The 144,179-nt window shown below is 44.2% G+C and overlaps 4 protein-coding genes and 1 non-coding gene across 6 annotated transcripts; 3 read left to right on the plus strand and 2 right to left on the minus strand.

The window, feature by feature from the left end:
* Positions 1-5,603: 5,603 nt before the first annotated feature.
* On the plus strand, positions 5,604-52,184 carry NMS (neuromedin S). 2 transcript variants are annotated; one of them, XM_053313186.1, is made up of 12 exons: positions 5,604-5,716; positions 33,673-34,202; positions 35,173-35,228; positions 35,432-35,482; positions 36,803-36,862; positions 37,089-37,115; positions 37,217-37,270; positions 38,424-38,498; positions 41,800-41,838; positions 45,195-45,236; positions 50,562-50,613; positions 52,048-52,184. In XM_053313186.1, the coding sequence occupies exons 2-11, from the start codon at positions 34,076-34,078 to the stop codon at positions 50,598-50,600; spliced, it is 570 nt and encodes a 189-aa protein (XP_053169161.1). In that variant the 5' UTR covers positions 5,604-5,716; positions 33,673-34,075; the 3' UTR covers positions 50,601-50,613; positions 52,048-52,184. The 2 variants fall into 2 exon arrangements, with proteins under 2 accessions (XP_053169161.1, XP_053169162.1); XM_053313187.1 differs by lacking the exon at positions 37,217-37,270.
* On the plus strand, positions 33,231-33,302 carry TRNAP-UGG (transfer RNA proline (anticodon UGG)). Its single transcript has one exon. It is a non-coding gene; the product is annotated as a tRNA-Pro (tRNA).
* Positions 52,185-59,712: 7,528 nt separating the features above from the next.
* LOC128352188 (late histone H2A.2.2-like) lies at positions 59,713-63,581 on the minus strand. Its single transcript, XM_053312518.1, has 4 exons — positions 63,360-63,581; positions 62,925-62,960; positions 62,233-62,272; positions 59,713-60,286 (listed from the first exon to the last, which is right to left on the minus strand). Exon 4 carries the CDS (start codon positions 60,276-60,278, stop codon positions 59,868-59,870), a length of 411 nt encoding a protein of 136 aa, XP_053168493.1. The 5' UTR covers positions 60,279-60,286; positions 62,233-62,272; positions 62,925-62,960; positions 63,360-63,581; the 3' UTR covers positions 59,713-59,867.
* Positions 63,582-69,003: 5,422 nt separating this feature from the next.
* LOC128351427 (histone H2A, sperm-like) lies at positions 69,004-71,211 on the minus strand. Its single transcript, XM_053310957.1, has 2 exons — positions 71,056-71,211; positions 69,004-69,547 (listed from the first exon to the last, which is right to left on the minus strand). The coding sequence occupies exon 2, from the start codon at positions 69,537-69,539 to the stop codon at positions 69,129-69,131; it is 411 nt and encodes a 136-aa protein (XP_053166932.1). The 5' UTR covers positions 69,540-69,547; positions 71,056-71,211; the 3' UTR covers positions 69,004-69,128.
* Positions 71,212-73,116: 1,905 nt separating this feature from the next.
* Positions 73,117-92,421, plus strand: PDCL3 (phosducin like 3). The gene is made up of 6 exons (XM_053310955.1): positions 73,117-73,366; positions 80,416-80,548; positions 82,102-82,192; positions 86,630-86,773; positions 89,460-89,668; positions 90,868-92,421. The coding sequence occupies exons 1-6, from the start codon at positions 73,361-73,363 to the stop codon at positions 91,011-91,013; spliced, it is 729 nt and encodes a 242-aa protein (XP_053166930.1). The 5' UTR covers positions 73,117-73,360; the 3' UTR covers positions 91,014-92,421.
* Positions 92,422-144,179: the final 51,758 nt, after the last annotated feature.

The raw sequence follows: 144,179 nt of genomic DNA on the forward strand, positions 1-144,179 counted from the left end.
ATGGCAGTTGGAGGCGGCACGAGGAACTAGCTAATTGGTCCGTGAGGTCCCTGCGCAGGCACAGAACCCATTTGTATGAATGCAACGGATCACAATCCAGATCTGCTGTATATTGGTCTGCCAGAAGAAAGGAAGTGTAATACTCTTCTGATCGACCTGGCATGCTTTTTATAAGTGGTTCAATCCAGGCAATGCAAATGTGAGATGGACATGTGAGCATATGTGAGATGGACTCGATATTGCCTGAACCGCATGGACATAGCCAGTTCCTGAGTGGTATTCTCTTAAATCTGCCATCAAGAATGGCAGAAGGCAGGGCATTAAATTGCACCAGCAAGAACGCTCTCCTCTGGTTTAGAGTGGTCAAATCTGTAAGGCACTCCACTGACTGAGGGTAGTATGAGAAGCCACCTGGAATGCTACTAAGGTTAACAAGACTTACATCAGATTGCTTCTTCATATCCATAATACATTGTTTAATAATTTCTTTGACGGCATCATGTCCCAGTAAAAGTGGATATTGTGGAGAGAGGCCATATCTGCTCAATTTGTCATGAAGGATCTTACACCAATTAGAAAGGAACTCATCTTTCAATACTAGAGGGGCCAGGCCCTGATGGTAAAAATATAATTTGAGCCAGTAATTAAATGTGTGAAGCCACCCCTGGGCCTCAACTCTGGTTAGACCCTCCTCTAAGTGTAGGATGACATTTGAAACACATCTAGGCACCTGGAATATTCATCCATCCATCCATCCATTCATTTGATTTCTATACCGCCCTTCCAAAAATGGCTCAGGGCAGTTTACACTGAGAAATAACAAACAAATAAGATGGAACTCTGTCCCCAAAGGGCTCACAATCTAAAAAGAAACCTAAGATAGACACCAGCAACAGTCACTGGAGGTACTGTGCTGGGGTGGACAGGGCCAGTTACTCTCCCCCTGCTAAATAAAGAGAATCAGCACGTTAAAAGGTGCCTCTTTGCCCAGTTAGCAGGGGTAATATGGCACAAAGGAATCTAGACTGAATGACATTGCTCATTATCTCTCCACCAGTCATGGAACAGAGTATTATTACATCTAATTTGCACAATAAAGGGTTTGTTTTTGTTGAGAGTTGGAATTAACATATCAACTAATATTAAATGCCTAGTAAATTTCAATAGGACTTCCTCTAGTAAATTTTGCTAGGCTGTCAGCTGCTGAGTATAAAGTGGTTGTTGTCAGTCAGGGGAATGAACTAGTTATTAGTTAATGCCCATCTTAACTTCCATGCCATATAAGCTGTAAAAACTTTGTACAGTCTCCTATATTACATTGGCTATACAAATGAGGCTCTCTTTCTCCAAGGGAGAGGAGAGCTGATCTTGAGGTAGCAAGCATGACTTGTCCCCATAGCTAAGCAGGGTCCACCCTGGTTGCATATGAATGGGAGACTAGAAGTGTGAGCACTGTAAGATATTCCCCTCTGGGGATGGAGCTGCTCTGGGAAGAGCAGAAGGTTTCAAGTTCCATCCATGGCTTCTCCAAGATAGGGCTGAGAGAGATTCCTGCCTGCAACCCTGGAGAAGCTGCTGTCAGTCTGTGAAGACAATACTGAGCTAGATAGACGAATAGCCTGACTCGGTATATGGCAGCTTCCTATGTTCCTATGTTCCATGCAGCGACACTTTGCCTTGGTTTTTCAGCTGGACACTGAGCTGGGGAGGGATGCATCCAGGCAGACATTCAACAGAGTCAGCTTCCCCAATCACTTCCTAAAGAGGCCCCTGATGAATTTCTTCCTGATCTATCTCTACAAGACATAGTGAGGCTGTTCTCAAGCACAGCCTAACCCAGGCTAGGTAAGCCCAGCTTGGGTTAGGCTGCACTTGAGAACTGCCGGGATCAGGCCCATTCCCGGCAGGCCAGCGTGGTTTAGACCAGCTTTTTAGCCTGGGTTAACAGCACCAGCATGCCATTAACTCAGGCTCCAGGATCGAGACAGAGATGGGCACCTAGAGCACCTGTCTCCTGGGGGAATCCTCAAATGCACCATGCTCAGTGCACAGTGCATTGTGGGATACCCGGAGGCTGGGACGCAGGTCTCTGGAACACCGTGCCGCCTGGCACAACAGCAGATTGTCTGTGAGCACGGTCCACACTCCCAGCAACATTTAATAGATCGTCTGGGGGTGGGGAAAAGAAAAGATTCATGCATCCTCCTCCCCACCTGCTTCCCCGCCCGCCCGTTCAGTCATGTGAATGGCCTCAGTGTTTCCCCAAAGTGCCACTTTTCAAGGGTAGCCCCAAAATAACCTGAGCTGGATGCAATAGGCATTTTCAGTCCTGGAATGTTGCCTAGGCAGACAATCATTCCTCTCACTTCAGCCCAAAGAGGTTACAGCAGCTGAAAAAACTGCAGGTAGCAGATCAAGTTCTTGATTCCTCCCATGCATGAAGAACTATTTTCAAACCTGAAGTGTTATAATTAGTAGCAAAGAGAAAATAGTGCATAGCCATTGTGGTTTATTTTGCCAGCTGATATGCAGAACTCAGTGACAATTGATGCAATAATGACATATGTTTTGCTTATGTTCAAGAACAAAGCCAATTGAAGTGTCATGTCTACTACAAATGGAAGGATATTAAAAAAACTTTGAGCAACAAGGCTGGCACCTAGTCTATTCAGTTAAGCCAGATAAAAGGACAGAGCAGAATTCACAAACATGTTCATCTTCACTCGTAAAATACATGTTTTAGTCCTTTTAGGGAAGGAAATGTGTAAACATGTTCTAAGACAACCAGCTATACAAAGTTAGGAAGTGTTCTAGGAAAGCTTATGCATTGCAAGCAGCCTGAAGGTAGTTAGGAGAAGAGCCTCCTAGAGGAATATGTGAAACAGTTACATTTCTGACTGTCAAAGTTTCTGCCTGGAGGGTGACTCCCCAGAAGGAAGCTGGAGGCTGTGGTGGATCCTGCCAGAACACTCCAGCTCCTCTCCAGGAGCAACCTGGCTCTGGACCTTGGGGAGTCTGGGCAAGGCTGTCCATTTTTCTGACCTGTCCAGGGAGATGGTTCTTCTCCAGATTTCTTCAACAGGGAAGAAGACACTGACCCCAGTGGGAAGACCTCTGCTAAAGTCTCTGCCATCATCATGGCAACATCCATCGGTTCAGCAGAGGCTCGACCCATTGCCAATGCTATCAAAGTGCTGGGGGTTTCCAAGCCAAAGCCATAGCCAGACATGCTCCTGGGGGAATGTACCACTAGTCTCCAGCTCTCTGGCCAAAGCATTGCCAGCATACTCCCTGATGAAGCCATGCCTTTGGGAAGAACACCCATCTAATCTTTTCCAAGGGCAGTGGCTTCAGATGCAAGCCTTATGGAGGACTGATCCATCATGTTTACCTTCCCAAGGGCAGTGGCTTCAGGTGAAAGCCTTATGGAGACTAGCTAATCTTCTGGCTGCAATCCCTTGGGGGATGAGGTAGCAGTGCAACCTCATGCGTTGGGTCCCACGCAACACATTATCACCTGGGCTGCTGAAGCATCTCTGTGAGGTCTCTTCTGTCTTGTCATGGGGAGAGACCTCATCCCTTGGGCCTGCCCTTCAAAAACTTCAGGACCATTGAAGACACTCAAAACTGAACACTAAGTTTCTAGGAAGCTAGAGGCTGTGGTGGATCCTACCAGAACATTGCAGCTCATCCTCAGGTGAGGCTCTGGAACTGGCTCAGGGCCTTGAGGAGTCTGAGCAAGGCTTCTTCCCATTGGGAAGAACAATTTTTCTGGTCTGTTCAGGGAGACGGTTCTTCCCCAGGCTTCTTCAACAGGGAAGAAGACCCTGACCCCAGTGGGAAGACCTCTGCCGAAGTTTCTGTCATCATCATGGCAACATCCATTGGCTTGACAGAGGCTCGACCCATTGCCAGTGCTGACTATCAAAGCACTGAGAGCCCCCAAGCCAAAGCCATAGCCAGACCCTTGCTCCTGGGGGAAATGCACCGCTAGTTTCCAGCTCTCTTGCCAAAGCATTGCCACTATACTCCCTGATGAAGCCATGTCTTTGGGACGAGCATCCATCTAATCTTTCCCAAGGGCTGTGGCTTCAGGTGCAAGCCTTATGGAGGACTGATCCATCATGTTTTCCTTCCCAAGAGCTGTGGCTTCAGGAAAAAGCCTTACGGACACCGGCTAATCTTCCGGTGGCAATCACTTGGGAATAAGATAGCAGCAGCATCTGGGTATTCCCCAAAACATCATATCCTTGGCTGCTGAGGTGCTCCTGGTAGGTCACTTCTCTTCTGTCTTGTCATGAGGAGAGACCTCATGCCTTGGGCCTGCCCTTCCAAAACTTCAGGGCCATTGATGACACTCAAAACTGAACACTAGGATTCTAATCCACAGAAGCACATTAGAGAAAATTGAGCTCTTCAATCGAAAAGCCGTATCTTTGCAACCAGTTCTACACAAGCAATCTGGCTTTGTATCTGATGAAGTCTGGGCATTTCTTCTAACCACTAGGGAAGAGCAGTCTTTCTGCCCTACTTAATAAGAAGGTTCCTCCAATATGATATGGCAGCACAATTCCAGGAAAGACCCTGACCCCAATGGGAAGGTCTCTGCCAAAGCCACTTTCATCTTTGTGGCAGCAGCCATCTGGTCAGCAGAGGTGTGATCCATTGCCAGCACTGACCATTAAAGCGCTGCCACCACCACCACTCCACAAGCCAGAGCCAGACCCGTGCTCATGGGAAAATCCACTGCTAGACTCCAGCTCTGTGGACAAACCACTGTCACCACACTCTCTGCCAAAACCATGCCCTTGGGAAGAACCAGCATCTACTCTTTCCCAAGGGCTGTGGCTTTTGGGTGCCAGCCATATGGAGACTGTCCGGTCTTCCTGTAGCACTTGCCCCCTTGGAGGTGAGGCAAGGTAGCAGCAGTGGCAGCAGCCAGGCCCCACCAAATACTTCAACATCCAGCTGCTGGAGCACCTCTGCAATGTCTCTCTTTTTCCTCCTTGCTCTGATGAGAGAACTTGTCCCTTGGGACTTCTCTTCCCAAACCTGGCCACTGATGATACCCAAAATTAAACACTAGCATCCCGACCGTATGCCCTTTGGAAAAGTGACCATCTGATCTTTCCCATGGTTTGGGGTGCAGGCTATCCACAGACCAGCCCATTTCCCAGCAGCAACAAAGGAGTGAAGCAGCAGCGAAGGGAGGGTGCCTCCCAACACCCGAGTCTTGTCTGTAAGAAGATCAAAAGGTCACCCCAGAGACTTGTCTGTAAGAAGATCAAAAGTTCAAAACTCTTAGATGTGGTTATGCATGGCATTCATTGAGTGTTCTCCAAATGCACACGTGTAACAACGATCGGGCAAGGGGAGACAGTTGTCTGGGGGCCCCACTGCCTGGAGGGGCCCCCCAGAGGCACCTCACGTGACTCCCCATTGCCCCCTGCCCAGCCCCAAGGCCCCTCAGCCACTTGCCCTGTTCGTCGTCTCTCCAGCTTGTTCTCCTGGCCGGCAATGGAGGCAGCAGACACGCTGCAAACAGCTCCCTTTCTCCCGCCTCTCAGCTGATCGGTGGGTGGGCGGGGCTTCCACAGAGGCCTCGTGTAGGCCGCAGTGAAGCCTGAACTCCAGTAGGGCCCAAGCCAGCCAGGAAGGAGGAGGCAGCCAGAGTGGCCACCACTGTTCTCTGCAGCAGAAGACCCCTTGCTGCCAGGTAGAGTGTGAACTCCTTTTTGTGGTTACCTTTCCCACCCCCCACCCCGGATATATAGGGATTTGCTTGCCATAGGGCTTTGATATGGGGGGTGGGACTGAGAAGTCTCTGACTATTTATTTTAAAACAGCTTGGAAAATTTGCTGGCTTAAAAAAAAACTATCTAAAAAGTCCTATAAGTGGCTTGTTTCATGGCAGAAAATTACAAAAACTATTGGAACAAACAGTATTATATTTATTTTATTCATTCATTCATTCATTTATAAATACACTTATGTTCAAGTTGTTTTGCAACCCAGAAGGTCTGAGTGAGAACTGTGAAGCATGTGTGGTGCTTTTATTTTATTTTTCTTGTGTGTGAACTGCTCCCCAGTAACTTGCAGGGACTTCAGGGTAAATCTGGCCAACATGTGAATGCAGCACCTCCATTCCAGAGGAGATGTGTCTTAAAGGGCTTTAAAAGCCTCCTGTGAAAAACCTCCTGGAATCAAACTTGACTGAATTTGTTCAGAATTCTGAGAAAACAAACATAGGCTCACACTGCATGGTTGAAAGTCTCCTTTGCTAATCTGCAGTGAGGGGGCCATTTTAATAATTTGTCTTTCTAGTGTGTTCTAGGCATTAAAAGTAGCACAGTTGTATAGTACTCAATGTATATCACTATATATTGTGGCGTGTGTGTATTCAGTGAAATGTATTTCCAGGCAGCATACTTATTTTGAAATATCAGACTTAAATCCTTGGGGACCTGGGGTGTGCGGAGGCCCTGGACTTTGCGTGGGGGGGGGGGGCATTTTAAAATCTCGTCTCTGGGCCCATTCCAACCTTGCTACGCCCCTGTCCAAATGGACCTGTGTCTCTTTTGCCTTGTCCACTGGAGCCTCCCTCCTTGGCCTGCTATTGGTGCCAAATTCCTGCTCTTGGTCTTGCTTCTTTGCTTGTCTTCTTCCAGTTTATCTGCAACAAGATAAATACAAACATTTCCATTGGTTGTGGCTGCATCTGGCATCAACGTGAAGTATGGAACCTGTAGAAGAGCTCTCTTAATCAGGAGTAAGAGAGGCATTGCCAGCAATGGGGGCTGCCTATATACATTATTTAATTGCTGGATGCACTGTTACTTCAAGAGCCTCTTAATATTTTGTTTGTTGTTGATTGGTTTAATAATTTATATATGGCCTATTTACAGAAGTCTCAAGGTGGTTTACAAAAAATAAAAATCACCAAAAGTTTAAAAAATAAAACTAAAACATATAAAATTCAAATTCAAACAACATATCAAGTAAAATTCAACTAAAAACCTAGCTGAAGAGATGTGTCTTCAGTTGTTTCCTAAAAGCCATCAGGGATGGAGCAGCTCTAATCTAAACAGGGAGTGCGTTCCACAGTTCCAAGGCAACTACAGAGAAGGCTGATCTTTGAGTTGCCACCAGGAGTACTGGTGCCACACTCAGACGAACCTCCTATGACTATCTTAAGAGGTGACAGAATTCATAAAGAAGAAGGTGTTTTCTTAAATACCCTGGGTAGACTTCAGCTTTGATCTGCTGGTCACATCCACCAATGATTACATCATCTGCAAGCACAGAACAAGAAATCACCCATGCAGTGGCTCAGTCAGTGGCAGTGGGGAGCTTATTTGTAGCAGAACTGCAAGGTATTGATTGATTGATTAAGTGCCATCAAGTCGGTGTCGACTCTTAGCAACCACATAGATATTAGAGATATTAGCCCTTGAAAACTATCAGGTATGTTTTGAAATGCCTTTGACTCATTTTCAGTACCAGTCCATGAAAATGATGAATGTTCTTCCTTGGAAAATCCAGTTTTGTTCGTATATAGCAGCAGAACTAAAAGTGAGGAAAGACATTTATTATCCTGAAACTATTTCTCTTGCTGTTGCTTTGCAATTGCATTTTTGTTTTGTTTTGTGAAGGGTGAAACCTTGCCGTCTCCACAGTCCTACTGACATATGGTCAGGAAAGTGTCTCCTGTCTTGGCCCACGAACAGAACCTTTCTGAGAACAAGGCCTGGAGATGACTTCAAGAGTGTCTGGGCTTCCTAAGACCCATTAAGCCAAGCAGCAAGGACCCAGCTGCTCTTCTTAGAGTAAAACCAATAGAAGTCAGTCCTGAAGCAAGACCACAGCAGCAGGTGGATGAGCAGGTCTTCAGGAGAAGGACAGGGATCAGTGGTTTGGAAACTATTGGAGGACTACAGATCTTATCTGGATTTGCCATCGTTATATGTTCGTTATCTGTTCCTACTCCGGCCTCCACCACCTAATTTTGTTTTTCATTCTTTCTTAAGTATTCCTGGTGATTAGTCTTCCCATAACTTACACTTCCCAGTGATGCAGAACTCAGTTCATTGCCTCCGATATGTATTGTTCAGGTTTCATTTCTTAGCATAGGCTGTTTTTGGTACCAACGGAGCCAACCCTCCCTGACACCAACTGCCACAACTTCAAACGGAACATTCTCAGCCCCAGACCTCCAAGCGATGCTGCCAGCCGTCGATCACTCCCCGGGTTCTATCCTCTCTGAATCTCAACCAGGGTGGGGAGTGGGGAATAGTTTTGAGTGATGCCTTTTATTCGCAGTGGTAAAACTGCCGCCCTGTAACCAGAAGGTTACAAGTTCAATCCTGACCAGGGGCTCAAGGTTGACTCAGCCTTCCATCCTTCCGAGGTCGGTAAAATGAGTACCCAGAATGTTGGGGGCAATATGCTAAATCATTGTAAACCGCTTAGAGAGCTCCGGCTATAAAGCGGTATATAAATGTAAGTGCTATTGCTATTGCTATTGCTATTCTGGTGAGTTTAAAGCTCTCTAACAAAATTCTTGCTCTGAGTGTAAAGCTCTCGCTCAGGATCAAGCCTGATACAGGATCAAGCCTGATACTTCCACAACTTCAGTCTCTGCCAGTCTGATAGAAGCTGCTCACAGCTTGCATGACAGTAACTGGGTGACCTCTCCCTATTTGCATGTCTGACTTTTTCCTGCCAGCCCCTGCTAACTGGGCAAGGCAGCACCTTTTTCAAGTGACGGCTCCTTGTATTTAGAATATTTATATAATTTACTCTTCAACTAAAGTTCACAAAGCAGTTTATATAGAAAAATAAAGAAAAATAGAAAAAGGAAGAAAAATAAAGAATACATAAATAGAAAAAATAAAAAATAAAAATAAAGAATACATAAATAAGATGTCCCAAAGGGCACACAATCTAAAAAGAAGCATAAGGCAGATACCAGCAACAGCCTCTGGAGGGATGCTGTGCTGGGGCTGGATAGGGCCAGTTGCTATCTGTAAGAGAATCACCACTTTAAAAGGTGTCACTTTGCTCAGTTCAGCCCAAAGCTTAGCAGCAAGATAGCAGGATGGGCACGGCAGTGGCCGCTCAAGGTGTTGCATTACCTGAGAAGATATGCAAAGATGTGCAAGGGGAGCAGGGAAGGTTGCCAGCAGCCTACTGTCCTCTCCTCCTGCTTCTCGCAAGTTTGGCAAAGAGTGTGAGTTTGGCACTCTTTGCAGAGCTTGGCCCCTAAAGGAGAGTGCAAAACATCTACTGACTGGTCCATTCATCTACATCTACTGACTGGTCCATTCCCAGCATAAGGTCTACTGACATCTACATCTACTGACTGGTCCATTCCCAGCATAAGGTCTGGTAGGGCATTAAATCTGATTGCTGGACTTAAATCCCTAATTTATTATGTCAGGAGAGATCCAGAATGATTTTAAGTAGAGTACTGCAGATGTGTCTGTCCATCTTACAGAAATGAGAGTTTTCAAAAAACACTCACTTGGATAAATTTTCCCTTATATACGCCATGTTGGGTTGTTGAGTTGCTATTAATCATTCTCATCAAGAGTTTCTTCAAGAATTGTCGTGTGATTTATAGCTGTGAATTGAAGTTCCCATACCCTTTATGATGCAAATATTTCTTTTCGGGTGAAAAATGGTCTATCAATATTTGTAATAATCATTTTGATATAGGGTAATATTAGGGCTGAAGGGTTTATCTGAACTTGGAACCATTGGTTACTCGCTGTGACATTTTAAACAACTTTTTTGCAGATAAAATTTCTCGTATTCGGGCCGAGCTGGATTCCATGGTTATTGCAGAGTCTACTGTGGAGGTGCCCAGCAACTCCTTTTATGGGATTAGATTGGATCATTTTCAGTTTGTGACTCCTAAGGAGGTGGACAAACTGCTTCGGACTGTGCACCCTACTACCTGTTCTCTTGACTCTTGCCCAACTTGTCTTATCTCATCTGATAATTATATTATCAGATGCTGAACTAAGAGTATCCCCTTCACTGTTTGTTTTCAGGAAGACCCTCAAGACTTTCCTGTTCTCGAAAACTTTTAATTAGAATTTTAATAATTTTAATAATTTGCTTTAGATTGTTTTTATCATGTTTTATGATATGATTTTATGATTATCATGTTTTATCACCTGTGATTTTAATGTTGGGATTTGTACACTGCCTAGAGCTTTACATATCAGGTGGTATAAAAATATGATAAATAAATAAATAACTTGAGAGGTAATCTCTGCTGACACACAGGGGCTATTCTCACGATTAACAAAAATCAGGCTAGGAGAGCCCGGTGGTTCTTGCGAGCCTGGTGGTTCTTGCGTGGCTAACCCGCTCCACATGGGACTACAGGAGACAAAAGGAGGGGGGTGGGGAATAGCCCTGTCAATCTATTGACATCTCCAGGAGTCTTAGTTGCTTCTCTCTTTCTTGTAACCATGATCCATGGTTTTGCACTTTCTTAAATGCAGTGATGATAAATCTCAACAATTCTGAACAGTATGCTGATTTGTTTGGGCTATGGCTCACTCCACTTCAGTTAGTTAAATGAACATTTGAAGCTGTTCCATAGTACCAAGGCAGTTCACTGGTCTAGCTTGCTATCTCAAATGACCTGTGGTCACTGTTCCATGGGGAGAGAGTGATTTTATTGAAAGATTGCTTGAATCCACAAATGGGTTGTGCTGCTGTGCTAGTGCCACAGGGACAGGCTCACACCTGCTGCAAAATTCTCAAATAATTGCCAAAAAATTAAGTGTCGTTGTTGTTCATCATTCTCTTCACTATTTCAACTTGTTTATGTGGGGCTTGAGGGGCAAAACATTGGGTTGGGTGGCAGTGCCCCAAGGGTGGTGTACCCAGATTCCAAATAGGGCAAAGGGCTGATTTCTTGGGAATTTTTGAGGTTTACGCATCTTTAAGATTTTTTCCCATAGGGAATAATGGAGGTTTCAGCAGCCCCATAACTCCACCTGGGGGACACTGGGATTGCCCCAAGCGAGTGGTGGTGTAGTGCACAGAGGGTGCCAACCACCCCCCTGGATTGCTAACCCATTGGGGTACTGGGCTTTGTTGTTTCTGAGGAGTTGAGTTTAGATTCTCTGGTAGCTAATGAGATTTTTAATGAAAAACCATGAATCCACTCTCATATGCTACCAGAGAATCTACTCTCAGAACACCTCTAGAACAACAAAACCCTGTGCTTCATGGGTCAGCAACCCATGTGGGTGGTTGGCACCCTATGTGCACTACACTGCCACTTGCTCTGGGCCACCCCAGTGCCCCTCAAGTGGAGTTATGGAACTGCAGAAACCTCCATTATACCCTACGAGGAAAATTTGAAAGACGCATAACTTCATTAATTCTTTAAAAAGCAGCCCTTTGCCAAATTCCTCTGAAAAAATTGTGGTAGCTTCTTTGTACCAACTGGGCACTACCACCAATCACACTCCACTCTGGGCCACCCCCACCCCCACGTGAAGCTATACTTTTCCTGAAACCTCCATCATACCCTATGAGGAAAATCTGAAAGACGCACAAACTTCAAAAATTCACCAAAAATCAGCCGTTTGCCCAATTCCTTTGAAATTTTTGTGGTAGCTTCCACTCATTGGGCACTATAACCCCCACCCACTCTTTTGACCATGTGACCCATTTTTAAATCTGAATTAATTCAGATTCGGATTTGGATTAATTTGGATACAAAACAAAACTGGGGTGATTTGGAAGGCTTAATTTAGGACAAAATACAAAATGGGGTTGATTCAGATTTGGTACAAATCAAAACAGAAAAAATACAAAATGCGCAACCCTAATGGTCTCCTTCTGCTGCTCCAGGATGTGTTTGCAGTACTGCCTCCTCTTATGTCTTTCAGAGGATGTTGGCCTGACTATCTCTTGGTCTGGCGAACTGTTCATAGGAACAGAGGGAACTGCCACATACTGAGTCAGACCATTGGTCTATCTAGCTCAGTATTGTCTTCACAGACTAGCAGCGGCTTCTCCAAGGTTGCAGGCAGGAAACTCTCTCAGCCCTATCTTGGAGTAGCCAGGGAGGGAACTTGAAACCTTCTGCTCTTCCCAGAGCGGCTTCATCCCCTGAGGGGAATATTTTGCAGTGCTCACACATCAAGTCTCCCATCGATATGCAACCAGGGCAGACCCTGCTTAGCTATGGGGACAAGTCATGCTTGCTACCACAAGACCAGCTCTCCTCTCTTGTTCAATCGCCAGATGAGTGAAGTCTGGAATTTCAGCAGTTATTTGTTTCTTGATAGATAGCATGTCCAATGCATTCAGTCTTTCTTCTATCATGATGTTCCACAGGAAAGTGTTTATCCTCTTCAGTGTTGAGAATGTCCACTCTGCTTGACGTTGTCATCAGCGTGCTGATCAGGATTTGTAGCAGCATGACAATTTGCTCCAATGTAGTTTCCAGATTGCTCTCCAAGAGCATACACAGTAGTGTGGAAGCAATCCTGGAAGCATACAATTCTCATCTTGCATACAATACTGAAGTTTCTGTCTTCAGTCTGTTCTTATCCAGCATTCGGTGGGCTTCTATGGTGTCATCAAGTGCATTCTGTGGAAAGTTGCATGTATGTCCTGGAAACAAACTTCCCTCGATGAGCGTTGCACTGGCCAGATGCTTGGTGAATTCAGAGAGTTATTTTGTGTGTAACAATGTAGTCACAGACTTCCATGGCACTGCGATCCATGCTCTCCTTGGATTTGCCTCTGGGCAGCCTTGCTTGATGAGGTAAATCAGCAAACAAGCCTCCAATTGAACCTCTGAGTGAACTGATGGCTTTCAGAATGTCCGAGGTAGTTTTCCTGACAGCTATGGAATCAATGGCTGTTGCTCCTTGATATGAAGTTTCACCATCAACATACAATCCAGCAGTTCATTCTGAATGGTCTTCCAACAGACCTCTGAACACTCTGGCAATCTGTAGGCGAAGTTACATAGCAGAGTCGAAGGATGCCATGAGATCAACCAGTCCTCTGAAAACTCCTGGATTTACAGAGTCCTCACTCTTATTATGTCCTCAAAGTGCCAGTTTGAAAGCACCACAGAAGCGTATGCAGTCAATGATTTGGGAGAGGATGTATCTGTTGTTCTCCACTTCTTGGTTATGCTTTCCAACAGCCAGATGGTAGCCTTCATCAAATTGCTCCGCAATGTTTGCTCTGTCCAACATTGTTAGCTGCACAGAGTTTTCATAGGGACTCTTGCATACCTCATGCTGCTTCTATTCTTGGGGAGATGCTTCAGGTCTTTGTATCCTGTGTGGGTCCATGTCTACTAACCCCCAAACAGCAAGCAGGGGAAGCAGAATGCATTCCTTGTCACACATCTGGAGAGCCATTTTTTCCTGTCAGACCAGTCTCTGCAGCACTTTCTTGTGTGTTTTTCCTCTGCCACACAAGACTGTTCTGGGTTGTCAAAGCAGGCCTATCTGGTCTCATCTCTTTGACTCGGTTTGTCTTGCAAAGGGAGCCTAGAGAAAGAAGCTTTCAACAGTTCTTCCACAGTTTCTTCCATCTCTTTGCAGGAAGACTGAACATAGACTGTTAAGGCCATTACCACCATGGAAAATGCTGTTCTGTGGTTGAATATTTCAGTATTTTCAAATCAAAACAGTACATTGCAGGATGGTGTGAGAGGGAAAGCAATACAGATCCGGAATGCTTTTAAATCATTGTGTTTCAACTGAGATCATTTGGCTGTGTTAATTGACCCTTGCCCAGCACCACTTCATAATAAAAGCATGAAATTTGAAAATATTGAACATGACTGCTTCGCTAGGTTTCTATCCCTCCTTCTAGCAATTTCCTTTTAGAAGCAATGTCTCTGCAGTTCTTACCAGAACATACTGTGTTTAAAGTTACTGCCACTAAAGTACTGCTAACCTGGCAAAGAGGCACCTTTTAATGTGGTGATTCTCTTTATTTAGCAGGGGGAGAGTAACTAGCCCTATCGACCCCCAGCACAGTACCTCCAGTAACTGTTGCTGGTGTTCTGTCTTATGTTTCTTTTTAGACTGTAAGCCTTTTGGGGACAGGGGTCCATCTTATTTATTTGTTATTTCTGTGTGTAAACCGTCCTGAGCCATTTTTGGAAGGGCGTTATAGAAATCAAATAAATAAATAAATAAATAAATTAGTAGTAGTAATAGTACGTTTATTGCAGTCACAGACCAGATTAACAAACAATAACAATTAATAGCATAAATAAATAAATAAAGTGATAAATAAAGTAATAAAGTAATGGGGTAGAAGCTGAGTGTCACAGAAGGGATACAGGATGCAAACAAAAGGGTGAAAGAAGGAACAGGGTATATTATGTTGTAGCTCTCAGAATAAACAAGCTTTCCACTGTTATTATAAGCATTGCACAAATGTAAAATGTACAGTCACTTTCTGAAGAACATATATTGCATTACAGGGCAATAATATCTACAAATATATATGCAGTGCTCCCAATAGCACTAAATGTAATGCTACACTAAGTGGCAGCTACCCTGCAAGGTTTCCAGCTGAAGTCTCTTTCAGTGAGATGCCAGGGTGCTATACGAAGTCCGCAGAAAGCCGTACTTCACAAATGCTGCTCCTAAGAAGCACACTTGCTTATACTACAGCACATCATGAGGTCCAATTGTTTGGTAACCTAGTTCTTTTAGACAGCATAGGATATGCCAACCGAGCTCTTTCAGACAAAACCCAAATGTACTCTTAGTCAACACATACTCTTCAAGAGTATTAATACAGTATGTAGTTGATGCTCTTGATTATGTGTGTTCTTGCATTCTGCTAGTTTCTTGCTGTTGGGGAATAATGGCTAAACTAAACAACAGCAATCTATGAACTAAACTTGGAACTGCCCTGGCCACAAATGTTGGGGGCAACTCAGAAGTATATAGAATTCAGGCCTGTGTCTGATTTCATTTTATATTAAGAGTTCCGTTAAATGCCTAGACTCAGGGTGAACTGACACCCAGGTCTCATGCCTGCCTCATGAACTGCTCTGTGAAGGAAGAGGCGATCCATCATTGTATTGTGAAATGGGTACTCAGAGAAGCACAAAAGCCAGGCCAGAACAATCCAAATGTTAAAATCTAACCCATTATCAGATAATGTCTGGAAGAAGTGAGAAGCTGAGCTCTCACTTCCTCCTGCAAGGTCTATGTTAATATTTGTCAGTGATTACTGTGCTATGCCCAAAGGGGGTACTCAGCTGCTGTCTATAGAAAGCTCACTCTAGGAAAACACCTATAGATTTAATCCTTGTACTAACACCTCTTCTTACACCTTCTGGGACCAGGCTGGCAAATCTGGGACAAGAAAAGGTGCCCATTTGCAACTCAGAGATGCAGATTTGCTTTGGGCAATGTCCCCCCTCCCCTTCTAAGCTTACAGCTAACAGAAGATGGGATTCAGATCTCCCTGGACTGCCTGAATAATTAAAAGACAATATCCAGAAGGTAACAGCAAGTTGTCACCTTTTGGGGACCCAGGAAGGATGAGGATATTTTGAATAGACTCTATGGGGATCAAAGGAAGATACAACTATAAAGAATGAGGCTTACTGGACAGAGAGCAGCAGTCTTTTGCCTACATGCAATCTTTGCCTACAAGCAAGACTTGCTCATGAGTAATGCAAGGGTTTGCTGCCCAAGCCGCGGGGCTAGAGGCAGGAACTCTTTCCAGGGAGAAGGGACTGTTTGTGACTTCTGCTACACAGTGAGAAGTCAAGACTCCCCAGCCATGATACTCCCTAGCAATCTTGCCTAACAAGCATACTTGCTCAAGAGCCATCCCAGAGTTTGCTGCTAAGCCGTGGGGCAACAAGCAGGAACTCTGTCCATGGACAGGAACTCTGTGGCTTCTGCTGCACAGTGAGAAGTCAAGACTTCCCCAGCCATGGTGCTCTGACTCTCAGCCTTGCTCTGAGCAAACTGCCTGCTTGATCATCGCTCTAAAAGCTCCTGTCTCCAGCCATAGCCTTGCTCCTTCAGCTGAAAGATCCACTGTTCTCAAGCCTCTGACCCTGGTAATATGCCACCCCACAAGCCTTGGATCCCTCCATCCTTTCCTCTCCTTCTCCTTCCCCCCCCTTCGCTTTACTAATTCCTGATCTCCCCAAACCATGCCAGCCTTCAACCTACCTTACCCCCCCCTTTCCGTCTATATCTGAATTCTATTAGGCTCTAGGAAGATTTAATACACACACATATGTTAGTTAGGAACACTGGGTGAATGTTGTTGCTGGCTAGGGTTGAAATACTGTTAGTAATATTGATAGAATGTTCTGCTTTCTGCTCAGATAGGTTGATGTTGTTATTCTTTTATACTCAATAAAGCCCATTTAATCATTTAGGATTGCTTTGATCTCCTTTCTTCCTTGCGCCTACATGGTAACTATATAAAAGAGCTGTTTTTGTGACACTTTGTGACACTGATGAAACAGGCCTAATTTTGTATGCTAGCTAACGAGCATATTTAATATACAGATCAGGCTTGGTTCACAACACAAAGAAAGAGGGTTCTGTCAGGTGTTAAAAGCAATGGGGATCTGCAGATAAAGAGGACATCTTTATGGAAACCATACATGTAAATTAAAAATCATATACAAATCAAGAGACAGATGGCAATCAATCTATCATCACAAACTCACCATCACTTTTTCAGTACATGTACTGGGTCAGTTGTCAGATTGCATCTCATGTGGCAAAACTAAAAGAGGTGCTGAGCAACAGCATATAGACTTAGCCTAATTTTAACTGGGACAATAGTTTCAGATGCACATTTTCACATTTCAATAAGATGTATTGTTTGATGTTTCTAGAACAAAGCCTACAACTATGATATAACACTGTTTTACACATTGTTTATAAATCCAAGTTTCTGTGTGCAGTTTATAATCACTTCTCTAATACAGACACACTTGTGAGGTTTACATTCTCAGATAAGACTTAAACTAAGTTATGACAGTAGGCATTAGAGGACAATAACATCTCTCCCCCCCCCCCCTTCTCTATATCTTGCTGGAAAAGACTTGTATGCAGTACCAAAGTGAGGGGAGGGATTTGAGGGCCAAAGAGGTGGATATCAGCACCAAACAAAGGCAAGGGAAAGAGAAATGGATTTGTGCTTTAGAAGGAAGCCTCTCTCTTCATAGGAATAAAAAGTGCACAATGCAGCAATGGACAATGACATTATCCTAAAATCTACATACAATCCTTCCTTTTTAAAGCACTACTGCTGTTGTGCTGTGCAAATGAACATGTGTATCTTACCAGAAAAGTTCTGTGCACTCCACCAGTCGTAGCTGAGGTCCGATAAAGAAGGGGAATATGGGAACCACACTAAGAGGAGGGGAAGGAAAAGAAACATTGGTAGACTTACAGTGAAGGGTTCTTTTTCTGGGTATGGGGAGGGCATCCTAACGTGATGGGTTATCAAGCTCTGCATGCTCCGAGACAGGACCAATCAAAATTCAGGTTGATCATATGTATCCAGACAGCTGTCACTCATCCCCAGTTCCAGGACTGTTGAGCACAGAAAATACAGAGAGCAAGGAGAGAAAAAATAGTCCACAAGGGATGAAGCTGTACAGTAAACAGTGACAGCAAAGAACTAAGCAACTCTGGGAGTCGCCCCACCTCCCTGAATATCCGTCGTAAACATTCGCGGGTGGGCCGGATGCCCTCCCCATACCCAGAAAAAGAACCCTTCATGGTAAGTCTACCAATGTTTCTTTTTCCTTGGTATGGGGAGGGCATCCTAACGTGACGGGACGTACCAAAGCAATCCCAAGGGCGGGAGCGAATGATTAAACAACCTGTTGCAATACCGTCCTTCCTATTGCTGCTTGAGCAGTGTGAAAAGACGGAATCTTGTAATGCCTAATGAAGGGAGACACTGATGCCCAAGTTGCCGCCTTGCAAATTTCTTCCAAGGGGGCACGAGCTGAAAAGGCCGCAGAAGTGCTGGCTCTGCGAGTGGAATGGGCAGAAATGTCTCGAGGAACAGGTAGGTGAAGAGACTCATAAGCCAACGATATGGCAGCTCTGATCCATCGACCCATGGAAACCTTGTACGCCTTGGTCCCTAGGGAAGATGGCGGAAAGGAAACAAAAAGGGAATCCATCTTTCTAAAGGTTTTGGATCTTTTAATATCAAAAGATCCAAGCAGCCATGATTTTAGACAGGGTTAAAAGCTTCTAAAAGTTTAAAAAAAAAAACTTTCTCTGCAAAGGCAATACACTTTTGTTATAAACTAGAAGTATTCCTGTTGTGGTTGCTTAATGAAGACAGCTTACAGTTTATGTGGATTTTTCTTTGTTATAAATAACAATACTCTGTTGTAGTTGGTTAATTAAAACCACAGCCCTAAATTATGTGGATTTTTATTTGTTATAAATGGAGTATAGATAGTAACATAAAAATCTGCCTTATACTGAATCAGATCATTGGTTCATCTAGTTCACTATTTTCTACAAAAACTGGCAGCAGCTTTTCCAAGTTGCACGCAGGAGTCTCTTGCAGCCCTATCTGGAGATGCCAGGGAAGGAACTTGGAACTTCTGCATGCAAGTGCTCTTCCCAAAGCAGCCCCACCCCTTGAGAGGAATATCTCATAGTGCTCATACATGTAGTCTCCCATTCAAATGCAACTAGGGTGGACCCTGTTTAGTAAAAAGGACAATTCTTACTTGCTATTACAAGACCAGCTCTCCTCCTTTAAACCAGCTCTCCTCCCTTTATAAGCATACTCTTGTTGTAATTGCTTAAGGAAACCCACTTACTGTTTTAACCATGTGAATTTTTATTGAATTTATTAAAGAAATTGATTTAGAAAACTGCAATTTCTGTTGACTTTTGCACTACTTCAGTTTAAGTGTCCCAGGTTGAGAATTGTTTTTAAAAGGTGATAGAACCTGGCCCACCTCAACTTTTGTGACCCCTCACCCCCAAGATTTTTAGGCTGGATATGGGCCTGAGAGACAGTAAGTCCATGTTGGAGTTTTTTAAAGACTTCTGTCAGTTTAGCATCATGCTCCTCCATGGTTTTGCCATACACTAAAATGTCATCCTGAAAGTAAGTGATGCCATCCAAGTCATTTAATGCTACTAGAGAAAGACATGCTGTTCTGGTAGCTCCAGGTCTTAACACTCACATCAGTTTTGGAAGATGAATACAACTGAAGGAAGCCTGGGCGGGTGCGCAGCTGGGGGAGACAGTCATGGGAAGGGAAGTCAGAAATATATTAGCTATTTCCCTTCTGGCTGCCCTGCCAGCTCTTTGACCTTGGGGAGCACTGCCAACCTCCCACAGACTCTCACCTTGTTCCTCTGTAATGCCAGGTCTGTCCAGAATAAGTCAGAAACCATCCACGATCTGATTCTGGATGAAGAGGCAGACTTGGTATGTATTACAGAGACTTGGTTGGGGGTGGGAGCTGGTGGCCCAGTGTGGTCTTAGCTTTTCCCTCCAGGGTACTCTGTTGAGGAGCAAGTGCGGGGATGTGGGCGGGGAGGTGGAGTGGTTGTGGTCTAAACCTCTCCCTGACCAGGATCCCTGTGGAAGTGTCTGACCATATTGAATGTGTGTACCTAGGTTTGGGGACCAGGGATAGATTGAGACTATGCTTGGTGTACTGATTGCCCCACTGCCCAATGGAGTCCCTAACTGAGCTGAAGGATGTGGTCTCGGGTTTGGAATTGGAGTCTCCCAGGCTTGTGGTGCTGGGGGACTTCAATTTCCACTTTGGGACTGATTTGTCTGGGGAAGCTCAGGAGTTCATAGCAGCCATGACAACTATGGAGCTATCCCAAAGGGTCTTGAGATCAACGCACATTGCAGGTCATGCTTGATCTGGTCTTTCACTCTGATCAGGGTGGTGTTCCATAGGTGGGGACTCCTGTGATTTCCCCATTGTCATGGACGGACCACCATCTGGTTAAGATTGGACTCACAGTCACACCCCACCTTTGCAGGGGCAAGGGGCCCATTAGAATGGTCTGCCTGAGAAGGTTATTGATCCAATAGGGTTCCAAGATGCCTTGGAGGGATTCAGTGTTGGCTTTGCTGGTGGTCCTGTTGATGCCCTGGTTGAGAATTGGAACAACTTGCTCACCAGGGCAGTAGAAACAATTGCTCCCAAGCGTCCCCTCCAACCCACTTCAAGATTTCCCCCTTGGTATATGGAAGATCTATGGGGGCAGAAGCGGCAAGGTAGACAACAGGAGCGCAAGTGGAGGAGTACTCAACTCGAATCCAACAGATTACAACTTAGAGCACGTTTGAAGATCTATGCTCTGGCAATAAGGGTGGCAAAGAAGTGATTCTTTTCGGCCCGTTTTGCGTCTACAAGTTCATATCCGGCGGAGTGCCCAGGGTTGTGAGAGGGCTAGTGGGTGCCCCTCCTCCCTTAAATCAGAATTTGGAATCTTCTGTTACCCGCTGTGATGTGTTTAATGCTTTTTGTGTGGATAAAATCTCTCGTATTCGGGCCAGCTTGGATTTAGACCCCACAATTACTGCAGTGTCTGAATCGGAGGTATCCAGTGACTCCTCTTATGTGGTTAGGCTGGATCAGTTTCAGTTTGTGACTTGTGAGGAAGTGGACAATCTTCTTGGAGTGATGCAGCCTACCACCTGTTCTCTTGACCCTTGCTCGACGTGGCTAATACTATCTGTCAGGGAGGTTGTTGTAGAAGGCCTGGTAGAGATCATAAATGCTTCTCTGAGGGAGGCCAGGATGCCTCCTTGTTTTAAGGAGGCAATTATTAGACTACTTCTGAAGAAGCCTGCCTTGGAGTTGAGCAACCATAGGCCTGTCTCCAATCTTCCATGGCTGGGCAAGGTAATTGAGAGGGTAGTGGCCTCCCAACTCCAGGCAGTCTTGGATGAAACTGATTATTTAGATGTGTTTCAGAACAGCTTTCAGGTGGGCTATAGGGTGGAGACTGCCTTGGTCGGCCTGATTGATGATCTCCAATTGGGAATTGACTGGGGCAGTGTGACTCGGCGGGTTTTGCTACTATTGACCATAGTATCCTTCTGGAACGTCTGAGGGGGCTGGGGGTGGAAGGCACTGTTTTGCAGTGGTTCCACTCTTACCTCTCGGGCAGATTCCAGATGGTGTCTCTCAGGGACTGAACTCTGGTTATGGTGTCCCTCAGGGCTCCGTATTGTCTCCAATGTTGTTGTTTACAATCTACATGAAACCGCTGGGAGAGATCATCAGGAGATTTGGTGCAGGTGTTATCAGTATGCTGACGACACCCAAATCTATTTCTCCATGTCAACATGATCAGAAGGCATAACCTCCCTCACCTCCCTAACCTCCCTAAATGCCTGCCTGGAGGCAGTGATGGGCTGGATGAGAGGTAACAAACTGAGACTGAATCCAGATAAGACGGAGGTACTTATTGTGCGGTGTCAGAACTTGGGAGATGATTTTGATCTGCCTGTTCTGGATGGGCTCACACTTCCCCAGAAGGAACAGGTACGCAGTCTGGGGGGTGCTTCTGGACATAAAACTCTCCCTGGTGTCCCAGGTTGAGGCAGTGGCCAGAGGTGCCTTTTATCTGCTTCAGCTGATATGCCAGCTGCGTCCATTTCTTGAGATAAATGACCTCAGAACAGTAGTACATCTGCTGGTCACCTCCGGTGACTACTGCTGGTCACCTACTCTTGACTACTGTGATGCGCTGTATGTGGGGCTGCCTTTGTACATAGTCCGGAAACTGCAGTTAGTCCAGGATGTGGCAGCCAGGTTGGTCTCCGGGTCATCTCGGAGATACCATATCACTCCTATCTTAAAAGATCTACACTGGCTGCCAATAATTTTCCGGGCAAAGTACAAGGTTTTGGTTATAACCTATAAAGCTCTAAACAGCTTGGGCCTTGGGTATTCAAGAGAATGTCTTGTTTGCTATGAACCGCACCGCCCATTGAGATCATCTGGAGAGGTTCGTCTGCAGTTGCCACCGGCTCGTATGGTGGATATTCGGGGACGGGCCTTCTCCATTGCTGCCCCGAGGCTTTGGAACACACTTCTTGCTGAAATAAGAGTCTCCCCATCTCTTTCAACTTTTAAAAAGGGCAGTAAAGATGCATTTGTTCACCCAGGCTTTTAATTAGATATTGTTTTACTTGTGTTTTAATGGTTTTAACTTTTTAAATTTTAATTGTTGAAATATGTTAATCTTTTTATTGGTTGTTTTTATTTTCCTGTAAACTGCCCAGAGAACTTACACTGTAGGCGGTATAGAAATATGCTAAATAAATAAATAAACAAACAAACAAACAAACAATAGCTACATATCAGATTACCGTTAAAAATCACTGCTGCAGCCTACAATTGAAAGCTGACAGCCTTCCCGTCCAAACCTGCAATCCTTTTGCTCAGCTATATATATGAATAAACATTTGAAAACATATAAATGCTATTAATTCAAATATACCCTCATGCCCCCCACCCCCAAAGGCTCAGGAAATAACAACATGCTTACGACAGAAACTGTCTGGTTAGCAAGTGAAACAATATGTGGCCTTCTAGAACTTTCCATTTCCAAATGCACAGGCAATATAAAAGTTAACTAAACTCCCTTGGTGGTCATGTGCTCTGAAACGTGTTCTGCCGAATTCTCTGGCAAGTCATTTAATAAGTCGTTGCCAATTTCTCACCACTTTCAACTGTCAATCTATCTGTTTCCCACTGTTCCATATAATAAGCAGCCCTTGTTTCTGCTCAGTGCCTTGCTGTTAGTCTGGAATTGAAAACCTCCTTACCAAGGCAGGCTATTTTCATGCAATACTTCTGGCTGCTGCTTTCATACAACTCAATATACACCTTTCCATAATACTTTCTGCTTAGCAGAAAAGAAAGAAGGAGCAGGGGTGAAGCTATAATTGAACAATTATAGGCCCTAGGGGAAGGGGGCGTGTATTTATAGGGGGCGTGTAATTATAGGCCCTAGGGGAAGGGGGAGATAGACAGCTCACTCGTCTCCTTCCGCTCCCAGATCCCCAACTGCCCCAGAGGGCAGGAGCCTATCTTCACTTCTTGTCCCAGGGCCCACTCCAACATTGCTATAACCCTGAGAATGAAGCTTTGATTTATAGCCACTGGCTCCATATAGCAATTCAATAATAGTAATTAAAGCATATCTCTTCACTTTGGGACATTTGATGGATTGATTGGCTGGCTGACTAGATGTATCTGATTAAATACATTTTCTGCTCCATCGTAAAGGTTCAGAGCAGCCTACAGCAGTTTCCCATGTGCTAACACTTCTGTTCTCATGGTGCTCAGTAATGAAATGGTTTGAGGGGGGAAATATGTCAAATGAAATAATAATGACATTTAAAAGAAACAAAATTTGTTTTGGGGAAAACAAGAAACCAAACCACTACACCATACACAACCAGTCCCAGCAGCCCTCAGACAGCTAGTGCTGCCTGAAGACAGCCACCTCCTCAAGGTTTATTTGTTGAATAGGTGCTACAAAGTTCAACAATGTTCTTTGGGGCTTCCTCCCAGGTAAGTAAGTGTACATAGGACTGAAGCCTAAATGTCAATCTAAGTTGTTAGGAAACGCCACAGTTCATTTACTGAAACAGCTTAAAGATACAAAACTATAAAATGGATATGAAACATTCATTTAAAGTTGAGATCCTAAACATATTGATCAGGTAGGAAGTTCCACTGAACTCAGCTAGACTTGATCCCACTGTGAAGATATGATCCTAGGAACTTTCGATTTTCCAAGTTACAATTGGCTAGCTGATATGACTTGGAAAATCTTACTGGAGGCATCATGGTTCTGATTGCCTGATACAAACAGTACCTGGAGCTCAGTATACAATGTTGACAACCAGTAAGTTGGAATTGATTCACTGGTCTACACTGAATGTGGAAGGTAAGCACTTGAGCAAGGGTCTAGATTCTGATGCTGTGCATTACTTATAGTAATGATCTCCCCTATTTTCCCCACTATGTGCATTACTTATAGCAGTGATCTCCCATATTTTTCACAAAGTATGTGGAATGTGAGAACCATTTCTCACTGTGCTAACTACCCACTTCCCACTGTGCTAATAGTGGGAAATGTGCATAGTACTGCACTTTTCTGAGTGCTGGAAGGGTGTTTCTGAAAGCCCTGCCCATCCTGAAAGAGATGCATGTCCAATCCTGAAAGGCATGCACTTCCCCAGCCTCTGTGCATGCCTTTCAGGATGGTGCAAGGGCTCAAGAAGGCTTAAAAGGCTCTGTTTCCCGTAAGACTTCCCGAAGGGAACTGGGCAAAGTGCAGCACTGCACAGTTATAATGGACATCTCTGCATAGTGCCAGAGGGACTGTGCAGAGTATTCAGGTTTGGCTGAAGCTTCACACAGGCCCAATAAACAATGTCAGGGAGCCACACTTAGGACGGATGGAGGCCATCACTGGTACCAAGGCCTTGCAGTAAAGAACACTGACTTATAGCATTTGCATTGGCATGCCAACTTGGTATCTGGATTTGATAGTTTTACCGATCTCCATATTCAACCAAAGTCTATTAATCGGTCAACTATCAAGGTTTGGAATAAGGCCCAGTGACTTCATTAACTAGTCATCAGATTCACTTACACTTGAACTGAGGCTATACAGGTCCAAAGCCAAGGTAACTGAGACTACCAAAAAAGGAAAAAAGTTTGTCAGTATGGTCACAAAATGAGCCATAAGAAGTTAACAATGATGGTGACTATACTTGCCACATTTTTCTGGTAGGATTTAAGAGCTGTGACAGCCAGGAAATTAACAAGAGAAGTTCTCTACAAATCTCCATGCTGCACCAGTTGATTTTCTGAAACACATGCAGTTGAAGTTTCAAGCACCCTACCAGGAAAAAGGGGGATAGTGCTAACACTGAACATTGTACAGATGACCCTTGCTATTCATGGGCGTTCCATTCTCACCTATAGATGTGAATACGGAAACCATGAATAATGAAACCTTTGAATCAAGGAGGGGTGGGCTTCATCCCCTAAGTTAAGGGGAATATCTTGCAGTGCTCACACATCAAGTCTCCCATTCATATGCAACCAGGGCAGACCCTGCTTAGCTAAGGGGACAAGTCATGCTTGCTACCACAAGACCGCTCTCCAGGTGGTTGAGGGCAGAAGAATTACCAGCCCAATTCCTAGGTTCATTTTCCCCACAGGGGAAGTACAGGAAGTGCAAGATCTCCAAGCCATTCAATTTGTACAGTAAAATTGCACTAATTAAATTGATGTAGTGCTGATAAGATCGCGAGACGTGAGAATTCTCAGCAGACACCTATGAGGTGAATTAAGTGGAAGAAAAGCTATTCTGATGAGAGGAAACATTTTCAATTCCTCATCTGAGTCATTGGCAGAGGAAACCAGCTGGTGGCCTGTGTTCCTCCTGCCAGCAGGGGCCCCTCCCACCACACTACTGCATTTGACGTCAGATGCAGGGGGCGTGGCTTTGCTCCCAAATGGGGTGGCCCCATTTGGGAGCGCAGTCACAGCACAGTCAGAAATGCTCCCCCGCTTTTACAGGCAGGGAGAGCAGCTCCCAGCCATGCTGCAAACACAGCACTGGCCAGTATTTGCTCTCAAACGGGGCCGTGTGGCCCCGTTTGGGAGCAAAGCCACACTCCCTGCATCTGATGTCAGATGTAGGGGTGTGAATGAAAGAATCGAGGATACATGGGCCAGAGAACAAAAACATATACAGGATGGTATATATACCGTGTATAAGAGTCTATTCACATACACAACTTACATAAATGAAACACACAAATTGCTAAAGAAATTATCTGTGTTCTAGACCCAAAAAAAGTGTAGCTGAAGGTCAATTATGTCCATGGTTCTATTACATGTAGACATATAGTCCTTCCAGATCTTTTCTCTTTTCTCTTGCTGGTTCTGTGTTCAAGTTGTTGCTCCAATTATTACTCACAATTCTTCCAGATCTTTTGTCTTTGCAAGTTCTTATTCTGAAGGTAGCTCCATGTACAAATGTTGCTCCTTCTGATAGATGCTCCTTGTCCAAAAAAATACCCAACAGGTATCCTAGGTAATTTTATCCTGTTTCCTCCTGCTTGAACAGGACTTCATCAGGAGAAGTGAGCTGAATACATAATAACACATGTATCATTTTAAAATACCCTCAACAAATTACATTAACTTAAAGGGTTAGAAATTTTTTTAGTAATTACTCACATTTATTTCTTCCAAAGTGACACTGCACCTACCAGTGGTTTCTAAATTAGAAATCCTACTGGATACCAAATTGTAGTGGCTTCAATGGTACTGATAATGTTTAATATATCCTACAGCATCTGCCAGATGTTTTCACTCCCCTTTGATCAAAAGGGATGTGCTTCATTATCCAATCTCATCTAAATGACCAATTATATTTATGTGCGTGTGTGAAGAAACAGCAATGCTAAGCTTCCAAAAGAAGCCGTGGACCTTTTGTCCCATTTAAATTCCCAGTTATACAAATATAATATGGAACCAAAACGTAGCTCATATAAAAGTTTGTCAAAAATGTTATATAATAGTCCCATTCTCTAACAGGAGAGACTTTACTCCTTTTAAGGGGATGTCCATAAATCTTGTGTAATGTTAAATCTCACCCCACTCAACCCCCATTCCACATCCAAATCTCTAAATAGGGCCATGATAAAAAAAATAGCACATTTGTGCCTATAGATAACTGGAAAGGTCATTGACCTGATTTAAACCAAAAGGCTCTAAAGTCTGGAGCTGATGTATAAAAAATGTCTCCCTCTGTAGGAGGGCAGTTTTGATATTTGCATAGGAAAATTCTTTTTGTTTGTACCTATAGATGACAAAAAATTGAAAATCATTAAAGGAGTGCCCTACCTGCATGAAATGATCAACCATAGGGCATTCCAAATTTTGGTTCCTAATGCGAGAGCAATGTTCCAAAATGCGAGAGCGAACTGTTCTGGTCAGGGGCGTAACGATAGAGGGGGCAGGGGGGGCACGTGCCCCGGGTGCCACCCCGGCGGGTCACGTGGGGGGCGCCAAAAAGTGGCTCCCCCCGCCCCCCCTGGATCGCCCGCCAAGTGGCGGCGGGCATGCGGCAATGTGGCGGTGGTGAGCGGCAGCGGCGGGTCGCCCGCCGAGTGCGGCGGTGGCTGGCGGCGATGGGCTGCCTGTAGCGCGGCCCGAGCAGTGGCGGATCGCCCGCCGAGGAGTTCAGGCAGAGTGACGCTGAGCCTGCCTTCTGGCCCGGCGTCGCTTCCCAACTGCGCAGGCATGCCTGCACAGTTCACAGAATGAACTGCACAGGCGCGCCTGCGCAGTTGGGAAGCGACGCCGGGCCAGAAGGCAGGCTCGGCGTCGCTCTGCTTGAACTCCTTGGCGGGTGATCCGCCGCCGCTCGGGCCGCACTACAGCCCATCGCCGCCAGCCAGCCACCGCCGCACTCGGCGGGCAACCTGCCGCCGACGCCCACACCACTGCCACATCGCCACCGCCACACCGCACGCCCACCGCACTTGGCAGGCGACCCGCCGCCGCCGAATCGCCGCCACCACGATCTGCCGCCTGGGGGTGCTGCCGCACCCTCACAGGTATGTGGGGGCCGCCGGGGGGGGCGCCATTTCAGGGCCGGCCAGAGCTTGCCCTGGGCGCCGTTTCCCCCCGATATGCCACTGGTTCTGGTTGACATGCCTACATATCTCAGGGAACATGGGCATTGTATTATATATACAATGTTCTTGGTAGAACAGTTAGCAAAAAAGTCCAATCTATATTTTTTGCCAGTATTGTTGTCCCTGTATTCAGTGGTTTGCAGTGCCATAGGGCATGCCACACAATGACCACATTTGAAAAAACCTTTTGGTTCCACGCCCTCCCTCCGAGGTAGGCTGTCTGCTCTAACAAGAAAATCTTTGAAACTGGGACTTTTTCAAAAGGCTACTAACGCGAAATTGGTGCAACCTGGTAAATCTGATACTAATCTCCAATGTCGTCTGATGATATTTTTAATTCTATAACTTAGAGAAGAATATTGCATCGACCATTTAATCCGAGATTGTTTCCTATTGATTTGTGAAGCTGTCCTAAGTAGAGATAATCTATCACTAGTCTGTGTACTACGTCTGGCTTTTTGTATAACTTGAGTGGGATAACCCCTTTCCATTAACTGAGAACTCAGTTTATCAGCTGCTGACTCAAAATCCCTGGAATATGAAGAGTTTCTTTTAAGCCGCAAAAATTGACTGTATGGTAAGGAATTTTTTAATTGAAAAGGATGAAAAGAAGAATAGTGTAAAAAAACATTTCTATCAGTGGGTTTAGTGTACAACGTAAAATATATTCTATTAGACTCACTGATATTTACCCTGGTGTCCAGAAAAGGAATAGTCCTGCGATGTACTTGACTGGTGAATTTAATGGTGGGATGTATAGTATTCAACCATTCATCAAATCTCTGAAATTTGTCCACATTTCTAAACATTAAAAAGATATCATCCAAATACCTTTTGAAAAAGAAAATTTCTTCAAAAAAAGGGTTTCGAAGTGGATTTAATATAATGTTATCCTCCAAATTTGACATAAACAGATTGGCTAGATTGGGGGCAATTTTATTCCCCATGGCTATGCCCTTTATTTGCAAATAGAATTGGGTTTTAAAATGAAAATAACTATGCTCAAAAATAACATCCACAAGTTCCAATAAAAAATAAGAAGGGGGAACCCGATCTGGTCTGTTGTCAAAAGCCTCTTGAATGACCAAACGTGTCTCCTCTAGAGGTATATTGGTGTATAATGAATTCACATCCAGGGTAACCAACACAGAATTCTTAGGAACTAACATCCCTTCTGCCTTAATTATAAAGTCCCGAGTGTCCTTAATGTACGTTTGTACTTGAAGAACCAAAGATTTCAAAAATTGTTCTATGTATGAAGATATTGGTTCAAAAACAGAATTAGAGCCAGATACTATGGGTCGGCCCGGTGGATGAAATAAGTTCTTATGTATCTTGGGGAGGGTATAAAAAATCGGAACCCTAGGGTATTTGTTGACCAAAAAATCTGCTAACCTCTCAGAAATTACACCCATCATTAAAGCTTCATGGACCACAATGTTAATGAGTTTCTGAACTTTCAAAGTGGGATCATGATCAATAGGGACATATGTAGTCCGATCAGCCAGCTGAGTATTAATTTCTAGATCATACTTTTCCCGATCCTGAATAACCAAAGCCCCACATTTGTCCGCAGATTTTATAACTATATTACCATCATTAGACAGATCCTGAACAGCCTCCCACTCTTCCCTTATTAAATGCTCAGTTTTCACTAATATTCAAATGGATGACAAAAGTCAGTCCTGACCCAATATTTTGATCTGCAGATTGCTCTGGGAGTAATTTCTGTGTGCATTAAAATGTTTTTCTAAGGAAGCATTCTATAAGAAGAATGTTAGAATGAACACGAACTTCTTCAAAATGAGGCTGCACAAACTAAGGAAAGGAAGAGAAGGGGAAACATAGGCTGCTAAGCATCAGGCAACTGTTAGGCAGACAAAAGTCAAACAGCAAATCTGACAACCAGTGCTATTTGAGTTTTCAGTGTCCCCTGCTAGCTGAGCAGAGAAGCACCTTTTAAAAGTGGTAATTCTCTTTATTTAACAGGGGGAGTGCAACTGGTCCTATCCATCCCTAGCAAGCATCTTTCCAGTGACTGTTATGTCTATCTTATGTGTCTATCTTATGTTTCTTTTTAGACTGTGGGCTCTTTGGGGACAGGGACCCATTACACACACACACACACACACACACACACACACACACACACACACACACCATATATACTAGCCGACCCACACAGAGCATCTGTGCACTATTTGAGGCCGGCTGTTCCTCCGTCCCTCCTGCCCCATTCTCCCTCCCCCTCCCTCCCTCCTGCCCCACTCTCTCTTGCCCCCTCCCCCTCCCTCCTGCCCCACTCTCTCTTTCCCACTCACCCCCTTTCCAGACTCTACGCTGCTTCCCCACCACTTTCTCGTCTCGCCAGCCTTCCCACCGCCACTTCCCGCCCCCGGTGGCCAGGCCGGGCTTTGCCACCGCCTCCCCCTTACCCGGGATGGCCTAGCCTGCCATCCTGCCTCCCGCCCCCGGCGGCCAGGCTGGGGTTTGCCGCCACTGCTGCCTCCCCTTTACCCGGGAGAGCCTAGCCTACTGTCCCGCCACCGCACCCGGCAGCCAGGCCGGGCTTTTCTGCCCCCGCTGCCTCCCCCTTACCTGGGACGGCCTGGCCAGGCCAGGTTGTCCAGCTGCTGCCTCCTGGCAGCCAGCCTAGGCCGTTTCCTCAGGCCGTTTTGCAGCCTGCCACCACCATCCTCCGCATTGGTTTTTGTCCCAAACTCTCGCCCAATGCCAGGAACTCTTGCGAGAGTTCCGCTGCCAAATCCTGGGCCCGCATGCCGGCTAAGAGAATTAAATATATAAATAGTGTAAACTGCTTTGGGAACTTGTGTTGAAAAGCAGCATATAAATATTCATTGTATGTGTATGCGTATTGAGCTAGTGAAGAAAAGCAATTATGTATTGAGGAGGGAGAGCAGTGTGAAGGGACTTGGTGTAACCAGATCAGTTTTGAGCAACTCCAGGTACTATCGGTTATAGCTGCAGTTTGTAGTTTCATGTCAGCTCCATGGTACTCTGGTGCATTTCTTGCAGCTCCTTCAGTGGTCTGCAGGGTGCACAGAGCTGAGCCCCTGCTTCAGGGTCCATGTTTTTTCTCCAGGGTCCATGCTGCCAATGCCTACAGAACTTGACACACCTGTAAGGCTTGTTAATGGTTAACTATACAAATGGAGGCTTGATTCCTGAATGGTTCATGGGATTGTCCCCAAGAGAGCTGCCTTAATTAGTCATGTGGACAAAGAGTTTTCATAGGAACAGCATCAGAAGCCATTCCATGCATGCTAAACATTGCATTAGAATCAATCGTAATGCAGTATGTAGGGGTGTGCCAAACTGGTCTGTGATCAAACCAGTCTGCAGTGAACTGGGCCAGTTTGACTGGTTCAGTCATGGACTGGACTGGCCCCAATCATGGACTAGACTGGCCCCAGCGACTGAACCGGACCAAGCCCAATCCATCCACAGACCGTTTCACCGGTTTGAGCCCTGCTAATTGAACCAAGAGACACCTTTTAAAGTGGTGGCTCTCTTCTGGTGTGTGTGTGTGTGTGTGTGTGTGTGTGCACGCGCGCAACTGGCCCTATCCAACCCCAACACAGCATCCCTCCAGTGGCTTTTGCTGGTATATGCCATATGTTTATTTGTAGATTGTTAGCCCTTTGGGGACAGGGGACCATCTTATTTATGTATTATTTATTTTTCTATATAAACGACTTTGAGAACTTTGGTTGAGCATTGTTATATAAATATTCATCTTCGTTGTTGTAGTTTGAACACCTGTAAAGGGGAATGTGGTGAGGATTCCCCTTTGCTTCCAAAAGTAATAAAAGGCAGCGGCGGGGGGCGGGGGAGAGGCATCTTTAAAACTGAAAGAAAAGGTGCTTACTGGTAGGCCTGCACAGCGCTCCCCTCACCCTCACAGCAGCAGCCGTGGTTCGACAATCAGACAGACTGGACGAGCCGGTCAGTCAGACTGCATGTCCAGTCTGAATTGGGTCCAAATTTGGACCGAACTCCTCAGACAGTTTCCATGCATACCTCTAGCAGTATGATAATTGTCACATAAAGTTCTCCTGTTTCAAGAAGTCTATAAAGAGAGAGAGACCTCATTTTAGAACATATATAAAGATTCTCTTGTCTCAGTGGTCTTGGAGCAGGGATTTGCTTGAAACACAATTCAGCTTCTGAACCATGGGCACATCCCTTTAAAACCGAAGGCTTACACATCCCCTTTAACGAGCAGGTCCATACCTGCTCCTTCTCCATTCACCACCACTTCTGTAATGGTGGCGCTCACTTCACCTATGACTGTGCGCAAGTGGGGCATTTCCCAGCTGCCCCCATGCGATGCAGGTATGCAGATGGCCTCTGTGCATGGGTGATGGCCATTTTCATGGTCGGCAACCATGCAACCATGCTGCCCACACAAATGATTGTCATGCATGTGTGGAGGTCATGTGTGTGCTTTCCAAAACATCATGCAGGGGCAGCTGGGAAACACTCTCCCAGCACATGGTCATCACTGTGGGGGGCGCCACCCTTATGGAAGTGGCGGCGAATGGAGGAGGAGCAGGTATGGATCTGCTCTCCTCCATGCTAAAGGGGCTGTGTAAGCCCCCGAGCCCTACCTCAGTTTCAAAGGCAGGTGCCCACGATTCAGACACTGAATCACGTTTCGAGCACATCCCTATCCTGGAAAGATGTCCTTAAATCTATTTACTTGATAAGTTATTGTTGCTGGGATAAACTGGTTTAAGCATGCTGATTTAAGTTTATGGATTGTAGTGATAAGACCTTTTTCTTAATAATAGACCTTTAGTGATAGTGATAGTGATAGACCTTTTCCTTCTTTTCTTTCTTAATGAAAAAGGTAGAAAGAAACTATTCACCCTACTAAAGGCTCAGACTCTCAGATTACTTAGAGTTTACAGTTGGTGGGAGCCACCTTGCTTGAAGGAAGATACCTTGATTGAAGTAATATTAAGGATGCTAGTTCAATAGATTGCTGACATTAGATTCTTACTATTAAAGAATCTAATAATGCGGAGAAGAGGCAAGTTTATGCAAAATCACATACTTCCCATTAATATCTGGACTGCACCTTTTGGGTTGTCAACAATAATAATTTGCCTCTTGCCATTCTGCATATTTTCAAATGCAATGAACTAAAATGCTCGATTTCAAAACAAAATGATGAAGCATCAGCTTCTAATTAAAGTGTGCCGTCAAGTCAATATCAGCTCCTAAATTTCTGAATTCTATGTGGCATAAATGTATTGTTAACATTATTGTATTGTAATAAGTCTAAAATTACACTGACACTAGCTGTTTTATACCAATCTATTTTTCTGAACTGGAAATATGGCTCAAATGACTGAAGTCTACTTTACAGCACTGCATTTTTCTTTTTACTAAACCACTTTCATTTGTACAGGACCTCCTATAAAGTCCGGTTGAACTGTGCTGGGGTTGGGGTAGTGGCTCAGTGGCAGATCATCTGCTTTGGATGCAGAAGGTCCCAGGTTCAATCCCTGGCATCTCCAGACTCCTCCTTGAAAGCTGGGAGAAGCCTCTGTCAGTCAGTGTAGACACCATCCAGTGAACTAGATGGACCAACGGCCTGACTCAGTATAATAAGGCAGTATAATAATAATGCCATGTTCCTACAGCCTAGTTTTCTAGACTTTTCACGTGAAAACAACTTGCATTTCAAAGGCTATGTGGAAATCCACAGGATGTGTAGCAGCGGGGTGGATACATATTATCCTACTTTCTTTAGGGTCACTGGGTGGTTTTTCTTCTCTCACTCCCTCTCTTCCCAGCTCCCTATTGCCCACATCTCTAAGGATCTTTCCATTCGGTGGTGGTTATTTTTTGTTTTTTTAACATTTTATATCCTGCTCTTCCTTCAAGGAACCCAGAACGGAGTACTACATACTTAAGTTTCTCCTAGGCTGAGAGGGAAGTGACTGGCCCAGAGTCACCCAACAAGTATGTGGCTGAATGGGGATTTTGAACCCGGGTCTCGCCAGTCCTAGACCAGCACTCTAACCACTACACCACAGCTGGCTCTTCCTGAAGACTCGACTGACTAATTGCTGAGGTGGCTTTGCGCCGAGCGTTGACCAGAGAGCAACTGCTTCCGAAATAAAGGCACAGCTTGACGCTTAATGAGAAAACGAGGATCCCGCGAGGTGGTGATTGGTTCCCTTTCCAATGGGTTGCAATTTGTTACGAATAAAGACACTTCTTGAGCTCGGGTCAGTCAGACGAAGGCTGGGCAGCGACTTGGCTGCCTCGCGGGCTTGGAGGGGAGATGCAGAAGCGCCGCGGTCAGAGAAATGAAAGTCTGGCTCGGCCGCTGACCATGAAGCAGCCGCGCCCTCCTCCCTTCCCCTTGATCTTCGGGCTCTACTGCATTTGCGCTGTGCAGTTCACTGCAGGTAAGAAGAACCTCACCAACTCCCTCGCAGGTTGCTCGTCCGTGCAGGGAAAGGAGTCGCGCTGGCTTCTTTAGGATCTAAGCGAGGAGAACATCGATGAAGCGGAGTTCCAGAGAGACCTCTTTTCTTGTGATTAGGAGCCCTAGAATCGCTTCTGATTTAGGATCAGTTATAGCAGCAAGTGAATAAAGGTCTGCCTTCGTTTCCGTGCAGGGGCGCTTTCTCAGCCTCGCAGGAAACACTTCAGATCCCCCCCCCCAACTCTCCGCCAGGGACGGGATTAATGAACAGTTAAGGACTTGGACACACACACACACACACACACACACACACACACACACACACAGAGGGATTCATTAGTCCAGGTGTGGGTTGCACCTGGCGTCTCCTCCTCCTGGGAAGAAGCTCTTACCAGGAGGAAAACTATGAAAGAGGCCAAATATTGTACATGGAGTGGACGCCCGCTGCACAGATGGTATAGACACTTTAACCTTCTCTCCGGGTGAGGGTCCAAAGGATCCGAAAGGGTTTTATGTAGTTAGGACAGGACTGCAGTCTGACAATAAACTTTTCCTGACAGACCTCCACCTGTAACGCTATCCAAGGTGCTGAAACTAAAATGGTAGGATAGTTGCTTTATACCGAACGTTCCATTTAATTGGCGCAGATTCTGAGGAAATAGAGCCAGCCAACAAAATCAGGCCACAAACTTAAAAATAATAATAAACACCCAGCTTGTGTGCACATGTGGGAAGGTGGTAAAATCTAAGTGATGGTGTTATATTTCTTCAAGGAAAAGGTTTATTTTTGTCATCTGATCTAGATTTTCAGTATTTTGATAAAGGGGGGGATTCATTTTCTTATTTTTCTGGAATCATAAAAACAACACTCCTCTTCAGTCACTTATGTGGTGTTTTTCTCTGTGTTAATTTTGCTTTAATAATGCTTGCTTACTATTTTTCTTTAACAGGATTTCCTCAGCCATTTGCCGGCTACCTAGGTGAATCAGATATTCCTACAAGTGAGGTATACAAACTTTAGTCTTCTATACATATGCTGGAAATATTTGTCAAAATAGTGAATTGTGACCCTAAGTAAAGAGTGAATTCTATTGCTGTCACAAAGGCAGACCACTTTATGTATTTCCTGCATCTTTATGCTGGCTGGCTGCACAAACAGAATGTATTAATGTCTAAATTAGCCCTGTCTGACTTTTACTTTTGTTTCAGAGACTGGCTCTGTGTTTCAGTCAATGGACAGAACTGTCTGATCAACCTCAGGTAAAAAGATGTAATCTATTTTAAATAGCATAAATTTCCCCAGGTAAAACTGATTATGACTAGGTATTGTGATTAAGATGATGCATACAGACATTTGCAGGCAACCTAAGTCACAAAGCAAATTATGGCCATTTTGTTGCAAACCAGTTTCAAGTAAATACTCTAGTTTAATTGGCTTGTGGATTATCACACTGACATCCTAACCAATGATAAAGGCTTGTGCAGCTCACATTTAGATAAATGTTCTGGAGTTCACATAGTCAAGATTCATTCAGACTGATTGATCTGAAATTACTCTATATACATATGTCCCATTCACATACTCCTAGATCACCACATCATACAGAATCATGCATTGGCAGTGTACAAATAACAATCTTTAATAATCTTCAGCCCACCCACACCCCTGATAGTTATCACAATATAATTGGGAGTAACATAATTACATTTAATTACCCTGAACATGCATGATCTAAAGTAAAGTGTGCTGTCACTTCAGTGTCGATTCCTGGCGGCCACAGAACCCTGTGATTGTCTTTGGTAGAATACAGGAGGGGTTTATCATTGCCATGATGCCTTTCAGCATCTTCCTATATCTCTGCTGCCTGGTATATACAGTAGGTGTTTCCCATAGTCTGGGAAACATACCAGCGGGGATTTAAACCTGCAGCCTCTGGCTTGCTAATCAAGTCATTTCCCCACTGTGCCATTAGGTACTTGGCATGCACAATCTAAAGATTGTTTATTACATTATAGATCAAGTGGTTCTGCTAGCATGTATTGTACTCTCCATTCCTATCTAATTGCTCACTGAAGTACATAGAAGAGTTGTTTGCTTAAATATTGTACTGCAGTTGAGAGATGAATGCCTCTGAATGTTTCATACCTTAAACTGTCCCACAAGAGGATCTCTTTCAATATGTAAAAAAGAGTTTCTCTTCTCTAATTATCTTTTATATTGCGACTTTTGGGCTAACATTCAGACATTATGCTGGTGAGAGCTAAGTGGAAAGTATAAGAAAGTTGCCAATGGTTTACTATTCATCAGACAAGTATGACTAACTATAGTCAAAACAATGCAAAATTTTTAGATTTAACAATGTAAATGTTAAAATAGAAGGTAATTATGTACTTGATTGATATACAGGTCTATATATTAATGTTTCCCCTTAAAATTGAATTTATGGATTCACTTCAGTACAATAAGACTTAAATAGAATTCAAGGGTGAGGGGGAGAACACCAATATTTTATTTATTTAAAATCATTTAAATATTACCACCACCAAGGCTATTTTTAAAAATATGTATTTGTCTTGTAGATCTCCAGTTCTGTTATGGATCTTTGTAACTCCATGTTTAATGGCATGCAGGTAGATGAGGTAAGGTTCGGTTATTTTATTTCCCTGCAAATATTTGGCTGTATCCAGAAAAAGTTCACTAGGCACCACTGAAATCAATTATTTAAGTTAGATATTACTAACTCAAGTCCTATTAATTCCAGTGAGACTTAGTTATGACTAACTTTGTTTGGATACAACCCATTGTCACAGCATTTATGTGGCCAAGTATCATGTAATCTAATGCCATCATCATTATTCTTACTAGGAACATAAACAGGAAGTATTTAAAAGAGTAAGTATTTGATCATCTTTTAGTAACAGACTTTATATTAATATGACTTTTAAAAAAAATTCTAGACAATGCAGCATACTAAAATAGCTTTTTCTATGCAGTTCTTATTTCACTACTCCAGAGCTCAAGATCCAACATATCCACTTAAAGCTGGGGTTAGTATTTTAACATAACATCATTTTATACAATATAACATATAAAATAGTACAGAATGGTATATAATAGATTCTTTCGTATATTTTCAATATACAAGTCCATAAAAGGTATACCCAGCCAGCCTTTCATCATGTAAATAAAATCAAACAGCAAGGTTGTCATCGCCACCCAACTTGGGTGTATTTTCTATTGATTGGTCAGGATCCAAACCCCTACAAAACTGGTTCCGTAGCCCCCAAGGCGGGCTACTTGTGTGTGTGTGTGGTGTTTTGTTTTGTTTAACTATAGCCCCTCCAGGGCAACAGCAAAGTGGTTTTCAAACTCCCTTTGATATCTAAAGTCTGTGATATAACATGGATATCAGCTGTCAAAGGCACAAAATAAAAAATCCCACTAGGCTAGCACAAGTCCCTTGGGAAGCTCAAGCAGGACTCTGGATCCTGAAACAAAACTCTACCTTCCCACACAAAAGAAGTTTATAGTTACTTGAATACTCCTTATGTGTTATGTTTTTGATACTTTGCCCAGGGGAAAATAGATGTCCATAGTTGCCTGTTTTAGTAATGAAGACTGGTTACTGAAAGGCATTTGTAGCATGAGACATGCAAGCTTATTCAGATGTAAATTCTACTTAGTTGAGTGGGACTTGCTTCCTAGTAGACATACTTGAGATTGCAGCATGAGTAGTCTGCTCCTAATGGCCCAAAGTTGCTGTGCTACTACAATATCAGTAGTATTGAGCAACATAGTGAGTTAACCCCAAAGTAGCATGAATTGTTGTTTCTGTGATGGAAGCAACAATGCATTCATGTCATACATGCTTTTACGTGGTTCTACTGTGGGCAGAGAGGAATAGGAATTTCTGCATTTTGCAGAAATTCAAAAAACTGACTGAAGCCAATGGCAAAGCCCAAACCATGTTCTTGGGTTCAGGCTGCCCTTGGGCTTACAAAACTTACTTAGAATTTTCCTGTTTGAAATGACCCACGATCACTAATTAATTATTATTGTGTTGAAATAAATTGGTTGACACATTAGGAACTTTAGGCTATCAAAACCAGTTAGCCAGCATCTAGGCTTGCTTTATTTATTTATTTCTGCTAATGCTAATCTTAGAATAAAACTAGTGTTCATGATTTCTCTTTGTTATAGTCTTTCCCTGTGCATCCTTTAATGCGTCTTGCTCCAAAGCTCTCAGAGAGAAGAATGAAAAGATTCCTTGATCCAGTATGTACTTGTTTCTTCCATAGTACTTTGTTGCACTAAAACTTCATTTCAGTTGTGTGTTTTTAAGCCATGTTACCAATGATCAAATTGTAAGCATTTAAGAGGAAAAAACACCTTCATTGTGCACACCTTTTCCCTTAATCCTCTCTTTTTCTTTTTCTTTTTTAATATTCTTCCCTTTCCCATCCCTCCATAACTGCTTCTTTCTCATACTCCCTTACTAAAATTTACTGAAACCCAGTCTCTCTCTCTCTCTCTCTCTCTCTCTCTCACACACACACACACACACACACACACACACACACACACACACACACACACATCCCGCAGATGCAACCACTCTTGCCGGCTGCTCTGCCCTGCTACTATTAGGAAACATTTTCAGGGTCAGTATTTTTTGACTAATAGTAAATTAGATGCTAGACACTGCACAGATCATGAAAGTGGCACAAACCCCATTCAGAGGGCTTAAAATCCAAGACATCACTCCTGTTCTAGTTCTATTCTGGGTCAGTTGGTCAGCTGAACATTAACTAACTTTGCAAAGGGGCTGCATACAGTCATCCCTTGCCAACTACAAGGGTTCCAGGCAAGGAAAACCTTGCAGTTGGTAAAACTAAGAGTCTGGGAATCAGGTGGTTAGGGGAACCACAGTAGGGAATTAACCTTAGAACAAGGAAGGGGGGGCAATTTAAAACCACTAAAAGTCCCCCCAAAAGCAGAATGAAGGGTTTATCCTACTTGCCTGCCACCCAGATGGTCAGGATGATGAGTAGGAGGGATAGGGTGGGGTGGGGTGGGGTGGGGTAGGGTAGGCTGGAATCAAGGACATGGGAACTGGGGATCAGAGGGAGATGGAGAAGAAGGGCCATATGCACCCTCCTCCTCCTCGGATGTGTCCACAGCTGCAGGCAGTTGACAACTGCTCTCTGAAGTGCCAGGATCCTCTCTGTACACTCAAAGAAGCTCAGCAGGGTAGGCTGTATCATCTTCTTACTCAGGTCTTTTTGGACCTCTGTGTAGGAGTGAATCAGTTCATTCAGTCATCACCTGAATGTCAGGCTGTACTCCATGAAGGGGTCTATGTCCAATGCCTTATCTGCCAGCTCTGAGGCATGCTTGAGGAAGCTGTTCAGTTTGTCCAGGGTCGACTTCACTGTAGCCTGGCAGTCTTCCTCTTCTTTCTTCCTGATCACTGGTTCTTCAGGTCCTTCAGGTCTTGTTCTGTAAGCTCTTCAGAGTGTGACTCCAGGAACTCAGCAATGTCAGTCGGCTGGATGTCCTCAAATCCCTCACTGCCAAGTCGTCTGGCTGGAGTCACAATCCTCCCAACCTCAGGTAGCACTCCATCTCATGGACGATTGAACCATGGCATGAAGAGTGTGTGCCTTTGTGTTTGCTCTCCAGAACACAGAGAGGTGGTTCTTGTACTTTCCTTTCAGTTCCTGTGGATTCAAAGACCTGTAGATGAGCATGGACTTCACCATCAGGCCACATGAAGCATTGGAGCAGAAGAGAAGGGTCAGGCTGTCTTTGGAAGCCTTGAAAATCCCGGAGTCCTTCTCTTCTCCTTGGCAATAGAGGTGTGGTTGGGCATCCTCTTCCAAAAAGAGTCCAGTCTTGCCGCCGTTGAAGACCTGGTCAGGCACATAGCCCTTTTCCTGGATCAGTTTCTTCCATTCTGCAGGAAAGGTGGCTGCAGCCTCCTGGTCCACTGATGTAACTTCCCCAACCAATTTCATGTTGTGGAGGCTGAAACTCTTATTGAAGTTCTCAAACCAGCCCCTGCCTGCTTGGAACTTCTTTGGGTCTCCCTCTCCAGAGCTCTCTACCGGATGCTTGTAGATTTGCTTTGCCTTGCTGCAGATCATGTGGGTGTTAAGAGGAACTTTTTGTGGGGTCTGGTTCTCCATCCAAATGTTCAGGGCCTTCTCCATCTTCTTGATGTTGGGGACTCATGGCATGAAGGACACTTTTAGAGAGGTGTGTCCCACTGGAAACATTGGCTCTGATGGCAGTCTCATTTTTCTAGATGGTGTGGATGTTGGATTTATTGACCCTGAACAATCTTCCAGCTGCACTGCTGCTTTGGTCTTCCCTCAGGCAGTCCAGGACTTTGAGCTTGTCTTCCAAGGACATCACATGTCTTGGCCACAGCCAAGACATATAATGACCTTCTTCTCCCTTTCTGGCATGCTTGGGAGTCATGTTGTTAACACTCTCTGTCTCTGTTTCTCTCAGTCTCTTCTCTGCTTCTCTCTCTTGCATATTGCTGGTTGCAAGTCTCACAGGTCTTGCAAGTCTCAAGACCCAGCTCATGTGAGAAATCATGTATACTGGGGTCACTGTAGGTGAGCTCCCCTAATCCATTTGCATATACACATAACCATGGTTGACAAAACTGTGGTTGGAGAGGGATGACTATATGCAGATTGTGTTGCATTTATTTATCTACAGTATTTAAGATATTTATATCCCATTCCTCAAGTGCAATACTGCTGAGGACAGCTCACAACAATAGCATTATAATATCCTTAGCTGATGGAATAATGACCATCAATAGAAATTCTTCACTGTGTGACATCTGCAGAAGATTGGGTGTATCATGAGCACCCTCCTAACATATATGTGCATCACTATAGCAATGTCAATAACAGCTCTGTCCTGTGACCCCTGCTAAGGGCAAAGAGGCACTTTTTAAATGTGGTGATTCTCTTTATTTAGCAGGGGGAGAGTACCTTTATCCATCCCCACCAGAGTAACTCCAGTGACTGTTGCTGGTGTCTATCTCATATTTCTTTGGGGACAGGGAGCCTTCTTTCTTAATTAACTAATTAAATTAATTAATCAATTCACTGTGTAAACTGCTTTGGAAACATTTTGTTGAAAAGCGGTATTATATAAATATTTGTTGTTGGTGGTGACCAGGTTAAAATATAGTGGAAGATATTGAGCTTGGTAGGGGCAAAGTTCAAGCAGGAAAAACTGGTATGCTTAAACAACAATGTTTTGCTATTTCTTTCCATTTGAACTTTGTGTTATGTCCAAGAGCATGGCTGTGTCATTTCAGTTTTACAAAGACTCACTGAAGCATGCCCTATATACATCGATTGGTCAAAGAAATATCGAAATAAGTTCAGGATCGTTATTCCTTTTCTGTTTCTAACTTTCCCTGTCATTTTGTGTTTCAAATATTCTCATCTAATGCAGTAAATTGGAGCAATCTGCTATCCTCTGTTGAAAGACTTCAACTTGTGGGTATTTGGATATGATGCAATTAACCTGTGCTATCACTTTGCAGGAATCCTCTGTTCTTGCTGCTGCAGAATTTACAAAGAAGGTAGGCTAAACATTCTGATATTTTTGTCTCTAAATAAATAAGAGCCAGTTTCCAGCAGTCTGTCCATTTGCCATACTGTGAGCTGTCTTAGAAACAGCATATCAAAGAAACAGAAGTCAGGAAATCTGTGTTTCTCTGTGTTGGGGAGCAATGTGGCCAACAATTCTGGCCTGCACACATTTGGATGGGGACTCCAGGGTGTTTGGAGTCCTAGTAGGTGCGGGTGGGGGGGAATGGGAGGCTGGGCTTGCTGACTCAGGGGCAATCTAAGCCATTTTTTCTGCCTGAGGAGAAGGACAATATGACACACATTCGTGTGCAGGTGGGTGCTCAGCAGTCCGTGCAGCTGAGGCAGTGGCTCTCAGACTATGCCCCCAAGCCAGGAAGTGGTGGCAGGGGTATTCCTAACAGGTCAGCTGAGGGAAGGAAGAGGTGCTCCCCATTGGGATGGGGGAGATGAACAGTGTGCCCCAGTTGGGTGAGGAAAAAGTGGTGACAGTGGATGTTGGTGTGGTGCTCAGGGTAGCAGGGGCCCAGCACTTGTCGCTCCCTGTGCCTCGTCTTGCACTTGTGTCTGAGATGCCTGCCTCATAGAAGGGCCAGCTCTGTGCTGACTAGATGAGCTGAAGGGAGGGAGATAAAAGCCGGAGAGTGAGGTGCTTGGCTGATGCAAGAGAGGTGGGAAAGTGCAGAGGTGGGACAAGACAAATGAGAAGGGGAATAACAGCCTGTTAGGGATGTGCACGGAACTGCCAGCGGCTGCTGCGACGGCGTGTGTGTGTGTGTGTGTGTGTGTGTGTGTGTTACCTTTAAGGAGTAGGGAGGGTGCTCTCCCTCCCCCCGTGTTTTCCCCACTGTCACTGTCTTTAAAAAATGGTCCCGCAGGGTGGCAGCATACCTCCTTGCACCCCCCCCAGTGCATGTTGGACTGGAAGTGCTCAGTGCACATACGTGCATGTAGCGTGCACATGTGCACTGGGCACTTCCAGTCCGACGTCCACTGGGGTGGCAAGTAGATTTTTTAAAATTTATTTGATTTCTATACCGCCCTTCCAAAAACGGCTCAGGGCGGTTTACATAGAGAAATAACAAATAAACAAGATGGATCCCTGTCCCCAAAGGGCTCACAATCTAAAAAGAAATGTAAGAGACACCAGCAACAGTCACTGGAGGTACTGTGCTGGGGGTGGATAGGGCCAGTTACTCTCCCCCTGCTAAATAAAGGGCATCACCATGTTAAAAGGTGCCTTTTTGCTAGGTATGCTGCCACCCCACCAGACCATTTTTTAAGACAGCGCCAATGGGGGGAAATGCGGTGGGGAAGGGGAAGAGAACCCTCCCTGCTCCTTAAAGGTAAACCCCCTGCCGTCGAACCGGCCGAGCCACCAGTCCTTTGAACTGGTTCAGAGGTCCGCAACAGGGCCTCTGAACCGGTTTATGCACATCCCTACTGCCTGTCCCCAAAACACACCCTAACACTATTCATAGAACTTCACAAGACTTTAAAAACATACTTACAATATTCCATTTGTTTATCTTTGGTTCTGAACATTTATCATTTCTGAAACTTCCTCCTAACATACCTGTGGCAGCCAGTTAATTAATTTGTAACTTTTAAAAATTTAATTTCTTCCAACAAAATGTTGGCACCAACAAAAAGATGATTCAGAAATCTGAAAATGTAGGTGTGCGTGCATGCGGAACTCTCCCTCTCCACCAAAAACAGATATTCTGTGGCAGGAAGAGAGAGGTATACACACACACACTCATGGTCACTGGACTGGGGCCCGCAGTGTACCAGGGCAAATGGAAATGGTGGACTTCCATTCCCAGGAGTCTCTTGCATATGAAATGCAGGACATCTGCATGCAGAAGCCTGTTTCTGCATGTGGTTTGTCTCTCCAAGGATCAGGGAGTTTGCCTTCTCTTTATGAGTTTATTTTCCTCCTCTAGAGTTCAATTTAATGAGTATTAAAGTTTCTAAATATTTTGCATGCAATTGAAAAAAAGTCCCTGAATTCTGAAAAGACTTGTGGGAAGTTACCCTGGGAATTGCCTACATCAGTGTTGGAAAGAGAACACAGGTTATCTTCCAAAACTACTTAGCTGCAGTGCTGAGTCCCCTCATCAATTATCTTTTTAGCAGGCAAGCACACAGAATCCTTGCACATAGCTTCATGCATTTTGCAGCTTCACATAGCTTTGTGTATTCTGCATTGCTTGCGCATTCATGCATTCTGCAGCCAACACATAGCTTCATGCATTCTGCACAGATAAAATATTATGAGCTTGGAGCAGTAAACCAAAGCCACCACTGGCATTAGAAGAACCCTAGAATAGAGCATAAGCCATCTAATAGCACAGTGGGGAAATGACTTGACTAACAAGCAGAAAGTTGCCTGTTTGAATCCCTGCTAGTATGTTTCCCAGATTATGGGAAACACCTATATCAGGCAGCAGCGATATAGGAAGATGTTGAAAGGCATCATCTCATACTGCACGGGAGATGGCAATGGAAAACCCCTCCTGTATTTCACCAAAGACAGCCACAAGACTCTGTGGTCTCCAAGAATCGACGCCGACTCAATGGCACAGCTTTACTTTTACTTTAGAATAGAGCATGAGGGTCAGAGTAAGCATGATTGGGAATTCCACGAGTGGAACTCCTCAAAATGTTTGTTCTTTTTCTTTCCAAAAAGCAGCTGGGGGCGGTGCAATTTGGATCAGGAATGTGGTGCAAGTGTGTGTGTGTGGGGGGGAGTGTTACCACACACACACCCCATAGCCCTGATCCAGATAGTTATCCTCAGTATTGCTGTTAGCCATGGAAGGAGAAAATTGTGTCCATAAGTTTTCCCTTCTGTTGCTAATATCAGTGGGGGAAGCACTTTGGATCAGGAATACAGCACTGGGGAAGGCATCAAACCCCCTCGCTGCAAGGTATAGCTCAATCCGGGATGGCCCCTTGTAGTTACTTTTTGACAAGGAAAGAAAATGTTGGGCCCCTTGTAGAGTTCCAGACACAGAACTCTCACAGCACGTCTCATCTGGCCCTCAAGATTTCTTCTGAAACCAGCCAGTCAGGGAAGCTCCCACACAGTCCCTGTCTTTCTTCTGCAAACAAGACTATTATAACTGCTCTGGTAACTGTTGTGCTAGAGCTCTGCAGCTGCGAGGGAAATGCACTTGGCAATAACTGTTATAGGATCCACCCTAGAACTTCACACACTCCCGGAAGTGTCTTGCTTCTCCCTTGGGAGTCCACCCTACAGTCTGAAAACTACTGATCTATATCAAAATGAAGCATCGGTTAGAAACATGTTTTAAGTCTGTTTATTTATTTTTTTATTCTACAGGATGGCTTGGATGGCTTGGGACGACCCTTTTTCCTTTTCAGGGTAGCTAATTTTTCTCTTCCCTTTAAGAAACAAACCCTCATTGAATTCATATTGTTTCACCTATTGATAAACAAACTATGATGATGAAAAAATTGTTGTTCTCATCAGAGGCCTACAGCCCAAAATATAATTGGTTATCAATATTGGCTGACATTGTCCTCAGCTGTCCGGTGACAGGAGAGCTGGGGTCCACAAGGAACCTTCAGCACCCCTGTGATGCACAATAGACTGGACATGGAAAGGAAGTTGGGAGCAAGTTTTGCATCTTTCCCTCCTTCCAAAAGCTCTTTGCACTGATATAAGCCTGTTCCTGAAGGCTGTGAGTCCCTACGGTACATACTGTACTTATACATGTGGAAAGGATTTTTGGAGAGAGGGGAGAGAAGCAAAATTTGCTCCTCCGTCCCTCCCTCTCTGCACCTGGTCTGCTGCACAAGAGGCCTTAAGTGCAGGAATGTGTAAGGCTCCTTGAAGATCCACAGCCCTCCTTGTGTCTTTGGAAGACTATGGAGAGTTCTGCTATTAATATTTATTAAAATCTATGACCCACCCTTTACTTTTATTCACTGCAGGTTGCAACAGGATTATTTTCCCCAGAAAAAGGTTTAGATCCCCACCCCACATCATACAGTTTTTATTTAAATGGACTCAAAATGTAGGCATGTTCAATAAGTAAAATGATTAAGGAATAAAGGAGCTCTACACAAATAAAGGAATTAAAATTCACTTTACAGAAAGGCAACAAATTAGCTGACATCAGTTGTGACTAAGTCACATTGAAAGAAAAAGGACTTGCGTTAGCTGCAATTAACTTGCTTTCAGTGGTGCTTCTGATCAGATCTGAAGCATGTTTACTCAGAAGCTAATCACACTGAATTAAATGGCTGACATACAGACCAATAACAGAGAGAGCAGCCTAACATAATTTCCCAACTAACTACACTGGTATACTCAGAAAGAGCCATTTTTGACCTCCTCCTCTTCCCCAAGAAGCCTTCTGTATAACTCAAAAATATATCCCTGAGGGTTCCAGAGTCCTCAGGCACATATTTTCAGATGGCAAAGAGGGCTTCCTGGGAAATGGGAGTGTCAAAAACTGCCCCTTCTTCAGGGCACCTGTGCTATTTGGGAAGTTATTCAGTTGTGAAGTTCTGTTGCTGCACCAGTGCATCTTTGCTCGGTACGTCAGCCAGTGGGGCTTACTCCCTAGTAAATGGACTCTATGATTGCATGCAGGATGGGTTAGAGCTAGTATTAAAGCTTGAGTGTGGGGGAAGCACTTTTCGTGAAGAATATTTCTCCACCACCCCTCCAATTTTTGTTGTTGCTGCAAAAATAGGGTGAAAGTCTCCACCCATTCATAGTGAACGCAATCAGTGAGATAATCAATTGTGATTCTCCATGTGACTAGACTAAAAAGCATCACTCTCACTGTCAGTTGCCCTTGTTTGCCCTCAGTGAAATGGCCACATCACCAAAATTGTATTGACCATGCAGGGCTTTCTAAAAGGAAATTTTGGAACTGCACAGTAGTGTATGATTGTAATTTGCATATTTAGCAAATACTGTTGCAACACACCTGTGAATTTTCTGTCTGTGTGCGCATATGCATGTGTGCTTTGTTGCTTAAAGTCACAATCAGAACTGAGAATTTGACAGCACTAATGTGGAAGAGTGTTCTATGCACGCTTCTCACAAGAGGCATCAAGAACTCCCACAAAACCTAAGGGAGCAGGGAAAGCAAATGCACAAATTGACCGAATTCAGACAGGAAACAGGAGGTCCCTTTACCTCCATTTTCCTTACCCGCACATCCGAATTCGGGAAATCAGAGTTGACAGGGGAAAGGGACCCGCAGTTTCTGTCCCGGAACTCCATTCTGAACCTTGGGTACAGAGTGAAGTTTGGGCACCTTCAGCTCTGGTTCTACACCACTATCATTATATCTAAACGCTGGCACCGCAGTTTTGGCCCCACAAAACCGGAGTTGAGGGAAGAAGCTCCTCCCTCACTCCAGCCCTATTGGCTGTGCAGGCTGTTCTTCTGTCAAGGAAGCCCACATAGCCAGCTTCCCCACCTCTCTGCAGTCTTGCTGACTGCTGAGAGACTGCTCTCCAGTACGTCCAAATGTAGACAGGAGAGTGGGGGGAAGGGGCATACGGACCCATGACTCCACATTACCACTGAAGGTGGCCATACAGTAGGAAGCCTATAGGCCTCAGTTCACATTGTATAATTGACAACTTTACATGACGTCAGGAAAGAGGCCCCCATGTTTTAGAACTATTTCCTTTATTTTTAAAACACTGGTGAACTCTCTGTGGAAAGTGGCAGTGGAGTCTAGTGGGCGGGGGGCGCATGTATTTCGTACTATTCACTCCACTTTTCGCATTGTTATATGTCCTTTTTATGTAAACTATCATAATACAGCTTCTGCATGACTTGATTTTTTGAATCGCACAAATGTCCTTTTGGAGCTCTGTGTGTGTTCACCACCACCACCACCATCCTCAGAGATTGCACATGGTCAATCTGGTTGCACGTTTTAAAAAGCCCTGCATGGAAGAAGTTCTCAATGGGGGGGGGGGGAAATGACACCAATACAGGGGATAAGAGGGGGGAAGAACAGCAGCAAACAGTTGTGGAAAATGTGGGATTTAAAAGGGCTTTCAGGAAATATTCCTTCTCACTCAGATGCTTATTTTCAAACCCATAATCAAAACAGGTCCATATTTAGCATAGCCATAGCTAACTACTAACTTCAGCTAGACTGGGGCTTATGTGGAGAAAATGAAAATGATTAAAAATCCTAATTATTTCCCATGTATATGTGTCCTGATCCCATATTGTGTCCTTATTTCGCATTTGTGTGTGTCCTGAGCTCTTCTCCCCCATTGTCCTCTACTGCTCATCAGGGCTTTGAGACTGTAGCTGAGTAATTAAGCAAGGGCTTAATGTTTAGCATGGAATTGTCTCCCCCTCCCTGCCTTCTTCTTCAATAGAAGTAGCATGTTTAAAGTTAAGCAACGGCCCTTGATTTCCTTTACTGAAGTTAAGGTCCTTTACTGAACCAAAGACCTAAACACTTTGAGGGCCTTCACACGATCAGTGTGAAGAGCCATAAGGGGGTTTGCGGAGAGAGAAGGCCAGCGGGGGCTACGGGGAGCAGGGGCCGCATGGCCCCCGGAAGTTCCAGGATGCTCTGTGCAAGTGCAGAAATTATAATATATAATATAATTATTAAATGGAGGTTTCCAGCGATCCCTCTTGCAGAATTAGATTGGATCAGTTTCAATCTGTGACTCCTGAGGATGTGGACAAGCTGCTTGGGGCGGTGTGGCCTACCACATGTTTTCTGGATCCTTGCCCGACTTGGCTGCTTCTATCTAGCAGGGAGATTGTTGGAGATGGCCTAGTTAATGTAAATGCATCACTGAAGGATGGTAGGTCCTCCTTGTTTGAAGGAGGCATTGGTTAGACCACTCCTAAAGAAGCCTTCCCTGGATCCCTTAGTGATGGACATTTTACAGGCCAATCTCCAAGCTCCCTTGGTTGGGTAAGGTGATTGAGAGGGTGGTGGCTGACCAGCTCCAGGCAGTCTTAACGGAAAGTGATTATCTAGACCCATTTCAAACTGGCTTTAGAGCTGGCTGTGGGGTTGAGACAGCCTTGGTTGGCCTGATGGATGACCTTTACTGGGGAATCGACGGAGTGTGACTCTGCTGGTTCTTCTGGATCTCTCGGCAGTGTTCAATTACCATCAACCATGGTATCCTTCTGGATTGCCTGGGGGAGTTGGGGATAGGGGGCACTGCTTCCGCTCCTATCTCTCAGATAGATTCCAGATGGTGGAGTTTGGTGACAGTTGCTCCTCAAAACGGAAGCTGTTATATGGAGTCCCCCAGGTCTCCATTCTGTCACCAATGCTTTTTAATATCTACATGAAACTGCTGGGTGAGGTCATCAGGAGATTTGGTGCTGGGTGTTATCAGTATGCTGATAGCACCCAAATCTACTTCTCCTTTTCATCTTCAGGAAATGGCACTCATTCTCTAAATGCCTGCCTACAGGCAGTAATGGGCTGGATGAGGGAGAACAAATTGAAGCTGAATTTAAGCAAAATGGAGGTGCTTATTGTGGGGGCTCAGAATCTGAGGGGTGAGTTAGATCTTCCTGTGCTGGATGGGGTTACATTCCCCCAGAAGAAGCAGGTACGCAGCTTGGGAGTATTCCTGGATCCAGGCCTCACCCTGGTATTTCAGGTGGAGGCCATGGCCAGGAGTGCTTTCTATCAGCTTTGGCTGATTCAACAGCTGCGCCCATTCCTTGAAGAGGATGACCTCAACAGTGGTGCATCTGCTGGTAACCTCCCGGTTCGACTACTAGTGCGCCCTATGTGGGGCTGCCTTTGTACATAGTCCAGAAACTTCAGTCAGTTCAGAATGTGGCAGCCAGATTGTTCTCTGGGGCAGGGATTCTCAGCGTTGGGTCCCCAGATGTTACTGGACTTCAACTCCCATAATCCCCAGGCCCAGTGGCCTTTGGCTGGGGATTATGGGAGCTGAAGTCCAATAACATCTGGGGACCCAACATTGAGAATCCCTGCTCTGGGGTAACCCGGAGAGACCATATTATTCCTGTTTTGAAACAGTTACACTGGCTGCCGATATGTTTCCAAGCAAAATTCAAAGTGCTGGTTAATACCTTTAAAGCCCTGAACAGCTTAGGTCCAAGTTATCTTAGAAAGCGCCTTGTTCTACATGATCCCTACCTCACATTAAGGTCAGCTGAGACCTTCTCTGTAGCTGCTCCTGGGCTGTGGAATGCACTCCTGGCAGAAATTCATAATTTGAGATCATTACTGACTTTCAAGAAAGCCCTTAAAACCTATCTGTTTGGCCTGGCCTTCTAGAGTTTTTAAATGATTGACAAAATGTTTTAAATTGTTTTAAATTGCTGCCCTGATTTCCTGGGGTTTTTTTTAGCTGTTTCAATTGTTTAATTGGTTTTACTCTGTTTTTATAGTTTGATTATAAATGTTAACTTGTTTTAATTGATTTTATCATGCTGTAAACCACCCTGAGCCATTTTGGAAGGGCAATATATAAATCTAATAAATAAATAATGAATGAATAAATCCATTCATTTCCATGGGTTTGAATGGGAAAAGAATTTGGTTGTTGGCAAAGTCAAATCGACACCTATTCTTTTCTAAAACATTTTTCCCCTGTTAAGGCTGCCACAAAGGAATGATTTTTCAGTTTTATTGCAGAAAAAAAATTATTATATTAAGTTTTAATTTAATTTTGTGTATAACATTTTCAGCCAAGGAACGGAAGGACAGTGAACAATGGAGGTGAATGAGGCTATTCAAAAGGTGATTTTTAAAATGAAAATAATATCTTTTAATCTTGTAATAATTTCTCAGTGGGATATCTCTCTCCTCCCTGAAGGCAATGGAAATTTTGCCATGGATGTGGCTTTGTTTTTATAAGCATTTTGCCTCCATTATAAGAAGTCACATTGGTAGCAGGGCTGCTCCCTGAACATAATTACACACAACTACTCAGGAAATGGTTCGTGGTATCAGCTTTAACAGCACCAAGTATCTATTGGGAGGAAGAGGAGGCTGCGTTCTATTCCCCAACTGGTCCTATAATCAGCAGCATTGAAGCTCATTGTGTCAGTCATCTGATGGGAGTGGCATATAGCATTCACTTTGATGGATCTGGAACAGAATTCAGCACTCAGACATTTCATGCACATGTAGATAGATTCTTTATTATAGTCAACGACCAGAAAACACAATAAAGTAATAATTGACATGGGGCAGGGTGGAACCTAATACAAAGTAGTTTAACTCTTGGAAAATTCTACATGCACTGTTTCAGAATCTCCCATCATCATCGCTGGAGCAAAGCATTTTTCTGTAAACATAGTAGAACATCAGATATCCAAGTAGCTGGGCTAGAAGAACATTTTCCTAAGGATGTTGCTTGCCATAAATCTATGTTGACAGATGATTTCATACAGTATAACGTAGTGTGGCAGCTAAGTTTCTGTTAATAAGAAATCTGCTGTAATCTAAAACAATTTGAGGTTCTTGCCTGCAAACAGCTCTATGGGGGCACAGGAGCATTAACAGAGTACTTTTTAGAATCAGAGAGCCAGCATGATGTAGTGGTTAGAGTACCACTAGACTAGGACCAGGGAGACCTGAGTTCAAATCCCCATTTAGCCAAATACTAACTGGGTGACTCTGGGCCAGTCACTTCTCTCTCAGCCTAACCTACTTCACAGGGTTGTTGTGAGGAGAAACTCAAGTATGTAGTACACTGCTCTGGGCTCCCTGGAGGAACAGCGGGATATAAAATGTAAAAATAAAATAAATAAATTTACCAACATATATTAACATTGCAAGTCATTCTTGATCTTGCTTTGCCTTTCATCTTTAGGAATGGGGTACACCCACACTGTACCTGTGTGTCTTATATTCAATTTTCTGCCATGAAACAAGCCACTTGGAGGGCTTGTTTTGGTGTTTGTTTTTTAAATTTGAAAAACTCAATAGTTTGACCAATCTGTTTCAAAATCTACACACAGAGTTCTGCTAACGTGTCCTACATCTGTGCCCAATTTCAGAACTCGAGGCCAATCCTTTCCAGAAATATGAAAAAGGGCCCTCTTTTCCCTTGGGGGCCCTCTAGGAGAGTGGGCACATGGTCATGGGCCCCCAGGTCCAGGCCTAATGGTGCCTCTGAGCAGGTGACTGGAGGCAAAAAATAAATTAAAATGTAATCATTTCTTTCAGAACTCAGTGGAAAATGAAAATCCATCGGTTGCCCTCCTTTTTCCATCAACTTTGTAAAACAGTTTTGAACTAAGTTTTGTTTCAAGAGACATGTTTCCCCAATGTACAAAGTTACTTATAATAAATTTGCAGCGATACATTTTGCTTGTACTGTTTTCTTTGTGTTTTCACACTATATTCGATTCCCCTCCCTTCTTGAACTGAACAGTCATTCATGTTTATCGAGAATCCCAGATTTTTAAAAACTGAACGGTGACAAAGAGGATCGATTTATTACAGTTTACTGCATAGTCACTCAAGAGCTTCTGACTGCACCTGTGTTTTTATCATGGTTTATTCTAGGCAATGAGGTCATATACTCTAATCCAGTGGGCACCAGCAGTAGAAAAGAGGATAATATACCATCAGTACAGCTATTGACAATACAATAAAACAATAAGATGGCCAATTAAATGGCAAGGTTTCTATGCTGACATTTGCCCCCGAATTATTTTTTTTTTAATGCTACCGGAAATAGTAAATCCCCTAGTATTTTTTAAAAAACATTAAGATTTACAATATTACATGTTCACAAGGTAATACTGTCACGAGATTGCTTGCAATGTCTCAAGTGCTATGCCATATGCACCCAGTCATATTTCACACCGTGTTCACCATTGCAACTGACAAATTATTTCGAGTGGGGAAACATCACATTTTTCCAATAAAGAAAAAATAGAGGTTGGCAGCTTGAAGAATGATATACTGTAACAGAAATGCTACTGTGAGGAGCGTCCACAACAAACTCAACCAACAGCTGATTGTAGTATAAACTGATAATCAGAGAAAAACAATACCTTATTATTGGCCCCAAAGTAGAGTTGCCATGCCACCCGAAATTCTGGGTTTCACCTGGATTTTAAGCATCTCACCCAGATTGCTTAGCCCACCCAGATTTCATTTAAAAAAAAAAGCAAAAAGCTAAGCTCTAGCCCTTGTAGAAACAGTTGTGGAGCAAAACGTGCAGTCACTATTCTGCTCAAAAATTATTTTCAAGCCAATTTACATAATATGCAAATTAGGTACTGGATTTGGAAAGCCAGGTTAAGCCAACTCTACCCAAAAATTTTAACATGATAAAAGCAAGCTTTCAGCAACTGCTCTAAGCAAATATCTCACAAAAGATGAGAAACTATTTTAGAATTCCTCACCTGCTGGGCCATTTTAGAAGTCCCCTCAGCATGGAACATGGCCCTTTTCACAGGACAGGCAAAAGTGGCCATGTTATTCCTTCTGAGAGTCTTGGTTTAATATAAAATATTTTAAAATTCAGCATATCAGAGATGTCCATGGCAGACATCTCTTGCCCTACATGTATGGTAGCCAATTAGAAAATGTTACAGATTTGGAGGGGAGATCATTTATCTACCCCTCCTAAAGCAGAAGTGCACAAGTAAAGCACTGCTAATTAATATTGCCTGGAGACATGGAGTTAAATTTCTAAGTCAAGTAGTTTGTTTAGGAAAAACATCAGAGACCAGGCCTGGAAACTGCCCCCACCCCACCCAGCTCGGGGGTTCTAAACCTTTTTTTAAAAATGTATTCACTGCCAAGGTTCTGGTGGCCTCGGGGGTGCTTGCATGGCCGTGAGGAAGGGTCTCCCTCTCCCCCTGCCAGCTTCCCCCCAGTTCTGTAAGGGCTGTTTTGGTCCATTCAAGCCCTTTTCCCAGTGCAAGTGGCCATTTTGGAGACCTCTGCAAATGCTCCCTGGCCATTTGTGTGGCTGGCTAGGTCATGACCCAGGCCACGCAAATGGCTAGGGAGCATGTGCAACAGTCTCCAAAATGGCCACTGCCACCGGAGCAGCCTCTAAATGGGACGAAACTGCCCTTGCAGGACTGGGAGGAGGCCAGCAGAAAAAGGGAGACTAAAGAAGGCCCCCGCAGAATGGCACCAGCACCCCTGAGGTGCTGCACCCACCCATGGTAGTGAGTTTTTAAATATATATTATTTTAAAGTTTAGAACCCCCAAACTGGCTCAAATATGAGCCAGGCTGGGTGGGTGGGTTCAGTGCCACAAAACCCAACATGCCCAGTTTGTTTAGAGTCTGGTTCCTATAATTAATTTCTAGGGCCTATTTGTGGCAAAAAGAGCTAAGGAGCAAAGCGCTCTGCGAAGGCCTACAGGGGTCTGAGTAAGAATCTCAGCAGCATCCGCATATAGGAAGATGTTAACCTGCCTATCAGCTAGCTTTGGTGGATGGCAGGATGAATTAGCTATATAATCTACAATAGGATTGCTATAATAATTGAAGAGAGCTGGAGCCAGAATACAGCCTTGCCTCACTCCCCGATAGGTGGGGATTTCTTTAGTGAGATTTACAGCCGAGCTACAGCAGACCTTCAGACATGAATTCCTATGTAGCTTATAAATCAAAAGAAGCAAACGACGGTCAATTGTAGAATTTATTAACCTCTCCCATAACTTATCTCTTTATATTGAGTCAAAAGCTGATTTAAAATCAATAAAGGCAGCATAAAGAGTAGGCTGAGATTGATTAGAGTATTTCTCTGCTAGGTGCTGTAAAACTAATGCTTGATCAATAGTAGAATAACTGGCCCTGAAACCTGCCTGCTCATGAGCCAATATCTTTCCTTCGTCCATCCAATCTTGAAGTTTGGTGAGCAGATGAAATGTGTACATCTTACCAATAACATTGAGAAGACTGATGGGACGATAATTTGATGGCAAATGCCTTTTGCCTCTCATATAGAAGGATAACAATCGCCATTCCCCAATCATTTGGGGATGAAGCCATCTGATCAATAGCTGTAAAAAGAAAGGCTAGTACAGGTAGCCACGAATCCAAGTTATTCTTGATGGCTTCTACCGGTAGCTTATTAGAGCCAGGCACCTTTCCGGTTTTAAACTGATCAACTATCATAGCAATTTCTGTATATGTAACTGGAGCCCATTTGGGTAGTGTGTTAGGATCTAGCTCCTGTTCTATTTGTGTAGATACCGAAACTGATCCCTCCCTAGCATATATAGTGCGGAAATAATCAATCAATTCACCAGCAGAAATAAGAAAAGATGGCGGAGAAGGTCTGAAAGTGGGCCGGGACATTACTAAAGACCAAAACATAGATGAATTTTTGGCCTGTGCTGCGAAAACAAGTCACTGCCAATTTAGCCTATTAGCCTCTCTTTTTTTCCTTGCAACCAAAGTTTTATAAGATTTTTCCCCCTCAATTAGTTCCTGAGAGGTAAGCTTCTCGGAGTTACACCTGTATAAATTATAAAAATTAACAAGATCAATCTTTGCCCTATGACATTCCCAATCAAACCACACTTGGGAAGATCTGGTGTGGGGCTTAGTATTTCTCGAATTAGTTGAAGTTAAAATTGGATAAAAAGACCGTAATAAACTATTATAGCTCTCCAGCGAGCTATCATTATCTTCTCTATCTATTATCCTGGCATGAATCTGCATACAGAGCTCAGAGTCTAGATGTTTAGAGACACATTCATCCAGCTGAGGAGACCCTCTCAGATGCCTGGGGTGAGATTGATCAGCTAGCCTTAAATCAATATATCAAGGGGCCCCATAGTATGTTGGTCAAATACTCTCAAATAAAGGGCATTAGGGAGATGATCACTTTCCAAGTGACTGTCTATTTTAAATTTATCCAACAGTTGTATTAAAGGTCAAGAGATAGCTATATAGTCAATCAGTGAGGGTCTGCTGCCTGGCCAGTGGGAATATTCCGCTGGGTAACCGTCCTCTGAAGCTGCATTAAGAATAAAAAGACGCAATACATCAAAAGTAACTTGAGAGTAAATCCCTGAAAACTGCAACCCATATCCTTAGATGATCATTGCAGGCGGGGAGCAATCACTTCAGTGTCAGATGGGCACTGATGATATTAAAAAGCTTCAGATCATTAGGCCCTATCCTGGCATTTAAATTGCCAGCGACAATTACATAAGCCATAGGAAAAACATTTTTATATTCTCTTATATACGTCTTCACCTTAGACTAGATACTCTTAATTTGTTCTCACTGATATGAGGGAGGAATGTATACATTGATTATTAATAAACTAGCTTTCCTGAATTTAAGCACAACTGCCATAGCAAGTTGATCAAGAGATGGAAGACAATGGATATCAGCCTGGATAGTTGTTTTTAAAAAAACAGCTAGGCCCCCTTATCAGCCTACCTCTTTTTGCGCTCCCCTTAGTTGCTATCAAGGGAACAAAACATAATTCTCCAGGGACAATTCCTGGGCCACCCAAGTTTCCTGAAAGGCTAATATGTGAAAATTATTAATGTAAGTAACAAAGCTTCCTACTGTGAGTTTTGATTTAAGGCCAACAACATTCCAAGATAAAAAACTCAAGCCTTCATTGGCCAATTCAAGTCAGTTGGCCTCAGTTGAAAATGAAGAGGTCCTAAGCTGAACCCCAGCCAGTGTTTCAGTACGTAGTAATTAGACCATCATTGGTCAAATTCGATACAGGTTCCAATTCATGTTGCACATTATGCTGCAGAGATGGGGTCACAGTTGATTTTGCTCCAGTAAACAATCTCTCTGAGCAATGGGCTTCCACATAGGTTTCACCCAAACTGGGGCTTGCATCAGTCGTGTACTTCAAAGTGGAGTGGGATGCTTTCTCGGAAGACGTGATCAAAGATCTACCATAGCTCAAACTTCTATTAACAAGTACATCTTTTAAACAGGACAGCTTTTTTATCATTTTTCCTTGATGGAAGTTTTCCAAAGCTTGCAATTAGTGCTTCCTCTTCAGGGAAGAGGAAACCATCTAAGTTTTTATGAACAACCTCAGGAGTCAATGCCACAGCTGGTTGGTCTTGAAGCCCATTGATGTGCCTTAGGAGCCGGTCTTGAGAAACTCAGATCACTCTCATATTGTAGCCTTGGAACATGTGCTGCTAACTGAGTAACCTGGAGACCATTTCCTTGGAAGCAAAGGTTATTATGGCACAAGCATTATGATAATTGTAAAACAAATATTGCACATCAGTGGCATCCTAAAGAGCAAAGGCTGTTAAAGTATATAATCTCATTAACTGAATAAGATGGAATTTACAGTCACTCTGAGCTAAAAATCCCCTAGGTTTAGGGAAATTTATAAAAGTTAATTTAAAAGGAGCTAATTGCAAATAGCATGAATTCCTATCTCCAAAATTTATAAAATTCAGTGGCTAGAATGACATGGCTGAGGAGCTGAATAGCATCTTTGAGGTAGAAGACTTTTGGAATATCTCATTCCTATGCATTATACAATCCTTCTGACCCAGGCCCTCAGAGACCTCAGATATCCCCTCAGGATGTCTTACAGCTTCACAGTTTTGACCAGATACAGGAATTGCTGTGTTCAAGCAGGATTTCCCCCCCTTCCTTATACTTTCTGGCCTTTGTCCCTGCCTGGGGGCTCTGTTTTGAGTTTAAAATATTAAAAAGTTTATTAAAGTTAATTTTAGCCCCACGCTTTGGTAAAGTAAAATTCTTTACTTTTCTTCCTCATTGGGATCTTCCTTCCCTGTTTAAATAAGTGTGTGACAGGTTGTACTAGTTTCACCTTTCTTGGCAGTGAAGAAGCCAGAGTAGAATTCAGGCTAGACGCAGGATGGTTATCATTTGCTGGTACATCATCTTTAAGGATAAGGAGTTTCATAGCTACTTCAGTGAGAGTATTTAGGAGGCTTTTGCATGCCTCCCCCCCCCAAAAAAACCCACAACCCTCTCATAAGGCGAATTTCAGTTGATCAAGTTGTAGCAAGCTTGTTCCTGTTGCTGAATTAATATTTCCACAATTGAAGGGAACCACTGATCTTGAAGGTCAGATATAGGGCCCCCAGATATAAAAGGAGTGGAAGCTTGACTTTTGGCATTACTCTCTAATAGAGAAGTAGAAAACCAAATCAGACTAAAGTCTAGGCAAAGCAGGGACTGAGTGTGGGAGATTCTACTGCATCAGCACAGGCAATCTCTTGAGCCAGATTTAAATGAATGCCTTGGGTCTCCTGAATATCTGGGAGGAACAAACAATGAGGGCCAAGTGATCTATCAATAATTGGAATATTCTCAGTCACTTCTGTATCCCCCCAAACAAAGCCAAGAGATTGTTTCGGGGGGGGGGTGTGAATCGGTAACACAAGGTTGTTTCTTCCTCTGCCTTCTTTGGAGCTCTATACCATCAACAGCTGGCAGCATGCCCAGAGTTTGATATGTTACTCTAGTCAAAACCATCCTCAGTAAATAGTGTTTGACAATTTATCTCCTTTACAAGAATATTTACTTGTAAATATTTATTTGTAAATAAGACCTTAGTCTTGTTCCTCCCACCACAGTCCACACAGCTGTAACTGTGTTAATATCTTTAGACTGAAGTGAAGGCTACAGACAAAAGTAGTGATAAGCGGAAGACGAAGATTCTTTGAATATCCACCAATAAAACCAATTTCTCTTCCTAAATAACCAATCCTTCAGATAGTAGCAACTCATAAATTTAAAAAAGGAGTAGAGGCATAACTTTAATCCTCTTTGGTCATCCTTCGGTGCTTATTACTACTACTACTACTACATTTTATATACTGCTTTTCCTCCAAGGAGCCCAGAGCAGTGTACTACATACAGAGTTGTTTTGAGAAGAAACTTAAGTGAAGTAGGTTAGGCTGAGAGAAAAGTGACTGGCCCAGAGTCACCCCCAACAAGTATCATGGCTGAATGGGGATTTGAACTCAGGTCTCCCCGGTCCTAGTCCTGCACTCTAACCACTACACCACACTTAAACTAACACAGCTGCTCTCACCATTGCCATCTGGATACTGCAGTGAAATCTGGCTGTTCCCCACTCGGCTGAGAGCCCTTGTGCTCTTGCACTTTGGCTCATGCCCCTGGCTCAGCTGGGTCTTATGTAGCCGTTACCTGGAAGGGGTAGAGCAGAAACCACTTCAGGGAGTATATTTTTAATACATTTTCCCCCTTCCTCTTGGGGGCAGTGCCAGGAGGTGCTCCCCTAGGAATCAGATTGGCCAGAGCAGCTTGAGTAGCAGCTACTCCAGCCAGTAAGACCAAAAGAGGAAGTTGTAAGCAGGGGAGGAGGGGTTTGAGGAAGCTCCCTTCGCTAGAGGATTCCCTGGCTGCTGGTAAGTCTGATTTTTTTCTAGCTTGGTTGTTTGGTGGGTGGAAGATGCAATCTCTGCTTTTGATTTCCTCTTTCTTCTTGCCCTTCTTTTCTGCTTTTCTCCCTGCCTTTTGCCTTAGATTTTTTGATATCTGCCCTCTCCCCCTCCCCCACAAAACTTATGTTTTCTACTTTTGCCCCTGTTTTCCCCCTCTTTCTGTTTTCCGCAGTGCTAGCAGGCTTGTATGAAAGGGGGTGGGGTAGGCTTCTGCCTCAGTGACCAGGTTCTCCCCTTCCCCCTTGCTTCAATGCCCACCAGCCACTACTGCTGTGAATATCTTACTGCTGTGAGGTGGGCTGCAGAGTTAGATCATAATAACGTGAAGGGTTGCAGAATGCATCAGTTTTCCACCTCCAGACCAGTGTGTGGAGCACCTTCCACCCAGGAATAGGGGAATTAGCCAACTAGGATAAGGCCTGCAAGACGTGAATGATTCACTCCTGAATAGCTACATGAAACATGCAAATGACTCATATTACATAATTTGCCTTTATTTTAAGTTTTAAAAAAGATATTATCCAACACACAACTTGTAAACAGATTAATGGAATATATTACAACACTTTAAGTGCTACTGGTTTGGAAAGAGGTTATTTTTGTAAGAGGGCAACATGCACAGGAGGTTTCAGAACTCCTGTGACTGACTATCTTCTACATCTTCTTTAGGTAACACTGACTTCTTGGGAAGAAGCTGCGCATGGATGTTGGGCATGACTCCTCCTTCAGCAATGGTCACACCTGAGAACAACTTGTTTAGCTCTTCATCATTCCTCACCGCCAGCTGGATGTGTCGTGGCCCAATTCGCTGTCTCTTGTTTTCATGAGCAGCATTGCCTGCTAGCTCCAGTATCTCAGCAGTCAGGTATTCCAACACGCCCGCCAGGTACACTGCAGCTCCTGTACCTATCCGTTCAGCATAATGACCCCTCCTCAGGAACCGCCCAATACGGCCAACTGGGAACTGCAAACCGGCCTTTTCTGACTTAGTTTTCATGACCTTTGCAGCCTTTGCCGGCTTCTTTCCACGTCCAGACATTCTGGCTCCTGCAAAGAACAACGAAACTGTTACAAAGCAATTCAGCAGCATGTTCTAGCATCATTAGGTAGAGGTAAATCTCTTTTGTTTGTCACCCAAAGCCTCAATCACCTCCTTTCTTACTTCCTTTAACTCTACGTAAAAACCCACCTTTCCCATTATTTTTAAAATTTATTTATTGAGTTTCTATACGGCCTGATATAGAAATCTCCAGGCAGTGTACAAGTTAAGACATAATATAAAACAGTTAGGATTCATAAAACAGATTAAAAATCTCAAGAAATAAAAACACATTAAAATTTCAATTGAAAGCTTGGGAAAACAGGTACGTCTTCAGGGTCCTTTGGAAATGCTCTTATTTAAGCAGGGAGCACATTCCAAAGTCCTGGGGCAGCCACAGAGAAGGCCCAGTCCAGAGTTGCGACCAAACGAGTCAGCGCCAACTGTAACCAAACCTCTCCAGATGATCTTAATAGACAACAGGGTACTTCTCTTAAGTACCCTGGATCCAAGCCGTTGAGGGCTTTATAGGTAATAACCAGCACTTTGTATTTTGTTCAGAAACATGGGCAGCCAGTGCAGTTCTTTTAGAATCAGTGTTATATGGTCCCTTCGGGTAAACCGAGAGAGCAATCTGGCTGCCGCATTCTGTACCAATTGTAGTTTGGGATCCAGGAGCACTCCAGGCTACATAGGTATAACTGAAGTACTCATATCTCCATGCCTCTATTTCTATTCCCCTTCTCTTGAGTCAGTTATAGAGTGGAGAAAAGAGCTGGTCTTGTAGTAGCAAACATGAATTACTACCTTTGCTAAGCAAAACCCACCTTGGTTTGCATTTGCATAGGAGACTATGTGGGGACACTGTAAGATATTATTCCTAGGGGATGGGGTCATTGCTCAGTGGAAGAGCATCTGAGGTCCCAGGTCTACTACCTGGCATCTCCAGGTAGGGCTGGGAGAAACCCCTGCCTGTAACAAAGAGCTGCTGCAAGTCAGGCAATACTGAGCTAGATGGACCAATGGTCTGACATGGTACAGGGCAGCTTCTTATGTTCCCATTTCTAAACTCCTTGGGACAGGGACCTGTCCCCTTATGTTTTTTTAAAATCCAAATACTTTGTTTAAGAGACCATCTTAGAGCTACCAAAGTTACTTAAATCTGGCTCTCAAAAGCTAGTTCAAGAATTGCCAGGCTTCATTTCCAAAAGATTGAAAGGTCTGACAAGCTACAGAAACATTTGTGAAACTGTGGACTAGATCCCAAGGACACTACTATTAGTGTACCCTGTATTTGGAGATGGGCTGTAGTTCAGTGGTAGACCATCTGCTTTGAATGGAGAAGGCTCAGAGTTCAATCCCTGGTATCTCCAAATAGATCTGGGAAAGATTCCTGTCTGAATAAAACCTTGAAAAGTGACTGCCAGTTTCTATGGACAATAGTGAGCTAGATCGACCTGTGATCTAAGGCATGTTCCTACAGTTGTCAGCGACATGTGGATGAGTCTTCTCAGTGGTGGCCCTGACCCTTTGGAACTTTGGCAACCAAGATGATCAGGGGCTTAGAGAATGTTTCTTATGAGGCAAGGCTACAACACCGAGGGCTCTTTAGTTTAGAAAAAAGACAACTGCGGGGAGACATGATAGAGGTCTATAAAATCATGCATGGTGTGGAGAAAGTGGATAGAGAGAAATTTTCCTCCCTCTCCCGTAGCACTAGAAACAGGGGTTATCCCATGAAATTGATTGCCAGGAAATCTAGAACCAACAAATGGAAGTACTTTTTCACACAACGCATAATCAACTTGTGGAATTCTCTGCCACAAGATGTGGTGACAGCCAACAACCTGGATGGCTATAAGAGGGGTTTAGATAACTTCACGGAGGAGAGGTCTATCAGATATAAAGCAAACCACTACTGTGGATTATCTAACATCTAACCAGCTTTACTTACTTTCCTCTCCTTTCTACTGTGGTCAGTATGTAGCTTTACTCTGCAACAAGCAAGGAAAGAAAGATAGGTGAACGGAAACGGTGGAGGAACAGAGCCAGAAAGCATTTCCCTTAGATCACTTAAAGGCAGCTGCTCTTAACAATCCTGGTTATGAGCATATACTATAAACAAACAAACAAACAAACAAATACTGAAGGCCCTTTCATATGACCAAGAAGCAAATAATTCATGTTTGTTAATAGTTGACAGTATCAGTCAAATTGACTCATTAAGGAGCAGAAGACATTCATGTTTTTACAGGAATTGGTTACATAGACCACATTAGGGAAACAAGTATTTGTGGGCAGTGCTGACATCAGAGAATCAGCAGCATCATGCAGAGGTCAAGGCCCACACCCCCGGTAGGGAGTCTATGCAGGGGTGTAGCTATAATCGAGCAGATGGGTTCAGAGAACCCGGGGCCCCCACCTCCACTCCTCCCTATTTCTTCATTATCTCTCTCACTCCAAGGGGCCACCAGGGAGAGGGGCGAACGGGCCCCCCTCTTCCCTAGCTATGTCCCCGAGTCCACAGTTGATCCCTACACCCCCGCCCCCAGCATGCTGCTACTGCTTTTGTTATTCTTGCTGGTTCATCTGCCATCTTCATGTACAAGGATAAATAGGCCAGAAGGAGAAACTGCTTCTGCTCACCTTGTCTCTCCCTTCGAGAGGTGATGTAGATTGGACCTAGAGAATGATGACAAACAGAAGTGATAGGGACAAGACTGTTTACTTACTAAGTGGAGAGCCCACCAGGAGCTTTCCCAGACAGCAGGCTTTACCACAGGTTTACTGCAAGTCTTTACTGTGAGTTCAAAGATGACCCCAAAAACAGATGCAAAAAGTGGATTTTTTTTTTTACCCTGGATATAAAATTGGGCCACACCATAACAGTGAAAAACCCAAATTGTGTCAAAAAACTTCTAGGACATCTTGCCTGCTGACCTCAAGTCAGCACTGTGTTCATATGCAAATAGCAAGATTATAAACTGGCAGTGTTTGTTGACTACAGAAACCTCCCTTCATTTGCTATCAACACAGAGAACCACCCATTCACAAGAATAATTACTTTAACCAGAAACTTACTTCTTGTTATATGCACCATATATAGAAAATCTTCTGATTCTATCACCAAATTTTCCGATGTTCTGCTCTCTCTCACTCTATTTGACTCTTCTGTCGGTGTCTTCCAATACCAAATATCTTTTTTCAACAAAAAGGTCAAGTTATTCTTCTGAAATGATGCACAAACTAAAGCAATCTTGCCTTCAGAATTCTGCCTAAGAATATTACAAACTTCTCTTATGTGCTTCTTCCTTTTTAAATGCCTCACCTGTAGCAAGCTCATTAACAGTTTCCCTTCAGCTGAAATCATGTCAGGAGCTTCAGTCAACCATCTTTCCTTTAGAATCATCAGAGAGAGAGAAACAAGAACCACTAGTATACCACTTGCTTGTCTGATAAGTCGGCTGTCTGCTCTTTGCTAAACGTTACACATTTGAAGCAAAATGTATTCCAACTTATTTACTTAGCCTGATTCACTATTATTTCACAGAGGGCCCTGCATTCAGTTCAAATATCCTTAATAGGTTGTGCTGCCAAGCAGAATGGGAAAGAAATCTCCAATAACCTGATCCATCTCAAGCATATTGTTATGACCTTACAGATGTCCTTTTCTATAATTAGTAGTTAAAGATAATCCCTCCATGGACACTGATCGTTTGAATTGTTTAAATGAGCATTACTGGCTGGTGACTAGAGCTACTAAGAACACCCTGCCTGGTTGAGTGGGCCTAGTGGAACAGTTTGGGGGTTGGAATATGGCCAGGAAAGAGACTGATGTTTACGTTTTGCACCTGGCTGACACAACTTGCTGGTTCCAAATGCATCCTGTTTGCTTTTGCAGGGGACTGATATTTCTTTAAAGACTAGTGCTGTTTCATCTGGATGCCTGCCTGTTTTCCCATGGCCAACCTGTATGTTTATAAATCAAGAAACATATATCAATAATAAACATGGTTTTCGAGAATTTTTTCTAGCTAGCTCTTTTCTCACAAGGAAACCAATCCTATAAAGGCAACCCTATAATATTCTCTGGAAAATTCTACAACTTGGAGTGGGAAGCATGAAAAAGTATTGTGGGTATTAATAGGACATATGATGGCCACAGAACTTTTACCACACAGTGGCTACATCTACGCATTTTAGTGGTGACTGTGACTGCTAACACAATAAATCTGGTCTTAAGACACCCTCATGTATTTCTGTATAGCCTATTTCGGAATAAGTTTCCATCCTAAACATGCGTAGGATTGCAGCTTGTGCTTGCAGCTTCTGGTCTGGTGCCTTTAAGGTACTTGTTCTGGGCTAAATGGGGGCAAACAAGCTGAAACTTAATCCAGATAAGATGTGTTATTGATTGGTAAAGCCAATTATTCAAATGATGAAGTAAACCTGGTCTTGGATGGAGTTACACTCCCCCTGAAGTATCCCCCCAGCTTGTGGGGGTAGGAATGATATTCAGGAGTATTCTCCTGGCGCGGTATTACTCCTGGACCCAGGGCTGTCCTTAGGGCATGGCCAGCAGGGTGACTGCCCCTGGCCCCACTTTTGTAGCCCCCATTAGAATTAACTGGAAGGGGGCCCCAGGCTAGCTGATTTGCCCTGGGCCCTGCACCCCACCAGGGCTCTCTAAGGACAGCCCTGCCTGGACCCTACATTGTTCTTGGAGACACAGGTGGCAGCAGTGTGCAGAAGTGCCTTTCACCAGCTATGGCTGGTACACCAGCTGCGATCCTATTTGCGAAGTAGGACTTGATCTCAGTCACCCATGTGTTGGTTACATCCAGGCTGGATTACTGCAATGCACTCCACATGGGACTGCCCTTGAAGATGGTTTGGAAGCTTCAGCTGGTCTAGAATGCTGCTGCAAGGATGCTTGTGGAGAGACAGGTATTATACCCATCCTGAGGCAGCTTCAGTGGCTGCAAATTTGCCTCTGGGCTAGGTTCAAAGTGCTGGTTTACCCCAAACCTTGCACAGCTTGGGGCCAGGGTCTCTGTCAGAGTGTATTTGCTGATAAGAATCTGCCAGGGCCCTCTGTTCTGCAACACTGGCTCTGCTCATGGGCCCACCACTGAGTGATCTGCAGTTGGCAGGGACCCGAGACAGGGCCTTTTCAGTTGTAACCCTTGGGCTTTGGAAAGCCATCCTGGAGCAGCTTTGCCCCACATCCTCTCTTAGTTTTTATAAAGTAGTATTTGAAGACCCTTCTTTTTCGAGAAGTGTTTGTTTTTTGTTATTTGTTTCGGTGGGTTTTTAAGCTTGATTTAATTGGGTTCCAGTTTTGAACTGCTTTTACCAATCTTATATTGCTCTACCTGTTATATTGTGACTTGTTATTTTTGTGAGCCACCCTAAGCAGTATTATACAGGGCTGGCAGGATATGCATATTTTAAATAAATAAACTAACAAGAGTCTCATGTGTAAAAATTAAGCAAGCTAGTTTCTCTACATTATCTCCATTCTAGGGAAATAATCACTTGCTAAATTTGTGTGCCAGATTGTATGCTATTCAAGGATAGGAAACAAGGTGGCAATCCACCTCCATGTTTTGTTTTTTGTTTTTTGGTAAGTCTCATTTATTTCTGAACAAACACACTTAGCATCAGAATGTCAGTGAATTTTGGTTTATAGCCTTACTAAGAAGCAAATTCAACTGAAATAGGTGGAAACTGCTTGCTTGTAAATACAAAGCCTGCCAGGGATTTATATAAGTTAGGGAACATGTCACCTCTTCCTAGATTCCATGCTAGCAGTTTGAAAACTGTTTATTGTTCCCCATCTTTGTCAGAGTGATTTTCTGAAACACTGTGATAGATTCACTGGAACCAACACTTTATTCAAGGACACATCCATCAGAAGTTGTTCTTGGCTGGTATAAAATATGCTTTTGACCTGTGTATATGCAGAAATAGCAATATAGATAGAAATAGGTAGTAATGGATGTGGTGTAGTTGATGGCCAAGTTCACAGAATGCAAGCTAGAAGTTTCTTTTATAGCTTCTGGAGAGACCTTGGTTGCTCATATTTGTGGATAGTTAAAACAGGCTAGATGTTGCAAAGTAAACATTTTACTGCTGTTTGTCAAATATTCCATCTTTTGCCCCATGGATGAATACATGTGGCCTTCCAGAGGTCATAAAGCAACCCACTACTTTGGATTCTTTAACGTAGCTACTTTTTTAATACTTCTGTCGCCAGAACATTCTAGCTACTAGACTGCAAATCTGCTGTTATGGAGGAAAAGTTTCCTATGAGAACTTGTACTTCTGTGTACTTTGCATCTTAGTTTATGTTATGCTGCATTTTTCTATGGCCTACAACATTCAATTGTATAGTTAATAACGCTGATTCAAGGCTCACCCAGCAGACCTTAGGCAAACCTTCCACAACATTATCGTCCATCGCTAACTGGGAAAGGAGACACCTTTTGAAGTTGTAGCTTTCTACAACTTAACATGTAACAGCAGGAGAGCAATAGACCTTATTCATCCCAGCTGTCACATTCCTCCAGTAGCTGTTGCTGCTGTCTACTGTGTGTGTGTTCACGTGTGTGCTTGTTTTAAATAGTGAGCTTCTTTGGAACAAAGCAGTGTGTGTGTGGGGGTGAAATCTCATTTTGCTATGTAAACTGTTTTGAGAACTTTGTTGAAAAGCAGTTTATACATTTTTCTAATACTTGTTCTATTTGTAAACCAGCACAAGATGTTTGTAGGAGGTGTTCTATAAGTGAAATAGTATTGATGTAATGCCACAGTGTTAGGATCATGAAGATGCTTTAGAAGAAATATGCAGACACACCCTTACAGAAGCTATCATCCTTCTAAGTAGCCTGTCAGCCTCACTCACCTCATGTGTATAATGAAGAGTAACCAGAACCAATGCTGCTCAGTGTGCAAGGGAGTCTCCCCTTCCCTCCATATTCACCAAGGGTTCTCAACAGTTACTGCCATGTATAGTACCTAATGTGAAAATCTATACAACTCAAGTCACTCTCCTTGACTGGGATTCTCTGCATGGTCAGATCATCTCTCCCAACAAGGTTACAGGTAGGGAGACTAGGGATTTCAGGGCAGCTATGTATTTCTGCAGCAGTGGTTTTAAAGAGACATCCTGTCAGTTTCGCACTTGACAGAGTGTGAAAGTTATACCTACCTGCAAATTCATCCTTGTGATGCATGCCTGTATTGCCAACAGGAAAGAACATAATGGCCATTACTGCATTTTGTAGCTCCCTTGGCATTCCAAGCACTTAAGAAGAGTATTTGCTGTGCACTAATTTCAACACAAAGAATCACACTACAGGGCTCCCACCCACTCCCCTCCCCAGATCACACACAGGTGGTCAGAATGGTTTGTTTACGTGTCCATAATTCCATCTCATTTCAAAAAATATTAGACAAATGATTGTGTGCTCTACTACAATGTTATCACAGTAAAAGGTAAAGTATGCTGCCAAGTCGATTTCAACTCCTGGCACCCACAGAGCCCTGTGGTTGTCTTTGGTAGAATACAGGAGGGGTTTACCACTGCCTCCTCCCACATAGTATGGGATAATGCTTTTCAGCATCTTCCTATATCACTGCTGCCTGATATAATACCAGCAGGGATTCGAACGGGCAACTTTTTGCTTGTTAGTCAAGCAGTCCCCCGCTGCACCACTTAAGATGACTGTTATCACAGTAGCCTACCAAAATCTGCAAAAGATTCTTGTTCTCAGCAACACGATTGTGGCATCTAACAGCAGGCAGACATTGCACTAACAGAAACCTGTACATCTTCATCCCCTCTTATTAGCCATGCAAGGAGGGCACTGTGCCATAAGAGCCCATCTCAGCCACACAATTCCATAGAATGTTAGAGTTGGACTAGGAGACCTCTAAGGTCCTGTCCAGTTGCCTGCTCAGTGGATAAAACTGCTACTGAATTGCTGACAGATGGCTGCCCAGCCTCTTGCTGAGTGGCTGCAGCAAAGAGTCCATCATCGTACAAGGCAGACAGTTCCACTAACAGCTCTTACAATTATGAACTTCTTCCCAATGTCTAGCATAAGCCCGCTTCCTTGTAATTTCAACCCATTGTTTCTAGTTCTGTCCTCAGGAGCCGAGAACAAGTGCACACCTCCTATGTGACAGCCCTTCAAATATCTGAAGGTGGCTGTCTTCTGAAGGTGGCTGTCTTCTCCAGGCTAAATGTACTTTGCTCCTTCAACCATTCAGTCCCTCACCATTTGTTGTCCTCCTCTGAATCTGCTCTGGTTGATCTCTGTCCTTTCTAAACTGCAGGGCCTAGAGCTGCACACACTGGCCAACAGTCCATGGAATGAAAGGCTGGCATTAGGGACCCACCAGGCTGCTGTGCACAAGTGCTCTTGTGCAGCTATTTAAAGCAGCCTGCATGCAGTTGTGCAGTGCAGCTCCCATAGAATATAATTGAAGTCACTGTGCAACTGCTTGCATGCTATTTTAAGTACTTGTGCAAGAGTGCTCTTGTGCAATGTCACCATGGTTGCCTTCCCCATGCACAGCAGGCCCGGCTCTAATACCAGTATTTCACTATGCTGAACGTGGGCAAGTATTCAAAGTGAGGTTTGATCAGAGCAGAATAGCCTGGAATGATTACTATTTTTGTTTAGCTGTTTGCTCAGAAGGAGAGACTATAGCCAAGTTTGATAGCCTGGAAGTTTTAATACTAAAAGCTTTTAAATTATTTAAAGTGCAAAGGATTTTTTCAGGTTCTCTTTTTCTTCTAGTCCTTAAGTCAGATTTTAGATCAGTCTGATCTACATGCAATCAAAAACCAGATCCACTGGGCTCTTCTTGGGAAGCAGCAGTGTGCGCTGTTTTCTTGGGAAGAAGCTGCGCATGGATGTTGGGCATGACTCCTCCTTCAGCAATGGTCACACCTGAGAACAACTTGTTTAGCTCTTCATCATTCCTCACCGCCAGCTGGATGTGTCGTGGCCCAATTCGCTGTCTCTTGTTTTCATGAGCAGCATTGCCTGCTAGCTCCAGTATCTCAGCAGTCAGGTATTCCAACACGCCCGCCAGGTACACTGCAGCTCCTGTACCTATCCGTTCAGCATAATGACCTCTCCTCAGGAACCGCCCAATACGGCCAACTGGGAACTGCAAACCGGCCTTTTCTGACTTAGTTTTCATGACCTTTGCAGCCTTTGCCGGCTTCTTTCCACGTCCAGACATTCTGGCTCCTAAAGAGAATGAAGGAAAAGGTCCCTTTAGTTCAGCTTAAAGAGTTTATACAGCAAAAGCCTCACTGATTCTCCTATTAGTAGTCTCAAGAGTCATTAAAGGATGAGCACCTGAATACTGCAGGTGCTATCAATTGTCTGAAATCCTAGATAGTTTGAGCTGTTTCCAGATCTTCCTTCACCACATTTCTATAGTAGTCAGGTTTCCTATGATGAGAATTCTCATTTCAGGACTATCTTACTAGTCCAAGGTAGAGGAAACACACAAATGCTTTTGAGATTTCCTAATGAAGGTAGAAAGAGTTTAACTTCAAGTGACAGTATATCACTCAGTGGCAATAAGTATTAGTAACAGCTATTTGTAAGCCACCATTAAGAGGATGCTAGTTAATTCAATTTATCCCGATGAGGCGAGTCTCACAATCGGTGAGGGTCTCCAAAATGAGGTCAGCGGGCTTGGCCCATTCTCTCTGCAGACGATCCAGGCTGCAGCCCTGGGTGACTGGATTGGTCACCAACGTGACTACTGGCAGGGGCTGTGGGGATCGGGGGCCATGTGACCCCCAGAAGTTCCAGGATGCTCCTAGCAAGCACATGGGGCATCCTGGAGAGACCCTCAGGGTTGTTTCAGCCTCCCAGTGGGGATCTCCTCATGTGTTGCTATGGCACAGAGCCACGCCACAGCAATACATGATCAAAAAGATGGGGTTAGTGGAGCGCTCGCTCCACTAACCTCATCTAAGGGGAGGGGTAAGTTAGAGGATTACCCGCTTTGGAGGAGCCAGTAGTTCTCGTGTTCTGCCAAAATTGGGCTAGGCTCCCTTAGCCCAATTTTGGACAATTGTGAGAATAGCCTAATTATTTTAAACCTACACTTGTACCTTTTTACATCCTTCAAGAATCTTTTAGATAGCTACTTAGGGCTAGGGCAATACCAAGAACCACATCTCTATAATAAAGAAGAACACTATAGTAATTGAATAACAGCTACTTAGAGAGGAAACAAGTACCTTTATGCTTATATGCAAACTGATGAACCAAATATTTATTAGATTTCTTTCTATAAGAGAGCATAATCACAACATATGCAGATTAGGTTGTCAGTGTTATTACCTGGGTATGTCTTTTTATAGAAGTACTATTGACAATACAAAGAAAGTTCTAATACTTAGTTCATCAGGTTAACAGTTTGATCTACAAGTATTAACAGATAATATTTATAGATCAAAGTAGCTAGAAATAGTAATTAGTAATATTTTAACCACACCCAAGACGTCTCTCCTACTGATTTCTAAAGCAAAGGTTAGGATTCATTTCCTGATAAAGACAGAACATGCATAGAGCACAATACATTTTTTGCCATAGATTCTATGGAGTAACTAAAACTAACAACAACCCTGCAGAATTTCACATTCCCAACTTTCATAAACAGCTAAACTTAAGCACAAGCTATTTGTCTTACACAGTGACTCAACACAAACAAAACAATTTGCTTCTAAAACACTCACGTTATCCTCTTTTCTATAGGATTCAAAACAGCTACTTTCCTCTGAACAGTTAAGTTTCTCTTTGATTTAAATAGCTGCTACCGCTCCTTAAATTCTTGTTTGGAACTAAAACACAAGATCCATCAGCTGTGTTCACTTTGCCATTAGTTCTGACTTTAGCAATGTTGATTTCACCTTCATTAGTCAAGCTTAAGATTCCAGTCTGCTTACTGTAGAGAAGTCCCATTGAGACTGACAGGTTGTGCCTTATTGCCATCATCTCACCTTGAGAAAGCTATTTTTATGTTTGAGGGAAGAGAAGGGATCACATTATGAAGAACCTTGTAATACTACAATGTGTGCTAACAGTTTAAATGTCTAACAATATAGTTGTTCATTATCAAATTTATTGTGACATAATAAGCCTCTATGGACTACAGTCCACTCCAAACATACATGGGAGTGGAGAGTTGAACATAAGACTTGTTGGGTTCATTACTTTAAGCAATGTCTCTTTATTTTAGAGTAATAAAGTAGTAAAGTGAATTTTTATGCTAGTAAAGTCATAGTAAATTTTAGTTAAATGCTAGTAAATTCACTTTTCTAGCACAATTCTTGTGCAGTTAATTCAACAGGTGTAGTTTTTTTTCCACAGTTATGGACTATTGGAGAAAGCTGCAACTGTTGAATGTCCATCTCTCATGCAGCCAATAAAATAAGAAAATAAGACAATTTTTTTGATACATGACATTTTTGCTACTGTAATGAAGCAAGAACTTTGTGACATATTTTAAAAATTGCTCACTAAATCCATTAGTCTTTTAAGGTCAGTGATGTAGTGGAGCAGGAGTGGCGCTCCGGCACTTCTTGCGGCACCCCAGTGCTCCCCTCCCCCCCATCCAGCAGAACATCCAGAGTCCCAGCCAGCATGATTCAGGCAGCACCTTGTGGCTTTATTAATCTGCTGCAACTTGCAAAGCTGCTCTGTAGCCCTGGGGACTATGGGATTTGAACAGGGATTTGAACTCTGGTCTGCTTCTCCAAGGTTGTAGGCAGGAATCTCTCTCAGCCCTATCTTGGAGATGCCATGATGCTCTTCCCAGAGTGGCTCCATTCCCTGAGGGGAATATCTTGCAGTGCTCACACTTCTAGTCTCCCTTTCATATGCAACCAGGGCAGACCCTGCTTAGCTAAGGGGACAAGTCATGCTTGCTACCACAAGACTAGCTCTCCTTTTGTGCCTTTTAAAAGAAGGCACATATGAACCCCTGGGGCAGACATGGGTGTGTGTGTGTGTGTGCAGAACCTTTGCCTACCCCCAAGTTTTTCTTCTTATCTTAATTATCCATAATCTTATGAGAAAACTCCACAAAAATATTGCATTTATCTAAGTGGAGTGGGTGTGGCCATTTAGGTGGGTGTGGCCATGGGGATGTTGTTGGGTGTGGTTATGTCGGCTGTCATGGAGAGCTCAGGCACTTCTGAATTTGCGACTACACCGCTGTGTTTAGGTGCCAAAAGAATCCTTCTTGCTTTTACTGTAGCAAACACAGCTCCCTTTCTGGAATTTGACACTACTAGTTCATGGCTGTTAAAAGCACAGGAGACAACCCCTGTGCCCGTCCCCCGTCAAAAATGTTAATAATAATAATAATAATAATAATAATAATAAATATTTATAATAATTATAATTAATTATTTTATAATATATAATTATATTTAATTATATTTATAATTATAATATTAATAATAATATTTATTATTATAATTATTTATAATAATTATAATAATTAATAATATTATTAATAATAATAAAGACCGTCCCTTTTAGAAGAATCTCACGCTCGCATGGTGCAAAACGGATATCTCATCCCCAAGCCCTTATTTTTTAATATTTATACGTGCCCATCCGACAACCGTGTGTTGTGATTTGTAACTGACCAGGTTTTTAACTGCAGCATTAGGAAGAATTGAAATTTGCTGTCTTGGGAGGTTGGGAAAATGTGCACGATCCCTTGATTACATCCTTTCCCATCATCCACCTGTACAATTGCACACACACCCCGCAGCCCCTTCCCGGCCGAACAGCGAGCCCTATGGGTGGACTACTCCCTCCTCCAACCACGGAGGGAAAGTGCCCGGATCACTCCTAATAAGGGTAACTCAGGAAGGAAACAGGCGTGTCAGTTCTCTGTGTTACATGATTTCCGCTCCCTGGGAAGTTCTTCGCACGGCGATTCCGGGACCCGCGTGGTGCCTTCAGGAGCATTTGCCCGTTTGGTAGCCTTCAGCTTGGAGTCAACCGCAGACACAAATAAGCCCCACCATGCAGGTGAGCTGCATGGCGACCGTCAATATGTAGATTTATGGGCTGGAGTTGGTAGGACAGAAACCCAGCTTGGAATCGGTTTAGTGGGATTTTAGAGAGCCGTGAACGGACGATGGCTGGGCTGAGCTTGGCAGTCGCTTTGTACTAGGAGCGTTAGCGCCTACTCGAGAAGCCGGCAAACTTGGTCCTCCCTCCTGTCCTTAAGCTACAACTCCCATCGTCCCCAGCCATGTGGCTGTGGATGATGGGAGTTGTAGTTTAACAACAGCTGGAGGACCAGGTTTGCCCTCCCCAGTCTAGGCCGCTCAGCTGGTGGACTCCGATGTTCGTTCTTGCTCTGAACGAAACCGGAAGATCGCACAACCTCGCACGTGATTGCCTTTCTTTCCGTAGATTATTTTCTAAGTCTGTAGTGGGGGGGGGGGGACGGGGGGGCGTCTAAATTCCACCCTTTTCCTTCCTGACGCTTTGTGCTGCACTGCTGGGCATGCGCCTCGGACTGCATTTCTGTCCGGCGACGAGGAGTTAAAACACAGGCAGAAAAGTAGTGTCATGGGAACATAGAATGCTGCCATATACCGAGTCAGACTATCGGTCTGTCTAGCTCAGTGTTGTCTACACAAACTGGCAGCAGCTTCTCCAGGATTGTGGGCAGGACTCTTTTTCAGCCCTGTCTTGGAGATGCCAGAAAGGGAACTTGAAACCTTCTGCATGCAAGCAGGCAGGTGCTCCTCTCAAGGCAGCCCCATATCCTACCGGGCTCACATGTAGTCTCTCATTCAAATGCAACCAGGGCAAAGGGGGCAATTCATGCCTGCTACCACAAGACCAGCCCTCCTCCCTAAGCTAAAGACAGAAGCTCATGTTCTTTCAAATTCAAGTCTTCTTGTGTGAGAACAAGGTGAAGTTTGGGGGATCCATTTATTATTTTCATGTTGCATATGGTAGGGAAGAATGAGAGTGAGAAATACTATGTTTGTAGTTTCAGCTGACTACAGCTACATTGTTCTATTTATTTTCTTAAACCCTTCTGTTTATGAGGGGAGTTGAGGTTCTTGTGAATTTACTCATGTGCCCAAAGCATGGGAGTTGTCAGTTAAGGTTGCTGTGGCAAACTAAAAAGAATGCATGTACAGTCATTCACACAAAAACATAGATGTGTCTACAGACATCTGGAAACAAGTACAATATCGTGCCTGAATAGTGGCATAGCTCAGGAGAAGCTGGTGGTGTGGGATGGAGAACTCCAGCCCCCCTCCTGCTGTGTGTGTCCACCCTGAAAACACCAGAGATAACGGGGAGAGGATTTGCTAACCAGCATAATGACATAAACACATCTGGAACAGTTTCTGGGTCAGCTTGATGCTGATCAAGAAAAGCTATTCCACATGCATTTATATTGTCATGCTGGTTAGCAGATGCCCTCCTCTGTTACCTCAAGTGTTTCTAGGATGAGGCAGACATGGGATTCTATGTGGCTTCCTTTCCCTGGCTCTTATCATGCGAGGGACATGAGTTTACCCAACCTGAGGCAATTCCAATATAATCCTTCCCTATTGACCACTATGGTGAGGATTATGGGAGTTATAGTTAAACAGCCTCAGGTTGGCCAGCCCTGTGGTATTTTGAACAGGTGCCTAGTATTCAACAATGAAGGTGCCTGTGCTCCCTGTTGCTTTCCCCAGTGTATGCTGAGTTTACCCACATCACACCAACTTGTTGAGATAGGAAGGATTGTTTCGCTCAGGGGTTCCCAGCCTTGGGTTGCCAGATGTTGCTGGACTGCAGCACCCATCATTCCTAGCCACTATGGCCTTTGCCAACATCTGGGGACTCAAGATTGGGAACCTGGTTCAGAAGGTGCCAGCTAACCATAGTACAACCGAAGGAGTGAAGTCAAGGTTCCTGTTGTGCAATTGTATCTAGAGTCCTGAGCAAAATCCCCACAGGGACTCTGAGAAGATAAATGTTAGCAATAAGCGCCTTCTATTTTGTTGTTGGCCTTGCTCGTTTGTGTTTTGTGCAAAGGTGCCCTTTTACTAGTTTCCACTTGTGTGTTCTAATTAAATACAAAGGCATTGTGATGTAATCCCAAGCTGTGTACCTTGTCTGAGATGTGCATTCCCTAGCTAGTAGTGTGCTATGATTGGCTGCAGAATGGAGCCTTGTTTGGAATTTAGTCTGAATGTGTTGGGTGGGGGGCAGGAATGGGAGAGTGCCTACTATGCATGCTCCCTGCACCAACCTGTGCTCACCCTGACTGGCCAGGTTTCCCAAATTCGGTGAGAAACTCTCCCTACATTTAACGTGTGTCAGGATGCCGGGACATTTGTAGGTATGGCCAGGGAGTATATTGTTGCGGGAGATCTGGTTAGCTGGCACCTTCTCCTCTCCCTGCATTCAGGCTGGTCGCAACATCTGTAGAGGGCTTTTATTGGAATCCTAGTCTCCTGTTGTGGCTGTGGAGTGGAGGAGGGAGGAGTGGGGGCACTCATTTATGGTTCTCCATTAACTTCAGCGGGAATGTTTTTTAAGTTGCACCACTTCTCTTGCTGCTGCAGTATTATGCCATCACTGGGAAGGGACCAGCCTGTGAGGAAATGAGCATAGCATTCCTACTAAGTCCTGCTGCTCTGCTGTTGCACCCTGCTGCTGCCCTTTTTTGTCCCTTGTACCAGCTGATATTGCAGTCACACTGGCACAGCTGTGAAGCACAGTTGGAGTCAGTCCTTGATATTGATGTATCTTAAGCCTCTGCTGGTGTAAGTGGACTTGATAGCAACCCTGTCTTCATCTAGTAGTGAGTGTTAATCAAATATAGGATTGCCCTGTAAATCACATTTGTATTGAAAACAGACCATGCAGCAAAATATACCCCGGCCAAACACACGCAAGACCCTTTAAACTGCAACAAAGGTGAATCTGGTTAAATTGTCCCCTGTGTCACACCCTCTAAATGCCATCAAACCCAAAGTTAGCACTCAATTGAATACAGATACTCCATACTCTTACAAAAATCAGTTGAGATCTCCAATCAAAATAAAAGGCAGAATGTATCTATTTTACTCTTTCTGTCTCTGTGGTTCAGAGAGTAAAAAAGAATGTGCAAGTAATATGACGTTGCATTTAACATACACTTGAAAACCTGGAACCCACACTGTAAGAAAAGCAGCTGAAACTATACTGTGCAGGAGGGAATTCATATTATGTCATAAGTTTTGGAATGGAGAGGCAAGTTTTGGGAGGTATAAAAGTATGTTAAATAAATAAATAAATAAAATAAATGTCCCTTTAAAATATAGATATAATGTTCTTCTTAATTAATAGTATTGTCTTCATTGGTATCTAATACAGAACTCCTCCCTTTAATATGTGTGTGTGTGTATGTGTGTGTAGTACGCAGCTTGCGGGTACTACTGGACCCGGCTCTGCTTTTGGAAGCTCAGGTGGAGGTGGTAGCCAGGGGTGCCTTTGCACGGCTTCGGCTAGTGCTCCAGCAGCGTCCCTTTCTTGAGAAGGCAGATCTGGCATGCCTTAGTCACATCACAGCTGGATTACTGTAACGTGCTCTACATGGGCTGCCCTTGAAGACTATCCGGAAACTGCAGCTAGTGCAAAACGCGGCAGCTAGGGTTTTATCTGGAGCTGCCCGGTGGGAGCACATCACACCCATTCTGAAAGAGTTGCACTGGCTGCCAGTTCATTTCTGGGTCCAATTCAAGGTGCTGGTTTTTACCTTTAAAACCCTTAATGGTTTGGGCCTGGGATACCTGAGGGATTGCCTGCTCTAAAGGTTGCTGCTCGCTTGACAAGGTCATCTGATGGGGCGACAATGAGGGAGGCTAGGTTGTTGTGCACTTGGGACAGGGCCTTCTCTGTTGCTGCCCCCAGACTCTGGAATGCTCTCCCAGTGGGTATCTGCTTCTCAGTCTCCATCACAGTTTTTAGAAAGCATGTCAAATTGTGGCATTTTACCCAGGCTTTTATATGATTGTCTCCACTGCTTCTTGTTGTATTTTGTACTGTTTTTATGCTTGTGGTTTTTTAAAAAATCAGATTTGTTTTTATACTTTTTAGCTCAATATTTTAATGTGTCTTTTTTATAATTGTGTGTTTAAATTTTATTGTGAGCCATCTTGGGATTTTCTTAATGAAAGGCGGGGTATAAATTTAACAACGAATAAATACATATAAAAGTAAGTGTGTGTATGTGTGTGTGTGTATGTGTGTGTGTGTATATGTGTGTGTGTGTGTGTGTGTGTGTGTATAAACACTCGAAAGTGAGGCCTGTTGCTGACTGGGTAAAGTGATGTTGCATTGATTACATTTACAGGAAAGCTCAAATAACTAAACATTTATGAGAAAGTTCAAATAAGGTTTAATTTTTGGGTTTTTTTTAGAAGAAATTCTAAATATAATCATATTTTAACTTATTCTCACTTTTAACACTCAGTAAACAGATAAATAATTCCAAAACAACAAGAGAAGCAGAAGATCTTTCTCAGATTCAAATTTCCTAAATGCAGATTTACCATATATGGTAATTATTCAATAAAATGAATAATGTTTGAAGTTGAAATCCTACAATGTCAAACTTTTGTTTTACTTTTGCAAGCACATTAAATATATACTAGCTGACCTGGTGTGGAGCATCTGCACCCTTAGTTCTCATTGTCTTCCCCACCCCCCCACGCCACAACTGATCTGGCTCCCTGCCCTGTCTTCATTTCGTCTCCATTTCTTCTGCTAGTTGTTGGTTCTCTCCCCCCATCCCTTCAGCCAGTTGTTGGTTCTCTCCCCCACACCCCTTCAGCCAGTTTGTTCTCCTGCGCCCCCATCCCTTCAGCCCCGGTTTCGCTGCCTGCTCAGCCGTCCTCTTCATGAGGAGCTAGGCAGGTGGAGCTGACATGTGCTCTCCTGCCGGCTTGCAGTGGCACCACCGTCGCCTCCTCAACCTCCCTCTCCTTGGAGAGAGGCTCCCCCTGCGGTGCTTTTCTGCCCTGGCAGGAAATCTCGCGAGATGTGCCACATAGTATGGGATTTGTTACATATGTCCTAAAGCTTTTATATATAAAGAAGATAAGTGTAATCTAAGCAAAAAAAAAAATTGCCTGGTCAGTGACCTACCATAGTTTCTAAAGCACAAGAAGTAATAGTTCACTTTATTGCATACTAGTTGGACCATCTGGAATGTGGTGCTGAGCAGGGTGGATTTGATTTAAATCAAACTGATTTAAATCACGATTTAAATCACTAGCAGGGTGGATAAAAATAAAAAAAATCCGATTTAAATCAAAAAAATGATTTAAATCAAAAAATTTGGATTTTTTTGATTTAAATCGGATTTTTTTGATTTAAATTAGATTTTTTAAATTTTTATCCACCCTGCTAGTGATTTAAATCATGATTTAAATCAGTTTGATTTAAATCAAATCCACCCTGGTGCTGAGAACTGGACATAGTACCTTAAGGATGTAGACAAATTGGAATGGATTCAGAGGAGGGTGATAAAAGATGATCAGCAGTCTGGAAAATGAACCCTATGAGGAAATGTTGAAGAAAGTGGATATGTTTGTCTGAAGAAAAGAGGAATGGGAGGGAAACATGATAGCACTCTTAAATTATCTGCGGGGCAAAAATTTCATCTCTGCCCCAGAGATCAGGACTAGATCTAATGGACTTAAGTTGGACATTAGGACAAACTTTTTAATGGTAGAACAGTTCAACAAAGAAACCAATTATCTGGGCAGGTGAGTGGGCTGCCCACCACCTCCACCTGAGCATCCAAAAGCAGAGCCGGGTCCAGCAGCACTCCCAAGCTGTGCACTTGCGCTTTCAAGGGCAGTACAACCCCATCCAGAGCTGGTTGAAGCACCCTATCACGATTGGCTTTTCTACTGACCAACAGCACCTCCGTCTTGTCTAGATTTAGCCTCAGTTCGCTAGCCCACATCCAGCCCATCACCACCTCCAGGCCCCAGTTCAGTACATCCACTGCTTCCCTAGGATCTGATGACAGAGAAAGGTAGAGCTGAGTGTCATCTGTATATTGATGACACTTCTGTTCAAATCTCCTGATGACCTCTCCCAGCAGTTTTATGTAGACATTAAGCAGCATGGGGGGACAATACTGAGCCTACTGGGGGACATCAGATCCTAGGGAAGCAGTGGATGTACTGAACCAGCAGCTGGAGGTGGTTTATGTCTAAACAAGGTGAGCATGATGAGCCCATCTTGGCAAACCAACCTACTCAGGCCACCACATTCTCTGCCAGCTGGTGGTTTTCAATCCATCCTAAAGAACAAGAGCCAAACATAGAGTGTAGTAGTTTAATATCTGGGGTGCCCAAGGAATTTGGGAGACTGAGGTGAGGTTTAAAATGCTGCTTCACCTTGCTCTCTTCCCCTGAGTTGAGGAGAGGAGGCTGCTTCCTGGCAACCTCTTCTCATTGCTTTGGCCACCTTTTGCAAGAGGATCGGGCAACAAGAAGATGCTGGCAGCAAGCAGGCTCCTCTCCTTAACTCACATTCCAAAGCCTTGCAAGGGCTGTGCTCAAAGAAGGAAGGTTGCCCTCACCCCCCCCTCCTTGCACAGACCCTTTGCACGGGGTTGGATGGGGAGCTCCTGATCTGGCCCTTGGAGGAAAAGTGAGCTCCCACCTGGTTGTTGCAGTGGTAGTAGCCACCACTACTCCTGCTCCTCTTCCTCTCTGTGTCCTGCTCTCTGCTTACGAGCAGGGAAGGCAGAGTGGCAGGAAGTGTGTTTTCTCACCTTGTGTCCCTCTAACTTCTCTGCCCTCTCTGCCTTTTGAAGAGACAGAGGGCCCAGAATGGCAGGGAGTGGGGAGGAGTGAAGGGCAGTGGCAATAGCTGTGGCTGATGCACCACAATGAAAAATGCACTGGGGGTAGCACTGAGCCCAGCCAATTGATCATCTCACCTCTTATCATTAGCAGGGCACCTCCTGTTTAATCTCAGCCTTGTGGAAGCATGAATTCTAGTTGCAAATTTGGAATCTGACCATATCTGTCTCATAACCTTGTTTGTTCTAGGATCCTAATGCAGACACCGAGTGGAATGACATCCTACGTAAGAAGGGCATCCTTCCTTCAAAAGAAAAGCTGAAAGAGCAGGAACAGGCAGAAGAGGAGAGGGAGCAGCAGCTCCTCCAGCAACAATCAGTTGGTGAGGAGCCCAGTTTGGGGAGCTGTTTACCACTTCAGAATATATGAGCCTTCACAATGAAGTCACACACCCTGTGAACTTCAGTGGGCCTTGTGCACTCACTCACTACATTTTGCATTGCCTGGGAGAAGGGTGGGTTTCTCCTGTGATTTGTGAAGAATAAGATTAGTCTTTGCAAAGCACCATCCCTGAGCAGCATTCAGACAGCATCAGACTTTGGTGAGCTAACTCCCAAGGAAGGCCCTTACTTATATGAGTTAGCATTTGAAGAGCACAGTTAATCTACAGGGATGGACAACTGATGAACTTAGTCTAGATCCAGATGCCTAGTTTATCTAGTAATGGTGTGAAGGGAGGTGTTCACAAGTTCTCGATGCCAACTGTGTTCCAATTCACTCGGTTTCTGTGGTTGTTACTTTTTAGGGATTTATTGGTCACTGCTGCATCTAAGCATCATTGTAAATTATTATTTTCCTTCTAGCTCATGGGTGAATGTACAAAGTGTCTTAAGTAAAAACAAGTACCTTTTAAAATAGGATTCCCCAGTAGTCTTTGCAGAAAGTGTGATCTGCAAATTACGCAAGCCTGTGTTGTCTGTAATAAATGTCTATGAAAATCTTACACATGATGTCAGTAATAATGTGATCTAGAACTTGGCTGGTGCACCTTTACGTCACCTGATGCAACTTTTAGATCCAATTGTGTGGTTTATTAAGCAGCCTTGGAGTACCATCAGACAAGGAAATGCTATTTTTTGGAGTGATTTATTTGGCCCTGTGGAATGCCAAAACCCTGGTTGTTAAAACCCTTTTTATTGAACAAGTATGTAGCCCTTGGTGTGGACTAATTGCCTTCCATATTGTACATCATTTAGAAGGGCAGCTGATGATTGCTGCCTAAAATAAGAATTGGCTCAGTGGGAGTTGTAGTCTTGTAACAAATGAATGCATCTTGGATGAAAGTTGTGGGAGCAGAATTAATGAGGCAGTAGAGCTCTTCTCACAATCGGTGAGAAGAGCTCGTGGGCTGCCTGTGGGGAAGGAGGGTTAAACTTACCTTCCCTGCAGACGATTGGTTGTCAGTCCCTGGGCGGGCGGATTGCCTGCCCAGACAAGCAGCAGCTCCTGCTGCAGCTCCTGGGGTCGGGGTGCCGGGATTTTAGCAGGAGGTTTCATAGGCGGGTTTGCCCTCATGTACCCACCAGGCTTGGGCGCGATCCCAGTGGTTCATACGAGCTTGCAGAACCTGGGCTCCCTTAGCCTGGTTTTGCACACTCATGTGAATAGCCTCAGTATGGTGCATAATTGAACTCTATGAGGGCTAAGCTTTAATCATAATTCTCTGAGGGCATAAGCTTTATAATGTTTACCTCTGCAAATATAAATGAGTGATGCAAATATGTCTCACATGTAAACTGACCCTGTATTACCAAGGTTACTTATCTGGAATTGATCAATTGCTTGGAATTAATCAGCTAAGGCTTATCTATGAGGAATCTCCCCCCCCCCCCGGCTTGGTTTTCTTCTGATGATCTTTTATTTTCCACAAATCAGTGAAAACTTATGAAGATATGACCCTGGAGGACCTAGAAGAAAATGAAGATGAATTCAGTGAGGAAGATGAGCGTGCTATTGAAATGTACAGGTGAGAGCACTCTGTATAACATTCCACCAACTGTCAGATTTTTTAGTATTGGGACTTCATCCTATGTTACCTGGAATAAATGTCATTAAAGGGGCTAGTCTGTATGAAACATACAACTATTTTCAAACAGAGTCACTAATAAACTCCAAAAGCATCTTTATTTAATAGTTACAGTGTGAGGTGCTGAACAGAAAATAAAAATAATGCAGTGCTTGTCTAGAGAACTTGCAGTTTACTTTAAGTGCAGAGAGGAGTCCTGGAATGTAGCCCTATTCAGAGGTTAAGAAAAAGAGACTGTGTACCTGCCTAATGGCGCAGTGGGGAAATAACTTGATTAGCAAGCCAGAGGTTGCTGGTTTGAATCTCCACTGGTATGTTTCCCAGACTATGGGAAACACCTATATTGGGCAGCAGTGGTACAGGAAGATGCTGAAAGGCATCATCTCATACTGCATGGGAGGAGGCAATGGTAAACCCCTCCTGTATTCTACCAAAGACAACCACAGGGCTCTGTGGGTGCCAGGAGTTGACATCGACTCAACAGCACACTTTACCTTTACCTGCGTATAGCACCTCGGACAGGGCCAGAAGGCCCGGTCCAGCCCTGTCATTCAGCCCCAGAGGCCACCACTCACATTTATGGTGGTGTTGGTCTGAAAAGGCAAATGCCACATCCGTGATGACAGACACTTCTGTGATCAGGAGGCTTGGGCTCTTTTTTGTAATGTCTGAATGAGGCTTAAATTGTACATGCATTTAGGTGTACATATGTTTGTATGGATGACTGTAAGTGTTCTTGTTAAAAGTGAACCTGGATACAGACCGTCTCAGCAACAGCATGCTGGCTCCGTGAATGGCATAGATGCATGCGCCAACACCATTTACGTGCCGACGCCACGTGAGGGATGCTGCAGATGCATCCCATCACCGCAGCGTTGCATTTTAGAGGGGCAAGTGGCACAAGCTTTCACTTGCATGGAAGTTTTTCCATAGCAATAGCACCACGGCAGGCCGCTGGGGGCTTGAGGGACGGGCAGGTAGGACCTGCCCGCCAGGCTCAGACTGGCTTACTGAGCAGCAGGGCATTTTCCCGGTGCACCCTCACCTGGTGCACCCTGCTGCGCTCACTGGGCTCTCCCCGCGCCAGCTGCCCGGCTCCCCTTTCCCCCTCTCCCTGTCTGGAGAGCCCCACCTCCTTTCCTTCTGATTGGTCGTGAGAAGTAGGCTCAGACTGCCCTTAGGGCAACAGGGCATATTCCCGGTGTGCCCCACCTGCCCTGCCCCACCTGGTGTGCCCCGCCCCACCCCTGCGCCCCAACTCCCACCCTGAAGTACCCCTTCTGCTCAAAACCTGGCCCCTCCCCACATACTTCCCCCCACCCTCTCAGTGCCCCCAGTCCGGCCCTGCTGCCTCTTAAGAGACTCCTGCGCTGAAACATTTTGGCGCCTCCCCAAAGAGGCGCCAGAATGCTTCTAGTGGAGATGTTACAAAGGGGAGACTAGTGTGCTTCAGTGAGGCTTTAATGAAGAAGTGATCCCTAAGGAGAGAGTTAAAGAGCGCTCCTGTCTCTCTTGCTTGCATTGCTAGAGAGAGAGAAGAATGCCTTTTCCTCAAAAGGAAATATAACCACAACATTCTGATTGTTGTTCCCCATGTTCCAAACTAGGCTGGAGCTTTGTAAATAGGGTTACTGACTACCGAGTACACATGAAAATACAAAGATTGAAATATTTCATGGACATGGAAGATTTGTTGATTGTAATCTAAGGACCAGTTTATTCTTGATATGGGCAGGCCAAGTTCACAGGGGTGAGCAATTTGTGTGGCTCAGCAGATTTCCTTTCATTTATGATGCATGTGTTTTTCTGCCTTTCTTCCAAGGATCTTAGTTTGATGTACATGGTTCATATATATGCTGCTACTACTGGTACCAATGTTTATATATGGCTTTTCAACAAAAGTTCCCAAAGTGGTTTACATAAATAAATAATGAAGACACACACACACGCTTATTTTATCCCCACAACCACCTTGTGAGGACAGTTAGGCTGAAAAGGAGACTGACTGGGCCAAGGTCATCCAGTGAGTAGGAGACCTGAACCCAGGTCTCCCTAGTGCTAGTCTAACACTAACCACTGCACCACTCTGGCTTCCATGTGAAGACTGTATATGTGACTGTTGCAATAGGCAATGGAGAAGCAGTAGATTTGGCAATATAATTTGAAATCATATTTGCAGTATCTACACTTGATGGATTTTTTTCTATAGGAGTAGAGGCTAAAAATGACAGGAAATCAGGAAGAGTGGACAGTACGTACTTGGTGACAGTGGGAGTTATTTTAAGAACTTTTCATGTCTCTGTAGGTAGGGCCATCTCATTAGGACTGATCTTTGAGTCTGCTATGATTCTTATAGCTTCTGAAAGTATTTCTTTTTTAAAAATCTGGCCTTACTAATTACTTCTAGTTCAGCTCTGAGGTTCATTACATACACCTCAGCTGTCAACATATAGAAAATGAATATTGGAAATAAAATTACCTGTCTTTAGTGACTGCTCAGTGTTGCAAAGTTGCCAGTAGCTATTTCTCCACTATTCCCTGCTCTTCTTCTGTTTATAAATCAATAGAACACTGTGATATTGACATTCACTGATAATAAATCTAATTTCACTAAGCCTGCAGGGTCTGTGAAATTGGATCTCATAATTTGTAACTGAGATGTGATATTAAAGTAAACTAGATTGGCAGTCCTAATCTCCTTGGATGTAAACTTCATTGACTTTAGTGGAACAACTTATTAAAGACTGCAGTTAGGTAACCTGTTTTCATACATCTTTTGGCTATGCCAGCACAGATACAGGCTTGGGCTCTACAACAGAGGCACTATCCTAAATTTTCCAAAGGAGACAGAGCTGTCTGCCTCAGCCAGAGAAGCTCCTTGTAAGGAAAGCTGATGCATCAGCTTTCCTAACACTTGAGTGGTGATTGGTTGCTCATATCGCACACAGTCATATGGATATGGCCCCAGTCCAGAGCCAGGGTAGAGGTATGCCCCAGTGATGGCTGTAGGGGAACTGAAGACAGGAGCACAAATTGTATTCTTGCTCCTGGAGATTGATAGTAAAGCAAGTTCTCCCTTTTAACGCCTCCCCCTCCACACACACACACACACACACACACTGCCCTTTTTATTACATTTTGTTCCATTTTAGCCAAGAATGCAACTTTTCTTTCCCCCTAAGTCTCTTGCCCCCTTCCCATTTCATTTTTATATAGTAAGGGGAAACCTAGCATTGTATGACGACTAATGGCCAAGCTCGATGTTGTTTGGGGACCTGAGCATAACTGGGACTGTGGTGGAGATGAAGGAAGACTTTAACCCTTCATCTCTGTTGAGCACAACTAGCCTTCGGGTGGGCAAGCCAGGCACTTGCTCAGGGCACCTACTTGAAGAGACTTGGTGGATCGCTGTTTGTTGAGTATACTGTCTGCAGTGAGCTAGGAAGAAAGGGTAGAAGGAAGCTGTAGAAGGCCTGTGAGTTTTCAGTGTGGGATGCCAGAAGTGGAGCAGAAAAGCACTGGCAGCAAACTAATGAGAGGGTCCTGAACCCTTTTCATGGGCATTGCTGGGAAAGCCTGTAGGGCATTTTTTACACTGCTAGGTTTCACAACCTTGCACAAGCCACACCACTTGACAACACTGATTAACTAGCTGAAGTGAGGAGGGTTCTGTTTATCTTAGGACTGGTCCTACTGCTGAGGCTCCAGTCTTGCTCCCACTACGGCTCCCCCAGCCCCGTTTAACAAATATTGCAGGGACAAACAATGTACATAGGAACATAGGAAACTGCCATATACTGAGTCAGACCATTGGTCTATCTAGCTCAGTATTGTCTTCACAGACTGGCAGTGGCTTCTTCAAGGTTGCAGGCAAGAATCTCTCTCAGCCCTATCTTGGGGAAGCCAGGGAGGGAACTTGAAACCTTCTGCTCTTCCCAGAGCGGCTTCATCCCCTGAGGGGAATATCTTGCAGTGCTCACACATCAAGTCTCCCATTCATATGCAACCAGGGCAGACCCTGCTTAGCTATGAGGACCAGTCATGCTTGCTACCACAAGACCAGCTCTCCTGTCCTCAATGTAATTAGCCTTGCATCTCATTTGGCACTGAGGTTGAGCTGTGAACCTGGAAGTTGTTGGTTCAAATCTTGTCTCTGCCATGATCTCACTGAGTAGCCATAGGCAAGCTATTCTCTTGCAGCTTTCCTGCTCCCCCATCTGAAGTATATGGATAATGCTACTGACCTATCTTAGAAGATGGGTGTAAATAATATTACTTAGACAATGGATGTGAAGTGCTTTGAAAATGGAGAATGCATGGATGGTCTCAAAACCAATATTGACATTCTCTCTCTTCCATCTCCTCTCCTTGGTGCAGGCAGCAACGATTAGCCGAGTGGAAGGCGACTCAACTAAAAAATAAGTTTGGACAAGTTTTAGAGATTTCGGGACAAGATTATGTCCAAGAAATTACCAGAGCTAGCAAGGATATATGGGTGGTGTTGCACCTATACAAGCAAGGGTAAGTAACTATTTCAAGATTTCTCCTATTAGCATCTGAGATTGCAAGACATGGTATTTTTTTCTGAGAATAGCTCAATGAGTTTAGCAACTGCTCATGCTGTAGAGAAGTCTCCTTTGCCCTTTGAGGTCACTGGTATTGCTGAGCAACAACAAAATAATTCATCATTTCAGTTACAATTCAGTGAGCTCACATTCAGTGTGCTTTGCTTCATCATTCTTGCAGTATCACTGAGTTACCTAGGAAATAGGGTAGATATATATTGAGGAAAAATCTGGGGAAACATTTTAAATTGGGTAAGGGAAGCTTTTCAGCCTATTTCCTTTGTTATAGCAGGCATTCTGGTGAAAAATAGAATTGTTTCCATTTTTTAGCTTACTTTCCAGTAGGCTTATGAGATCACTCAGCGTTCCGTTTGTCTGTATGTGTCCACTGTCCCCCACAATCAACTTTGCAATGCCTGAACCAAATCAAGTACAGCTGTAGGGACACCTCAACAGCATAGTTTGTGATGTCATTCATCCCGTTCAAGATGGCAGACATGTGAATCTTGAGGAACAAGTGGGCTAACTTGTGAACCGCCTAAACGATTTGAGCCAAATTTGCTACAGGCGTAGGGACACATAGGGACACCTCAAGAGCGTAGTTTGTGATGATGTCATCCACCCCAGTACGAGATGGTGGACTCATGAATGTTTGAAGCACGTGGGTTAACTTGTAAACTGCCTAACTGATTTGGACCAAACTTAGTCTAGTTGTAGAAATAGTGAAAGGAAATAAGGCAGATTAGTTATTGCGAGAACAACTTGAATTTATTTGAAGTATTTTTTTTTAAACTATCCTTTCAATTATACAATTTCTGAGGCAGCTTACAAAAACAATGAAAAAATGCAGAGCACTTATAAGTGATAAAACAGAAGCTGAAACAGACAGGAAAGCAATATCCACTGTCAATTTTTTTTTAAAAGTCTGGGTAAATAAAGTAAAATCTTCACCAGGAACATTAACAGACAGCAGGCTTTACCACGGGTTTACTGCAAGGCTTTTCAGCGAGTTTGAATTTGCACACAAAAAACCAGCCCCAAAAAGTGGATATTTTTTACCCCGGACATAAATCGGGCTACGCTCTAATGCACAATGAAAAATCCAAATTGTGTGTGACGTGCTTCCCGGTAGCTCACAGGGACTTTGGGTAAATCTGGCACATCCTCCATTCTGGAGAAGCGAGCTAAAAGCTCCATCAGGAAATGCTTCTGGTAGCTAAAAGTTAAATGTAGTATCAGGCTCACATTTGCTCTCCCTGGGGAGACCATGTAGGAGAAACAGATCCTTTAGGTACCTGCAACCCAAGCAGTGTTCCTTCTAACAGGGATTCCCAGATGTTGTTGACTACAACTCCTATAATCACAAGTTTTGGGCGGTATAGAAATATTTTAAATAAATAAAAATCACCCCCAAGCAAAGGCTATTGCAGCTGGGGATGCCAGAAGTTGTAGTCAACGTTGTCTGGGAATCCCTGTTAGAGGGAACACTGAACCCAAGCCATATAAGGCTTTAGAGGTTAAAACCAGCTTTTTTGGCTGTGATGTGGTTTGTACATATGTGGCAGTGACCTTTCATATTAACCATATTAATAGCCACTGGCCTAGCGATCTGTGGTGTGTAAGAATCTCTCTTGCAGATGACTAAGTAGAGAAACTTGTTTTGAATTGGAAAAGAGTTAGATTATGATGCTTATTTAATCTCTCTGGCTGTCAGTGTGCCACCAATGATATGCATGCACAGACAGGCTAGTGGTCACTTTCGTGGACTAGCTATTAGGACTGTCACCTGATTTGAAGAACTTTTAGTTGGTTGGTTGTGTGCAGATGATTTCGTTGATTATTTAATTAAATTTGCATTTGAACAAAATAGTTGTTTTTGAAAGGTGGGGGGAAATGCTGTGTGTCTAGATTATTTCTGTATTTGTCACAGCAACCATTGTTTTAAAAGAGGCATTTCCTCCTCTGTGAGAAGGAGGGTAGGGAAACTGGGGCAGTCCAAGATATTTTGCTGCCTGAGGCAAAGGACAACATGATGCCCCTCCCCACTGCATGGGCTGCTCAGCATTCTCAGTCTATGCGGTTGTTGTAGCAGCAGTGGTGATGCATAGGCACTTGTAGGCTAGGGCACCAAGCCAGGCAGTGGTAACAAGTGGCATTCCTAACTCAAGCTGGGTGAATGAAAGAAGGATGAGGAGAGGACAGCAGGATGAGGAGGTGGAAATGAACAGCTTGTCTGAATGGGATGAGGAGGGTTGCTGGCAGTGGGTGGGCAGGTGATACACATGTGCAGGTGCTTGGAAACTGCCACTCCCTGATCCCACTTGGATCAGAGGCTACTGTCTTGGCCTACATGGAAAGGTCATGAGTGATATAGATGAATGGGTTTTTTTATAAGTAGTTATATTAACATTGAACTGATAGATGTGGTGTGTGTGTTAATCATGAGGACCTTTTTAGTCAAACAAAAGGTGTTTGATCAAACCACTTAATGGATTAAGTAATGCAGCTAGTAACACATTTGTGAGGCTAATAGGAGCATTTCATATGTCTTGTAGGCTATTACAGAAATTTCTGCAAGTAATATTTTGAACATACATGGTATGGCTCTTGCATATATATTTTTTTCTTTTTCTTTTGTGAAGTATTCCCCTCTGTGCCTTGATAAACCAACACTTAAGTGAACTTGCAAAGAAGTTTCCAGATGTCAAGTTTGTCAAAGCCATTTCTACAACCTGCATACCCAACTATCCTGATAGGAACCTTCCCACAATCTTTGTTTACCTCAAAGGGGATATCAAGGCCCAGTTTATTGGGCCTCTGGTGTTTGGAGGCATGAACCTGACAAAAGATGGTAAGTAAAAATTGCAAAGGTACAGAATTGTAACCACATTACTGTACCATATTTGCACTTATTTCTGGCTGGCTACATTGGTAGGGCAACTTAGATTGGGCTGGGCTTCCTTTGGCTGTGCCCCCTAGAGCAGGGGTGGGTAATCTTGGCCCTCCAACTGTTGTTGAAGTACAGCTCCCATTATCCCCAGCCACAATGTGCTGTGTCTGGGGGTGATGGGAGTTGTAGTTCAACAGCTGAAGGGTCAAGGTTGCCCACCCCTGCCTTGGGGCTAAATGCCAGATTCCATTGCTAGCAACCCCTGCTAACTGGGCAAAGAGGCTGCTTTTAAAGTGGAGGCTCTCTTGTAGGTTGAAGGGAAAGAGTGACTGCTCTTATGCAGCCCATCATCGCATCCCTCCCAGTGGCTATTGCTGTTGGCTCCCTTGTGATTCCTTTTAGACTCCGTCTCCTTTTTGGGTTGTCCTTTTTGCTGTGGAAACCATTCTGAGAACTGTTGTTGTTGTTGTTGTTGAAAAAGTGCTATATAAATATTGCCTGTCTACTGTGACCAGAACTGATGTGAAATCAAACCATATTGTTCTTTCTAGTTGATGCAATTAATCAAAAGTTACTTCTGTTGCTGTGATAAGGAGCTTTTTGTCCGCTTTAAAGAAGGATAATAAATCTACAGTACAATCCTAAACTGTTTATCTGGAGATAAGTGCCACTGACTTCGGTAGGGCTTACCCTCTGATAAGTGTATTTAGGATTGCAGCCTTGGGTTCCATTAAGTCTTGCTGCTCGGTGGGAAGCATTTCTGTGTTTTCACAGTAAATAAATAAGCAAAGAGTAATGAGGACGTAGTAGGTATATGTGGTTTTAAAAATATTTGCATATTTTCTAGAGTTAACATAGCTAATATTTCATTTGCATCTTTTGCAATCTGCTACCTCCCCTGACAACAGAATTATGAAGATGAACTTGTTTTTGTCCAGCTTTAGTACTCTGAACAGCTGGGGTGCATCATCAGTTAGTGGATTTACATTTTCAAGACAGCTTGAATGAGGTTGTGTGGAACGTAGCACTGTAGTGAAAGTGGGATAGAAGATGACAGATGGAAGTGTGTGTCCAAAAGATCAGGAACACTGTGAGACTCATTTCCCTTCAACTTTGTATGTCACCATAATATATCCTTTCTCTTTCTCTCTTGCATTTAGAATTGGAATGGAAGATTTCTGAGTCAGGCGCCATCAAGACAGACCTGGAGGAAAACCCCAGGAAGCAGATCCAGGACCAGCTAATGACTTCAATCAAGTGTTCTGTTCCAACAAGGAGCAAAGACAGTGACTCAGAAGATGACTAAGGCATTTATATATGCACTGTGCCAGTTGATACTATGTGGAGTTACTCAGTGTGGCTGAACTTAATGAGACTTACTTCCAAGTAAAAGTGCGTGGGATTGCAGCCTAAATACCAATGGTGGTATTTATTTTTTTCAATAATGTTTTGAAATTGATTATAGGCTCCCAGAGGGGCAAATTGAGTGGAGGAGTATAAAATGTGTCCTAAAGAATCATCATTAAACTGCCACTAGTTGTGACCATTTTCAACAGGAATTAACTCTGACAGTGACCTGACCCCCATGGTACTGCTTGTGTATATGGTGTTATTCCCTTACCAGTGGTTGGTGGTATGACACTCTTTACCCATGGACGACAGTCATTTAAACCCCCAGAGTGCTTGGTCATTTTTATGCTGTAACAAAAGTTAACAGCTAATGACCATGGTCAGAAACTGGTCATGAGGCAAGATGAATTCTCAAATAAAGTATGCTGGTCTATGACCATAATAAAGATAATTGATTGATCTCAAATAAAGGTCTATGGTTGATGCGTCAAAGACTGTACTGAATACTTTTTTCCCCATTTGTCCATTGTACCACCAAGATCTCTGAACTGCAGATGAAATGTTTTGTAGGTTCAGGATAGGTTATTGTAGCAAATTTGTTTAAATCCAGAAAGCTCTCAGAACTTATTTATCATCTAACTTGAGATGCAGTTTCTTATATGATCTCAAAAATGACACCAGACTGGCTCACGTACTGTGTATGGCTGGCTTGAGCGCTGCTTGCACAAATGAAAAGTGGAGGAAGACTCTCAAAGCTGCTGGTAGATTAACTATATCTTTTTACTGATGCATTTCATATGGATACGTTCAGTATTGCCTAATGCATCTCGAGCTGAAATGCTCTTCTTCAGAGGCAATTCTTTAGTCAATAAAGTGGCTCACAATAGGTTTGTGTTTGTTTCTCCCCCTTCCCTCTTAGCACTGCCTGTGCCCCTGAGCACATGTGAATTGCTGCTTGAGGCTGCATGGTAGGGCTGCAGTGCTGGGTGGTACTGGTAAGGGCTCCGTGCAGGGAGTGGTGCATTACAGCACCCTGCGTGGAGCACTGCTGCCCTTCAGTGCAGCAGCCTCATTGCAGCTTTTCATACACACGCAGGGAGACAGGCCGTACTCCAGCGATAATGAGTTCTCTGGCACGGTACACTAGCCAAAGATTTAAAACTGTAACACAACTGATACTGTAATTGTAATTATGTAAAGTAGCCCAGCTGAATGGTTCTGTTTCCTTCTTCTACCTGCCTTCTGTTGAACAAAGATTGGAGCAATACATTTTTCTTCAGTTGTAAGTACTACTTTACAGTGGCTGTGACTATATTTTATGTTCTCTGTAAACCTTGTAATAAAAATGATACAAAAAGATGCAACGACGATTCAGCTCGGTGGACTTTCTATTGAATGGCGAGTTAAATCTAATGGCCAGTTCAAACATGCAGAAAGTAATTCGGGACTGTACTACTTCCAAAGGAAAGTGAGAGTTCACTTGTTGCAATACTGTTCCACATTGTTTTGTTTTTAAACTACACATGGAAAATAATCATGTCAGGGAGAAGAGCCTTTCCCTTGGAACATAGGAAGCTACCTTATACTGTACTGAGTCAGACCATAGATCCATCTCGCTCAGTTTTGTACACACAGACTGGCAGCGGCTTCTCCAAGGTTGCAGGCAGGAATCTCTCAGCCTTATCTTGGAGATGCCAGGGAAGGAACTTGGAACATAGGAAGCTGCCATATACTGAGTCAGACCATTGGTCTATCTAGCTCAGTATTGTCTTCACAGACTGGCAGTGGCTTCTCCAAGGTTACAGGCAGGAATCTCTCTCTCAGCCCTATACTGGAGATTCCAGGGAAGGAACTTGGAAGCTAGATGCTCTTCCCAGAGCGGCTCCATCCCCTGAGGGGAATATCTTACAGTGCTCACACTTCTAGTCTCCCTTTTGTATGCAGCCAGGGCAGGCCCTGCTTAGCTTAAGGTGACAAGTCATGCTTGCTACCACAAGACCAGCTGGCTTCATTCAGGCTTTCAATATGCAAGATGCACTCCACCTGCAGGAAGAGCTTTACTATATGCTTTTTAAGTTAATTCAATACTAACCTAACTGCAAAGTGAATTTTACACTTTATATTTTGAAATCCAGAATGTAAATACCCCAGCTTGAATGGCAAAATATATGTGCACTGCTATGTGTGCATATTCTGACGCTACAGATTGAAATGGCTGGGTTTGCCTACAATATATGTGAAAACAGAGATCAATGATGAGGTGGGCAAGCACTTCCATGTTCTGCAGCAAAATCCAGCCATTGATTCAAACAGGTGCATCACTCACAATTGATAGTGTACTTTCAATTCTTGTTCCTGCTTTCAGAATTCAAAGTGAATAAAAGTGCACTGGGTAGCTTTTTAACGTGGAACAAGATGTGTTGTGCAAAGGTCAGAAAAAGCTGGCAACATGTGTTTTAGGTAATTTGAATCTTCTCAAATTCTTCTCAGAAACAAATAGCAAATTAAGTATTTCAGGACAATCTTGTTTAATTTTAATTATGACAGAAAACATATTTAAAAACCTATGGAAGTGGGGAGAAAGTCACTGAAGAGGGGATTTGAAGCAATGAAATATTTAGCATTCATTCTGTGCTTCTCCAGTCCCAATTTCCCCAGCCAGAGCCACTTTGCCTGCTTTAAAAGAGGCCTTTGGGATTATAGTCCATGCATTTGTATGCAACACATTTGAGCTTTGGTCCACGAAATACCTTTGAGCCTTTTATTAATCCACAGAATTCACCTCTTATTAGCTTCAATTATCTACATAGATTGATCAGGTAAAGCCAGGGGAAATCAAATGTGCATAAATTGGTGAGGAAGGTGTGGATATAGAAAGTTTGATTTAAGAAAAACTTGAATGGCATTGCATTTTTACAGGGGCTTGTAAGAGTAGACAAAGAGGCGGCTCCCACAATCAGCGGGAAACGCCGAGATGGGGTTTGCGAGGAGAGCAGGCTTAGCCCTCTCTCCTCGCAGATGACCCATCAGGCGGCTGCAGGCGGCCGAATCGGCCACCCACACGACTGCTGGCTCTGTTACGGAGCCAGCGGGGGCTGGGGAGTTTGGGGGCCATGCAGGCCCCAGATGCTCTAGCATGCCCTGTGTGAGCGTGCAGGGCATGCTGGAGAGACCCTCGAGCCGGGAGGCTCCATTTAGCCTCCCCGCTGGGGGTCTCCTCATAAGTCACTGTGGCGCAGAGCCACACCGCGGCAACTCACGATTAAAAAAAAAAAAACAACCCTAAGGGGAGGGGGAATTGGTGGGGTTTGCTGCCAAGAGCCGCGCAGCTCCCGTGGCAGCAGACAATCAACAAAAAGTGGGCTCAGCTCCCTTAGCCCGCTTTTTGTTGATCGTAAGAATCGCCTCGAGGTGATCTGGCAGATTTGTTATGGACCCATGTAGATTGCAATTGCTCTCTATTCTCTGTTTCTTTGTGCCTACATCTGTGAGAATGATTTATCATATCTTGTCCACACTTCACACTGACTGGCATGGAGGCTTTTGCTAAAAATTAGATCTCTACAGGATGCAGATAATGAGGTTGGTTTAACTTGCTTGCACAGTAGAAGTCATGCAAGCATGCAGTTAAGGCAATACATTTATTTATTTTTTTAAATTTTGTTGTAGATCAAAACAGTGTAAAGTCATTATCAGGACAATGTTGTATAACATGAGAAATTTGAATTGATAGCCTTAATTTTCAAAGAAATAAATTCAATACTACAAGACTGGTGGCAGATAGGGAGGTCATTCACTCAGTCAAAAACTGTTTTCTACCCAGGTTTGGGAGCTGTGTGCACGCCTTATTTTTGATTGTGTGGAAGCACGGTAAGAGGAAAACCCCATTAGCTTTTCCTCCTACCTTTTCTACACAATCACTTCTACCTAGGTTTTCCTCTTACCATGACTTCAGTGTTTTATTACAGGATGTTTTGAAGGAAACACTTTTTCACACAGCAACACATCTGACTTAGAAATTTTCTGTCGCCAGATGTGACTACTGGCTCATGCTTGAATTACATGTTATGAGAAAGACAATTAGCACTTCCACACTTGTGTATGTTAGTGCAAATAGCCATGGGATAATTAATGTATTCTTATTAAAAACTGATCAGGAATGGAACATTTTTCAGGGAGAATCATCACCTGGGAATTGTGATCACCTGCTGATTTTCTTCTGCAAATGCCCCACCCTGATCCCGTTAGATTTGTGAAACACACATGGGGATGGGGTTGAGAACCCGATATTTGTTTCATAACGTTCCTCCCTTACTGGCACATTTTTAAAGTGTTCTCTAGCTAGGGCTTTTTCGAACTGTACAAAGAGGGCACTTCTGGGTGCCCCTGTCTCTGTCCCAAATTCCAGAGGTTTCTGCACAAGCATGCTTTAAAGTTTTGAGACTAGATTTTTTTGCCATTTAAATTCCCACAATCAGTCAGGACAGGAGCAATGTTGTCAATGCACAGCCACACTTTCCCCAAAACTCATGGTCATCCTCCGTGCCTTTTTAAGAGGAAGTCCCATTCACAGCAGTGAAGCTTATATATGAGTAAACATGAATGAGCATAGGTGTGTGCTTGTTTTTAAGGGAGGAGGTAGAAGGTTATATTATCAATACAATAACCTTCAATTCAAAATAAACAAAAGAACTCTAAAGGGCAACAACTGGCAGTAAGGTGGCACATTGGTAAAGGTGTGCTCAGGTGCACAGGGGTGTGCCCTTGGCAGCCAACCCTAATACTTGACCACCTATGTGAAAAATTACTCCTCACGTTGCTCTAACGTCTGCCTACAACTTTCCTCATCTGCTGGCATCTTCAGATCTGAATAAATGAGGACTGCATAGAAACTGGTGTGTTCTGTAGGGATGTACGAACCGGTTCAAATTTGAACCAGGGTGGTTCGATGGTTCGAATTTGAACCAAACCAGCCATCAGGTTCGAGCTGCAGGTTTGAATTTGAACCAAACTGGGGGTGGTTTGATTTGAACTGGTTAGAACCTCCAAAAGTGGGTGGTATGGTAGCTGGCACCCATGGGTACCTACCACCCAAACCCCAAAGCAATCAGACATTCGTATGATTTTTAATGAATTTTTGAAATTTATTTTTATTTTTCTCTCATAGGGTATAATGGGACTCGAACCAGCCCATTATTCCCTATTGTGGAGCACCCATGGGTGCCAACAACCACCCAAACCCTGAAGCAATCGGACACCCCTATGATTTCTTAATGAATATTTGAAATATTTTTATTATTTTTCTCATAGGATATAATGGGACCTGGACCTGCCCATATCCCATATTTTTGAGCACATAGGGGCACAAAAGTGGGGTGATAGGCACCCAGGGGTGCCTACCACCCACAAAACCCCAAGGCAATTGGACACTCCTCTGATTATTGGTGAATTTTAAAAGTATTTTTGAATTCCTCATAGGGAATAATGAGGATTACAGCAAATGTACAGCTTCATGTCAGGGGGAAAGGGGTGGCCTAGAGCAGAGTGTGGTGGGTGGTAGTGCCCAAGGGGGGCAAGGAAGCTATCAGAATAATTTGAAAGGAATTGGGCAAAGGGCTGATTTTTAAGTGATTTTTGAAGTTAATGTGTCTTTAAGGTTAGCAATGAGAGTGGATTCATGGTTTGTCATTGAAAATCTTATATGCTACCAAAGAATCTACACTCAGAACACTATAGAAACAACAAAACCCAGTACCCCATGGGTTAGCAACCCATGGGGGTGGTTAGCACCCTCTGTGCACTACACCACCACTCACTCTGGGCCACCCCAGCACCCCAAAAGTGCTTTAAGGTTTTAAGGGCTTTAAGGTTTTTTCCTATAGGGAAGAATGGAGGTTTCAGCAGCCCCATAACTGCACTTGGGGGGTGCTGGGGTGGCCCAGAGCGAGGGAGAGAAAAGAGATCATCTGAAGGGGAGGTAAGTGTAAGCAGCCTTCCTTCCCACTCTCCATGGAGAGAAAGGGCTCGCTATCAATCGTGAGAAAGGGCTCACTATCTATTTGGCTAGCAGTACTAATGGGAGGCAAGTTTGTTATAGAAATGAGTCAGAAGAGAGCCAACTCAGTGGGATGATTAGAACCGGGGCTTGTATAATGTGTGAAAAAAGATAATGCATGCAACAAGCAATAGAGTTATCCATCCTCGGGGAGGAGCCACAGTTCGGTGTCTGAGCACATGCTTTGCATGCAGGAGGTCCCAAATCCAGTCCCTGGACTGAGAAAGAGCTCCTGTGAAATCCTGAAGACATGGGCCTCTGTAGGACTTTTTCCAGGGGTGTGGCAAGTGCTGCAATCCTATACCCATTTATCTGGGAGTCTGTTCCATTTAATTCAGTGTGACTGGCTTAATCCAAGGTTAGGGTTAGGGTGGGGCAAATGCCCTCCTTGTCCTATCCCCCCAGACCCAGACACCCTTGTATGTGGTGGTTTTTATCCTCTTAATCCAGCAGGTGACCTGAAGAACTTCTGCTTGGATTGTGAGGAATGTTTTGCTGAGAAAATGAAGCCTGTCAGACAGCAGAAAGCCCATGCTAGAGATACACCTGAGCACTTAGAGATAAGTGCTGGAAGTGTGGGGAAGTGTTTGGCTGGAAATCACATCTGGACCTACAACAGAGCGTCCACACAGGAGAGAAGCCATATAAGTGCTCTGATTGTGGGAATTGTTTTGCCCAGCAGTCAGACTTTGTGATCCACCAGAGAAGCTACATGGAGAGAAACCCTTTAGATGTTTGGAGTGTGGGAAATGTTTTGCTCACTGGCACTGTTCACATCTTGTGAGCCACCAGAGAGTTCATACAGGAGATAAACTGTATTAGTGTGGGAAATGTTTTGCTTGTAGGCCTATCATTATGAATCACCACAAAATCCACACAGGAGAGAAGCCCTACGAATGCCTGGAATGGGGTGGGGATGGTTCTGTACTAAGAAGCCCATACAGTAATCTATAGAGCGTGCCGTCAAGTCGATTTCAACTCCTAGCACCCACAGAGCCCTGTGTTTTTCTTTAGTAGAATACAGGAGGGGTTTACCATTGCCTCCTCTCGTGCAGTATGAGATGATGCCTTTCAGCAACTTCCTATATCGCTGCTGCCCGATATAGTACCAGTGGGGATTCGAACCGCTGTTAGTCAAGCTGTTAGTCTTCTGCTTGTTAGTCAAGCATTTTCCCATTGCGCCACTTAAGGTGACCTACAGGTAATCGGAAAATTAGAATATTGTGCAAAAGTCCATTAATTTCAGTAATGCAAATTAAAAGGTGAAACTGATATATGAGACAGATGCATTACATGTAAAGCGAGATAAGTCAAGCCTTAATTTGTTATAATTCTGATGATCATGGCGTACAGCTCATGAAAACCCCAAATCCACAATCTCAGAAAATTAGAATATTACATGGAACCAAGAAGACAAGGATTGTAGAACAGAACAATATCGGACCTCTGAAAAGTATACAATGTACTGTGCTTGATTGGCCAGCAAACCTGACCTGACCCCATAGAGAATCTATGGGGCATTGCCAAGAGAAGGATGAGAGACATGAGACCAAACAATGCAGAATTGCTGAAGGCCGCTAATGAAGCATCCTGGTCTTCCATAACACCTCATCAGTGCCACAGGCTGATAGCATCCATGCCACGCCGCATTGAGGCAGTAATTGCTGCAAAAGGGGCCCAAACCAAGTACTGAATACATATGCATGCTTATACTTTTCAGAGGTCCGCTATTGTTCTATTCTTCAATCCTTGTCTTCTTGGTTCCATGTAATATTCTAATTTTCTGGGATTGTGGATTTGGGGTTTTCATGAGCTGTACGCCATGATCATCACAATTATAACAAATTAAGGCTTGACTTATCTCGCTTTGCATGTAATGCGTCTGTCTCATATATCAGTTTTACCTTTTAATTTGCATTACTGAAATTAATGGACTTTTGCACAATATTCTAATTTTCCGAGTTTCACCTGTATATCAAGTCAGTAATCTGACAAACAGACTACATTTGTTCACACATTTGATTGAATTGTGGTTTAATGTGGGTTACCAGGCTTGAAGTGGTGATAACTTCTGAAATAGCCTATAGCCATCCAAACTAGTAGCCTTTCGTAGAATCATTCTCTATGAATTTGTCTAAGGCATTAAGCTAGTGTCCTTCGCCACTTATGGTGGCCATGAATGTCACAAGGAAAGCGAGACCAAAGTCAGCTCCCTGCCTGCAATGAGCATGCTATCTAAACTCAAGGAGGAATGGCACAGCAGCTAGAGAAGGAGAGCCAAGTGGGACAAGGAATAAATAGTTGCACTCCCTGAAGCTTTCTTTAAGAGCTTCAGAGTCACTGGATCAGACCCATGGCATATCCAGCCCAGTATCCCATTCCCACCAGATGCCTCTAGGAAGTCCACAAGCAGGAGAAGTTGATATGCCCCCCTCTCCTGTTGTTGCTTTCCTGGGCAATTTCCAGATTACACCCTACAACAGTGTCACTACATGTCCGTTAAGTGTCCTTCCGTACTGCCTGTGTTTCGACATTGCTGTCCCTGCGCTATTAGCAAAGTGCCGTTCACATTTCTGATGCCGCCTTTTAGGTTTTATCTTTGTGTTACAGTACTACAATCTATATATTTAATTCTCCTGGGTATGCCTTTGAATGTGCGTCCCAGTGCCCAGCTGATTGGCTGGGTGGCAGAGGTGCCTGATTGGCTGAGGCACACCCAGGAGAACTGGCTGGCCGGGCGGCTGCGGAGGCGATGCGGCAGGCCCGGCGTGGTGGCAGTAGTGGGCCAGGCGGCGGCAGGCCAGGCGGCAGTGGTGGGAGATTTGGGTGGCCGCGCGGCCGCGGAGGCAAGACGAGGTGGCGGGCCCGGCTCAGCGGCCGTAGTGGGCCAGGCAGTGGTCCCACCTGGCCACGGAGGTGAGGCAAGGAGTCAGCAGCAAGCCCGGATGAAAGGTGGCGGCGGGCCCAGCTGTGGTGGCAGCACTCAGCCTGGCAGCCTGGGCCTGGCACTCAGCCTGACCAGAGACTGGGGTAGGGGGGGAGGTAGCCGGCCCCAAAGAGCGCACTGATGCTCTGTGTGGGGGTCGGCTTGTGTTTTTTTTTTTTAAAGCTGTATTTTCCCGTTGTACGATGGTTCATGCAAGCTAGAAAAGACTGGTCCCCCTGCTGGTGGCTTTGCGCAACAAAATTTATTTACGGTTTCAAGAGAATCCTGCCAAGCCAAAGTAAACTACTGCTGAACAGTGAGTGACCTGGAATGCGCCCTGCAGTGGTATCCAGAGGCATACTGCCTGTGAGCCTGGTGCTAGCTGGGCTTTCTAGAGCCTTGCAGTGATCAAGGAAGTTCATACCCTGATGCAGCAGTGGGCAGGCATGGCATCCACAGAACATTTGTTGGGGGGGGGCAGGCAAAGGCTGCAATCCTATACCCACTTACCTGGGATTAAACCCCATGGAATGCAATGGGGCTGGTTCAATCCAGGGGGGCACATGCTCCCCCTTGCCCCTCCTCTGGACACCCATGCCTGGAGACCCACCGCCAGTCAGTATAGACAATACAGAGCTAGATGGTCCAAGGGTCTCATGTAAAACAAGGTAGCTTCAAAGGTGCAGATATGTCATTGCTCCCATTTCCTTCCAGAATGTTTTGTGGGAGTTTCCTGGGGCTTGGATTTGTTGCCATGTTGCAGTGCAGACTTATCCCGTGCCTTCTTCATGAGCCACTGCTTTTGCCTGCTGGTGGGCGAGAGTTGTTTGGTGGAATCGGAGTTCTTTCCATTTGAGAAAGTTTTTTTCATTTACCTCTTACAGTGTAAGAACGCCATCTCCTGGTTCTATTTTGCACACTTTTGCACTTCTCAATTAATTATTCATTCTGTATTAGGGAGTGTTAATTGTATATCTAGCAAAAATTACAAAAGACAGTCCCTTGTATACTATATGCAGAATGGCAGCCAAGTTATTTCTGTATGTCAGTTCAAAGGTGAGCGGGGGACAGGTACAGCCATAGAGAATGGGATTAATCAAAAAGGATACCTTGTAGTTTGTTAAATATGCATAATACAGTGTTTTCTCTTTTAAAAAATTGTGGATCTGCAACTGGATACTCATGGTTTAAATGTGACACCTGTTATTCCTAAATTGCTGAACCGAAGTGAAGGAGGAGTGTGAGAGATTTTTATTGCAGTTGCCGTAGTGGAACAAAAATTATTAAAAACATGTATATATTGCTTGTTTTGGCCACTGGCCATAAATAATCTATCTATCTATATATTGTTTTTCAATAAGAAGCTTAATTCGCCAGCTGTTACCCTTACCTTGGTTGTGAACCAGACTTGTGCCTTTGACTTCGCTTTGCTGGATTGTCACATACATCTCTCTCTCTCTCTCTCTCTCTCTCTCTCTCTCTCTCTCTCTCTCTCTCTCTCTCTCTCTCTCTCACACACACACACACACACACACACACACACACACACACACACACACTCTTAATATGACCAGAAGATGGTGCTGTTCTCCATGAAAAAGATCAGTGTCCTATATTGACATAATTTTGGGAATGGTTAGATCATTTTTTTCTGTTATGCAGCTGGTATGCACTTGTGCTATTTGGGATTTTGAGTATTTATATAGAGCTGATCTGTGGGGAAAGCGTAGGGAATGTTGGAAATGGCATGTATTCAATAGCAATGTGTCTCTTGAAGTGTGATCAGCAAGCCACATACAACAGCAAACATTCAAAGGAGAAAGCATTTTGATCCTTACTTAGCTGGTAAATGGATGAGAGAATGTTGCTGCAGCAAAACTTGTCAATAACTTTACCTTCTAAAATTATTACACACACACACACACACTCACTTCAGGTAAATAAAACTGGAAATATTTAAATAGATCAGAGTGTAAGTATAGTATATAGTATATAGTATATAGTATATAGTATATTGTATATTGTATATTGTATATAGTAGCAAAGAGTGTGTGGTTAAGTGCCAGAAAGTCCCCAGTTCAAATGCTATGACCTGAACTCAGGTCTTTACATGGGCCCAGGGGATGCAGTCTCAACCCCATGAGTTAAAAATTAAGGGTGAGGGGAGAGATTAGTTAGTGTGGCCCGAACTCAGCTTCATTCCCACCTCCATGCTGAACTCTGGCTGGACCCAAACAAAATGAAGTATCTATATAAATAAATAGTATTACCACTTACTTTGATTATTTTTTGTCTTTTCAGAGTTTTTGCATGACACATGAATGGAAAAAGGAAGAACACAGAGAACTTTCTCTGAAGAAATGTATTATAGGTACAAAATATATTTCTTCAAAGTAGCCTTTCCCCTACACTTTCTATTTACAAAATCATCACTTAAGTCAATAAAAGTAATACCTTGTTCAGAGAGACTTTCAATTGTCAGTATTGTTGGATTTGCCAAATATTCCTGAATTCTGATTCATATTTCGCAAATAATGCTTTACTCACTTCACTACAAGACCACATATCCATCCCCTAATGGTGTCTTTGCAAAGGAAATCATCCCAGAAGGAGCAGATGATAAGAAGCCAACATCAACAACACCACACAATGTGTAAAAGGAGGAGTTGCCTTTTGTTTTTCAAATTACACAGTTTTGGCTTCAGTGATGGTTACAGCTGTTGTTGAGGAAGTCATCCATCTGGCTCTCCCCCTTGCTTACTCTTTTTGTGTCTGCATGCCTGAGAGTGGAGGGTGGAACAGAAATGCTAGCTGGGTAGGCTAGTAATGGGATAGGCATTGATCAGCCTACCAGCAAAGCAGGTGTATGTAGGGCATCTCTCCCTCACATTGTTGGCTGCTGCTGGAAGGGCCTCCATGCTCTCTTTGCTGATAGGGTGATGGGGGTAGGCTTCTGCAGCTCCAGCCCCATCCCCCAGCAGCAAAGATGATGATGATGATGATGATGAATTTCTGAGGTTTTTCTTGGGTGCAGAGTGCTAGATTGATTCATTCCCATACTCGTCATAGTAATAAAGGAGAGTGTGAGAAAGTGAGAGTGTGGGGTCATTTAGAGTTGAGAGTAGTATGATGCTTGATGAATGAATGAATCAATCTGATGCACCTTATGAAGATAAACCTCAGAAATTCACAAAAAATCAGCCCTTTGTCCCATGCCCCTGAAATTGGGGTGGCAGCCTACACCCATCAGGCACTACCACCCCACCCCACTCTTTTGGGGCAGATCCACTTTCTGCCCCCCCATCTGCCCCAAAGACACAAAAACCTCAGAAATTCACAAAAAATCAGCCCTTTGTCCCATCCCCCTGAAATTGGGGTGGCAGCCTACACCCATTAGGCACTACCACCCCACCCCACTCTTTTGGGGCAGATCCACTTTCTGCCCCCCCATCTGCCCCAAAGACACAAAAACCTCAGAAATTCACAAAAATTCAGCCCTTTGTCCCATCCCCCTGAAATTGGGGTGGCAGCCTACTACACCCATTAGGCACTACCACCCCACCCCACTCTGCTGCCCCATATCCCACTCCAAGTCCAGCAACAGTGCCCTGCCCTGAACCTCACCTCATCCAAACTTTTTTTGCCCACTACAGTCAACAGAGAGGCACAGCCAGGAGGGAACACACATAGCATGTGGAGGACGCACGTAAAACAACAACACTCCGCAAGTGGAGCAGCAAGGCTTGGCATGTTGCCACCTCCTAGCCCACACAGCTTTGAAGAGTAATGCATGGATGATGATGGCAGATAAGAAGAGAATGGCAGCACGCACGTGTCTCTGGACATTTCTTTTCCGCAACCTGTCTGACTCTGTGGCATGTGATCGCCACATCTATGTATGGGCAAGCAATCTTCAAATAAAATGCTGTCAATCAACTCTCAAACATGACCCAATCTTCATTTGAAAACATAATATATCTCCCCACACACGCACAGGCACAGTGAATTGCACCTGTCCTGTCCTTTCCCGGGCCCCACGCGACCACACCACACCACATCACACAACAACACCACACACCACGAAGAGGTCTCTGCAACAAAGCAAGCTAGAATTGGCAGGCTTTTCCGGATTGCATTCCAATGCATACCGCAGATACTGGGCAGAAAGACTGTGTGCAATCACATGATACAACATTACCACTAGTTTGGAGTCTAGGTGCCTTTATTCCCCTGTGTGTGTGCACTGTGCGGGTGTGCTGCTCACTCACTCTGCAAGAGGATTAGGGCTGAAAGGGTTGTGTCGCCTCAGGTTGCAATGTGTGCTCTCTCTGTCTGCGTGAGACAGACATTTGTGTGAGGGCTGCACCAGCATCAAGCTCATCATTGGCGACACAGCTTTTTGGGGGGAGGGGAGGGGGGTGCATGTGTGTGTGTGTGCCACTTCAGGCACAGCAGTAGTACTACTCCCATTGTGGCCAGAAAAAGCAGGCAGCAGCAGAGCAGACCATCTCACTCAGTGGCGGCAGCGACAACCTATAGCTCAGTAGACCAAGGCAAACCACATATTTGGATTTGAACAGAGGAGAGCATGAAGATTAAGAAAGAACATCACCTGACCAGCAAGCCAAAATCAGAAATAATAAGCACATCACATTGAGAAACGCAGCAGACAGACGTTTTTTAGATTTCAGCTTCAATGCAATTGTTCATGGGAGGAATCAATGACAGCTTTAGAAGGCAAGCAAAAGCTAGCAATTAGCAGCAAGCCCTCTCAGTGACAGTGTGTGTGTGCCCCCCTCGCCAGGAGGCACAGGTCCATTGCACAGAGGCACTACTCTCCCCCAGGGATGTCCCTTCCAATCCTGACTGTGCCCCCCACACACGCACACGCAGCAGCCTGTCTCTGAGGTTGTGGATGGATGGTGCACTGCCCTACGGCCCAGCCTTCAGCACTGGGCAAGTAGGTGCTCCCAGCATCGGGGGGGGGGGCACCACAGATTTCTTCTGCAGAGACAGTGACTACAGCTCCCATTGTCCCTAGTCTTGATGGTGGCCAGCCATCGAGACAGTGGGAAATGGGAGTTGTAGTCTCTCTCTGCCACATCTGTGGTAACCCCTCCCTCATGCTGGGAGCACTCACTTGGCAGTCCACCATCCCAAGCTGACAGTGCAGCGGTGCCTGTATATGCATGCGTGTCTGGATGTGCCAGCAGCACTAAGGGGCATGTTTTAGTGGCAGGGTGGTCTTAGAGGGATGGACTGTGACACATCTACTGGCCGGGATGAACTGCCGTGGCGTGGGAGGCGCTGCATAGGGGGGGTGACGCGAGTCACTCGCCCTCCACGGCCAGTTCGGGGTAGCCCAGCAGGGGGAGGTTGGCCTTCAAGAAGACGAGTTGCTCGACCAACTCAGCATCCAGGCGTGAGCGCAGAGGAGTCACCACGTCCCCGGCCATGGAGAACAACCTCTCGCTCGAGACGCTGGTTGGCGGGCAAGAGAGAAACCGGACAGCAACTGTCGCCAAGTCCGGCCAGACTTTGTGACGCGTTGCCCAAAAGGGGAACGGCTCACTCTCCTCGTCTTCCGTCTCCTCCTCCAGGTACTGCAGAACAGTCTGCTCAGCACAGCTGGGGCGAGGGACAGGCTCCTCCCGTCTCCCCGGCATGAGACTAGCATAGCCCCTGAGCCACCGGGTGGTGGTTCAAGGTCGCACTGGCTGCTCTGCTGGTCCCACTGCTGGAGAAACCACGCCGCTGGACTGGGAAGAAGTGGGGGTGGTGGCAGTGCTGCTGCTGCTGCTGCTGCTGCTGCTGCTGGGGGTGGGATGCGCAGTGCCAGCCTGCGACCAAGACCCCTCCTCCTGGCCGTCTGCTGCATCACCTATCCCTAGCCTCCTTTCCTCTTCACGCTTCATGTGTTCGACCAGGAGGCCCCTCCACCTGGGCAGCTCGCCAGGAGGCACAGCGCTGCCCTTCATCCTTGGGTCACAAATGCATGCCAGGACATGCCATGCAGATGTGGCCCATGGTGTCTTGAGCTGCTCAACTACCCCAGTCCTCAACTGACCTGCCAGGGCAATCGCAACTCCAGTGGTCAGAGTGGTCTGGAGATCACTCATTGCCTTCTCCAGGAGAATAGCAGTGGGCAAAGGCAGGCTCAGCGTGGCGGTCTGAGTACACAAGTCGTTCGTAGCAGAATAGAACGGCTCTAGTACTAAGACCAGCTCGCGGATTACCGGCCAGTCATCATAGAGAGACTTGCACAGATCCAAGCAACCACGCGTCCCCAGGCTGTTGAGTGCTCCCTCTTGCTCATGCATGCGCCGGAGCAAGAGAAAAGTGGAGTTCCACCGGGTAGGAACATCCTGGGGGATTTGGTGTTCAGGCAGGCCCAGCTCGATCTGTCTGGCCTTGAGCTGGCGCCTTGCCTTTTCACTCCGGTGGAAGTGGCCCGCTACCTGGCGGCAACGCTCCACCAGGGCGGCCACGGGAGCAGCAGGATCCTGACCTAAACTAGAAGAGCCCCGAACACGCTGGTGCTCCTTGGCCTTCTTCGACGCCTCCTTGAGGCCAAGCGCACCCTTCACTACGAGGTTCAAGGTGTGCGCAGCGCAAGCGATGTTCACACCGTAAACCCGCGTAGCAGCCTTGGTGATGTTGGCTGCGTTGTCCGTCACCATGAAGCCTCGGCGAAGGGTTGGCTCCCCGGCCAGCCACGCCCCCACCTGCCGCTCCATGACGGCAGCCAACTCATCTGAAGTGTGGTCTGTGTCCATCGCCTCCACATGCAACACTGCCCAAGAAGGCGTGCATGCATGGGAGGAACTGGATACAGCACCAGCAGCGCCAGATGTCCCCTCACCCCCATGCCCCCACCAATGGGCTGTCAGGGACATGAAGGCAGTGTGCAGCCCACTGCAGCTAGTCCAGATATCCGCAGTGAAATGCACACTGGTGTTTGGCCCAGCTGCACGCAGCTGGGCCAACACGGCCCCCCTGCACGTACGGTACAGGGAGGGGACCACCCTCCTGCTGAAAGTGGTCCTTGAGGGGATCTTGTACTCCGGAGAAAGCAGCTGGAGCAGATGCCGGAAGCCGACATTGTCGACAATGGAGAACGGCTGGTCATCAAGAGCGATCATCTCACCAATGGCCCGAGTCACGAGATGAGGCTTTGGACGATCAGACCGCTTCCCAAGAGATTGCACCCACTGATGATCGGTCAGCTTTTCCTGCCTGTGGGCAGGAGCCGCTGGCCGCTTGCTGCTGCTGCCACTACTACTGCTTCTGCTACCAGGTGAGGCACCGGGCCTACTGCCAGTGCCAGCAGAGGTCTCCACACCTGGGTGCCGCCGACGCATGTGTGACCACAGCCCCGAGGTTGTGAAGTGCATAGGGTCCCTGCCTCTGCTGACCAGTGCCTTGCAGTGGGTGCACACAGCATGGGTGGGATCACCAGGGCTAAGCTCAAAGTGATCCCAGACCACACTGCCAGACTCCCCAGCGACACGAGGTCGCTTTGTTGGTGGAACTTTTGCTGGTTCCTTCTCGGGCATACCACCACCAATGCCCTCAGCGCTGGCATGGGAAGGCCCAGGGGCAGGAGAAGATCTCCCCTCCTCCTGAGCCCCCTCAGATGCCAGACTGAGCCCCCCCCATAGTGACCGTTTGGGGGGTCCACAAGGTGGATCTGGCTGGACTGCCAACCTCCTCCACCAGCACCACCTCCTCAGCTGCCACAGGAAGATCTTCTTCCCTGGCAATCTGGGAGCCCCCCCCCTAAATTCCGCCCGGCCGCAGGCCCTGGCATAGGGCCAGGCTGAATCGAGAAGAAGTCAAGCCTGCGCGCCGAAGCAGGGCCGGGGGTGACTTGGGGAGTAGGCCCCTCTTGCCGCCCCCTGCCACGACCAGCTGTAGGGAAGACAAGCCTCCCGCTTACTTGCGCCCTCCCTTTTCCTGCTGTCCTCCCAACCATTGCTTTTTAAAACTTTTTAAAAAAATTTAAAATGTGAAGAAGGGGTGTAGTTGTCTCAGGGGGCAGGTATACTAGAGGGCCAGAAAAACAGTGGATGTGCTGCGGTGACTTTACAATGCCTCCTTGCTTAAGGCTTGTTGTGTTGGCACAAATGCTGTTGCTGCAAGATCTCAGTCAGAAGTTGCCGTGCAATGAATGTATCACAACACAGTCACAGAGGGACTGGGAGTTACTTGATGCGCGATACAACAGAAGCAGGCTGTGCAACAAAAAAATATAAAAATTAAAATATTAGCTCAGCTGCTGTGCACAGGTGCAGGGCGTGGAGGAGTTATTTAAGGCTGGAGCCTTGCGCACACAGTGTGCAGTGCACTTAGTCAGTAGAAGTGAAAGTAAGTTTAGTTATATATCTTTCTCTGACTGTGGCCGCTTTGAATGGACTGGAGAAGTTGTTGCAAGTAACTTGTTACTAATGTATCGAATGCACTCCACCCACAGGGGAAGTTACTCTCTCTGTGGTCTGAAAGTAACACAGAGCTACAAAAATGTTTCAAAAAATTATCTCTGTGTCAATTTCACAGGCAAACAAGATGGAAAAGTAACTGTGGGCAGACTAGGCCCTTAAAAAATGTTTTTGCAAAAACACGAAAGCAGCAACAGAAATATAAAGTTGCAGCACTACTAGGCCAGGCTACTCTTACAGTCTACTCTACAGTTGAACCTCCTAAAATAGCTAGCTACCGGGGAAGGCTACACACACAAACCCTAGTTATTTAAAACCCTATTTATTTAAAACACTATTTATTTAAAACCCAATCTTACAACTATCACAAAACTTATAGAGAAAAGTTAAAACCCCAAAAACCTTAAAACAGGGAAAAAATAATAAACCCCAAACACACAGTTAAAGGAACGGAAGACTACAGATTAGAACGCCGTGTGTGACGTGCGTGTGTCTGTGTGTGTCTGTTGTGTGGTGTGTGCGTGTGTAAAATATAAATGGCTGGGCCAATCTCACTCAGGTGTAGGCTTCTCCAACAAAGGGTCTCTGTTGTCCACCTCTGAGGGTCTGGTCTGGTGGTCACACAGGCGGGCCTGGAGTGCAGGCAGGCAGGCAGGCAGGGACAGGCAGCAGTGACTCTCCGCAGGAAAAATTTGCCAAAGAAGTTTTTTGGCAAAAAATAGGGTGGGGGGATTTAAAAGGAGAAAATAACCCCTCCTTTTCCACCAAGGGCTGCAGGCTGGCGATGCTTGTAGCCAGGCAGATGTTTTTTTAAAAAATTCTAAAATCTATTCCTCTTCTCTTCCCAAAAAAGGATTAAAAAATGAGAAGAGGTTTGCTCTGCAAGGAAGAGGTTTCCTTTCCTTAAAAAAAAATCTCCCCCTCTTCTAGCCCCAACAAGGATTAAAAAATGAGCAGTGGTTTGCCTCTGCAAGGCAGAGGTTTCTTTTAAAAAAAAAATCTCACCCTCTTTTAATCCAAAAAAGGATTAAAAATTGAGAAGAGGTTTGCCCCTGAAAGGAAGAGGTTTCCTTAAAAAAAAAAAATTCTCCCCCTCTTCTAGCCCCAACAAGGATTAAAAAATGAGCAGTGGGTTGCCTCTGCAAGGCAGAGGTTTCTTAAAAAAAAAATTCCCCCACTCTTCTCTCTCTATTTAAAAAATTGCTGAAATAAAGCAGAAAACCAACCAACAAGGCAGAGCACTGGCGTAAATGCAGAAAAACAGCACCCACAAAAATCCAAAATCAAAATGGAGGCAAGGCTGAGTAAGCAAGGCAGCAGATCTCTCTCTTGTGTCTCTTCTCCCACGCAAGGCAGCAGAAAGGAAGATAATGGCTACTGGTGGCCCCTTAAATACCCTCCTGCAAAGCCCTCCAAAAATCACCCCCACCCTTGACCCTACCTCCACCTCTACCTGGCCAATGGGAGGGTGTGATTTACTATCAAAACCTTATTTGGTCATTTTCCTCTGCAGGTAGCAACTTTTATTTTCAATGGAGGTGAATGGGAAGAAATTTTTGCATTGAAGTCAATGGAGAAAAAAAGGTGGGAAATTCAAAGAGCTGTCAGAATGAAAATGGAGGGGGAAGAAGAAGGCAATTCTGCTGCCACAAAATGGAGGCTGCTTGCATGCCCACGGAGGTCTGAATCACCCGAATTCCCCCCCCCAAATCGGGGTGATTCGGCTCGGGCACAGAAAATTTCGGGGGTCCTGGGGGGTGATTCGGCTCGGCGCTGAATCACCCAAAATTCGTTGTTTTGGGCACAGAACGATCTGTGCCCGAAACGAAATGCACATCCCTATTGTTAAGTGACTAAAGAACATGGAAGCTTTGCATGAAACCATTTTGTGAGTTAGAACAGAACCATAAAGAGTCTCCTTAATCTTGCTAGCATTCACAGTTAGGCAGGTCCCTGCAAAGCAGCCTAGAGAGCCTTCCTCGGTCTCATCCACCCCTTCCTAAATCTTGAAATGTTGGCCCAGTAATGTAGGGTCTTGCTAGAAGCTAGAATGGGACAGAACGGGCTGGAATGAGCCCTTAAAAATCAAATTGGATCTCAAAACCAGTGGGGTGTGTTGGAGACTTTGAAGAACAATATTTTAGCAATGAAATATTTTCCAGTATTACACTTTTATTAACCCCTTCATGGCCAAAAATGGAACAGAACTGCCTGCAGCAGCCCAGACCATTGCATTTTATTAACACATTCACAGCTGGGATGGCAGAATGGCCTGCACAGCCTGGAATGGCTTCCTAACAGCATCCCCCAAAACAGTGGGATGTGCTGCAGACACTGGAGAACAATATTGTAGCACTGAAATATTTCCAATATCACATTTTTATTAACCCCTTCACTGCCAGAAATCATTTCTTCCACAGCCAAGTTTTTTTTCCCCCAGGGAAAGAAGCAGAAAACAAAGAAGGAAATAAAGGAGGAAGTCAAAACCAATTTCAAGACACCAGTTTCAAGACACCTAAAGGGTCATCATCTACTATCAAATTCTTGTCTCAGCAGCACAAGAGTATTACAGGTCCTTTGTCCTTTTGCTTGATGGGGAAACTGTGCAAGAAACCAAAGGACACAATGATCCTTTGCAAGGTGTATGTCAGGACTAAGGTATCATCTATTCTGTCTTGAGATAATAGAAGCTCCTCGTGGAATATTCAAATATCCTAAGTATTGTGACTGACATATTTAACAAAGGAAAAATCCTTGAAACAGGCTGCACTCTTTTCATTGTAGTGTATTAATAGTATTAATGCTTTATACTCTGACATAATTGAATTACAAATGCTTTGCTTTTAATAATGTTAAGAGGAAAGATTTCTCCCCCTGCACAAATCAGTAGTTGCTGACATTTCCATTCTTGTTATATCCCTTGGTTCATGTTTTCTAAATTATGTCTGCAGATAGTAATACTACTACTACTACTATGGATATATATAAACCGCCCTTCAACCAAAGTTCTCAAAGCAGTTTACATAGAAAAATACATACATACATAAGATGGTCCCCTGTCTCCAAAGGGCTCACACTCTCAAAAGAAGCATAAGGCTGACACCAGCAACAGCTTCTGGAGGGATGCTGGTCTAGGGTTGGATAGGGCCAGTCACTCTCCCCCTCCTAAATAAAGAGAATCACCACTTTAAAAAGATTCCTCTTTCCTCAGTTAGCAGGGGTTGTATCTTTGGAACAAGGAAAGATCTTTGAAATATATCAGAGCATGTATTCCTTATTTGTATACTTCCCCATATCTCATAAATGTATATGGCACTTAACACAGTCCTAGAATCAAGAAATATAGCTCACATTGTAGTGCATATGGCAGAGGAACATATTAATTAATGAAGCTCCCTTATACGGAGTCAGACCATCTCAGAGTGGCAATAGCAGCATAAAGTCCTCACTAGACTCAGGGGCAGAGCCACTATTGGGCGAACGGATTCAAAGAACCTGGGCCGCCACCAATCAGAGGCCGCAAGCACAGATCCAGACCACACACACCCCACGTCTGACACCAGACATGGGGGGGGCATTATTTCTACTCCCATAAAGGCAAGGAGAGCCGCTCCTGGTCTCGCTGCCAATGCAGCGGGGCTAATTGATCTCCCTCCCAAACAGGGCCACGCAGCCCCATTTAGGAGGGAGACTGGCCCATGCTGCATTGGCAGCATTGCCGGAACAGCTCTCCCTGCCATTAAGGCAGGGAGAGTTGCTCTGGCTCATGCTGCCCAATGCAGCGCTGGTTGATCTCCCTTCCAAACAGGTCTGTGCAGCCCCGTTTGGAAGGGAGACCACACCCTTGTGTCTGACGTCACATGCAGAAGTGTGGCTAGCCAGCCCGCTGCATCTGATGTCAGACACGGGGGCGTGGCCAGGGGGTCACGGAGGCCGCCGCTGCACATGGACCACTGCTCGCCTGCCTATGCTCTGGGATTCTGGTCTGGTCTTTAGACAGTCTAATATGGACAAGGTTTCAATGTTAAAATATTGTTCTGAAATGTCAGACACATCCTGTTTTTTCATTCAGTTCTATGTTTAAGAAATAATTCTAGGCTACTGTAGTCTGTTCTTTGTTCTGGACCAACCTGAGATTAATAAAACTATAATATTGGGCAGGTTTCCGTTCCAAATCATTTCTCTCGAGTGTCTGCAATACATTAAGTAGTGCCCCCCCCCCCGCAATTCAGTTTGATATTTAAGAGGCTGTTCAAGTTTGTTCCATTCCATTTTTGGCTGTGAATCGGTTAACAAAAGTGTAATATTGGAAATTCTGAATTTTTAATGCATCCTGTTCTATCTAGGATACAGTTTGACTGCTAGGGGGCTATTCCGGGTTATTTCAGGCAGTTCCACTGCTCCATCTGTAAAGGTGTTGATACAAATGCAATAGCCTGGACTGTTGTAGGCCATCCTGCTCCTCTGTTCCATTCTCAGCTGTGAAGGGGTTAATAAAAGTATGCTAAAATATTGTTCTTCAGCATCTCTAGCACATCCCACTGGTTTGGGGATCCAGTTTGATTTTTAAGGGGTTGTTCCAGCCCATTCCATTCCAGCTTTTACCAAGACCCTAACATATACTGAATTTTCCTACAGAGCCCAGTCTTCACAGGATAAAATTATGTGTAGAATATGCTGGAAAATTGTCAGGAACATGACTGCTATGGTGCCCCAAGAACTAAATGTGTTGAGAGAAGAGAGTTATGAGTAACATCAGGCCTACAGTTAAGCTGCAGCAGCCACCTAATGGCGCAGTGGGGAAATGACTTGACTAGCAAGCCAGAGGTTGCTGGTTCAAATCCCCACAGGTATGTTTCCCAGACTATGGGAATATATCCTATATCGGGCAACAGCGATATAGGAAGATGCTGAAAGGTATCATCTCATACTGTGAGGGAGATGGCAATGGTAAACCTGTATTCTACCAAAGACTGCCAGGTATCAACACCGACTCAATGGCACACTTTGCTTTTAAGGGTAAGAGGCTACCTCCGCACACCCGCCCCAGTATCTTTCACAATATTAAACCTGGAGCTTTCCCAGACAGCAGCTTTACCACAGGTTTACTGCGAGGCTTTACTGCAAGTTCAAATTTGCCCAAAAAACCTGACACAAAAAGTAGATTTTTAAAACTCTGGACACGGATTGGGCGAAGCGCCAATGCACAATGAAAAACCCAAACTATGTGTAGAGTGTTCCCAGATAGGACTTCGACTTCAGTCTAGGTAATATGTGAATGCACACCTGCCCTTCCAAAGTAAAATGACCATCTGGAATCTCTCCTAGGCTCTTTCCAGACTAGACCCTGCAACAGGGTCACTCAGGACGCATCTCGGAAGTTTGCTTCCACACTTCCTGCGTCCTGACACCACAGTCCCTGCGGGGACAGCAGGGTGCAGTTCACATTTCCAATGCCTTATTTCGAATTTTATCACTGCGAAGTAGAGCTGCGATGTCGTACACCCAGCATGGAAAGATTGCTGTTTTGTCGGGTTGTTAGTTGCTGCAAGACTGCTCCCCCTGCTGTTTCGGTTCCAAATGCGACTTGCCCGAATGGAGGCATTTTGCTGCTAATGAGCAGCTAGTCTGGAAAGTGCTAGAGACTGATGCTGATTCCTGGAAACTCCAAGTCAACTTCAGCCCTGGAGAGCTGGCAACCACAACCCCCGACCCACCATGCTTCCCAATCCAAATTTGGGCTCCACATGGCTATTTGCATTACAACTACGGACAGGTAAACTCCAATTGCCCAATCTATGTATCCTCACTGACCTGAGTGAGAAACTCAATGTGGAAGAAGAGATCTGTGATTTGCATCTCAAGTGGTTTTTTGTTTTGCTAATTAGCAGTCCTGCATTCCTACTTTGAAGAATATAGAAAGAGTGCTCAGGATGAGAGTGCTTAACCCTTTCCTCTCATGCATTTTCTCCAGTGTAAATCCTCCTCATCCCTCCAAAGCTGTTATTAGGTCTGGTGGGGGGGGAGGAAGAACATCAGAGGAATCACATCTCAGTCTCATGAGATAAGTAGTTCAATGGGTAGCATATGGAATAAACTGCATATGATACAGAATGTTCCTTCACGGGGCTTATGGGGTCACTCCTAATAACTATGCTAGCCCCAATTATAGCTGCCAACTGCTCTATTGTCCCCTGGCAGGGGAAAAATGTAGCAGATGGTTTCAGAGTAACCTTGCATCTTTAGGGCAAAATGTTCTCCTAAAACAATAATTAGTGCTGGTGAAATTTTTGAAGGGAATTGCAAGAAGAAATCAGTATCACCAAGAGGATGCTGAAACTTGGCAAACAGAAAATAGCCGAGATAGAAAAAAATAGACCTTGCAAGAAAATAATCTTACAATGTTTGACTATAAGACTATAAAACAAACTTATAATAATATAGTCAAATAATCGTTTGACTTTAAATTAATCTTATAGTGGTTTTGAATTTTGATATAATCCTGTATCTGGAAGGCTGGTAGCAGTATAAGGAACCCTGGATCTGTTTTGTTAGATTTGGTGGTGGTGATGGTGATTTTTTTTTTAATCAATTGTAATACACAATTTACTCTGTAACCCACTTTGAAAAAAATACATGTTTAAAAGCAGGGTATAAACAAGTAAAATAAACAGTAACTTGCAAATGAACAGAAGGTCTGTCTTGTCTTCAATGAGGTTGCAAGCTAAGGAAACTAGCCATTAAGATGAAGTATTAAGCGCTACACACAGTAGCAAACTTAATACTCAATGATAAAAAAGTATTCGCAAGTTTAATTGCTGCATTTTCCAGAAACAAAAGTATAAACAAACCTTCCCCCACCCCCTGCTTGCTTTATGACCTAGCATAATTGAACCTTTCAGTACACTACATGGTAAATGTGTTCCCTATCCGTCAAATAACTCCGTACTTCCTTTTTCAATGAACTTACTCATGCTCTTTGAACTTCAAGGTAGAAAAATCAAAGGCAGTGATGATGTCTCCCTGGAGTTCCTGACCTACTTTGTAGAGATCTGCTCTTGTTTTCAACATAAATGTGGAAACTATGTCAGAAGAATTTACTCAATTTACTTGCTAAGAATTTATTTCTTCTTTGAACATCATGCCTTCCAAAAGAAAGAATTTAACTGGCATTCATGCAAGTGTAGTTTGAACGGAGCAAAAAGGTTGCTTTGCTTGTGGAATGGAACCTGTGTGAACTGAAAAGGAAAGGTTTTGTGTCAACTCCTGGCGCCCACAGAGTCATGTGGTTTTCTTGGTAGAATACAGGATGGGTTTACCATTGCCATCTCCCACACAATATGAGATGATGCCTTTCAGCACCTTCCTATATTGCTGCTGCTCGATATAGGAGTTTCCCATATTCTGGGAAACACACCAGCAGGGCTTTCTGCTCTCCAGGCAGGTTACTTCCCCAGCTGAAGAAGTTATCTAATGTTCTGTTAACTCTGGAATGTAGGCAATTAAACCAAACCATTACAAAATGAATTCCACCACTGTGGTAAGAGAGATGAATGTTCTAATTGGCTTATTTAGCTTTTAAAGTAATTGTGGTTGCACTTGTACCCTCATCCCAAATCAACCAAATCCTAGACACATACTTCATTTTATGTGATGATCTATTGTTACCTCTTAGAATCATATTTGGAGGTTATTGAGTCCAGTGGTACTATGTAGGTCATCTAGTCCAGAGGTTCTCAACCTGTGGTATTCCAAATGCTGCTAAACTACAGCTCCTACCATCCCCAGCTACAATAAATCTATTGTAGCTGGATATGATGGGAATTGTAATTCAACAACATCTGGAGTACCACAGGTTGGGAATCCCTGAACGACTATTACCCCCAGCTACAATTTATTGTAGCTGGGGATTATGGGAGTTGTAGTTTAGCTACATCTGGTTCCCACAGGTTGGGAACCCATGATCTAGTCCAGAGATTCTCAAGGTTGGGTCCCCAGATGTTATTGGACTTCTATAACCCCCTGCTCCAGTGGCCTTTGGTTGGGGATTATGGGAGTTGAAGTCCAATAACATCTGGGGATCCAACACCGAGAATTCCTGATCTAGTCCAACCCCCTGCTTGCTGCAGAAAATCCAGGGCTACAGCAACCCAAGCAGATCACTGTCCAGACTCTGCCTGAGGACTTTCAGTGAGGGAGAGATCCCACCCCTCACTGCACAGATAATTGTTTCCACTGCCAAACTGTTCTTACCTTTCCTCATGTTGAACCAAACTCTTATCCTTCTGTAACTGAAGCCCATTAGATCCAATCCTGCCTTTAGGGCAACAGAGATCAAGTCTTTGCCTTCATTTAAGGGACAGCCCTTCAGGTATTTGAAGAGTACTATCATGTCCCCCTTCAGTCCAGTCTAAACATACGTTCCATCAATTTCCCCCACAGGGGTTGTTTTCCAGACCCCTGACCATTTTTGTTGCCCTCTTTGGAACCCTTTCTGATTTATCCACATTCCTCCTCCTCCTCCTCCTCCTCCTCTTCTTCTTCCTCCTTTTTTTTGCATTTGAAAATTTTATTGGCTTTTACAATAGCTTTACAATCGAACTACATTCGTTTATTTAATTAAGTAAATATTGACTTCCCGCTGACCTGTCTGCGCGGTTCACGTTAACTATATATATAAACCATTGCTATAATAATTCAAAACATACATACTCCACATTGTTACGTGATTTTACCCAACCTAACCTGCTGTTATTACTATATTTCAAACCCTGCTGAAAGGTCTATATCTTTATAATTAATTTTCTTAGCCAGCCAGCGTGGAGATGTGGCAAGGCAATGCATGCTGGCAAAGGAGGCGCCTGATTGGCTGGGCGATGGCCCGGCCCATTGTGAGGAAGGGCCGTCTCGGCTGCAGACTGGGCTGGGAGGCGGGAGGCAGTGGGAAGGACTGGCCCTGGCCTGGCGCCAGAGAGGGTGAGTGGGACATGCGTGCCTAGGATTTGGCGGCGGAACTCACAGGCTGCGAGAGTTCCGAAGTGAGGACTGAGGAGGAGAGGGGGAAGAAAGTGCTGGCAGTGGCCACTGGCCAACCGGCAAGTGGAGGAGGGGGGAGAGAAAGGTGGCGTCAGGCAGCGGGCGAGGGGAGAGAAAGGCGGCGGTGGGCAGCGGGCGGGGGGGAGAGAAAGGAGGCGGCGGGCAGCGGGAGAGAAAGGCAGCAGCGGGCAGCGGGCAGGGGAGAAAAAGGCGGTGGCAGGCAGCGGGCAGAGGAGAGAAAGGTGGCGGGGCAGCGGGCGGGGGAGAGAAAGGCAGCATTGGGTGGGGGAGAGAAAGGCGGCAGTGGGCAATGGGTGGATGGAGAGAAAGGCGGCAGCGGGCAGCAGGCGGGGGAGAGAAAGGCGGCGGGCGGGGGAGAGAAAGGCGGGGCAGGGGGGAGAGAAAGGCGGTGGGCAGCGGGCGGAAGGAGAAAAAGACAGCGGTGGGCAGCAGGCAGAGAGAGAAAGACAGCAGCGGCCGGGGGGAGAGAAAAGCAGCACCAGGCAATGGGCGGACTGAAAGAAAGGCGGCGGTCAGTGGGTGGACAGGGGGGATTAAAAACGGTGGTGGCGGGGCCCTTCTTGGCCGCCCGCTGCAGCTCTGTGTGTGGGGAGGAAAGGGAGGGGAAGAGGGCTGGAGAGCGCAGGCTGGAGGGAAGGGGAAGAGAGGAGAGATGGGGCAGGAGGAAGAGGGAGGGGAAAACAGCTGGCCCCAAAGCGCTGCACAGATGCTCTGTGTGGGGTTGGCTAGTTAGAAAAATAGTTCTTTAAGTAAAGTAAAAATGGTTCCCAATCTTCTTTGAAACATTCCAAATTTTCATCCCTTATAAGTGCTGTAAATTTTGCCATCTCAGCATAATCCAAAATTTTTATGAAACAGTCTTCTTTTGAGGGCATTTTATTGTCTTTCAATTTCTGCACATATACTATTCTAGCTGCCATGGTAGCATACATAAAAAATGTTAAATTTCTTCTGGAGAACTCTCCTTGAGTTATTCCCAGCAGGAAGGATTCTGGCCTCTTTGGAAATGTCATTTTAAGATTTTCTTCAGCTCATTATAGATCATATCCCAAAAGGCCTTTGCCTTCCCGCATGACCACCACATATGAAAAAAAGTTCCTTCACATTGCTAATTTTTTCGGTGTCAAATTCCATCTATACATCATCTTATAATAATTTTCTGTTAAAGTATAACATGCAGTGAACTTTAAATCAGTTTTCCATAATTTTTCCCAAGCAGCCATATCAGTATTATGACCCACATCTTGAGCCCATTTTATCATAGTTGTTTTAACCACTTCATCTCTTGTCTCCTCCAAAAGCAACAACTTAGACATCTTAGAGACTAATTTTTCATCATTTTCACACAACTCCTTCTCGAATCTCGACATTTGATCCTCAAACCCAACTTTAAGATCCTTTTTATAAATTTCATTTAGCTGATGGTACTGAAACCATTTACTAACCAGATTTTGTACTTCGTTTAGGTTTTTTTAAAATTTACAGCCCTTCTCTTGAAAACATAACAAATCCCTATAGGTACCCCATTCAGATTGCATATTTGTCTCTTTACCCATAATGGAGTTTTACATTCCAGCCATTTTTTTCTATATTTTACCCACAATCCCATTAGAATTCTTCTTACATAGTGATTAAGAAAGTCTTTATGCACTTTGCTTTTATCATACCACAGATATGAATGCCAGCCAAACCTTCTATCAAATCTTTCCAGATCAAGTATTCTGGGATTTCTTAATGTTATCCATTCCTTTAACCACTTCAAACAAACAGCATCAAAATACAACCTTAAATCAGGCAGAGTGAGACCACCTCTTTCTTTAGCATCTGTTAAATTTTTAAATTTAATTCTTGGTCTTTTCCCTTGCCAAACAAATTTAGTTATGTCCTTTTTCCATTGCTTGGAACAGGTTAATGTATTAATTATAGGAATAGTCTGAAAAAGAAACAACATTTTAGGTAAAACATTCATCTTCACAACTGAAATTCTTCCCATTAAAGATAAGATGCTGGCCTTGGGCCGAAATAAACAAATACATACATACATTAAAGATAAGTTCATTCTATTTATCCACATTATTCTTAAAATGTGTTGCCCAGAATTGAACGCAGTGTTCCAGATGAAGTCTGACAAATGCAGTGTAAAGTGCAACTATGGTTCTATTGCTGCAATCTAAAATCCCATTAGTTTTTTTAGAAGCTGCATCACGCTGTTGATTCATGTTTGGCTTGTGATTGACTCCAGTCATGGGATCCTTTACATCTGTGCTTCTGCCAAGCCAGGTATCCCCCATCATATACCTGTGCGTTGTGTTTTTTAATATTTGTCCAAGTGCAGAACATTACATTTGTGTCTGTTCCAGATCAGTTTTCCATTCTATAGAGGTCATTTTTTATTTTATTTCTGTCTTCTGTGGTGTTAGCTATTCTTCCTAATGTTGTGTCATTTGCAAATCTGATGAGGATTGCTTCCACCCTAAGTGACTGATAATGTCAGACTACTGGACCAGGACAGAGCTTTGCAGGACCTCACACAAAATCTTTTGCTGAGGAGTCACTGATGAGCACTCACAGAGCAAAATATTCCAGCTAGTTGTGATTCCAGCTAGCCCACACTTGACTTAGTTGCGAACCAAAATGTCATAGAGAACTTTGTCAAATCCATTGCCAAAATCAAGATAAGCTTTAAGATTTGCTCTAGCCAATCGGCACCCGGTGCTGGGTTACATCTCTGAAACACTGTGCTGTGGATGGAACTGTTGCACCCTTCAAAGGCAAGTCTGGGGTTGTGCAAATAGTGGTTTTGCATACAGCGCTTATGTAGATTTCCCACTTTGGGACAATGGGGAAATCTGTGGAAGTGCGGCTTGTACAACTACCCCATTTATGCAATCTCGATGCTGCCCTAGAAGAGGGCAGCAGTTCTGGAGACATAATACTGTGCTGGATGTCAGCTACCATCTCAACAACACTGAGCTACTTGTCTGTCTTGTCTTTCATGACTTGCCTTTTTTCCAGTTCTTATATGTGCCCTTTTTCATTTTCAGCTTACCACTAAGCTTTTTATGTAGTTGCATTGGCTTTTTAAAGATGTCTCCCATTTTTCTTTCTGATTTGGAGACATTTAGATGTCTTCCATTTTTCTTTCTGATTGGAAAGAAATCACTCCCTTAACCTCATTTTTGCAATCGTCTGCCAGTCCCCTCCCCACTGCTTGCAGCAGAGGCTGGGAGACTGTAGGGCTTTCTGTCGGCTCCAAGGATCCCCATAATGTGGTGCATTGTGGGAGTTTCGAGGACTTCCCAGTCCCCAAACCTCCCTGCTACTGGCAGCAGCAGAGGATCATCTGGGTGTGCGATCCTCGCACCCAGCAAAGTGGAATGGCGAGGGAGGTAAGCTTTAGAAGGCTCCCTCCCCTCGCCCCTTGGAGCCCTTTCTCATGATTATGAGAAAGGGCTCTATGAGTAACTTAGTCTGTAACCCCCATGCCTACAAGACCACGCTACCTCAGCAGGGGACCTTTACATACTTAGATCCTGAGATCCTCTATATTCATACAGAGACTTTAAAAGGCGGCAGCAAAATAAAGGAATACTGAGAAATAAAAATAAGAAAATAAAGTCCAATAAGTGCATTCTAGAAGCCTACCTAGTGACATTTCCCATAGTATTTTATAGTATTTTATGTAGTGGGGAGATTACTTCCTATGTCAGTACTGCCAATTGTAGGATGAGGTTTGTATTGCTCAAGAGGGAGCAGATGTTGGTCTGTATGTTCTTATTTCAAATCCTTCTAATGCAAGCCTGTCCCCTTTTGATATTATCATCTCCTCTCTGTATTTAGAGAGTCCACTCTTTCCACAACAAGGGGAATCGTGGCTTGGTAATGTCATACTGTCCTCACAAATCGTCTTCTGATTATATATATATCACCAGAACAGCTTGGAAAGCACAATGCAGAAATGACAAACATACCACTCAGGTAATGGGCCGACCTGATCTTATTTTCATAAGAACAATGTCACCAAGGAATTGCTTTCTTTCTCAAGTTAAGGACCCTCAACCTCACGGTGAAATCTGAATTCTCGGTTCCATATGCACACCTGAACCAGATCTGAAGATTATAATTAGGAGGCTGTACTCGTGTACAGCCTCTGAAAATGTGACGAAAGTCCCACCTGGTTTGTCAGTCACTCACTGCTGCCAGGCAGGTCAGTCATACTTACAGCCTTCATCTGAAGTGGTGAAGGATGTAAGCATGATGTGATGAGCAGGCTCGGGCACCCACTTCAGACAAAGGTGACTGACCCGCTAGGTGACACTTCTAGGTGAGACTTCTGGCACATTTCTGCCACCCACTTCTGCCACCCACTTCAGACAAAGGTGACTGACCCGCTAGGTGAGACTTCTAGGTGAGACTTCTGCCACATTTTCGGAGGCTGTAACATCAGAATCAGGCTAGCTCCTATAGACCCTAGGCCAATGATCCCTGAACCTTCTCCTTCAGGGCCGTTAGCAATAATACTGGTATAAATTATAACTGCCTACAGTCTGTCTATCTTCCTTCGCTTCTAGTTTCCAAGTAACAATACATCTCTGAATTTACATTTCAGAAAGATTATCTGTACTGACATATTTCATTAGATGGGCAGATGGTGTCTCAGTTTTCACAACCCAATATTACCAGACTCAAGTGGTAATATGTAAACTTTCTGAAAGTTTCCTTATAATCCTTTTAATGCTTACTTACTACACTGAAATTTCAGTCTTTCTTCCATGTTGGACTTCAAGGCAGTGTATGTACTATTCCAGTGTGGTTACCTATGGAGGTGCTGACCAGATATAGACCTGTTTAGCTTTAGCCAGGTTGCTGTGTCTTGAGCCTCAACCTTATCCTGGAATCTCCCTGATTCAAATACAAATGAAGCAGTAAGAAAAATTGAGGAAGGGATTTCTGGAGGAAAAATGAAGGCTGCATTTGCACTGTAACCTAAGTGTAAGATTAGAGTACGGTCCCATGGAACTTAGTGCAACTTACTTCTGAGTAAACAAGCCTAGGACTGGGCTGCACAAACAGTGATCTCTGCAAGAAGCTAAATGGTAATATGGATTATTTTCAGCCTTTTGCTTTATTTGAATCAGTACCTTAACTCATAAGATTGCAAATGGGCAGTGCAACTCAGGAAAAAGCTTGATCACCAAAGTGCGCTGCCCCCCGCTCCCCCAGAGAGAGAGAGAGAGAGATTCAGAATTGGGGTTTGTTGTAGTAGTTCCTTTTAGAATGTGTTTGTTCAGTTGGCTTTTGATGATGGTAAGATGCTGTAAGTAAAAGCGACTTAGATTTCAAACCCATGCCCAAGCAAAAAATAAGGTCTGCATGAAAAGAAATCTTGACAACATCAAGCGAGTCTCCCAATTTTTTTTTAAATGCACTCATATGCTATAAAAATAGTTTTGTTGATATTTTTGAGCATTAGCATGGCTGCCTCCTAAGCCCAAGCTTAAATGCTTAAGGGACAAATCAGATATGATGAGCAGCTGCGGCCATGTGTCATTTATGTATGTCTCTCCTGTTCATGTAGGAACATAAAGGGGCTGGCTTGCATTTTTTCAAATATGAAAAGTATTTTGTGGGTGAGGTGAGCTAAGCCTGCTCCTCCATCTTACTTCCTCATGCTCCACTACGTTCCAAGCATTTCCCCCTCGGCCTGGCTCACATCTGGAATTGGAGCTGAGCTGAGAGAAAAGTGCCTGGGGAAACAGAGCACAGCAAAGTGAGGCACAGGAAGTGGGAGGGCTTATCTCACCTTCCTGTGTGCTTCTTTTTAAGCAAAAATAGGCACCTCCTAGCCTGCTTTATACTTGCATGAGGCAGACATATGCATAAATACACATGGCTGCACCATCATGTCTACTTTGACCCTAAGCCAGGGACTTCCAAGCTCTGATTTATGGTCCCCTCCACCCAGGGACAAACCATATGTTATGTTCTGCTGTTGGAACTCTACAGGTAGATGTTCCTTCCAAAGGCAGCCGGAGGGTGATGCAGTACTTTCTCCTTCGTTTGTGGTGCTGACAGAAGCACTCCGTCACCTGCAGTGCCTACAATGTGCCACTATCTATCATGCATCTCTCCCCACCAAATCTTCCTAACCCCGATAGAAGATAGTATACCACTTGGAACTAGAGAAATTCTGACCTAAAGAGAAAATTCAGAGACCATGCAGTAAATTAGCTCAGTAAAATACTCATGAAACTAATACATATTGGAAGATGTACTCATTCTAGTGCTCAGACATCTAGCGAAGATCCATGAGCTTACATTCAAGTTTATTTCATCACATTTCCAAAACTGGTAGGATTGGTTTGGCTGGAGATACGTGCCTTCTTTAGTGCTAGCAAAGAGCTGCTCGGTTTGATAGGCCATATATCTGGCTGGCATTCTCATTTTCCCTGAAGTGCACACCTAAGCAACAAGGCCTAACTGCACTGAAGAAGCTAGGCTGCACCGTTGACGGGAGGAAAGATGAAGCAGTGCCCTTCCCCAGCAACCTGACAGAAAAGGAGATGGAGGTCTGACTGGACTGTGCTAGGATGAGACAGCCTCCCTCCCTCTGCTCACAGTCCAACCTGTCCCTTCATAGGTGGCTTGCTTTTGTGAGAGACGTAGTGCAAAGAGAGACAGGTATCTGGTGGAATGCAGGTCCACGCTCAAGCCTTTGTAGTCTCCCAGGGACCTAGCCTGTGATGCGCCCCCTTTTCTTTCCTCCCTTTTCTGTATCAGATGCACAGAACCCAGGACTGCCATCCATGGAACCCAACCAGAGCTGAAGCGCAGTGGAAAGTACAAGCCCACAAGCAGTCCCAGGTTCAGTCTCGACCTACAGTCTCTCAAGCGAACCGAACAGATGGGTACACAGTTACGACACAGCAGAGCTAAAGACAATCAGAGCAGGTGCTGCTTGGATCAATGCTCATGTTGTAGCAACTGTTGGCCTTCTGTAGATCCCAGGATGCTGTTCACTTTGCACAGTCCCCTCATCCCATCTGGCCACACACCTTTTCCCATTGGAAGGGGGAGGATCCCACTTCCTCACCAAGTGTATGAGATTTCTAGCTGGCAATGAACTGGCCCAGGGATCCTTCACAGACACAGAAAGGCATTTGCAGTGACAAGTCTTTAAATGTGAAAACAATTAAAACGGTAGTAGACACTGCTACCTAACTGAATGACGGACATCAGAGTTCTTTATGCTGCCCTGCGCTGTCACTGTGCAGCAGTTAATGTGAATCAGGGGGAAAAAACAAAATCCTTATTTTAGTGATGGACATAGCCACTTACAACAAAGTGCAATTTACAGGAAGGATCTGATCAATCAAACTGTATCTAGAAATTCAAGCACCAAGAAATCCTTCTGCTGATGACAGCTTTTCTTTGTGCATATGGTGTGGCTCTTTAAATGCCTTATGTTCCAAGTCATTGCCTTGCTCTGCTTTTATATAGGTGAACGATATCGAAAATTCTCCAGTAGTGTAACTTTGCGGGAAATAATTCATTATTCACTCAGATTTACATTGTGTAGCTGTGATTTGCAACTCTCTGAAAATCTGACTTTTTAATAGGTAGTTGTTGAGCTCCTGTTTTTCACCATCTATCCAGTAATTTCAACATCTCTGTAACACAAATGATTTAAGACAAAGGGGGAACTGCCTTCCCTCACAGATCCATTTGTGTCTCACTTTCCAGTATTTTTAGCATGCTTCTAGTAGCAAAACAAAACTGGTAAGAACTCCTGCATCACGTTTCTCCCTCCAGATTGAGGGAAAGAGAAATCTCACCAAAGTGAATACCAATCATAGAAAAAGAAAAACCAAACTGTGATGGACAGCACAATCACCACTGAAGAGGAATATGGTCAGGACACCATCCACGACAGTACAACTCATTTTTGGCTTTGATGTTTACTGAAGTGCCATTCTCCTAATGCTTTCTGTCACAAAATCTAATTGTAACCAACCTATGGAGGAAATGAAATCTCAGTGTTCAGGGAAACCGACTAGCTGTGGTCAGGTACAGAAAAGTAGGTCAGTAGGTCATCAATGCAAACCAGAACTGAAAGAAATTTTCTGGTCTGCTCAACTGGGACAGCAGCGTGTGTGTGGTGGGGTGGGGAGAAAGTCCAGTGCATTCTTCAGATTCAGTGTGTGATTTCAAATTCCATTGCATTTTAAATATGAGACTAAAATTCAATTCCATAAAAGATTCCAGGGGCTGAAATATCTTTACGTGACAGTAACAGTAGAAACCTTACTTCAGGATTCAATTTTGCATTACTGTTTCTATAACAGCAAGAAAACATAATTAAAAATGTTTATTGCCACTAGAGTAGGGCTAGTAGAAGAACACCTGGCCCTCATTTCATTACTTTATGAATCAGGAGCATAATCATCTCCAATTTGAAGGATACAGTACCTGTTTTCACCATCTGGGCACATTTCACGAAGTATACTCATTCGGGTAAATGTCACGGGTTCTTCCCAGGAGCTCTGGGAACCAAATTCGTAGGAAGCCTTAAAGAATGACTGCATAATACTGGAGCTGTCTGGCCAAATGAACCTGTTTGGGTGACTCAAGTCTCCCTGCAGTGCTTAATGTTTAAAATGACAAATGGTCAGGGGCTAAGCCTTGCATGAAAGCTATGCCCGACTGGCAGCCTTGCCTATAATCCCAGATATGATTGATCAGTCAGTGTTACTCAGTGCAAGGTATTCACTTATTATTACTTCATGTGTTTTAAACAGTGAAAAGAAGTGTCAGGATCCAGCTTGCCTCCGTTTCAACCTTGGGCCGGTTCAGACAATGCCCCACATGGCTCTCGCAGTCACATGAATGTGTGCATACACATCTTCCCTCTCATAGGGTGCCCCATCCCACTGTTGCCTAATTGAACAGGTGGAGGAGTCCAGCTAAATCAACATGTGGCTGAGATACTACCTGAAAGTAGTAGTCATCCATGCACTGACAGCCGTTCAGACAATCTGCCCCCTTTCACCACTGGAAGACAAGAAGGTGTTCCTGATGGCAGAGGAGACATGCACAGTGTTCCCTCTAAGAGGGATTTCCAGATGTTGTTGGCTACAACTCCCAGAATCTCCAAGCAAAGCTGTTGCAGCTGGGGATTCTGGGAGTTGTAGTCAACAACATCTGGAAATCCCTCTTAGAGGGAACACTGGACACGCACCCACATGCCTTCCCCATGTGATTAGGATGGACCAGTCAGAGTCCAAAGAAATCTATCCTTATTTAGTAACTAGATATCACAACATATCTAAATGTTAACATTCTGAAAAGGATGTGCCATGCGTCTCTGTGTAACAATTATGTGCACAGAGAAGTGTTGTTCTTCCCAGTCCGCTATTCCAGTTTCCATAATAGCCTTCTCTTCCCTGCTAATTGCATAGCCATGTAGAAGCTAGGTAGCCTCAAGTCCACAGCTTGGACTTCAGTGTGTATGTGTGTATATGTAATATAATATAATATAATATAATATAATATAATATAATATAATATAATATAATATAATATAAAATCACTTACTGCAATGCTGCTATGGAAAGGCTGCAGCAAAATTCAGCTTCTCTGAATTTCAGGTTCCTTTCTTTCTTTCTTTTGAATACCGGTTTAAAAAAAAAAAAAAGCATAGCAGACAGTGCTGGAGGATCCTCATTGCTGCCTGTGTGTGCCCGCCCACACCCCTTGCACCAACATCACACATGCCAGAGAAGGAGGTGTGGCTGGGACCAGGAGGGGGAGACACATGTCCCTCACCCACTCCTAGCCAGCATTTCATTTGCCGGCTTACTGGATGCCTTCTTTCTCAAGAAAGAAAGCACCCCGTGAGCTGATAAATGAAGCGCTGGCTAGGAGCAGACAAAAGGCTGTGCCTTGTTCTCCCAGCCAGCAAGCGCTTCATTCACCAGCTGGGTGCAGGTGGAAGGGGGAGAAAGAGGGCACCCTGGGGGGGGGAGGGGACACCATGGTGGCCCCCAGACTCGGGCAGCCCAGAGACATTTGTCCCCTCTTGTCCAATGGTAGCTGCACCCTGGCTAGCAGATAAAAATTTCCTGAATAAGGAAGTCCCCAGTTCAAATCTTGGTCCTGCTTACGGTGACTCCTGGGCCTTAGGCAGCCCCCCCCCCACACACACAGACCTGCAATATGGGGATAATAAGATTCACATACCTTGCAGAATTGTAAGTATTGCAACAAAATTATGCAAGGGAAGTATCTTGAACACTCAAAAGTACAAATGCTAATTATTCTACCTAGTACTAAGTATTATTTATAAAATAGTTTATTTGCCTTCAATATTTCTAATTATTTCTAGCTGGACATACTGGATTTGAGTAAATGAAAGCCAATATGAGCTTTACAGAGAACAATATAACAATATGAGCTATACAGATCAACGACAGCTGACATCCAGACTAACACTTGCACAATCATACAGTGCTTGCATAATCATATTGTGCCAACCTGATGCACTAAGTGAGGAACATTCCTTCCCAACTAGTGTTCCTGCTGTGGAACCGCTTCCTTAGGGAACTTTTGCACAAGAGTACAGGAGCACAACTTCAAATATCCCTATGACTTTATACAACTATGTGACTTTCTTGCAACTTTGTTCACTGCACAAGTGCAGTGTTGGTCTGGATATTGGTGTGTTTGTGTGAGAGAGAGTGGGGGGCGGAGAGGGAGACAAGAGACTAAACTGTCTGAAAAAATTAAAAATTAGCAAATTGCCAGGGCCAGGTGTCATCCACCCAAGAGTCCTTAAAAAACTCAAATGTAAAATTGACGACTTCCAATGTAACACCAATTTGCAAAAAGGGATCCGGGGGATCCGAGAAATTACAAGCCAGTTAGCTTAACGTCTGTTCCAGGCAAATTGATGGATAGCATTCTCAAGGATAACATTGTTAAGCATATAGAAGGAGAACCAGCATGGCTTCTGCAAAGGGAAATCTTGCCTCGCCAAACTTTTGGAGTTCTTTGAGAGTGTCAACAAGGGTGTAGATAAAAGTGATCCAGTTAACATAGTATACTTGGGCTTTCAAAAAGCTTTCCAAAAAGTGCCTCATCAAAGACTCTTGAGAAAACTTAGCAGTCATGGGATAAGGAGACAGGTTCATGTGTGGATTGGTAAGTGATTGAAGGACAGGAAACAGGGCAGGTATAAATGGAGAGTTCTCTAAAATGGAGGGAAGAAAGAAGTGGGGTCCTCCAGGGATCTGTACTGGGACCTGTGCTTTTTAATGTATTCATAAATGATTTAGATGTTGGGGTAAGCAGTGATGACACCAACCCGTTTAAGGTTATGAAATCTAAAACAGATTTTAAGGAGTTCCAAAAGGATCTCTCCAAACTGGGAGAGTGGGCAACAAAATGGCAAATGCAGTTCAATATTAGCAAGTGTAAAGTGATGCATATCGCGGCAAAACACCCCAACTTCACATATACACTGATGGGGTCTTAGCTGTCAGTGACTGACCAGGAGAGGGATCTTGGGATTGTGGTGGACAGCTCGTTCGAAGTGTCAACAAAATGTGAAAAAGGTCAATTCCATGTTTGGAATCATTAGGAAGGGGGTTGAAAATAAAACTGCTAATATTATAATGCTCTTATACAAAACTATGTTGTGGCTGCATTTGGAGTACTGCATTTGGAGTAGTTCTGGTCAGCATACCTCAGAAAGGTTATTATAGAACTGAAGAAAGTGCAGAAGAGGGCAACCAAGATTATCAGAGGCCTAGACCACCTCCCTTATGAGGCAAGGCTACAACATCTGGGGCTTTTTAGTTTAGAAAAAATATGACTGAGGGGAGTCATGATACAGGTCTATAAAATCTTGCATGGCATGGAGAAAAATGATAGAGAGAATTTTTTCTCCTTCTCTCATAGCATAGGGGTTATCCCATGAAACTGATTACCAAGAAATTTAGGACCAAGAAAAGGAAGTGTTTTTTCACATAACACATAATTAACCTATGGAATTCTCTGCCACAAGAAGTGGTGACAGCCAACAGCCTGGATGGCTTTTAGATACATTCATGGAGAACAAGTCTATCAATGGCTACTAGTCTGGGGGCTATAGGCCACTTCCAGCTTAATGTGCATGATGCCTCTAAATACCAGTTGCAGGGGAGTAATAGCAGGAGAAGGGACATGCCCTCACCTCTTGCCTGTGGGCTTCCCAAAGGCATCTGGCGGGTCACTGTGTGAAACAGGAGGCTGGACTAGATAGGCATTGGGCCTGATCCAGCAGGGCTCTGTGTGTGTGTGTGTGTGTGTGTGTGTGTGTGTGTTTTCTTCTTCTGGTGATTCTAGAAAATCACCCAAGAAGGGATTTTCAGCATTCACTGTGAATGTCAATGATGTCCAACTGCTTATATTTTCATGGAGTCCATATGCAACATATATAAAAATAACATAGATGGAAGAAAAATGAATGAATTGATTAAGACCTAGTTCTCACAAACAACGGAGGAGGTTGTAAAGCCCTGTCTTGGCTGTAGCTCCTCAGGCCGCAGGTGAGAACTCACTTGAGTGAATGCCCCCCTATGAAAAAATATTCGTAAACATATCTCATCTATTTGCAGCAAAATCTTTTGCATGGAGAAGGGTTCCACAATGTGAGCCATCACCTGCATTGTGAATCTTCATCTGGATTTTTTTAAAAATTGGTACAATCCAGCCAAGGTTAAACATGTTTACATTCTATTGACATCATGTTTACATTGTTAAGTATTTTGAACAGAATACTCGAATGGGAGTATTATTTTGTATGTGAAGTCTCATATGTGGTTGGGGAAGTTCAAGAACAGAAGAATGAAAATGCATGTGTCAGATATTGTTTATGTCTCTTTTTTATCCTTTTAAAAGGAGAGAGAGCGGGGAGCGGATATCATTTTTACTCCTCATTTTAAAAGGTAAAAAAACCAATGATATAAACTATGCCTGACACATGTATCTTTCAGTCCCTTCTTAAAATCCCCCAACAACATGTGAGACTTCAGAGACATGATAATACTCAGCATTGATTGATATAGTGCTTTCAAGTGATCAAATTACTTCATCTACATTGTATAGTATCCTTATAGCAGCTCTCAAAGGTAAGTCCATATTATTATCCCCATATTGCAGACGGGGAGCTGAGAGAGAAGGACGAGTCACTTCACACATGATGCAAGGCAAATCCCAGTTCACTAATCAAGGTACTCTCAATGGGGACTTGCAACTATCTATATATATAGAAAACACTTAGGTGGTCTGCTTAGGTGCGTGGTACTCTCCTCTTATGAGACGTCAGTTGGAGCTGGAAGGAGTAGAAGGAAGAACAGTCGTTGGGAGGTTAATGTCAGTCAGAGCTGGAAGGAGGAGGAGGTGGAATGGAGGGGGCGGGTTCAAAGGCCAAGGGAGGTGGTCTTGGTATGCCAGGCAGGGGGCTGGATCAGCCAGTTGTCGTAAAATGTCGGGGGAGGTGGTTCTGTGCTTGGCAGGCCAGGCCAATGTGAAGCCTCTAAGGGGCCGGTCAACTGCTGCTGCTCCTGCAAGGAGGAGAAGGGAGGAACAGGGGCTCGGGTGAGGGTGGGGAGGTCTCTGGGTGCGAGGATTGGGTGCGGGGGGGCACGGTGGTTGGCTGGAGTGGGAGGCGTCCAGAGCATGTGAGGAGTGCTGAGGAGAGGGTAAAAGGCAGGGAGAACTAGTGCGCAGTTGCTCTGTGCTGGGCTAGCTAGTTATTATTAATAAATCATGGCTCTCTGACAAGTATACTTGTGTGGTGTGTGACACATTAATACTTCATTTGCCACATTAACACTTCACATGTTTAGATGTACACATAACACATCTTAGGTGTGTTTACAATATTAAGAAGAGCCCTCCTGGCTCAGACAAAAGGTTCAGCATTCTGTTTCTCACAGTGGCCAACCAGAGGCCAAGGGGACATCTACAAACAGGGCTTAAAAGCCTGTTAGTGCTCTCTGTTTCTAATGCGTCACCCAACAATTGGTATTCATAGGTTGTGGAACATCCGTCCTGTTGTGCAACCATGGGTTATGGATCTCTCTGTGCTTCTACCACTTGTCATGGCTTGTTCCCAACCAGCCTGGTGACTATAAAGCTTAACATTAAATCTAATTAAAAGCCTGTGTAAACAAATATGTCTTCAGTGCCTTTTTAAAAGTTGCCAGAAATGGGGAGGCTCTTATTTCAACAGGGAGCACATTCCAAAGCCCAGGGGCAGCAACAGAGAGGGTCCGTCCCCAAGTAGCCACCAGACGAGCTGGAGGCAACGGCAGACGAATCTCTCCAGATGATCTTAACAGGTGATGGGGCTCATGGTGAAGAACACGTTCTCTTAAATACCCAGGGTCTAAGCTATTTTGGGTTTTATAAATAACAACCAGCACCTTGTATTTTGTATGGAAGCTTATCGACAGCCAGTGTAGCTCTTTCAACACAGGAGTAATATGGCCTCTCCTAGATGACCCAGAGACCAACCTGGCCGCTGCATTGTTTGTTTGTTTGTTTGTTTGTTTATCATATTTTTATACCACCTGATATACAAATATCTAGGCAGTGTACAAAATTTAAAATTGAAATACATGACAATAAAAACAATAAAATAAAATAATTATTAAAACAATTTTTTAAATTTTTAAAAATTAATTATGATTAAAAGCCTGAGGAAACAGGAGAGTCTTGAGGTTCTTCCTGAAAACAAGCTGAGAAAGAGATCCTCTCATTTCAGCAGAGAACTTATTCCGAAGCCCTCGAGCAGCCACAGAGAAAACCTGGTCCTGGGTCGCCACCAAATGATCTGGTGGCAACCGTAACCGGACCGCTCCAGAAGATCGTAACAGGGGGCAGGGATTATGACAAAGGAGCCGCTCTCTCAAATAGCCTGGACCCAAGCCATTAAGGGCTTTATTGGTAATAACCAGCACTCATCCGGAAACATATTGGTAGCCAGTGCTGTTCTATTAAAACCGGTGTTACGTGGTCCCTTTGTGTTGTCCCCAAGCCAAGACTAATCTGGCTGCTGCATTCTGTACCAATTGTAGTTTCCAGACTACATACAAAGGCAGCGCATTACAGTAGTCATGCCTGGAGGTTACCAGGATATGTACCATGGTTTTAAGGTGGTACCTCTAGAAACCTCTAGAAATGGACGAAGCTGACATATAAGCCAAAGTTGATAAAAAGCACTTCTGGCCACCGCCTCAGCCTGAGAAACCAGGGAGTGCTTTGGGTCCAGGAACACTCCCAAGCTATGTACCTGCTCTTTCAAGGGGAGTGTAACCCCATCCAGATCAGGCAGATCCAAACCATCTCTCAAGTCCCGGCCCCCCACAGTCAGTACCTCAGTCTTATTTGGATTCAACTCCAGTTTCTTATCCCTCACCCAGCACAATATTGCCTTCAGGTAGGCATTTAGGGAAGATATGCCATTTCCTGATAAGGTCGGCATTGTCATAAACCTGTCTGGCTAATCTAGAGCTGTATATCAGCAGACGAAGTCTGAAGTAGGCAAAGGATCAAAAGGAGAATGTCAGAGCTAAGCAGTAAGCAATTGGCAAAACCAAAACCAGTCTGAGTCGTTACAATATCCAATCGGTCAAACCAAGTCCGAGTCAAATTCCACAAACAGAGTCCAAACGGTCTGGAGTCAAAGCACAGTCAAAACAAGCAGGAACACAGCTGGATAGCTCACCAAAGCATGATGTTGCTACCACCAATGCGGCTGAGGTGAAGCCGTCTTAAATAGGCTGAAGCCATGTGTTTTCAATCATGGATCCCTGACTCAGCAGCTCTTCTTGTTAGGTGAGCCATTCTGCGCGTATGTCTCCTTATCTCCTCCTGTCTCTTCGACTGACTCCTCTTTACAGCTGAGATCGGCTGTGCCTCCTCCACAGGAGCTGCTGTACTAGTCTCTGTTTTTCAATGTCCCCTGAGTTGGTCCTGCTTGCTTCTGCAAATTCTTGCCAGTGAAGTTGCTGCACTCCCTCCTCCGCTGTCATACTGCCTGTCTCCTCCTCATCCTCGGAGCCCAATAGCATGCCCATGACAGGTATAGAGAAGTAGATCTGGGTGTCATCAGCATATTGATAACACCCAGCACCAAGCCTCCTGATGATCTCTCCCAGCAGTTTAATGTAGATGTTAAAAAGCATTGGAGAAAGTATGGAGCCTTGTGGGACTCCACACTTCAGCTCTTGCTTAGCAGAACAACAGTCTAAAGGCGACACCATCTGGAATCTGCCAGAGAGGTAGGAGTGGAACCACTGTAAAACAGTGCCACCTAATCCCACCTCCCTCAGGCAGTCCAGAAGAATACCATAGTCAATGATATAAAAAACATTCTGTACCAACTGCAGTTCCTGGACTACGTACAAAGGCAACCTCACATAGAGTGCATTGCAGTAGTCCAGCCTGGAGGTTACCAGCATATGTACCACTGTTCTGAGGTCATTCATTTCAAGAAACAGGAGCAGCTGGCGTATCAGCCAAAGCTGGTAGCAAACACCTCTGGCCACGGCATCAACCTGGGACACCAGGGAGAGGTTTGGATACAGAAGAACCCCCAGACTGCGTACCTGTTCCTTCCAGGGGAGTGTGACCCCATCCAGAACTGGCAGATCAAAACCGTCTCTCGAGTTCTGAACCCACACAATAAGTACCTTATTATCTGGATTCAGCCTCAGTTTGTTATCCCTCATCCAGCCCATCACCATCTCCAGGCAGGCATTTAGGGAGGCTATGCCTTCTTCCAATGAGTTTGACATGGAGAAACAGATTTGGGTGTCATCAGCATATTGATAACACCCTGCACCATATCTCTTGATGATCTCTCTCAGCGGTTTCATGTACAACAACATCAGAGACAATATGGAGCTCCAAGGGATACCATATGTTACCATATGAAAGTTCAGATTTTGAAGAACAACATTTTCCAAAAGAAATCTTCTGGACTTTCCCCATCAGGTAGGAGAGGAACCCCCACAAAGCAGTGCCTCCCACCCCCAATTCCCTCAGATGTTCCAGAAAGATACTATGGTCAATAGTATCAAAAGCCACCGAGAGATCCAAAAGGACTAACAGAGTCATACTCCCTCTGTCAATTCCCAATTGGAGATTGGGAATCTGGCCAACCAAGGCAGTCTTCACCCCATAGCCAGCCCGAAAGCCAGTTTGAAATGGGTCTAGATAATCAGTTCCCTCCAAGACTGCCTGGAGCTGGGAGGCCACCACCTTCTCAATCACCTTTCCCAGCCATGGAAGGTTGGAGACAGGCCTGTAATTGCTTAAATCTGAGGGATCCAAGGCAGGCTTGTTCAGAAGTGGTCTAATGATTGCCTTCTTAAGACAAGGAGGCACCCTGCCCTCCCTCAGAGAAGCATTTATAATCTCTATCAGGCCCTTTACAACAGCCTCCCTCCCATATAGTATAAGCCATTTCATGCAAGGATCAAGAGGGCAGGTGGTAGGCCACACCATTCCGAGCAACTTGTCCACATCCTCAGGAGTCACGAACTGAAAATGATCCAGGGTCATCACATAAGAGGAGCTGCTGGACACCTTGACATCAGACTCTGTAACAATTGTGGAGTATGAATTTAGGTTGGCTTGAATACGAGAGATTTTGTCCACAAAAGACTCATTAAAAACGTTACAGCGAGTAACTGTTGGTTCCAAGTACTGATTCAAGGGGGAAGGGACACACACTAGCTCCTTTACAACCCTGAACAATTCTGCCAGACGTGAATTTGTGGATGCGATAGAGGCAGAAAAGAATAGCTTCTTTGCCGCACGTATCACCTGAGCATGGAACTTCAAATGCGTTGTCGAAGCATGTCCGATTCGAGTCGAGTCCTTCTCCACTTGCGCTCTAGTCATCTACCTTGCCGCTTCAGCCCCCGTAGTTCTTCCGTATACCAAGGGGCCAGTTTTGAAGCATAGAGGATGCTTAGGAGTGACCGTGTCCACTGCCCTGGTGAATTGATTGTTCCAATTCTCCACCAGAGTGTCAACAGGGTCACCGGCAGAGCCAACACTAAATCCCTCCAAGCCTTTTTGGAATCCTACTTGATCCAATATCCTTCTCAGGTGAATCATCCTAATGGGCTCCTCACCCCTGCAGAGGTGGGATGTGGTTGTGAGTCTGTTAACCAGATGGTAGTTCATCCACGATAATGGGGAAATCACAGGAGTCCTCACCCACAGAACACTACCCTGTTCAGAGTGAAAGACCAGATCAAATGTGTGGCCAGCAATAAGCATCGGTCCCAATACCACTTGGGATAGGCCTATTGTTGGGTTTTCACGCTTTCTAACAGTTTCACGCATTCTAACGTACTAGAGTTCCAAAGAGTGTTCCCTCTAGCAGGGATTCCCAGATGTTGTTGAGTACAACTCCCAGAAACCCCAGCTGCAATGTGGATTTTGCTTGGGGATTATGGGAGTTGTAGTCCACAACATCTGGGAATCCCTGTTAGAGGGAACACTGGTTCCAATCTCTGCCCTGTTTAACTCAACTTTTGTGCTATGTCTGAACTTGGCCTTTCTCTCTATTCATTTGATGTGTATAGAAACAAAATGGATGGAGATGAGGGAGAAGATATGGCCATTGGCCAGCTATGAGAAGCCGTCTACTATTAAAAGTGGACAACTTCAAAAATGCCCTTGGGCAGAATGATAGGCTATTAATTTTAAAAAAGAAACACATAATAAACAAAAAGCAAATCCTTGAAATAGATAGAAAGCATGATCATAAGTCAGTGCAGAGTCTCAAGAAAAGGAGTGCATGGCCAGGCAGGTGGTGGCAATGTAACTGCATTTCCATCAAGAGGTATGATCCCTACTAACGGGGCAAAGAGGCACCTTTTAAAGTGGTAGCTTTCTTAAATTTAACAGGGGGAGAAAGACTGTCCCTATTCATCCCAGCATAATGTCCCTCCCAGTGACCTTTGTTGGTGTCTCCTTTCTGTTTCCTTTTAGAACATGAGACTCTGGGACAGGGAACCATCTTCTTACTTTTTCTGTGTAAACCACTTTAAGATTTGGGCAGAGGGGTTGGTTTAAAAAGCAGCATATAAATATTCATAACAATAATGATGATATGCCATCCGGAGTCATTAGCTTCAGATTAATACTTGTAGAGTTGCCCCATTTTTCTGTTTCAGAACACTTAGTTTGATGTTCGTGAAGCATGGAGTTTCCAGCATATACATTATACCCACAGTTTGATTATATTTGAGGACAGAATTCTAAAACAATGTGTTTAACATATGAAAGAGTAAAAATCTGAAATGAACATTTTCACATGTGGAACATTGATTTGTAAGTTGGCAGTGACAGCTTCCATCCTACCAAAGCCCACCGCCCCTTTTTTTAATCCCATGAAAAGTTGAAAATAGCTTTGTACAATACTTGTGTGCGTCTCTCACTAAGATGGAGCTTTTCATCCTTGACCTACTTCTGCTTCCTGCACAATATACCTAATGAGTAATAATGATTTCAGAAAGGACAGCTCTGGAGAAAAAGCTGAAGTAATGCTTAAGATGGTGTCTATGAAAACATCAAACAGCATATTTTTAAGTGAACCAAATAAAATAATCTGCTGGTGGGTTTTTTTTTTAAAGGAATAGGTTTAAGATTAAAACATCACTACATTGCTAATATTGAAATGATAGCTGCAGTTGTAAGTTGTTGTTTTTATTGCATATTACAAACCTGCCAGTAAAATGTCATTCATGGGTCAGATGCGTTTTCAGCTGGAAAAGAGAAGGGAGAACCCCTTGCCACTCACATTTGCCACTCTTTTCTGCCCTCTCATTTCCTCCCCTTTCTTCCTTTAGTCCCCCCTACATCTCACTTTCCTATTCCGAGCTTATTCCTGTCCTCCTTTCTAGCTGTATCCCGAATTGTAGCTGCTATGAATGCCACTTCATTGGCCATTCTCAACAATCACAAGCATACTAAGGAAGGGGAAATGCACACACCACAGGGCGCTGAGCACTTTGTGTGAGTGCAGCCTTCTGGCCACAGCCACGCTTGGCCTGGGGCTTTCCCACCAAGACCAATTCCTGTCTGGCTTCGTAAAGCCAGTCCCTCAGTTTGACATGGTTTTTAAACATCAGTTCAAAAGAAAGGGCTGGGGTAATGTGTCTGCAATGCATCCACCCATCCATCCATCCATTTATTTATATACCACTTTTCAACAACTCAATGCGGTTTACAAAGAAAACCAAAGCTGGTTCCTCAACTTTGAGGAGCATGACGATAGATAGACTGTTGGGAACTGGCTTTTTAAAGTTAGACATTTTAAAAATAAGTAGATAATATATACAGAAATACAATATATACAGAAATATATTCAGACAGTACAGAAATACAAGTATTAAGCAATGATGCCAAAAGGAGTGTTTTGGAATCTCTGTTCCGCTGTGCTAGGCAGATACATTTAACACTATGTTGCTTAAAACTGTACAACTGAGACAGGAAGGAAATGTTTCCCAGTGTTGAATCTTAAGCATACTTGCTAGGAAACAAATCCCAATGAATTCAAAGTGCACTACTTTCTGAGTAATTATATTTAGGATTAGGTTGCCTGAGTATTCTGACAATTAAGCTACAGTCCAGTGCTCAGCGTTACAGAAATCAACATACTGCTACGCAAATCTGTTTAGTCCCACTAGAATAAATGAAACTAGAAGTGAAAGCATGCTGGCCTAAGTTAACTGTGGATCACAAACTTCTGCTACCAACATCAACTTGTGAAATAGTGCTAAAGATCAGAATTCATTCCCCTTAGCCTCTGTGACTGAGATGAAATTGGGGGTGAGAGACTTTTAATAAAAAATCTACCAGCGTTGTGCCAAGTATGAGATGTTTGATGAGCTGATGCTTTCATGAGAGGAATATGAACATCAAGTGAATAGTGACCAAAAGCCAGTAGAGAAGCCAGGGCCCTTGGGTTCCTCTTCTCATGAGGTCCCAGCTACATGACATTATGTTACCAGGGGAGAGCCTGTGGCCTAAGGGTGAGTGAAAGTGGGTTCACCAGTGTGGCCACCACATTGGGTCTCCTCCCCATGTATTTTTCATCTAGTGCCCTTGCCTTCTTTTCCTGTCTCATCCCTTCATGCCTTCTTTCTCAGAGAAGAGAAAAGAGCAAATACATGAAAGAAAAAATTCGGCCTCACTTTGTTCCTTTGAAATAGCAGGTTTAAAATGTTTTTTTCCTACACGTTTCTAAGGAGAAATAATAATACCACAAGACATTTAAGAGTATGCACAACATGCTTCCATTATTCCATGTTCAAGGGTTGTTTGAAAATATGTGAAGGGCCTCGCTAGGTGCTTGCAGGAGAACACACTTCCTCATTACATTTAAATGGGTTGCTATTCAAGGAGAAAGAAATAATGAGCAACATCAGGCGTAACTGACAAAAGCCTGCGCAGAAATGGAGCATTCCCTAAGCCCCAAGGATACATATCTGCACCCTCTATCGAGGCCCACTCTCCTAATTACAGAAAGCGATCCTAGCATTTCATGTACTGTATATGCAAAGGTGCTGACTCACACACCCACGGAAAAAAAGTAACACTCATGCCTGTCGTTGGTAAGTAATTATTATTAATAATAAATAATCCTCCTATGGCAACTGTAATGATACCTCATTACTTGAAGACGAGAGCACGAGAAAAACGGAGTGGGTTAGCAGTTGTATAGATCTAGGGGCATCATAGTCATGGATCTGTGTTCTTCCTTCCTGTATTTGTAAAGTATAGCCATTTTAATTAGAGTATGCAAAGCATCTACAAATAGCACCAGACATGACTTCACTGATCTTTTTTTAAAAGGTTGGGAAATAGCAATTCATTAGCTCCAGGTCACCACTGTTTGCAGCTCCTAATGGAGTTTGGATAAAGCAAAGGAGGGGCTCAGCACCGAAACCAAATACTTACTTGCATATAACGTTAATGTGTGTTGTGTGTGGGAGGGGGAGAGGGAGAGGGAGAGAGGGTTTGTACATTATCAGGAACTGATACAGAGCTTTCACAACCAAGACAGTGCTTGAGTTGCAACTGGCTAAAGAGCAACTAAAAACTCTAAGCTGTTACTTTTCTACTACCCTGCTCGGGTCAGTGGAGCTTGATGGGTTATACACAACATGGAAAGCTTGTTTGGGAAGAGTCCATCCACAAAACCTCCTCAGTCTGACTGGGTTTGCTGAACATCTTAAGCTTAAACAACCCAGAAATTATGCAAGAGAGTCCAACTTAGAATTCTGCAGCTTGGTCTCATCTGTAGAACACATTTCTGCACAATCTTCCTTGCAGCCAGCTTGGAAACTGGGTAATCAGTGCAGAGCTAAAATTGTCAAAGATGACTACATGCATTACACAGTACAGTAGAGTAAGGCATTGCTGCAAGAGCACTTGCCTCTAGGCTGTATCTCTAACAGCCATGAAAACAATAAGATAGAAATGGATTCCCTGAACCGAGCATTAAAAGAGACATATAATATTTACACCAGGAACATCTTTACACTGGAGAACCACAGAAAACATTCTAGAGAAACAAAATAGTTATGACAGAGCCAATCCTAAATACGTAGCCACCTAGAGAAGGACCAGACTCCATTCCTCCACCATGTCTGGCTGGCTTCCTCCATCTCTCTGGGCACTAGGTTGCCAGCCCTCTACCAATACCTTTTACTGCCAATTTGGGAGTGAGGTTAAGGAAGCAATCTGCAGCCACTTCAGGACATACCCCGCAGTCTCTTAGGGATTCAGATGTACAGTCATCCCTTGCCAACTGCGAGGTTTTCCTGGAACAGAATCCTCGCGGTTGGTGAGATATGACTGTATTGGCCAAGTTGGGCACTGGTTAGGGGTCCAGAGCCATCAAACGGCCCATTCTCATTACTAGGGGATTCATTTTTGGCATTTTTCTTGTTAAAGGTAGTGCTTTGAGGGCCTTACAAGAATTGAACATTTGATTCCCTGTGACAAAAATTTCAGTTTAACAAACAAGGGAATAAGAATTTTGCCCAGCTTCTTGGATGTGAGAACCTTTTTTCCTTATCTTTAGGCAGAACAGTTACAGACTGTGGTTTATAAAAAGACAAAGTAAACGGAGAAAATTATTACTGTCCCAGCTGGGACAGGCATATCATTCATATTAGTCCAAAGAACTTTTTCAGGGGTAGTTCCCTGAAGACCATACATGAAAATAACTTTTTATTCCCTGTGATAAAAATTTTAGCCAAACAAAGTAGGGAATAAGGACTGGCCATTTTAACTTTTGCCTCTCTCGCAGATGGTTATTCAAAGAAGAACCTTTTATAAAAGACTATTTTTGGTTAGGGATTATTAAGCTTCTAAAACAATGCCTTACAGTCATTTCTTTTTTTCAAACAGCTGTGGAGGAGTTCAATAAGATTTCTTTGAAAATAAATAAGCTGAGTGCAAAGATATCTTTAGAGCAGGAGGTGTCTCAGGCTGATTTAGGGACCTATATCCAGATGGTCCTGGGCTAAGGAAATACAGTCCGAACAATGTAACACCCTTCCGCAGGTTAACTATATTGACAATCAAGTTTATGTACCAGATTGTGGAAATGAGCACATGGTTGGTTTACAAGTGGCAAAGAATATGTGTTCTATACTGTTTACAGCTGCATTTCTCTTTAACAGACTCAAACAGAGATGGCACCCTGACTTTTGTGTATTTAGAAGAAGGTGGTAATTTTTGTTTTTAGATTCAAGATAAGTTCTGGCTGTAAGATCTTTCTTTTCTCCAATTTTTAGAAGGCTCTGACTGTTGGACTGGCTGATTGACTAAGAGTCTTTTTTGCCTTTTGGTCTACAATGTAGTTGATTTCTGAGTGTTTCTGGCAGTCTCTTGGTTATGCAGCTTTTCATGATACATTATTGTATCCTTTTATGTTAATCTTTTCTAAGATAATTTTAAGATTCCCTCTTTTTCTTTTTCTTCTCTCCCTGCCTCTTTTTTAGAATGTACTAACTAAAGAAAAGCTTCATTGAAGTAATTATTTAATGTTTGTTGGTGAAAATTGGTTTGATATCTGAAAGAATACATAAACCAGTCCTAAATCTGATTGCTTTCATATGATCAATTCTTATGGTAAAGACAGTAAATCTGTATTTCATCAATTTACTTTACCATAGTATATAGATGTTTAGAGATGTCTTTTTTTAAATTCATTTTTCCCTTGGCTTTTGTACTCTCAGTATTAGAAATTAATAAGAATCTTAATTTAAAAAAAAACAAACACAAAAAAACCGGCCCATGGCTAAGCCCTAAAACCCCGCCAGCTTTCAATCAGTGGCAGTGGTGCAATTATCTTGGATGAGAGAGTGACTCTTTCTCTGCCCTCTCCCACCTTCCCCATTTACAGATGGGACCTGTCTCCTAGAGGCCTGTGCAATGCCTTGGGAGTCCCTGGAGGAAAGTTCCCACTCACAGATAGAGAGGACCAAGAGAATCACTCCCTCGTTGCCTCTTCCAGGTGCCTTCCCCATCCATGAATTACTCTGAGGGAAGCCCAGACACAGATTGGGAGGGCACCTGAAAGGCACCCCTAGTAAGCAGTTTACTCTTCACTTCCATCTCTAACACACTTTCACCATTATCTTTCCAGTTACAATCAGTTGCCAGTCTTTTCATTGTTTTTTAATGGGCACTCTAACACTGATCCGAAGATATTTAAAAAATAATGGCTGGTATGTTCCACAGCATTATGTGAGCAGTTCTGAGCTGGTTCAGAGGGTGGGTGGGGGGTTCCATTAAGGGGCAGGGGAGGCACTGCCTACCTGCCAGCCCCCGCCCAGGCACTCCCCCACCCCCCGCCAGCACTCTCATAAAAAGCAGGTGCATGGGGCTGCAGCATGTCTCCCTGCAGCTCCAGTCAGCGGTGCCCCGGAAATGGCTGGCACATGTGCGCATGGAACACATGTGCACATGTGTCAGCCATTCCCGGGGAGTCTCTGACCAGGGCTGCAAGGAGGCATGCTGCAGCCCTGCATGCCCATTTTTTACGAGAGTGCCAGCAGGGGAAAGTGGCAAGGCAGGGGCTGGCAGGTAGGAGCGCCTCCCCTGCCCCTTAAAGGAATCCCTGCTCTCCTGGGTGTGCACAGAACTGGTGCTGCAAGCTCCTAAAGAACCACCAGTGATCTTGCATTTTTGTGCAAGAGCACAAATATTTAAAGTAGTAGTGACCAAAAGAAAAAAGAAAAGAAAAAAGAAATGCTGTGGTATATGTCTGGGCAATTATTCGAATGGTGTAAGAGATATTCTTATTTTGAAATGGGAATGTTCAGTCTTCCATTAGCTCCCCCCAAAAATGTCATGAACAACCATAAAATAGATAACAGTGAACCCTTGAAATTATACATCATATATGTGGTAACTTTTGTAATATTGGTACATTTAGTGCAAGAGTCTGCTCCCATGTTGCCCCAATAACATTTAGATACAAAGGTCATATGGGTAGGGGGAATGATATGGTTTCTTACACACCTGATTCACCCTCCTAAATGGGTGAGTTAGCTTCATGTGGAAAGGAGCCACATCATTTGCCCCCATTGGACACCTCCATTCCAATATTACTAGAGTGTGTGGTACTAAAGCACAAGAAAGTAGCTCTTACACAGTTATGTTGGCTGACATACTGCACCAAGTTCGATTTTGTAACATAACTTGCACACAGTTATGCAAGTGTGCTCTTGTGCAAATGCAGTTGCACAATGGCATGGCCATTATTCCCAATGGCCATACGATCGCACAACTACATGTGTGTAACTTTGGTGTTTGTGCAAGAGCACACTTGTACAACTGTGTGCAGGTTACATGACAACGTGCATGGGACTTTGTGCAGTGTGTCACCCAGTAAAGTCGCATCAAACCTCAGTGTGATAACAATACAAAGAGGTCATTTACACAATCAAAAACTGTGTTCTACCCAGGGAGCTGCAAAGTATGAAATGTTTGGGAGGCTTGGGAGCGATGTATGCTCCCACTTTTCAGTTGAGGGGAAGCAGGATAGAAGGAAAACCTGAGTAGCTTTTCCTCCTACTTTGCTTCCACACAATCACTTCTACCCAGGTTTTCCTCTTACCTTGCTTCCACACAACTGAAAAATTGGGGCCACACACAGCTCCCAACCCTGGGTAGAACACAGTCTTTGATTGTGTGGATGACCTCAATCATTTTTAAGAGCGCTGAAAATGTTTTGAGAGAAGCTTTACAACTCAGGGTGTCCACATGCATTTCTTTCGCCTTCTTGATTACTCTGGTCAAAGAAGTTTTGGAAACATTAAAAAACTTGAAAAGCCTGTTTACAAAAAGTGGAAATGAGAAAAGCGTACACACCACCAACAGAGATCCCACTTTCAAATCTCCTTTAATAACAACTTGGGGGGAAACTATCATCTGTCTCTCGCCTTAGTAAAGTAGCCTCTATTGCTGATACAGAGATAAGAGTGCAGTTGGCAAAGGATTAGAAGGAATTATGGAAAACACAGCAGAGAATGTTGAGCTATCCCACATGACTTCAAT

This window comes from Hemicordylus capensis, chromosome 3 (genome assembly GCF_027244095.1).
Source record: "Hemicordylus capensis ecotype Gifberg chromosome 3, rHemCap1.1.pri, whole genome shotgun sequence".
In the NCBI taxonomy this organism is placed as follows: domain Eukaryota; kingdom Metazoa; phylum Chordata; class Lepidosauria; order Squamata; family Cordylidae; genus Hemicordylus; species Hemicordylus capensis.

Excerpts from the sequence above, each read along its gene's own strand:
- LOC128352188 (XM_053312518.1), bottom strand. The coding sequence starts at position 60,278 with ATGTCTGGACGTGGAAAGAAGCCGGCAAAGGCTGCAAAGGTCATGAAA.
- PDCL3 (XM_053310955.1), top strand. Across the intron at positions 80,549-82,101 it reads CCTCCAGCAACAATCAGTTG|TGAAAACTTATGAAGATATG; the intron begins GTGAGGAGCCCA and ends TCCACAAATCAG. Across the intron at positions 82,193-86,629 it reads CGTGCTATTGAAATGTACAG|GCAGCAACGATTAGCCGAGT; the intron begins GTGAGAGCACTC and ends TCCTTGGTGCAG.
- NMS (XM_053313186.1), top strand. The coding sequence starts at position 34,076 with ATGCAGAAGCGCCGCGGTCAGAGAAATGAAAGTCTGGCTCGGCCGCTG. Across the intron at positions 34,203-35,172 it reads CGCTGTGCAGTTCACTGCAG|GATTTCCTCAGCCATTTGCC; the intron begins GTAAGAAGAACC and ends TTTCTTTAACAG. Across the intron at positions 37,271-38,423 it reads CATATCCACTTAAAGCTGGG|TCTTTCCCTGTGCATCCTTT; the intron begins GTTAGTATTTTA and ends TCTTTGTTATAG.
- LOC128351427 (XM_053310957.1), bottom strand. The coding sequence starts at position 69,539 with ATGTCTGGACGTGGAAAGAAGCCGGCAAAGGCTGCAAAGGTCATGAAA.